General features: G+C 37.2%; 1 long non-coding RNA gene across 2 annotated transcripts; it reads left to right on the top strand.

Annotated features, from left to right (window-relative positions):
* Positions 1–67,600: 67,600 nt before the first annotated feature.
* On the top strand, positions 67,601–125,179 carry LOC115610837. 2 transcript variants are annotated; one of them, XR_003992354.1, is made up of 8 exons: positions 67,601–67,681; positions 98,985–99,142; positions 100,088–100,225; positions 102,493–102,593; positions 114,040–114,218; positions 120,714–120,770; positions 123,704–123,831; positions 125,097–125,179. It is a non-coding gene; the product is annotated as an uncharacterized LOC115610837 (long non-coding RNA). The 2 variants fall into 2 exon arrangements; XR_003992355.1 differs by lacking the exons at positions 114,040–114,218; positions 120,714–120,770; positions 123,704–123,831; positions 125,097–125,179 and adding an exon at positions 104,643–105,647.
* The last annotated feature ends 19,000 nt before the right edge of the window (positions 125,180–144,179 follow it).

Genomic DNA, 144,179 nt, shown 5'->3' with positions numbered 1-144,179 from the left:
TGCATACAGTGCCAAAATGAGACATTCACATCCATAGCCTGGGTCTTCATAATGTTTCTCTGGGATTGATAAAACACCTTTTTCATAGTACGATATAGCAAAACATCAATATTAAGCACTTCCATTCAGGATGATAAATAGAACCAATTTAACTTTAATTAAAATCCAAAGTGACTTTACTAAAAACACTACTGGCGGATGAAAAGTGTGTAAGCAAACTGCTATCTTTTCTTCCTTCTTTCAGACAGTTTTTGTTCTCTTTCAGTAGTTTTTTCTGTGATGTATTGAAAAAAAACATTTCTCGTACCCAAGTAACAGAGTATTTCACTAGGCTTGCATTTCTTGCGTAGGAAGAAGTGACAACCACAAGAAATCTAACACACAGCACTTGTTTTAAGGGACACACAAGCAAAATGCCTTTTCTTATTGGATATTTCTTTTATTTATTCTTTTATTTATTCTTTTATTCTTTTATTTTCTTTTTTCCCCAAACCTATGTTTCTTCTGCCCTTGTATGTTTAATTCCAATTATCCTAAGCTCCAATTTAGTTTTTAGTAGCTCTTTAAAAAAGGTTAATTTCAAGCTATTTATGTGTACAAATGAAATTTCCCTGTATTCTGTTTTAGGGCCATCAATATTTACCAACGCTATTTATATAGGATTTTTTTTTTAACTGATGAATTACAGGTAGGGTCAGACATAAAAAAAACCCCATTCTATAGGTAATTAAAAAAAACCAAGCTAAGATAAGAAGGGTTTATTGCAAGACTTCTCAAGCAGATATTACCTATCTCAAAATACATAATACTGATTTTTTGCAACACCCTCTATCCAGCTTTTTGTGAAGTTGAACCGCTTTGTAAAGCTTATGCTTTCTTCAGAAACTCAGATTTTTCCTGAGCAAGTGGTTGACTTAGGACTGAAATAAATACATGAAACAAGTTGTCCTGAGAGGTGGTGGAATCTCCATCCTTGGAGATATTCTGAATTCACCTGGACAAGATCCTGAGCGACCTTATTTAACTTTGGAGTTGGCCCTGCTTTGATAGTGTGTGTTTGTAGGTAGGATTATAGGACCTCCAAAGATCTTAAATTATTCTATAATTATATGATACAGCTGAAGTGGGAAATTTGTAGCAAAGTGGTAATGCCAGATGACTTTAAATTTAGATTGCAATAATGAGTATCCATACAGAGTCACCTGAATGCCAGATGTCCTACAGAGTTCCAGTGGGATAGTTTGCAAAGTAACAGTCATTCCATTTCGAATAAGCATTGCCAAAAGAATGGATATTTACTTTGGAATCTTTCCAGTGGGAGCAAAAAAAGTAAAATCTGATTCCAGAAATTGTAAGACTAGTATAAAGCTTCATTTCTGTGTAACCTGAGTGAGCTTGGCCAAACAAAAATCACATTTTCAAGCCAATACATTTTTACGAGGTATGCAAGTAAATAAATCCATTCCAAAATGATGTGAAATCTGTTTGAGTGCTCTTCTGATAAGCAATCCAATTTTACAAACACCAGTTATTTCTACTGTGGATGATCCATGCGAGAAGAAAAATCTTGGATGTAAAAGTGGGTCTGAAAGCTCCTTAAAAAACTTTGATTTTTCTTGGAGCTCGAACTGGGGATACACTTTTGCTAGCTCAATGGAATATGTAAGGGATTGAAAGAAATCTTTAAATGATTGTATGGTATATATTACCTGATAGAAGAATAGCAATACCTTTTTCTGTCCACTGTACATCTTCCCTCATACTATTTCGTCCTTTCAACCATAGAATATTTTCTCTTCTTTACACCCCATCAGGCGTTTTCTATCAGCCAGATATGCATTTTGGTTCTCATTGTGGAATTATGATCCCTTTTTTTGGTGACAGCAGCCATAGTTTTCACCAGAAATGGGAATTATTTGGTCCTTTTGGTGTCCCTTTTCATCTCACTCAGTGTTATGGCTCTCTTTATGTAGTCAAAACATTTTAGACAGAGCTTTATGTAGTCAAAACATTTTAGCAAGTTTTTAGTTGGGTGTTCAGCAAGTTTCCTTCAAGGATCTTGCAAAAGTTACTGCCAGATTTAATTTTGCAGAAATATTTGAGAATTTTACATTCTTTTTCATGGGAGAATCAAGCTTAACACCTAAGGAAATTCAAGTGTTATCCTAAATTAGCTTTCCAAACATAGTATCTCATTGCATGTATGGTTATCAAGAAGGCAGAAAAAATTTGTATACATGTATGCATACATGTAGAGTGATGGAAATAGTGAAGTTAAGCAAAAGCCAGATCCTTTCACTGGTCACTGCTTATTTGCAGCCTGATGGTGAAAGCAGAGGGAAGAGCATAAAAAGCAATTTTAGAGTGTAAGAACGATTCTAGTGTCCAGGTTAGCCGAAGGACAGGAGGGCAAGTGAATTAGTCCTCCAAGAACTGTATCAGGGAATCTATGAAGAAACCTAAATTTTCAGACAATACCAGTGTCTTAGAGTTGTACTTAGTTGTAACCTCAATATATTTGGTAAGGATAAGAATTAAACTTAAGGATCAGATGAAGTATTAATGACAAAAACCCCGTTGACCTCGGGGATGATTTCTGGGCGGTAATTTTACATAACTTGTTTTCTACAAAGATATTCTGGGAAAAGCATGAAAGAAAAAGCATTCTAAAAATCTGAGTGAGTTTGTTACTGGCATGAATGAATGTGCTGTTAGAATGAGGTAAGCTAGCAGACTATGTTTTAAAAAAATAAAAAATGTTAATTCATGTTCATTTATTTGCTTGCTTACAACTCGGATATGAAATTCAATCTGAGAATAAATTGATATTTAATTTTTGCTTAATGAAACTGAATTGAAATAAGTGATACCCAGCTGAGTTCTGCATGGTAAGTTGATTTTTCCAATTCCAGAAGAAAACAGTGATCCAAGTTTGCTTTGAAAAAAATGCTGTCTAAACCATGAAGCTGTCTTAGTGTCCTCTTCAACGCTAAAATGAGTAGTCATTCTTTAAAACAGCTCATTAGAGAGCTGAAGTGTAAATAACAAAATGCATCTAGTTTAGATACTGATTCAGCCCTGCAAAATTATTTTACTGTACTTAGACATTCTGACACAAAAAAAAAAAAAAAAATAGGAGGGGGGAGGGAAAGAAGAAAGAAATCTATAACTTGTCCTGAGGTAAATGTGACTTTGACATGAAATGTCTTTTGCTAATGCTAACATCCTAAAGCATACAATCTGCAAGAACCATGTAGGATGGAGAAGTATGTCAACAAATACACAAATATCACTGAGCTACCCATCATCCACCTCTGCTACACAGAAATTATGCTGGTGATAACACCTTCTAAATGCCTTAGATGGGGAAGGAAAAGGCAGTTTTATCAGTGTTTAGGATTTTGAATGGATCTTGTCCAAAATTTCAGATAGGAAAAATAAGTTTTACAGAGAAATCAGTGGACAGATAACCAGAGACTCCTGCTGAACCATCATGGAATGCCTGGTTCATGAAAACATGGGAGGATTGATTACCGGTTAAGTTCAGCACATGAACGTTTAAACCCTTTGATCAGTGCAACTATACATGAAAACACCATAGTCATTTGCATGAAGCCACGGCAGCAGTAACCACCACTCCACAACTCTGTTAACAGAGATTTCTATACAGGTGATAACCTATGCCAAGGCTTCTAGGAGGCTGATGATTGTGTCAGGCTGTGGTTGTGGTTTCACATACAACTGTCATCATTACAATTGCTAAAGGGAGCTACCCTGGGCTTGGCTGCTGCATGGTCCTGTCCTGTGCAGTCCCCTCTCAGCTAGTTGAAGAACTTTACCTCAGTCACATGATCCTCACACCTCTTCTCCTCCCTTTCTGCACAGGAAATGCTGAAACAATGACTGGAGCCTCGAAGTGCCTTTAGGAATTGCAGATTTTATTGTAGGTTTAATCTGAAACCAATCATCTCTGACACGTAGTAGTTGCAAACAGAAGATGTACCTTTTGTTCTTCTGCTGAAATTCCAGGTGGCTTTTTCAGTATGGACAGACTCACAAGGAACAGGTTTAAGGTTTGTCTATCTCAAATCCATCTCCTAGTTCACATGCTCTTCTCTCTCCTCTCTTTCCACATGCAGACAATCAAATCTGTCTGGATAGTATTCAGACACATTATTCAACAGATGGTAATTCAGTAACATTTGCTTTGTATTTGTCTTGTTTTCCAGCTGATTTGACACCGAATACAGTATTCTGTAAAACTAGCTGAAGGCTGGTTTCTGCCTCTCACCAAGCATTTATAGCCTCCCTCTCTGTAAATAGACCCTCGCAAAAATGAAAAAATGCTAGCAGTGGGTCAGAATGGCAGAGTGGAGACTAAATAGTGAGATTTCTTTCTCAGGGCTGCTCTAGAAGTGCTGAATTACTGACTTCTGGATGTGACTGGTCAGAATGTAGGAAGTCATGTTACTGCAGAGGAAATAGATAACAATCACATATTTATTAGAAGTATGTGTATCTCTCTTTATCATTGCAGTTTTGTATTGTGATCTACTGGAGGAGCTAATTTATTTTCAGGGACAAATGAGTAAACACACCAGCTGTGCACGAGAAAGAATTACTTCAAATGTTCCTGTCTGTCAGAGATTAGACTGTGCTGTTGGTTGAACAGTTAGTATGAGTACTTGTGTACCTGTTTCAACTAAAATTAGCTGGGTTTGTGTACACTTTTAAAATAGTAGATCTTTGATAACTTGGTTGTGACCATGGCCTTAGATGTGGTGATGGTAATGGACAAATTAGGTTCAAAATGCTGAATGCTGTTAGTATCATCTGATTGCAGATATACTAAAACTACAGCTGCAGGACATACCTTTTAACATTGACGGCTGAAGACTGATGCAGGAGGGAGATCAGCACATGGTAAAAAAGGTACTGAGAGAACTTAGGGCAAAGGAAGCCACCATAATGTCGGGAAAAATTGACTCTCCTACACACAATGGAGGAGAAGAAATGCTTGATTCCTTGGGCTAGAGAGGCAGGCAGGGTTGCCAGCGCACATTGATGGTGCAGCATCCTTTGCCCTTTTAATTCAAGAAATCTACACAGAGTATGCTACTTTTTTAACAGCAATCCTTTGACATAGCCCTGCTTCTTTAGAGTTGAATGAAGGGTGATTGCTATGTTAAGAAACAGGAATGTTGAAGCTGGAAAGGCTGATCTTGGCATTGCAGAGTTTGCGTTCGTATCATACATTATATCTACAGCAGATTACACTCTTACCCAAATTGTATGTAAACTATTTAAAGTCTCAAACCTGGAGTCCTGCTGACTGCCTGCAATTTGAGCATGCTCATACTCCAGGCCAAGGGCACATCAATATTAAACCAAGCTTTTGCCAATATGCTTAATACATCAGCTTGTTTAAATTTGTTCCCTATGTGCTCCTGGGTCACATCAGGTCATTTCTTCCTGTGAATTTTATTTCCCTGCTGCAGTGCTTTACCCTTGCAAAGTGCCCATTTCTGAACCAGATATCTGCCATTTTACAGTTTCCCACATGGCAAAGCACTCATACTCAAACATTAAATATCCTAAATAATCCCTTGTCTAATCATTGTGTGCATGAAAGCTGTCCTTTTTCTCGTGCAAGTATCAGCCCAGCTATGAAAAGGGAGCAAGGCTAACACTTTATGAAGATTAAAAAAAGATACCTAAAAAAATTTCCCTTCTTCACTCCAGCTTCTCACCTCAGTCACTGTGACTGCAGAATTATCAACCTTTTGTACTCAGCATTCCTCTAACATAGCAGATGGCAAAAAAGCAAGGAGACAGAGCTGGGAAACACTATTTTTCTGCTTTAACAATTCATTACAAGTTGTGGATTGTATTTATTAAATTTTTTTAAATTATTAGCTGTAACTACCATGGTTTTGCTGCCTGGCACTAATTTCTGCGAAGGAAGATGACCCGAACTGCAAATGCAACTCTGTACACACCTGTTGTATGTAATACTTCCCTTTAACAAAGCTGCCTTCACTAACCTGCTGTGTACATTTGGACTAACCATTGTACCCACGCCCTGTGTGCTTTTAGCTCACTACCCTGAAATTCAGGGATAATTTTTCCTTTTCTAAATCTTTTCCAAAAGGCCTGAGGAAAATATTGTGTTCGAGCCAAGTACTAAAATCTTTGAAGTAAAAAGGATGCACCTCAGTTGTTGGTGTTTTTTCACTCCTGTGCTTCCTAGCTTCTCAACATAGATTATGTCAACCAAGTAAATTGTGGTGGGTCTTTTGCTTCCTTGGTTTTTTATTTGATTAGGGGAAGGAATTATAAGGGAAGGCATTTGCAACCTAATTTATTGAGGTCTTTCTTTTTTAATATAAGATCTGTAAAAGATGATGTACCTCATGGCTTTATACTCACAGATGAAATATAGAAATTCCAAAGCCATAAAGCAGCTGATAGGAACTTTGGTTTCAATTTGCTTACTTTGGATGTGACAGGTATACTTCAGGTATTTTTAGATTGAGTGTTACTAGCTTTGTAAAATGAAAAATGAGATTCTCTAATCTTAAATGCTGTAACTAATGGTATGGTTCTAATGAATTGTGATACGTGTAACTACAGTGAAATACTTACAGCAGTTGGAAATCTGAAATAGGTCACAGGGTATTTACCAGTCAGATTTTATGAAAAAGCAAACCAAGGATGGGGATAAGGAAAGCTTAATTTGTTGGAATGGTGCCAGTGATACTCTGGAGATCAGCCATAATTCAGGTGAGCGTACTATTTGCCATCCTGGGGATCCATGGTTGTTATGTGCAACTGTCATTGCGAAATATCTGCACTTCTCCAAAACAGGCCTGCATATATATGTATATATATGCAAAAAACCCTATAGCAGCTACATAGAGGTTAACAGAGAGTTATAATAATAAAAAAGGTAGTGGTATCAGGCATGATTTGCAATTTAACAGTATCAATTATTCTCGTAATGATGGAAAACTAGTTTTCATTCTAAGACTTCTGCATGTTCTGTGTCTTGTTCCTTTGCCTGCATTGAGTCACAGAGGTGTCTATTTTGTGGAAGATAAGAACCAACTGTCAGATAATCATAGTTGAGAAAAGGAGGGGGAAACAGAACAGTTAAAGGAGCAGTTACCGAGGTATGTCTTTAATACACTGTGAGCAGTTGATAGCGTTATTAGTCATCCCTTTTTTCATTTTCATGAAATATTGAGCAGAATCAGTCACATAGCAAATAAACACTTAATAACTTGGGACTTTTATTCCACTCAATCTATCCTAATATATTGCCTCCGCATCTTTGTCAGTAAAAATGGTACAGAAGCCTTGTAAAGACCTGCCCTTCTAGTGACTTTGTAAAAAGACTTAAATAGAACAGAGACTAAAAAGAAACATAAAAAAGAAAGATGCAAATCCTTTTAGAACATTTTCACTTATGTTTGAGCGGAGAAGTGGTCATGGATCATAGTGATTTTATTTACTGAAGTGTTGCTTTTGTTCTAGTTTGGATTTATTCATATTTGGAGATGAGCAGAAGCTGATTCTCATTCTTTCACTGTTACTCACTCAATGTAAAGAGGAGTAACTGCAGTACATACTCACTTAAATTATATTGATATAAAACTACTATGGAAAGATTGTCCTTGTGGTTGGGAAGATCTCTTAATGAGAAAATCAGTAGTAAAATTTATCCCTGAATTTGCTGTGATATTCTCATATAGACATAGGCACACAAATATATATGTTTTTATCATTGATAAAGTACAAGATAATAGAAAAATTCTATCATTTTCCTCATCATGCCATGCCTATGTATAAAATTGACCACACTGCCCACACTGGATGAATGAATCAGTGAATTAAAGACAATGAAATAGCAAAGAAAAAAAAGCTTCTATTAAGACGCTTTTGTTCTTGTGTTGTAAGCTTTCCATCAGTTCTGATAAAACCTGGAGTAGCAAAACTACTTAGGCAGTAACTATATTTGTGTAATGGCACAGATAGCAGAGTCTGTTGAAAAGTGCCAGTGACTCATGCTTTTTCTGTCATTGACTGTAGCTAAGAGCCTGCCTTGTAAAGAAGTGAGCTAGCAGCAGAAAAATTTGTATGATTTCTTCTAAGCATTCAATATGCACTTACACATCACTGTTCATTCCTATGGAACAGTAGGTCAAGTCAAAGTTCCAGATGAAACAATTCATACTTTAGGTAGAGAAAATACATGAGCAAGACACATGCAAAGACTTTGTAAGCTTTGACCTTTCAGCTGCCCACAGAGTTCAAGTGTCAGCGCAAGAAATACATCAGTACTGGTTTCCTTGTGCTTTTTACTTGTATGGATCATATAATCGGAAGTGTTTGTCTACCTAGGCTGTTCTGGTAGAGTTTTCTTTTTCACATCAGTATCACTTTTTTTGATTAATTCGTTGCAGCACAAATTTTATTATCAGCCTCCTTCACTCCTGTTAAGGAACACTTATTAAAACTTAGACTCCTTGGCATTTTTACATTTCAGTATATGAAATTCATTACACTGACATTTAATCGCTTCAAGATTTACAACCTGATTTTTCTAACGCTAGTAGACTGACATCAGAGCAAAGTTACACTCTGCAATTTAGCTTAAAAATGAAGTACTGGAAGGTTGAATGAATCAGAGTTCTTAAGCACATGATTAACTTAAGTTGATGTCCTCCTGAGTTCAGAAGAAGTACACCTTGTTCTTAAATGTTTGATCAGGTCAATAAACCCCCCCCCCATCAAATACTGGCCTTTCATGCATCCCTTTGTGATTAGAGCTTTGGAAGGCACATGACTGGTATGTGATTACCAAGTAACTTTCATGTTATTTTAAAAGGAGCTCTACTACTCCCACTTATGCTTAGAACTGGAAATCTTTCAAGATCACATAAACTATTACAGACAAAGTGTGAACATGCTGGAGGAACCAAAGGGACAAAGCTGGGATCTGATCTGTATGAGGTGTGGGAAAATAATATTTTCCTGATAGGGACCTTGATGGGATGCTGAGGGAAGGAGAGAGAGAAAAGAACAGATTTAAGTGTCTGAAAAGAGCAGCTGGGAAAGAAAGTCAGAGAGATTTAGAAAAAGAGATTACCAAATACAGTATTTCAGCTTTCTAGCATAGTTGAGAAGCTGCTTTTATGGCTAATTATAGAAGAACAATACTGCAGTTTACGAATATATTTGTTGCTTACAAATCTGGGAGAAACTGGATGCCTAGAAGATCCCTGAAACAAAAATAGAAAGTGGTCTGATGCACTTCCAAAGTGTCTGGATCTATTTGGCAAGAATGAGTAGCTGGTGGAAATACATGAACCAGATTACTATGTAAGAGTAAGGAGACAGTTTGAATTTGTAACTGAGAGATTCTAAAGGTCTTATGACTCACCATCATCTGTATCTCTGTCCTCTAGCATGTAAATGGAGATCTGGACTGTTTTTTAATCAAACATAAGCGGGAAGGCATGCATCACCTTCAACAAAAAATTTACCTATTCAATTCCTCTAAGAAAAAATTACTTTCTTTTGCTTCATTACTCTCATCACAAGTTATCTTGTTTTCTTGTAGTGATTATTATTGGCTATTGTGCAGCATTCTGACAAAAGTCACAATAATATTTAACTAAACATCTAGCAAATGTAGACAGTACTAGTTGAAACTCTTAGTAAAAGAGCAATTCAGCATTCAGTTCAGAAGTGCTTGAAATTTTGACATGTATTTTCTTTAGCATATTAGACTTCAACCTCTGTGTTTAGATCGCTCTGTACCCTGCATACCTGTGTATAAAATGTATATCAATGCAGGAACTGCATGTCAAAACTAAACAATTTTAGGCTATGAAAATGCATAGATACAATGTTAGTGGTCCTTTGCAGCAAAGCATCCTCTCTGATGATTAGGAACTCCATCAGAAAGAAAGTCTAAATTATTATCTGGGTGGTTAGGAGAAAGAACATGGAAGGCAAAAGAAGGAAGCCTTTTCTGGCAGAAATGGAAGACAGTCATGAATTCTTGCTGCCCCCAAATTTTCTCCATGTATGTGTCAAGTTAAAGGACTCCAACGAGTTAAAGCAAAATTATAGGTGAGCACCAGGAAAACAGTCACTGTTGTCTTTTATGTGGAAAGAACTGACTTATTTTGCTTTTTTTGAAGAGAAATGTAAGTAAAGTATGATGGAGTACTATATATGCTGTATATGCTACAGGTGAGGTTATGCCAGTTAAAACTGATGGATGTAACAACAGTTCTTTAGTGTGAAAAATAGAATAAAAGGGTTTTTTTGAAGATATAATCTTCAAATTTTAGCAACAGTCTGCACAAGGCAACTTAGTCCTTCAAACATTTGAATCGAAGTGTTGTTTTTACTACAGTTGTCTGTATGTATGAGACAGAGGGGTGGGAAAATAGGAGGAGGGAGAAGAAGCATCCCTAGAGTCATAGAAGAATACGTGTCAGACAGAACCTTTAGATAAAGTCTGGAGGTTAAGTGATGTATTGAAGAAATTTCCAATGAGTTGTTACATATTTTTCATTGAGTTTAAAGAAATACTCTAGAGTCAGCTGAAACTAAATAAAATGATGTGTTGTGCAAGGGGTTCTACTTTAATAGGACATTCTAAAAGTGGTGAAGCATGGGATGTGAAGGAGGCTGGGAGGGAAGCAGTGTTGCCTCACAGGCACATTACCTCACCTCTTTACTGAGAAGCAGTGCTTTGGGCCTGGGGGGACACTCGCTGCCGTCTAGCCTCTGGTCTGAAGGATAAAATAGCACAGCCTCTCTCCAGCTTTGTTATTACAAGGGGACTGTGACATTACATAAGTGCAGAGAGGCAGCAGCAGCACAGTGGGACTCTGCACTTTACTCTGCAGGGAAGGAGTGTAATACTACCAAATGAATCATGCCCTGTGCTGACATCTCTTGGCTTCACTGTGCAGTGAGGTCAGTGATTGCTGTGGCAATGCTGATGGACTGGGAAGCAGGGCATGGAGGACATACACAACTGTTGGTCTAAGGAACTGAACAAGAAAGGGGTTAGAGAGGTTTGTGAGATGGCAGGAGAGCATGAAGAATGCTGACTATGAAATTTGCATAAAAGATGGTAAAATAATTTTTGACATGATGACCTTTATTTGAATTTCTCTGCTTCTGCACACTGAGCTAGTGTGTAAACAGACTGTAGTATAAAGAACATTTCCAGAGCTGCTTCCCATAACTAAATTAAAGGTGTAAGGGAAAAAGGAAATCACTGTAGAAAGCTTTTTGTTTGTCACTGTTCACATAGATGACTGTAACACAGGTTCAAGTTTCCCCACTTCTTAGGCTAGAGAAACTCCAGAACATTATCTTCTAAAAGTGTAACTAGGCTGTTGTCTTTTTTCTTACAAGAATGAACATATTTTGTTCTGTTACAAGAACAGTGAACTTTAGCTTTGATACCTATGGAATACATTTTTTTAAATCCTTTTAATAACTTTGTCACCATCCTTCACGTTGTTCTTTCTTTGCTTAATTTTTTATTGTAGTGGGTAACAGGCAATGAACTTTGTATAGAATAAGGAAAAGTTTATGTAACATCAATGCCATATTTCATCATGATGTGAGTATTCTAACGTGGCTTACACTGATAGTATGGAAGTGGGAGCTGAGAAGCTGATGGTGGCATACGGAAATATTCAGAAATAAGAGTGTGTTACTGTTGCAGATGGAGTAATGCACTTCACTTGTAAGAAAGAAACAATGATTTACTTTATTGATTTAAACCAATGAGTTAACAAAGTTCAATGGTAAATGCGATCGTGGTTGAACAAGATTTAGTGGCAAGTGGTTGGTTATTTATTGCATAGAGAACAGGGTCAGACAAAACTGAGGGACACCCTCCTGTTGAGTCATGAGGTTCAGGAAGGATGCCCTTCCTTTCTAAACTCCTTCTCAGAGCACAGTTTAGGTGCAGCTGGAACCAGACTTAGTCCCAGATTTGGTTAGTGGTGCACAGTCAATATGTGCACAATCAGTCCTTCATATCTCTTAGCTAAGATTTCAAAGTTAGCATGTGATTAATCACTTACCAAGAATCTATTGTGGCCAGGAATCTCTCAACCTGGAGGAGTTACTTACTCAAGGGAGGATCCTGGTGCGCTGCCCACTGCCATGCAGGAGAGCTCAACTGGCCCTTGGCTGTCTGCTATTTATAAAGTCATATTTGCATGCCAACAAAACATGTGGGTCACCCTTCCAGACAGCCCTTGGTTATCATCTTGTCATCCATTTTCTAAAGTCCAGAGTAAGCTGGATGCAGCCATCACACCACCCCCACTGGTGTTTATGGCTTAAGCAGGGGAAAGGGAGGGAGCACATTGCCACAGTTGCTAATTTACTGAAATGCTCAAATTACTTGTTTCAGGGTGCTTTCACATGAATAATGATAAACAAATACATTTCAACAATCACTCAGCTCTGAAAGAGGAGTCTAACAGAAAAGCATAAGGGTGTTCAGCGCTTAGAACTTAAAAAAGGAAAATCAGAAAGCAGATTTTTCAAAGATGGGCCCTTCAAAGTTGTCTAGGTTAATTCCTGATTTCTATAGGCAGGAGTTTCATAGTGTTAAGGTGAGCACAGATTCCCTTCTGCCATGAGCCCTTGACTTAAGATCAATTCGAGAACCCTGTTGTGGATCAGGGGTACTGTCACACTCACAAGCATTTCTAGTGTGAGAGGAATAACAGAACTATTTGAATGACTCTACATCTGCTACATGAAGAACAACATTTGGTGAGTACTGATATAATTCAAGGTGTGAACAATTGAGACATTGTTTATGTTGGGTTTCGCAAACATTTCTGTGTATTTTTCTCTATTTAGGTTTGCATTTTTACTTGCCTAAAAGCAGATATTAAAGTGAAAGTTATCTATGACGATTCAAACTAAGCCAGTAAGATGGTGGCGTCACGAGAGCAGATGGCATTTGGAAGAAACATGAAGCTAAGGTAAAGTCACACTGCCTGCAGGACACAGGCTTTGGGAGGAGCATCCTCAGAAAAGGAAGATGCTTAAAACACTGGAAGGCTATGGCCAAGAATTACTCTTACAGCAAGGCAATCCTACTGCCACTTCCCTTTTTTTGTCTTAATTTGATGTGGAATACATACACGTGTATATGAATTGCTTCAGCTTATATCAAGAGCTGAAATCAGATGTGATCTGGACACTTGTTTTTGAGCATCTGCCAGATGTTGGTAGTTGAATGTTGGTCTGTCTCACATTCCATTACATGGGAAGGCAAAATTTAATGTAAAGTTCAATCTTAAACAGTTGTATGCAACCATATAGACAGCTATGTGAGATTTGAAAATATCTGTTAACATGACGTTGTACATTACTTGTAATGAAATGTTTCCCATTACAGTATAACATTAAGGTTTGTAGTATAAGGACAAAGGCACAAATGTAGTGTCTCATAAAGACAATGCAAATGCTCACCAGCTTCCCATTCACTGCACTAACATATTAGTTCAATGAAACTCCTGAGTTTAGGGTATTCTGCATGCTATGGTGGTGAACAAGAAAAAAACAACCCAAAAACTCAGTGCTGCAGACCCACCATAAGGAAATAATTCCTTTCTGACTTTGGTGAGGATTATCAGTCCATTTGGATATGTGGTTTAGATAAGTACCACATGTGTATGTAGCTTCTTAGACACATGTAGCCATCTAGGAAAGCTTGTAAGAGGAATAAAAATCCTTATCACAAGAAAATCTTCTACCTAATTATACATTTTCGTATATAAACTTTTTAGTCTTCAGCTTGAAATCATAGACTCTTCTTGCTGATTTCATTAGCTGGAAACCTTCTCCTGAACTGTATGGTAAAGATGTATTTATAGCTGATTTATTACCATTTGATTTTCTGTTGATAATATCACTCCATTTAGTTCTAATAATTCTAATCATCTTAGCAGTTATTCCAACTAAAGTGACTATTCACTGAAACCGGTTGACCAGAATTGTACACAATATTCCTAATTGGGCCTTAATTTCCTCTCACAAATCTTTTTCCTCATACATTTGGGAATCCATTAGCCCTTTCATAGCTTCAGCAATCACTGTTCATAGCCATCTTCCAGTACACTATTTCCAGTAGACCACATCTTCCAATATATCTACTTTTTTATTCACTTGTCCACCTATATGATCACCTGTAATTAATGAGCCAGAAGTTCTTAACAGATGTCCCCAAGTATATGATTCTGCTCTGTCTACTATTAAATTGTATTTCATTCTATCAGTCAAATCAATATAGTAATTTAATGCTTTAATAAGATGATCTGGTCTTTGTAATAATGACAATATTGCACAACTTTACATTGTCTGCTAATTTCATCTGTATTTTTCCTTAAGATCTTTAAATAACATATTAAACAGGATTGATGAGACACCTAGTAAACTCTCCTTGTTCCATGGCTACCTAGTTTGCATAAGCTGTTGTTGATTCCTCTAGCCTTAGCTGCTTTAGAAACCTTGTATTAATGCTTGTCTTTTCTACCTTTAGCAAACCTTTTCTGTATCACATGCCCCAATTATCTCTGATAAATAACATTCCATCTTATTCTTCCATCTACTAAAGCAGATAACTTTTAAGAAAATATATTAGATTGGTTTGAGATGATCTGCCCTTGATTAAGCCACATTAAAATTTTATACTGCTTTCAATTTATCTCTCTGCCCTTAGTTCTTCCTTCCAACACTATTCTAGGTCTTCCCCCCGCTCCCATTAAACCAGTTGAATAAGTCTAGTGGTTCCAGAATTTTTCTTTTTTCCCATTCTTTTGAATATAGTTTCTGCATTTATTGTTCTCCAGTCATAAGATACTGCCTCCAAAAACCTTAGCAGCTGGACTTGCAATTTCAATTGACAGTTTCATATTTCTGTAATCCAGCATGGAGATTATGTGGCCCATCTTATTTTTGCTTTATGAAGTATTAAGAATATTAACATTTATTTCTGTCTCAGGGGTCATAATTTCTGAAGCTCTACTTTCATTTTCACTCCTTACTACATTGGTGTCCTCATCTTTAACTTTATAGAAAATGGAGGCAAAATACGCATTTAATATGTGGGTCAGAACTAGATTAATGTTGATCCCTATTAAATCAAATCTCTGTTAAAGAATAAATTCTGTATTTGCAGCAGTATAACTTGTTTGTTCCTCATGCTGCTTTATTTTTATTGTTTGTGAAGAATTTTTGCTCATTATTTCAATGGTAAATGTAAATGTAGCTCAAGAAATCTCAGCCATTTTCCTTCTTTCTAAATCCTCTAACTTCTGAGAAGCAGCTGATTCACTGAAGGAAGCCTATAAGCTCTATTAGCTTTTTTTTTTTTCTTGCTTGCAATGTGAACTCTAAATAGTGTCTGCACTTTGATTTAATGTAATCCCTCACTTTCTATGTTTTAAAAGCCCTGCATTCCTGAATTCACTCCGTATGGTTTCTTTACTAAAATCCCAAACATTAGTCATAGGCAGACCTGTTGTCTGTCTTGCAGTTTGATAAAGACTGATTCAGTTTATGATCACTCAATCGAAGATTATTTTCTATGAAAAGCTGTTCTGTAAGACCTTGTTTCATGCTAAACCAGTGTCCAAAGCAGCATCAATTTTCATTGGTTTACTGGGTATTTATTAAAGAAATCTGTATTATAGCAAGTTAAAGATTACCTAAGCCTTCAGCTCTTAGGGATAGCATTTATATTGCATCTGGGTTTGGGAGATTACTCTCCCATGTTCACTCAATCACTACTCTTTATTTCTCATAATCTTATAGAGATTTCTCTTCATCTTCTATCCCAAGCTTAGTGATTTTGTAACAGTACTCCAGAGTGCTCTCTTCTGGGGCTTTTCAACTTCTAACCTACAAAGATTGTGTTTTTCACTATTGGATTGGTTTTCAACCTGTGGTCCACAGGCCCATGGAATTCCAGTGTCTACTTTTTTATGGTGAGCAGAAGGTAATTAAGAAAGGCAAGTTTAGTGTCAATAGGCCTAAATACCTGTGTTCTCTCTAGACAGCATCATGCCTCCCTATTAATTGTCATACATTTCTATAACATGAAGAGCTGCCCAGTTTTCTCCAGTTTTATTTCTGTCCTTCTTGAATAACTGAAAGGTTTAGCTCTTTTACTTAAATCACAAATAATTTTTCTGCCTGTTTCTATTCCTGAAATATACAGTTATGTTTTAGGCTTGATGTTAGGCTTGCTAGAACTGGTTGAATATTTTTTACTCAAAAGGTTATTGAGTGGAGAATGGACACTTTTTTTTTTTTTTTTCCCTTTGAAACCAAATTAGGAAATTTTGGGGGGTTTTTGTAAGCTTTCAGCATTTTGTCCAATCCTCCAAAATACAGGTTGGAACTAACATAATAATATAATCCTAAAATTTAAGTGTTTTCTTTTTTTTTGTTTCTCAGAACTATAAAGTGTTCAATCTAAAATAAAAGACGTTTGGATGTAAATATTTTTGAGGTGGACAGTACATTTCTGAAGTTGCCTCTGACTAAACTTTCCTTTGGAACTCGTGCTTTGCTTCATTACCTGAATAATAACCAGTAAACTGACATTAAATGCCGCTGACATTAATGTAAGTAAGTCCTTTTTTGAGGAGAAAAAACTAAAGAACACAAAAGGCTGTAAAACATCAAAGTCTTCTCTGTGACAGCTGTGCTTTTCAAGTTAAGGAAACAATAGCAGAGCTGGATGAGGTTAGAAAATTACAATAATTAACAGAATCTCCCCTCCCCCCAGCCCCCAAAGAAGCAACAATCCTTCAAGCAGCCAGATCTAATCAATGAAGACATTTTAAAATCCTGTTACTGAGGAGGCAGATTTAGAATAAATATCACTTATTTTCCCTACAAGAAGAGAGAAAATTTCACCTGTCGTACTTCATTAGGGTTATCAGGAGTATATTGCTGCTGAGCCATCAGGCAGGACTGCAATAACTCTCAGTACACTAGTCAGCAATTACTGCCAGCATCCAAGTATAAAAAGCTGAGTAGAGAGAACTGCTTGTTTCACTGGATATTTTCTTTCTGTATGATTTGCTACCCCAGGTTCTATAATGCACCCTGTTCTCTGAATGTCTCTGGTGTTTCAAAGGCACCTTGCAGCTCTCCCCATGGAGAAACATACAATTTCACCCCCAAATAAACCAGTGAATGGAACTGGGTGGAAAAGAACTATCTACTGTTTGATGCAGTCTACAAGTAGGTTCCTCAGACATAAAAGAATCAACAGGATTCTCAGGAAATAGAAGATATTTAAAAGTCAATGTTCATCATAATACTATGATAGTATTTACAAATACTCCTATTGAGCAATTGGCCACTCATTTTAACATTAATATTAAATACGCTACTATTTTATGATTACAGATTAACTACTTATGATCTAGTGCTTGCTTTCTGTTGTTGGATCCAGGTGTTTCACTTTCAGATCTTCTTGGCTGATGCCAGCTTTCTGTATTTGTTGTTGTTTTGTCTGGAACCATAATTGACTTAAGTGTATTTTGCAAAAGATTTGCTCAAGAAATGAAAGATTAGTGGTCATGAGCCCAAGTGAGTTATTCCATCTTTTTTTCCTTACAGATTTTAATCTTGATATAATGTAAAACTTGAACGGTAGTCTTAGGTGCCTGATCAGCAGAAATACTAAAGCACAGTGCTAATAATCTGGCTTTATGACTTCTTTCCAGTCTAGAGAGCTAAAGCTTGAAGGAGGAGATATCTGCATGTAGTCTTTAGTAAAACTAAAAATCGTATTCCTGATTTACAGGAGGGAAAATGATATATTAAAATTTATAAATTGCCAAATGATACATTTGAGTCCTACTTAAAAATAGAATGTCCTATCTTGCTTTTACGAACAGGAGACAAATTTTCACATTTGTCCTGACTAGCAAATCCCTCTGCTATTTTCATAAAATCTCTTGCAAGAGCTGTAAAAAGTGTGCATTGTCTACTCAGGGAAGATATCAGAGTGTGAATATATGGAAACAAGACCATTTTTACAAGCATTCTTTAAAGATTGGTGTGAATATTTGACTTCAAAGCAATATTTAGACTACCTGGGTGAAATTTTCAAAAGTGCCATATTGAAAATACTGTTCAAGTTGAACAGAATAGAATGCAAACTCCAGGGTTTCATGTGCTGTGGGAGAGAGCTGCATTTTACTTTCAGTTGCACAACAGTCGTTCGATATACCTGTAAACTCATCCACTCCAGAGAATATGCAAAGATCCTGCAACACAGCTGACCAACTGGGTCCTAAACACAGGTTGAATTTTGGCTCTTTCAGTTGAACAGCAAATCTGAGTATTTAATTCAGAAAAATGGTAGCCTGCTGGCAGTTTGTCCTGAGCACCCACTTATATCAGTATCACTGAACAAATTGTTTTGTGAGAATTATTCAGCAAGCTCTTTGCAAAGTGCAAGAACGTTCAAAGCTTTCCTGCTCTTGACTGCTACAAGACAGCCCGACTTTCTGGCTTCATATGATAATGCTCCACAGTTAGTGTGATGCAGATGATGGCAGATCTCAGACATACATAGCTCTGATGTTATTGTATGCCCATATTGCAACACTTAGGTGTTTTGGAGGCTTCAGACGAACTTGAAAGAAAGATTTGTGAAACCTTTGTGAAGTAGTATTTTTGCAATTCACTGTTGGATCCTTCTGGAGTGTGTGACAGCCTCAAAATAACTTTTGCAGTGCTGAGAGCTGCTTGGTTTGTGGTTCAGCTGGAGCTTCTCCAGAATGTCTACTACCTCTACAGTAACTGGGAACTACGCTTGGAAAATATTCAGTGAACTACAGATTGTTGTTGTGTTTCTGCCAAAAAAAAAAAAAAATTAAGATCTGTTGAAGCCCTGACAGCTGTGCATTTCCATGGAGAAATACTCTGAAGAAAAAACAGATGACCATTAATCTTGATAGTACATTACTGTCTAATAGCTCGTTCTATTTTGTGCATCAGTTTTTACCACCTAGATGTTGCTGTCATAGTTTCCCTGAGCAACCACCAGCAGTTCATTTCTCTTTGCAAATCAGTCTTGAAACTTCATGTCTTGTACTTTTAGTCCAAAATTACCACTGAATGTCATAGGCATCTAAGGGCAATTTGTTTGAATAAGATAAACAGTATGAAGATCAATTTGAAAATAATGTTGGACTTGAAATAACTAGGGAAATGGTTGATAACAAATAACTGATTGACTATGGTGAAAAAGACCTTGCAACGACTAGCAGTTGCATTTCAATGTCATTATTGGCTTTCACACATTCATGTGGTGTTCGAGAGCAAATAGTTTCATTAACATTTGGAGTTATCATTACAAAATACTGTTCCATAAAACTTTATTGGGAAATTTTCCTTTGACATAGTAGCTTCATGGCATATAGGTTAGCTTGACTGATTTTTCTGCAGCTGTGGCAATCAAACCAGTTTCATGATCCATATTGATAACAAACTGAATTCATGTTATCTTTCTTCTTCTCTGAAGTGCACTGAGTCACAAAGGAAGTGTAACTGTGAAATACTGGCATGCTTTTGGAGTGAATGACAGAATTACGAGCAAAAACTTTCGCGCCAAGTAACTGTATTTGATTGCCAGATATGCAAGGATGAGGTAACCGGACAGTACTGCCATTCCTGCTGAATTAGGAAAAGCTGTTGTTGAGAAAGGGTCATGTGGGCCCTAGAGATTTAGGGTCTAGATCTAGCAAAGCTCAACCTTTGTCTTCTTTGAAAGATAATTTTCCATTCTACTTCCTTGCACCTACCTTCTTTTCTTTTCACTTATTCTTGGCTCTGCAGTTCTGTCCTTCTCTCATGTCAGCTTTGGTGCCTGTCAGACAGTTATGGGATCCAACTGAGTTCCATAAGGCAGCAGAGAACACCCCTTTCCCCCTCCTTTTTTTTTTTTTTTTCCCAGCTAGTTTTCTGCTAGATTAATGCTTCAAATTCTCTCATGTTGAAGGCCAAACAAATGCCAGGGTTGGTTCAATGCTGATATAAGTGCATAGCAGTTGGAGTAGTGCAGGGGGAGGAAGCAGTGGGATTAGTGCCAACTGGAGCTAGTGAGCAGCCGGATATTAGTATCACCCAGTTCTATGGGGTTGTTTTGAAATTCAAGAGTGAGAAACAGTCTCCTGAAGCACTTCCAGTAGCCCAAGAACAGCTAAACACTTCTAATGGCTGGCAGCAGCTCCATTCCTCCAAAGTCAGAGAGTGAGTATAAATACTTTAAAAGAGGATTTTTGGCTAGTTTGCACTCCTCAGCTGTAGAGGCACTGAACTGTTGCCAACTCAGGGTGCCACTCCGTGAATTTGAGAAATGAACTTCGAATAAATTTTCCAGTGACTGTCTAAGTATTTGATGCTACAGCTGAGGCAGTTTCAGTCGAGTTCAGTCCTTAAAATAATGTATAATATGGTGGTGTGCAACTAGGTCTGTTAACTTTGATGTAGAAAGTAAGCCCCAGGAGGAAAAGTTGATGATAATGCCTAGTATTAAGATACACTGGTAAACACATAATCAGCAATTGAAATTCCTCTTCATGGTACCAATATTGTCTACGTCAGAGAATATAATGACCTAATACTTTGATCCAAACAGTCAATTTTAGGGAGGCTTATGATTTCTTCCCAAGAGGGGAATAAACTGGTAATGGAATCATATCTCTTTCACATAATCCTGATCATTTCAAAGAAAGAAAACTCTGTTTCTATGAACACAATGTGAACCAAACAGTGAAAAATAATTTCCTTTTCACAGTTTAGAGCATCTTTCCAGCTGGTACTTTATCCAGATTTTTTCCGAGCTGTTTGGTATTTGAATGTTACGGCTTTCTCATTGCTTTTTTTTTTTTGTTTGTAGCTATCTATCTGGTCTGTCTTGTGTGTCTCATGTTTTAAGACATCTCAGAGAGCACTCCTTTATTTTCTGGAGTGCTCATCCAGAAAGTTATGGTCAGCTGAATTGTTCTTGCAGGCAGAAAGTGAAATGGGCAAGTTTTTTACAGTAGCTGAAAAAACAGGTAGAAAGTGCAGTCACAGTTCACTTTTGGGGAGGGTAAGGAGGTGAGCAAAGCCTTGGTCTCAGTCTTGCTGGTAGCGTAGGCACATATGAGTTGGAAGTATCTAGTAAGGAAATCAGAGGTGCAAAGTCCTCAGCAGCCTGACTGAACACACTAAATGAATGTGAATACAGTTCTCCTGAAAGCAGTTAAGTGTCTGTTATTTTGGGTTCTCAGTGGAAAAATGAAAGTTTCTCAGGTATTTTAAATGCTGTGAAAAACACATATTTCATGTTAATATATATGTATTTATCAGAGTATCAGGCAGATTAGGTATTCCTAGCCAGTAATAAAGTTGGATAGTACTCAAAAATACTATCATAAGTGGCTGCAGTTCAGTTGCAGCCATCATTCCTGCCTTGTTCTTAGCCATCTTCTCATGGAGGTTTTTTTCCTTCCTTTTCAGTCTGCTTTTTATTTCTTCTTCTCTCTAGGACAGAATTTGAGCTGAGTTACATCCATGTTTTCCATTTTCATGGGCTCTAAAAAGGGACAAACTGTGTGTCGTGGTTTAAGCCCAGCCGGTAACTCAGAACCATGCAGCCGCTTGCTCATTTCCCCCCCTTCTTTCTCCCGCTGCTCCCGGAGGGATGGGGAGAAGAATAGAAAGAACGTAACTGCCATGGGTTGAGATAAGAACAGTCCAGTAACTAAGGTATAATACAAAACCATTACTGCTACCACCAATAACAATAATGATAAGGGAAATAACAAGGGGAGAGGATACAATTGCTCACCACCCGCCGACCAATACCCAGCCCGACCTGAGAAGTGATCTGGGCCTTATGGGTAACTCCCCCCGGTTTATGTACTGGGCATGACGTGCTGTGGTATGGAATACCCTTTTGGCTAGTTTGGGTCAGGTGCCCTGTCTCTCCTTCCTCCTGACTACCCCTCCTCCCTGGCAGAGCATGAGACTGAGAAAGTCCTTGGTCGGAGTAAACATTACTTAGTAACAACTAAAAACATTAGCGTGTTATCAGTGTTGTTCCCAGGCTGAAAGTCAAAAACACAGCACTGCACCGGCTACTAAGAAGGAGAAAAATGGCTGCTACAGCTGAACCCAGGACACTCTGTGACTAATAAATAAGCTTAATGTCACACGCGTAATGGATGCAGCTCCTATGTAATAATAAAAATGAGCTCTCTTGTGCTTGTTCCAGTATAATGATTGCGTCCTGGAAAGAACAGGTTGGTATGTGAAAATTGCTGTAAGTTCTTGCCTGTTCCCAGCATCCCAATCTGATCTCTTCTGTCACAACTCTTAGCAAGCTTTGTTATGCTTAAACTGCCAAATAATTTCTTTTGCTATATACAAAAAAATCAGGGGCTAAACCCCAAGTACTCTAGAGACTGAATATTGTTCTTTCCAAATGTGTGCAACTTTCAGATAGTTGACTACAGCATTTATTACAGGGACTTCTTATAACAGGTGGTAGAGAACTGAGGGAAGATTTTGATCCAGATATTTCTTCCTGTTAAAGTAATTAAGTTTTCTCTCCCCGACTTTTGGCTATCATTAAATATGCTTGAGAAGATCCAGCTCTCCAACCCAGGAGATCCCAAGCTCTGCCTGTTTACTCAAGCACCACAATAAGTGACAGCAAGAGCTGTGGGGTTTTGACAGCATTAGCAGCTCTGTGAGTAGGAGACTACCACAGTCTGCTCCCTTCTTCCTTCCTTCAGCCTAAAGGCAGGTTTCTAAACCTTTCCTCTCCCTGATTACCACACTATCCCCAAATTGAAAACCTGCCACATGGCCACAGGTGTGTGCTTTCTGCTTATAAAACCTGTCACCCCTACAGCCATCCCTTCAACCCTTCTATGTATTCTGCTTGGCTTGACTGTGGGTTAAACCTTACTCACAGCTGGGGTTTACTCATAGGAATCACCTTATAGGGACATTAGGCGCTGTAGCCACAAAGCAGTTTGAGAATCTCTGTTGTAAAATAAAACTATCAGTGGCTATTATTTTACACTGATATAAAATAAATCTAACGCAGCCTGTGTAAAATTTCATAGGCAAAGGTGAGAAATATGTTATATGCAGAATGAATGGTAATGACAACAATAAATATTAAACATAGAAGAATGGAATTGACTGGGTTGGAAAAGGCCTTTAAGATCAAGTCCAACTGTTACACCAGGACTGCCAAATCCACCTTTTTTAATGACTAAAACCAAAGATGGCAGCTATGTATATACTGGTTTTGTACTATTCAACTGTACATCATAGATGTTGTTTTATTGTTGATGCTATTTTATCCAGTGTTTACCCTTAAGTACTAAAGTATATTACTTATATTTACCATAGATTTTTGTTGCCTTTGAAAGAGATCCCTGTATTGCAGGAAGTTACAGCCTTTGGTCTTAGTTACAATGTTCTCAGTAGTACAAGGACCTGCATATTTAACTGACTGTTAACTCAAATCCATTTTCCATAAGGTTTTGATTTACTTCGTTGCTTGCTTAACAAACTTAGATTAATCTACTTTTCAAAAATCTCAATACAGGATATCTGCATTTAGAGAAGGTGAAGGAGGAAATGTTTTACGCAAGGATAAGAAAGGGAGTACCTGAATTGCCTCTAGGTGGCAGTGAGTCATTATTTCTTGACGTCCACTAAACCGGCTGTTTCAGTGTCTGCAAAGGGAAGCTTCCTTAGTTACAGTCTGAGCTTTGTTCAGTTTTCAAACCATTTTGGATAGCTCTTGAAATCCTAATCACTGTATTACAATACGTGGTTTCAAATCGGTTGGTCTTGGAAATATGGACAAATGTAGTACTTGACGTGTGCTGTGAATCAGCATGTCTGGGATGCATGGCTTCGTGTGACCAGAGAACGCACAGCCAGCCCAGCTGGTGCCCAGTGACTGTTGTGCACACGCACACACACACACACACAGAGCTAAAAGGCTGTGTAGCATACACTGGTATATTTAAACACTCTGCATGTTTGTGTGGACTGTGATCACTGGTAACATTGGTGGGTCCACAGTAGATCTTCCTTAGCCCAGAAACCAACAGCTTCAAACTGTGTATTCTCCACATTTCTGCATCTTTTGCATGCTGATGTGGCTGCACACTAGCACAAATTGCCTTCAAGGTTTTTGTACAGCTGTTTGGGCTCAGTGCAATGATGGTGTGTGTGATATTCTGTTCAGCTCAATGACAGCTTCTATCACTTGAGCATGAGCAATGGACCACACTAAATGATGCTAATAAAGAGATTACAGGCCCTCTAGAAAGTCCTTGCTGGCTGACAGTAGTAATTGTCATGTTGAGGAGATGGAAATTCACTCTGCAATTGCAATTCAGGCTCTGATTTAACAATGTGTTTAAATCCATTACTTTTAGCATGTGCTTGCATTGACTGCATTTTAGCAGCGTAATCATTAACTTTTTTACATCTCATCTGGGGAATGTTTTCACTTTTATGAACGTACTTAATTCCAATCTAGGAAGGTGCTTTTTGTGCATACACAAAGGGAAGTATGTGCTTAAATGTTTTACCAATTGCAGTATATATCACCAGCTCTGATACTGTGGGTTATGAGCAGGAAGAACAATATTGAGCTGTATGGGTTGCACAATGTTCACTGGAAAAGTGTTTTAAAACATGTTCCTGTCGTGAGCAAAGCAAGTGTCCTTCTGTCCTCCTGAATATCACCACATTGCTATTCTGGATAATAACACAAACGAGTTTTCTGGTTTTTGTTTGTTTGTTTGTTTTAAACATGCATCACTTCATAACTCTATGTTCTGCATGGCCAAGACTAACAAATACTGGTAGTAGCTCATCAGTAAAAGATTAGTGTTCGAATCATGGTGGGTCTCAATAGCCTGAGAGTTGAATGTGTCGGTAGAAATATTTTGTGAATTATGTCAAACAAAGTAAAACGTGGAATGAGTAAACAATTTTAAAATGACTGAGAAGCAGATGATATATTTGGTAGAGATTTTCAATACAATATATTTTGGCATTAAAATCTAAGATGACTCTGAATACATCTCTTGTAGAAAAAACTGTGGTGATCAGACTTAGCAGCTTGATGGATGTGAATGAAGAAGTCTCATAAATTGAAACACTGCAACTGGGAGTGCTGCATTAATAGGAATGAGATTATCATAGTGTTAAATCATACAGCTATACATTTAAAAGTATGTACTGGGAATAAATGCATATTATATAATATATCTTTGTCTTCTGTTCTCAGCCCAGCACGATCACACTACATCACAAATATGAGTGTTGGTAGATTCGGACAGTGTCTGGCAAGAAGCAGTTTTCGGAGGCAGGTTTAATAAATGATTACATGATTGCCATTACTTTAATGAACCACGATTCTTGCTCCTGATACTAATAGAAAAAAATAGGAGCTGGCACAGAATTTTGTTACTAAAGATGGTCCACAAAATATTTTTATTCATAGAAACCAATGTTTCACTGAAACTTCACTTTGAAAGGAATTTTATCCATCTTTAAGGTAATTACTATTTTCAGGACATTCTCTAATTTCATATTCATGCTCTGATTTCATAAGGTTGTCTCTGGCTAGAATTTTCCTAAGACTGAGCAATCACTACTAAAGATGTATGCCAAATGCTGCATTACCTAAATGTAGAATTTGTAAACTAAGTCCTCTAAAATTACGAACAGAAATGAGGATAGCTGTCTCCTTTACCCTTTTCTCACATACTTATGCAAAAGAAAGAGAAAATATGCAGATACTGATAGATCATCATTTTTGATACATATACAAAGACAGTAGTTTCAGAAAAGCTCAGGTCATAAACTGTGTTCCATTATAAACCTACTGTGATTTGAAGATGTTCCACATTTTGCTATGAAGGGCATCATACTGAGATAGGTATGATTCTATAATCAAATTCCTGGGTTCTTCAGGAAATTTCTGTAAAACCTGCTTGTTTTTATTAGTTTCAGATCATTTGGCACCATTCTGAATAGGTTACATTTCTGTCTCAAAGCATGAAGTATAATGCTGGTTTGCTGTGTGAGAGATTTTCAGTGGAGGATGACAGTGGCTTTGTGAATCTCACAGGGAAGCTCTGTGCACACTGTCAGCTGGTCCTCTGAGACATGGAGTCCTCCAAGTCTCCCTACATGGAGCTCAGTATCAGGGTGAAGCCAAAGTTTCCCTATGGAAATACATCTAAACCTGTTCATTAGCTTTTCATGGTGTTTTCTCAGTGTGACTTTGTCTTAGAATTGGCTGCTATATGCCCAACCTATTCAATAGCATGTGTGCTCGTGAGCTTTGACCTTCTTAACATTGTCCCTCAACTTGGTAAGTGGTAACACTTTCTGTAGCAAGTGTCACAGAATTATCATATGCTGCTTTAAGGATAGGTGAACTGATTTAAAATTGCCGAGGTGAGTATCTCCAGAGAGGACGCCTTTAACACCGGAGCGGGGGGAAGCACAGCGTCCCGGAGCCTTAGTTTGGAGCGGCAAGAGAGACCGAGGGAGCCTCAAGTCCTCGACAGGACTTGCCCAGGAGCCGGCAGCTCAGCTGACGCGAGCAGCTGACTCACAGGGGGCGGCGCCAGGAGTGACGGCACCAGCCCTCAGTGGGTAAAACCCATCCCAGGGAGCGCGAGCGACCAGGAGCGCGGCGAACAGGGCGGGCAGTCAGGGCGTGGCACGGCAATTCGCGCAGGCAGGGCGAGCGGGCAGCGAGCGGGATGGTGAGCACTCGCCTTAGGAGCAGGGCCCGCTGTGGGAGCTCTGCCCCGGCGGTGGCCAGCGTAGGCACCCAGACAGAGCCGATGAGAGGGGAGGCTGCGGCGCAGACCTCGGAGTGTAGAAAGTGCCTCGACTGGTCTCGTGAGGCGGGGGTGCACGATGGACAGGGCTGCACTCGGTGCGCTCTGGTGGAGGTCCTCCTGCAGCAGGTGGCTGAGCTGCGGGAGGCTGTTGGAGAGCTAAAAGATGCCAGGGAAGCTGAGAGGAAGCTGGGCTGCTTGCTCCAGGCTCAAACTGCGCAGGGGCTGCAAACGTCCAGCATTGCTCGTATAGGAAAGAAGGAGGGCAGCAACCCAGGAAGCTGGGAATTAGTCACGAGAAAAACGAACAAAAAAAGGAGGAAGAGGACAATTAACGACAAGGGGCTTCCTCCTAAATCTGATGTCCCCACCCAGAACCGCTTCGCGGTTCTGCAGGAGGCTAATGAGAAAGCACCCACCACACCTAATGAGCACCCTGCTGATGCACCAGTAAAGAGGATCGCTACTGGTGCCTCCAGGAAGAAGCGGAGGGTCATAGTAGTAGGGGACTCTACTTTGAAAGGCACAGAGGCACCCATCTGCCGGCCTGATCCAGTCTCGAGGGAGGTGTGTTGCCTGCCGGGGGCTCGGATCAGGGATGTTGCTGAGAGGCTGCCTGCTCTAGTAAGTCCTGCTGACTATTACCCCCTCCTAGTGGTCCATGTGGGTGCTAGAGATATAGATAGCAGTTGCCTGGAGGACATTAAGAAGGACTACAGAGCCCTGGGAGAGGTGGTTAGGGGCTCTGGAGCTCAGATAGTTTTTTCATCGATTCTCCAGGGCAAAGGGGAGGACCTTAAAAAAGCTAGGCGTGTCTGGCAGGTTAATAAATGGTTAGAAAGCTGGTGCCATAGTCAGGGGTTTGGCTATTTAGAACATGGGGCTCCATTTGGGAGGCCAGATCTACTGGAGGCTGGTGGAGCTGGTCTGACAAAGAAGGGGAAGAGCTGTTTTGGTAGGAGGCTTGCCAGGCTGGTCAGGAAAGCTTTAAACTAGATGTGTTGGGGAAGAGGAGCATTGATCCATCCCAACATTCCTGGTCAGTTGCCAGCACCTGTAATAAGTGCTTGGAGCGATGTAGAGATGTTCCAGCTGCCCCAGCCATTGAGTCGGCTTCATTTGGAGCTCGGCTAAGGTGCCTCTATACAAACGCCCGTAGTATGGGGAACAAGCAAGAGGAATTAGAGATGTGTGCAAGGCTACGGGAATATGATGTCATTGGTATCACAGAAACATGGTGGGATGGCTCCTATGACTGGAATGTTGGAATGGAAGGTTACAGGCTGTTTAGAAAAGACAGGCCAGGCAGACGGGGAGGGGGCGTTGCTATCTATGTCAGTGATAGGCTAGAGAGTATGGAACTCTGTCTGGGGACGGGTGATGAGGTAACAGAGTGTTTGTGGGTCAGGATCAAAGGGAAAACAGCAACAGGGGACATTACGGTGGGGATCTGTTACAGGCCGCCTGATCAAGAGGACTCTGTGGATGAAGCGCTCTACAGACAGATAGGAGCAGCCTCACGCTCGCAGGCCCTGGTCCTCATGGGGGACTTCAACCATCCTGACATCTGTTGGAGGGACGGTACGGCCCGGCACAAGCAATCCAGGAGGTTCCTCGATTGTGTGGAAGACAACTTCCTCTTTCAAGCAGTAGAGGAGCCGACGAGGAGAGGTGCCATGCTGGACCTTGTGCTCACCAACAGGGAGGGACTGGTTGGAAATGTAACGCTCCAGGGCAGCCTTGGCTCTAGTGATCACGAGATGGTTGAGTTTGAGATCCTCAGGACGGTGAGAAGAGCGTGCAGCAAGCTCACTGCCCTGGACTTCAAGAAAGCAGACTTTGGCCTCTTCAGGAACCTCCTTAGTAAGGTTTCATGGGATACAGTCCTAGAGGGCAGGGGGGCCCAAGACTGCTGGTTGGTATTCAAGGATCACCTGCTATGTGCTCAAGAGTGTTGCATCCCGACTAGAAGAAAGTGCAGCAGGAGGGCCAGGAGACCTCCATGGATGGACAAGGAGCTGCTGAGGAAACTTAGAGGGAAAAAAGAAGCTTATAGAAGGTGGAAGCGAGGACAGGCGGCCTGGGAAGAATACAGGAACATTGCCCGAGAAGCTAGGGACCAGGTTAGGAAAGCTAAGGCCCAGCTAGAATTAAGTTTGGCAAGGGATGTAAAAGATAACAGGAAAGGATTCTATAGATACGTAGCAAATAAAAGACAGGCTAGGGACAATGTAGGCCCTCTCCAGAAGCTATCAGGAGAACTGGCTACCATGGATTTGGAGAAGGCTGAGGTTCTTAATGACTTCTTTGCCTCAGTCTTCACCAGCAAATGCTCTGACCACACAACCCAAGTCTTGGAAAGCAAATGCAGGGACTGTGAGAACGAAGACCTTAGGCCCACTGTAGGAGAGGATCAGGTTCGAGACCATCTTAAGAACCTGAACGTGCACAAGTCCATGGGACCTGATGAAATCCATCCACGGGTCCTGAAGGAGCTGGCGAATGAAGTTGCTAAGCCACTGTCCATCATATTCGAAAAATCCTGGCAGTCAGGTGAAGTTCCCGATGACTGGAAGAAGGGTAATATAACCCCCATTTTCAAGAAGGGGAAGGTGGAAGACCCGGGGAACTACAGACCAGTCAGCCTCACCTCTGTGCCTGGCAAAATCTTGGAACAGTTTCTCCTGGAAAACATGCTAAGGCACATGAAAAACAACGAGGTGGTTGGTGACAGCCAACATGGCTTCACTAAGGGGAAATCCTGCCTGACCAATTTGGTGGCCTTCTATGATGGAGCCACGGAACTGATGGACAGCGGCAGAGCAGTTGATGTCATCTACCTGGACTTGTGCAAAGCATTCGACACTGTCCCACATGACATCCTTGTCTCTAAATTGGAGAGACATCAATTTGATAGATGGACCACTCGGTGGATAAAAAACTGGCTCGATGGCCGCACGCAAAGAGTTGTGGTAAATGGCTCGATGTCCAGTTGGAAACCTGTAACGAGTGGTGTCCCTCAGGGATCGGTGTTGGGACCGGTCCTGTTCAACATCTTTGTCGGCGACATGGACAGTGGGATTGAGTGCGCCCTCAGCAAGTTTGCCGATGACACCAAGCTGTGTGGTTCGGTTGATACGCTGGAGGGAAGGGATGCCATCCAGAGGGACCTTGACACGCTTGTGAGATGGGCCGATGCCAACCTTATGAAGTTTAACCAAGGCAAGTGCAAGGTCCTACATCTGGGTCGGGGCAACCCCAGGCACTGCTACAGGCTGGGCAGAGAAGAGATTCAGAGCAGCCCTGCAGAAAAGGACTTGGGGGTGTTGGTTGACGAGAAGCTTAACATGAGCCGGCAGTGTGCGCTTGCAGCCCAGAAAGCCAACCGTATCCTGGGCTGCATCAAAAGAAGCGTGGCCAGCAGGTCGAAGGAGGTGATCCTGCCCCTCTACTCTGCTCTTGTGAGACCCCACTTGGAGTACTGCGTACAGTTCTGGTGTCCTCAACATAAAAAGGACATGGAGCTGTTGGAGCGAGTCCAGAGGAGGGCCACGAGGATGATAAGAGGGCTGGAGCACCTCCCATATGAAGACAGGCTGAGAAAGTTGGGGCTGTTCAGCCTGGAGAAGAGAAGGCTGCGTGGTGACCTCATAGCAGCCTTCCAGTATCTGAAGGGGGTCTACAAGGATGCTGGGGAGGGACTCTTCCTTAGGGACTGTAGTGGTAGGACAAGGGGTAATGGGTTCAAACTTAAACAGAGGAAGTTTAGATTAGATATAAGGAAGAAGTTCTTTACAGTGAGGGTGGTGAAGCACTGGAATGGGTTGCCCAGGGAGGTTGTGGATGCTCCATCCCTGGCGGTGTTCAAGGCCAGGTTGGACAGAGCCTTGAGCCACATGGTTTAGGGCAAGGCGTCCCTGCCCATGGCAGGGGGGTTGGAACTAGATGATCTTAAGGTCCTTTCCAACCCTTACGATTCTATGATTCTATGATTCTATAAAAGAAGAAAAAAATCCCCTGCACATTTAAGCTGAGGCTTGTGAGAAGGATTTAAATAAGAACCCTCTTCAAAATCCCTTTCTGCTTGATGGGGATTGTCAACCAAAGTTGATGAAAGGCTTGTCAATGCTGCTTTAATGTAAGTATACACTGATCTCCTTAGCTATATTAATCTTCCCTTGCATGCACTTATATGCACTTATATGCACATCAGCAGGTAGACAACGAAAAATTAAGTTATTGGAGTGCAGGGTAAGAAATTTTTAATTACATGTAACATCTTCAAAATATACTTATTCAAGGACATGGGTTAATTCTCATGACATTTGAATATTTCTGAAATTTCAAAGTTCTTTTGTATGTTTTGACCAGACAAAAAGACAGAGGAGGAAAAGAAATATTAATAAAACCAAAACAGCCCTCAAATCTGAATTATTCTATTTGGATTATGGACCCTAGAACATATTGCGACATTTGAAAGGCTTTGCTTTTGTCCTAATAAATGTAAAGAATATATTTCAAAACTTAAACTGACATGAACTTCAATTGACTACCTACTTAAAACTAGCCTTAGAATTTTTTACTTAAATTTGAGTCTGTATTTTGATGTTATTTCCTTCAATGTCAGTAATTGGGTGCTTAGTGCTTGATCAATAGTTTCCTACCTTGATAAAAATTCAATGATGAAATATTCAAATGATTCTATTGGAAGTCTGTGTTCTGACCTTGCATTCCTTCATTTCTTGTTGCTCCTTACTTACTATAATGGCCTAGGTTCATGAGCAAAATCAACTGTTTTGTGTTACTTCTCTTTTCTTTGATACTTCTCAGACTGCCAAATATGATTTTTCTTTTTTTTTTTTTTTAATAAAATAAAGGTAATAGTTCTGAATTAGATACATTTAAAATCCTTTTGGGTTTTCTTGATAAACAATGTGGCATTAGCTTTTTATTTTTCCAGACAAAACATATTCTTATTTTCTTTCTAGCTAGAAAGAGCCTGCATTCAGCTTTCCTTGAAGGAGTGTTCATTCTCCCATATTAATCCAAGTGGAGCAGATTTTATGAGAGCAGACGAATTTGCAAGATTTTGACTCCTCTTTAATCTAAATCAAGATCTCAGGTATGGCCTCAAGTTTTTAACATGTAGTCTAAAATCAGTGCTGTTATAAGAAGTCTTTCCATCTTTTTTTCTGTTTATTGTATACTGAATACATTGCTGGTGAAATAGCATAATTCTATATATAATCCTTCACTTTATCACCTTGATATGAGGAGAAAAAAGGTATTTCATAAATATGTGATAAGCAAATAATGGTAGCATCCCCAAGTTCATTCACCTGTGTTGTGCCTGTGTTATGTGAGCTTACTGGTGGCCTGTCACTACAGCACACCAAGACAACCAAAAGATTCTCATCTGGTTATTGCCTTGCTGTATATATCACTCTTTGTGTTACAGCAGAGATACAAAGGGGTCCCTTCTGGATTTGTGAAAGAGATCAGCTTTACCACATAAACCATATCTGTCTTTCTACTGTAGTTAGCTACCAAAGGAGCAGCTCTGCAAAGATTGTCTCAAGTGAATGTTGCGTTCTGATTTCCCTATTTGAATTGCTCAGTAATGATCCTTCAAAAGTATCTGTGCACATTAACTTTTTAGCTACCACCCTGGGCATCTGGCTATGCTACATCCAGTTGTTTGTGAGGAAATTCTCCAATGAATAAATTACTACAAATGTTATTATTATGGAAAGGAAAATACAACCCTTACATTCTCTTTCAACAGTTATATTCTGCTCTGAGTCTTGAAACTGCCATTCCAAATTCAGGATGAGCGTCTAGGCAAAAGTCTGGAGCGAGCCAGATTAATTAGCAATACTTTCCTTCCACAGTTACAAAGAATCTGGCTGACAATGTGGACGTGCAAAAAACACAGGCAAAGCTCTGGAGACCCTCCATTGTAAATTAAGATTAAAAAAAGTCTAATGTTTTATGCCAGTGATTTTTTTTTTTTTAATTACTATTTGATCTGTGATAACTGTACATGTAGGTGAGGTTGATAATTCGGTCAAGCTTTATTTAAACTGTGCCATAACTCAGATTTAATTGAAATATATTTAAAAATGTGCGTGTTCATGCTTTTCAGGTATGTCTACTATCATAGAGGCTAAGAAGCAGAATAAATTAGCCCTTACTAAGCATAGTGCTGACAAGCTAGACTGATCATTTAAAAATTAGTTTAGGCATTTGTATATTGCAGGGAAATTGCCAAAGCTTACTGAGAAGGAATTAAAGTCTGTCTTTCCCCCTTCCTCCTCCTTCTCCTCTTCATTGGTAATAGCTGCTTCAGTAGCTCTGACAGTTTTCCGACCACGCAGTAACCCTCTGTCTCCCCTCTGCCTGCAATCTCAAGTTACCTGTATAGGCATAGGGCAGATATTTCTCACTAGTGATAAGGTTTCCAGAGTTGCTTGAAGTGTTGCATGTCCAGCTTTCACTGCCCTTTGTACCCCCACTCCCACACATAAAGCCTCTTTTGAAAACACCACCAGAAATTTATATGCTCACCTAGGTTACTTTAGTCAACAAATCCCTGCAGGACTCTTTCTTGCTGACAAAGGGTCCAGCCCATAATCAGACTTCTCTAGTGGTAAAGGTGTTCCCATTCAAATACCTTCCTCCCTGCTTCAGTTCTACAGTCTGTTAATGGTGCTGCTGTGATTCTGTGTGGAGTTACGCTCCAGAGCAGTCTGATTTAAACAACAACAAACAACCCACACCAGTAAGTTGTCTTACTGCATAATGTTAGGTGCATGACTCAGGCCTGGAGAGAGCAGGTGTTCTCCTAAAATCACTTTGATGCTGAAAAAATTACAATGTAGGATAATATCTTAAGATGTTTGTGAACATAAAAAGACTGCCTTCGACTGCTGTTTAGAAAAGTGCTGGGAGTGAGTTAAATTCTCTCTCTATCTCAATATGTAAAGGTAATACGTTATTTCAAGAGAAACTTGAGGACTTTTTATTTGAAAGATGCCAGAGCATCCTGGCCTGGCAGGTGTTTTTATTAATGTATTTCAGGTGATGGGGAATAAAATCAGATTACCTGAAGATTTTTCTATTTGCTAAATCTGGTTAGAATGATGATAACACAGACTCTATGCAAGAAACATTGTGGTGATGACATAATATATGTCTGAAATGATGCAGTGTTTTCACAAGTCATAAAATGAAGGGATAGCTTATCTTCAGATTTTAGCACTTGCTATTGCAGTATGAATTATATTGTATAATCTTTACTTCCATTCTGAAAATTGTCTGCAGTTACATATATTCAATTTAGAGAAAAAGCATATTTAGTAAATTAGGTTATGAGAACTAACTGCATTTTCTAACGCTGATTTAATAAGAAGCAGCCCAAAAAGAATACAGTAATGATAGGGCATAAATGTTAGCATTAGGTATAAATAAATGTCAGGAATAAGTTTTCTTCTAAATTTGCCGTAAGAAATGAGTTAGGATGGATGTCTCTTGTGACTATAAATACAGAATATCTGACAAAGGCCTAGCAAACAAGAAGTTTATCAGAAAGCAAGTGATTGAAAATCATGTAACATTCAACACAGATCTCTTGAGTAATCTTCCTCCCCTCTGCCTCCTACCCCTCCCAGCTTGTTGCAGATGAGATTGATTGTAATGATGAACATCTTCAGTCCCCCTGGAGGCAGAGGACTGGGAACTGGAGAAAGGCGACATCTGGGAAGTTTCTGAAGACTGTGGGGAAAGCTAAGTAAAGAAACTCAGGGGGAAAGAAAAAACAGATGGTGTATGAGGTAAATCATAGGACCTATGGTTAACCTGACTACTAGATTCAGAAACTGAAGATTTCTCTGTTCAAGTAAAGATTTAATTTTTTTATTCCTAGTAAGATACACGAAGACATTAGTGGTTACAGTTACTTGATGCAAGCCAGAGAAATCTCTTATATGTTAATTTTCTTTCTCATTCCTTCATCTTCAGAGTTTCAGTGTGGTGACATTTTTGAGATGACTATGAGGTATAAAACCATGAAGAACTCATTTAACCATTAAATGTGAGAGACTGATACGCTATGATTTTCTGACTGAATGATGATAATGAGTGTACAGAAGACAGTTTTGAAAATAGTTTGGTAAACAGAAAAGTATTACTGATCATTATCTCATGAATTGAAAGTACTTGTTTTCTTTTTGAATTAATATTTAGCCAGACTTAAACAAATATATGTTCTGACAACAGTTATTGTATTAAGCAAAGAGTAAATTATCCTTTTAAACTACTGTAAACCAAGATTGATAGAAAGATCACTAATTTAATTTTCAGGTGTCTTAAAGATGTCTGTGAAATATATGTCCTGGCATCTCAGCAATCTGATTTGTGTTTTTAGGCAATTTTAAGGAAGATCACATAGTGATACCAACTGCTGTATGGAACAGTAAATTAACACACAGAGATCTGGCTTTGTGCAGGATGGCTGCTTTTGAGGTTGTGAAAGCTAAATGCTGATAATTTTGTATTTACAGAATACACCCTCTTAGGTTTGTGGTCAAAACCATTCGCAAAAATTGTAGTGTTTATGTTCTTTATATGTCATAATGGTATTTTCTGCTGCTGATTTCATCTTGAGAGCAGCAGGAGAGAGCTGTCTTACAGGGGAGAGAGTAGCCAGGGTCAAAGGTCAGCACCATGTGTGCAGTCAGCATTGTTCAAATCCCTGGTTTTGGCAGTTAAGACAGCAGGATCCTGATAGCAGCTCTGGGGGCTGCAGCCTCTCCCCTGCCCTGCTGACTCTGCACAGTATTTCTAGCTGTAGATGGCATTAACAGACCAAAAAAGTTTATAATGGTATGTTGTCCGAGTTCACAATTGCCATGCTTTCACAGACATGTCACTGGTTATCTTGAGAAAGGAAATGTTGAAGGGTGGGTGGTGATGGAGTGGCTGACCTGATAGCTGGCTGGTGGAAAGCTTGAGAACACCTATAAAAATGTCTGCTCCTGAGTGCTGCTCACATCTGTGAAATTTTTTAGAGATATTCCTAATTAGCTGAGTGTGAAATATGATTGTGAGGTGATTTGAATTTTGCGGACCGCAGCAAAAAATGGCTAATAAAATGGTAATAATAGTAAGAAAGAAAGTTACAAAATGGTTGTTAAAAGCATAACTCAACCCAAAAAGTAGTTCTTACAAAACCATAATTGCCTTTTACATGGTTTTCAACTGTAATATCTCAGAATAACTGACTCTGAATATTTTTAATATAATGAAAGGAATTAATTATTTCATTGTATCCTTGGTTTGTTTTTTTTTTTTTTTTTTTTTTTTTTTTTTTTAATTCTATTGCTGTTATTAGGCCAATGGAATAAAAATAGAGATTTTGTGGTATGCTACACATTGTTCCAATTTCATTGCCAACCATCACCAAAAGGAGCCCAACAGAAATCAAAAGATGGTTTTATCTGTGCATTGAACCAGGCATGTTTGTTTTCAATTCTGTTAATTTTCATGTGAAGTAGTTGGTGCACTTAATTCTATTTTTAATTGCATACTTTGTCGTATGGTGAGGAAACGGCATGTCAAGATTCTTCTTTCCTTCATTTCTAGCAGAGCAGATCTTGTAGGGAATACAGATAAGCAAGAAATACTTTTTAAATCCTATAGATCCTGCTCATCATAAATTTTAAAGATCCCTTACATACCAAGTGCAATTACCTGGAATGTCAGAGCTTATCTGCCTTTAGCTCCCACAGGATGTTTAAATTTCATGGAGTTGGTATGTTTTCTCCTTTGCTCAGGCTAAATGTCTGGGCAGCTGTTTCTATGTCCTCAACCAGGGCTTGAATTTCTGAAGTTGTGAATATCATTTGATTAGCAAGCCCTATTTAAAAAAAAAAAAACCAACAAGGTATGCTTTTAGAGTAATTTTGTTAGCAGAAGAAATGGCACCTGAATTGATAGCATTACTGGCGCTGCTGTGTTTTAGGGCTTGCCAAGCCCATGTGTATATCTGCCAGTTGGGCCTACAGACTAGGTTGTTTAAATAACATTTACAGATAGGAAAAAGCCACACTTCTTTCTAAATAGTTAGCTGTATTTTCTACAGATAGTAAGCTTTTTATTACAAATAGCAGGTATAAAATAAAAGAAACTATTCTTTGTAGTTTGCCCTTTGCTAATGCAGCCAGTTTTTCAATGGGTGGATCTTCCACACAGCAGCAGGAAAGTGAAAAGAATTTCTTTTGTTTGAAAATATAATTACAAAATCAGAAAAAAATTGTCAGAATAAGGTGTTACACCTGAAAGTATTTTTTAGAACTAAATGTTGGTTTGTTTTTTTTTTATTTTGGGGGTGTGAGCAGGACTTCAGTTTCTTAATATTTCAAGTTGGCAGCATCCTTTTAAATTGCTTTGTGAGAGTGAAGACTGTTCTGGCTGATGAATGCATACTCTGTAGTGTGTGATACCATGCATATAAAATGGTTTATTGAGCAAAATAAACAATTCTCTGCAGTCTCTGACAGACAATTCTACATTTCTCTGCAGTCTCATAACTGACAGCTATGGCCAGTCAAGTTTACCTGTGCATTTGCAATGCCTTCTTTCTATTTCATATGATTTAACCCTAAATACCTCTTTAGAAGTGCACAACTGCCACTTATTAGTTGGAGTTTTTTGCTACTATTAATCATGCAGTATTTTTCTGCCTCCTCAGAGGCATTTCATAATGTAAATATACAGTATATTTTAAAATAATATTTAACTGGAAAGCTTAAGCTTTGATTGGTTTTCTACTTATCTTTCTAATATCTTGTGTGCAGCTGTTGTTACTTTCTAATTAGAATACATGTGATTTTTCTACCCTTTATTTTCATTTAGCATAGGGAGGACTCAAGTAGTGTGTGCTGTTTAGTTGTTGCTTTTAAAGGAACAAAATTTATGCAATTATTTTCATCATTCAATTTTCTTATTTTCTAAATGGAAAAGTGACAATTACAGTAACATAGGTGCCATAACTTTTTAAAAAGTTTTATTCTCATTTGAGAATTTATTATGCATCTGCTAAAGACCTAGTTTTATTCAGTCCTTGCAACTGATTTTGTCTTTTATTTACTTGTGCCAAAATGAAAAGGAGGAAAGAGTGGAGATGATAGAGCCATTATAACTTCATCTAATATTTCAAACTGACTTCTAAAATTTAAAATGGCTTTCCTTTTCTGGTGCACAGTTTTTAACAGGATAAGATTTTTGCACTCTTAGAGACTCTTCCAGCATCTTTCATTAGTAATCAGTATACTGAAAATGAAACGAATAGAACCTGTACCTCAGTGATAGCTGTGTGGTTCTTTGGTCATTATTTTTGAAATCTGAACAGAGTCAATATTCAACTAGAGATGAGAGGTTGATCAAAATCAAGTTAGTCTTTTTAAAGTATTCAATATAAACAATATATTGGTCTGTTGACAGCTGCTTGGGAATTTTGCGTTAATGAAAAAATATTCGGAAGTTAAAGAGAGATGCACAAGGCTGATTCTGTTCAACCTGGTGCACTGTTTCTGCTGGGGCTGACCATCTTCAGCATTCCTGAAAGGAGAAAACTCTTCAAAAAGCTTATCTTAGGACTGATAGATTTCAAAACAATTTGCAAAAGGGAAAGGTGAGCTTATTCCCAATCTACAGCAAGGTAACTCATAACCAGGCAAGTTCCCTGCTTTGTAAATGACTTCTTTGCTGAAACCCATGGAAAAGTTCTTTGACTTAAAGAGAAGCCCAGAGTCCATGCTGAGGAGGAACATCATGCAGAAGTGCAAAGTGATGTATTTTCCCCTGTTATCTTTGAAGTACCTGGGTTAATGTCAACAGAAAAATGCAGCAGGAGGCTGGGTCACTGTTCTATTCTTTTTTTTTTTGATAGAGTTAGGAAGAAAAAGTTTCATACTACAAATATTAAGTAACTGAGAGAGACAGCTTATTTTTTAGTAAGTTTACAGTGTACCAGTGAGATATTAAAATTTTATCATTTCCATTTGTCAACCTCCTCAGCACCCTTGTGCTTTAAAATCCAACTCTACTTTCCTAGTAAAACTGTTAATTTATGACCATTGTAAACTTCTACAGCATGGACCAATATTGATTTTCTGAACCTGCTTCTCACTAGACTTGTAAAAATAAACAATCTGATTGAAGAAAAAATCTTTATCTTTAAATTGAGCAAGAAGGTGCTTGAATATTATTGCTACATTTTGGGAATTTGAAAACTCCTGTGAAGACTTAAACAGACTCAGGCTTGCTTAAGGCAATATGTAATAGTTTTTATGATTTTCAGTCAAAGAAATCAGCATGAGGAATAAGAATATTTTATTTATTCCAGTCACTGAGAGAACAATTAACTGTTTGAGCAGCTCACAATTCTTGGCTTCCAAAGGCAGATTATTAGACCCATTTTGGACACGTTGGCACATAGACTGCCTCATGGCATGCAGAATCTGACATGCTGGCTGCAATTCATTGCCTATGTGTAAGTGTCTGGGGTTATATGACACCCTCAGGGTGTCCAAGACATCTGTGCAGAACTGGCAGATATGATGCAAGACCAAAGGGACACCCATGTTCTTCTAGCATGCCAGCTGAAGGCCAAGCTAAAAGCCCTAAAGCAATTGAAAGGGCACTAGATGCTTATGTATGGGCAAGTGTATCAACCACACCAGACAGAGAGTTGGAGGATGAACAGCTCATTGTTCTTATTGAAACCTCAAGTGGATAGTTCTGATGTTATGAAAACTTTATTCTACTTCCTCCCCTACTCTTCCCATTTGAAACTTTCTAGTAATTATTGACCCAATCTGTTTTGGTTTGGTTCCCCCCCCCACCCCCCCCGATTTGGCATTTTTGCTTGGCCTACAACATTTATTTTTCTATTTTTCACATTTGTAAAACTTCCCCAACTTCTGTAAGATAGTTTTGTTTCTTTGTCTATTCATTAAACATGAATCCTGTCCATGATTGTAACTGGGGCCAGTGCCCTGTGTTGTGTGTTTTGAGCCTCATAAGTTAAATAAGCAACCTCTATGATACAGCTCTTCGATGTAGTCATTATCAACTGCTCAGAAGCACAAGGTGAAAGCACTAATCAGAAGCAGAAGTTGGACTTAATGAAAGGGAGAGTCACCAGCAGAAATTCAAACAGTAGCTGGTTCAGTGCAAGGTGTTCAGATTTTGTGATATGGTAATGGATAAGCTTGCTCCAAACAGTGTCCCTGTCCTCACTACAATGAGCAGAGAGGCCTAAATATCCTAAGCCTAAATATCCAAGGAAGAGCTGATGTGTCTCCCTAAACTAATGGTTATTTCTGATCATGACTTACTATTTTAGTGCATTTTCATAACAGAACATGCATTCTAATTGGAAACAGGCTGCAATGAAAATGTTTGAAAAGGAAATATTTTATTCCCTCCTCTTTTAGAGATTTTGTTCTGACTATCATTAAAAGAAATTACCCAGCATTCATGATACAGAATTTGCTTTACATATCTGCAAGCAGGATTTGAAATCATCTGGCTGGCTGGGTAAAGACCTCACATGTGAATTCCACATGAACTGTTGCATATTAGAGCTTTCCTGAATTCTAGTATAGCTTTTTCAGTATTAGCTAGTGCCAATGTACACCTGGAGAAATGTTGATTAATGCAAACTTTATGGATTAATCCATATGAGAATCAGTACCTCAGAGACTCAGAAATGTGTGCAAACTCTACTGTTCTAGTGCTCACAAATCTCAGACAGGTATCTTGATTGAAGTTGTGGTGTGGTTTTTCAAGTCTGAATCACTAAGTAGTAAGTGAGATATTGTTGCAGAAATAAAAGTTGGGTGGGTTCTTTTGGTGACAAAAAAAGTAGGGAAGGAGGCCATAAGGAGTGTTCTAATCTCTCCTCCATGTTTACAGTGAATACACCCTTTTTTTTTTTGACTTTTATAAGTGCCATATCTCTTGTCGTGTAGTTTCCTGAATTAAGTGTCTCTCCTGTGGGCCTCTTACAGGCAGATTCAATTAAAAAGTATTAAAAAAATCTCCTATTTGGAATCACCTTGTATTCACTAGATTTTAAGTGAAGGATATTACACTAATCAGTGCAAGATAAGGAAAATGCTAACATGTGATATATCCAATAATCTGTAGGTGGAACAGTTTTGGCTGAAATTTACTGTTTTCTGCAGTTCAAGAGCTGTACAAAACAAACATAATAACCCTGCAGTTAAGCTGTGTTTGCTTTTTTTTTTTCTCATCAGAGAAAGGTGAGGATGCTGGAATGTATAAAGGGTTTCCTTTGCTTCACCACCTTTCTTGTACATTTCCCAGCACACTTGCGCACCCCTGGTTGCCCTTTGCTGCCTACCATCTCTAGAGACTAGATCTCATAAAAAGAAGTGTTTAAGCAAAGAAATATTTATGATAGTCGATTCCTCTTGCTGCCTTTCTTCAAAACTGAAAGCCTTGGTCTCAGTAGGCAGAAGGAGGAACACAATTATCTCCTTAGAAGAAACTTGCAAAGTGTTGGCACTTTTTCAGCATGGGCATTACTTTGTGTTAGTCTCAGGGGGAAGAAACAGAACAGTAGCTATCCTACCCCAAGGTAATGAGGAGTAGGAAATAGAGGCAATAAAATATCTTTGGTAAATATTCCTGAAGACTGATGGGAGGAAAAAAAGCACCTGCACAAAATCATAATGAATTAAAAATGTGTTTAAAATTATTTTGGTGGCTCTTAACTAAAAGTATCTTAACTGTGAAGGAAATTGTCGTGTATTGAATGCATATTAATTAGTATTAGAAACAAATTTTCAGTATTTTCCAATTCTAACAGTTGTACCTGTGTTATTTTACTGTAGAGTTGCCCAAAATCTGACTTCTGAGAACTGGCATTTTGTCTAATTTTAGCTGAGGTTTATTTTTTTTGCACCAAAAAGTAAAGTACAAGTAACTTGTAATGACTATGATTGTTGAGATGATCATATAAGTTAAATATCTCAGTGATTTTAAAACCAATTTTCTTTTCTTAGGTTGTCAGAAGCCTGCCTATTTAAATGCCAATCTACTCCACTGGAGCTGGTTTTGATGTATGCCAGGGAGAACTGAAATCCTTGCATTTGGATCATTTAAGATAAATACAAATTATGTAGAAGATTTGTTAAGGTCTTAAAAGAACTATTTCCAAACTAATTTTATTTGTAAGTAATAGTGACATTGTATTCTCACAATATCCATTTTATATTCAGAGATACTCAGTGTTTAAGTGCTTTAAAACTATATAAAGGAATGCTTTGATGCATTGCAGAGATCTGCAATTGCTGTTTTAAGCACAAAGCTCATCTTATCCTTTACAGTGGAGCCAGAAACAAAGCTCCATAAAACACAAAATCCTTCTGTTAAACAAGAAGTGTACTCTCCGTGTGGTGGGGGTGTGTTGCATTGGCCCTTGTTTTTACTGAAGAGTTGTGTGTTGTGATCCAAGAGCACATGGGAGCCATGGGTCCTCTTTGTGCTAGGCAAAGTCCAAGAAAAGGAACAGTCCCTGGATGAAGTGTTTGGGTGTGCTGGGTTTTGCATTTATGCTGCTGGGATCTAAAGATCTCTTAAGATTTGTGTTAATTTACCTGCATTGTCTGATAATATACAGAAGAGTCATTGAGTGAGCTGTGCATAATCTTTCAGAAAAACTTGCGCATTATGATAGCGGTAGCACCTGCAATACCACTGAAATGCAAACACCATCTGGGGAACCCTACTTTCTATCTGACTGCCACATTAACATTGTTAAGGGCAGATTCTATCTGGATCTTGGATCCTCGTTTGGTTTTGCGTGTCTCAAGATATTTTTCTTTAAGAGACACAGTGAACATTATATAACATAATCCACTCAAAGTATGGCTGTAAATAGGACTATACATCTCTATCCTGTCCTTGGGAAATATTTTTGTGTGATCTTAGTTTTCATAATTTTCAAAAAAACCAAACAAATTTGGTACAAATATCTTTGACAATGATACTTAATGTTTCTATACTGAATAAGAGAAAAATAATGAGGCCACCTCAGGAACCACAGCATCAGAGCAGAACCACAGTTTCTATAGAGTTTGCACTTCCTTTGTATTTATGAGGTGCGTTTGGGTGGTAATCTTTAAAAATTTATCTTCAGTTCTGTTTTCTTCAGCCATATGTTGCTAGGGTTGCAAACTAAGGGTTGGGATAACTACAGCTATCCTACACTGCTCTCCTGATCAGCCTCTTCAAGTGAGAGAGCTTGTTCATACAGCAATGAAAAGTCTTGGGATTGGTATAGTTTTTTATTAGTATTATTACAGCACTTCCCCTCTTTGTTTTTCCTGGTATAATTTTATGTTTTTTCCTTTCTCTCAAATTTTAGCTTAATAGGGCTTAATATGGCTTGCATGTGACACATGCTTGTGCTTGTTGAGACTTTTCATAAATGGTCAGATTGAGATGAATGCTTGCCTGAAGCAGCTATTCATTCAAATTGCCTGGGAATATAGTGGAGGCAGAATATCAGATCTACTGAAAGTTGAGGCACTAGCCAGATTTTGATCTCAATTAAAACGTGTATGTTTGAAACTGATGTCAGTGACACTTATCTCAGATTTATATCCATGTAATTGAGAACAGTATCAGATCCTCTCCGGCTGGTCTGTCCCTTGAGATTTTCTTTACTTTTCTCATGCAGTACAAAGATTGGCCCTATTCATTACTGTAACTCATCTTAAAACCTTTTGAATGGATGGCAGACATACCAAGTGAGAGAAACATCAGGATATTTTCATCTGACCCATTTAGATATGAGTACCTATATTCATCACAAGGCGATTTCTTCTGGATGGGTTGAATATTTATTGTTGTTAACATTTCCATGTTCAAAAATATACTGAAGAGAAGTCAGAAGCTTTGCAAAGTAGGGTGATATGTGAAAGGAATTCCTTAATGTTGAGTGCCCTGGATTAACATTTGCTTGGTGTCTGAGGGATAAGCAAGCTGTGAGGCCAAGACTGCTCAGCAGTCCAGTCGTGGCTGCAACAGTCTTTCACTCTGTGCACGTTAATGAATAGTTCAGTCATCCTGGGAGACATTTTCAAAAGAGGTATAAATGACCACTTTCCATGATGCTTTTGTAAAATCCATCTTTGGAGGTGGGGTGGGCTGTGCTAAACTATGAAAGATGCTGAACCCTCGTTTCTTCTTCTGCCAAACATGTTCTGGTATGCCACTAAAGGCTTTGATTGATCCACTATGATCTTAAACACTTAACCTGAGTACCCTAGTTACCTTAAGTTACTGCTAAAATCAGCAGAGGGTCATAACTCTTCCAGAACGCAACTCAGTTAAATGAAGATGTGAACTGTCATCTGGACTGACCATTTTATCTCCATTTTAAACAGGGAGCCCAGACTGACTAGGTTCCTAATCTGAAATGTGTTGAATTCCAGACCTCATGTCTCAGTGCTTTGCAGTAAAAAGAGGCTAATATGATATTCCTTCCTCACATACAAAGTGAAGCAAAAATTTTAAAAGTTGTGGAGTAATACATGTATCTAAGATTGATAGGGCTATTTTCTTAAATTTTAGATTAAGTTCTGGAAGCACATACTTTCTAACTGTAAAGGATTTTGTAAAGATTAATGCTTGTAGAATATTTGAAGATGTAAACCACTGAATAAATGATATTTTCTATTATGTTATTTTTGTTACTTTTGTTTTGGGAAAAAAAGAAAAGAATTTGTTATACTGTGAACCAGGTGAAATAATACAAGAGAAGTCTCCAGTACAGTGATTGTGCTTTGTGATGAAGGAAGTGCCAAATGGTTCAGTGCTCCTAGTTGTACGAGTCACACTTCTGTTCATCTCATTTTGAAGTGAAATGCTCTGGAAATTGAGTATATGAACGATGCTAGATAGTCAGGAAGATACTAGTAGAATACAGTAAGTTTCTTGAAATTAATTACTTGGGAAGTGCTTTGCAAAGCAGAACTGTAAAGGAGGTAAAACTTTCAGTTGGCTCATCAAAATGTTGAGCACATTATATTCATCAGTGAGTTAGTGATTAACATCCCATTTTATTATCACATAAAGTACAATATCTGAAAACTAATGCACATCTATCTCCAAGATACATAGCCTTCAAGTGGTTCACCTGTGAAGGTGTAGTTTGGTTACTCATTTATTATGAATTTCATCTGTTTGGGTTTTTTTCACTTTGAACATTGATTTTACTGTTTTGAGCTACTTGGTTTTCTGAAAGTAAAATATTTTCCAGCTAAACTTAGATATGAATCCCATGGATTTGTTTTCTTTATTTGTTGATTCCTCCTCAAGTGGATTTGTACAGGATAGTTTTCAGTTCTCAGTTAATTTTTGTGTTCTATCACTTTTCTAGATGACTGACCCCAAGACTGAAAGTACAAGTGCACAGGGTTAAGTTTCCTAATAACATTGAAGTGCCTGAATGTTTGGATAGGTTCCTAGTGTGTTGTTTTAAACAGAACTGAGTCCCTGAGTCCCTTTTTGATTTCAGGCACTTAGTATCAAAACACAAAACCGAACAAAAAACCTACCTGTTACCCCACTGTCCTCATGCTACAGGCACCAAATCCCATTTTAAAAAGTAACTTGGCCTCAAAATCATGGGCATTGTTTGTACTGCAAACACCTACGTAGTTCAATATGCATTAAATAAATATAAATTATACATAGTACATACATTTTTTGTGGAGGCTTTCCTCAGGAGGGAGACTCAAGTATGCCAGCAGGGATGGAGCTCTGGTGTGCTCCCTAGGAATCTTGCTATGGACATTAAAGCAAACAGGCCTGTGGGATGCACTGTTTGCGTTTAACCGACTCTATTGGAACTGACAGTCACTGTGAGCTAGACTCTGTGAAAACCAGAGTATTTCTAGGCATTAAGCAAAACCCTCAGGTTTAAGCAAGCAACCAAAGAAGGGGTTCTCAGCATTGCAGTTTTGAATTTGAACACTTTGAATTTTGCCTTTCCTCCAGACCATTTTGTACCTCAGCCCTCAATGTGTACCTAGGTGCTAGGGCATGTAGTAATGATCTCTGCTGTATTGTTTGCACTGGGAAGGGCATTGAAAATTGAGCTACTAAACAGTTTGGGTGTGCAAGTAGTCAGCACTGCTTAAGGCATTACCCCAGGAAGTGTGGCAGTAGAGATGCCATGCTTGCAAGGGGTCATGCTGGTGTTCTGTGCTGTGTTCAACTCTGTCTTCAGTATGCTACAGTCCATTTGCTTTAAATAGTGCCCTTCATGGTAAGTTGTGCAGCTCTGTGTGGAGCAGTTATCTTCAGGAGAAACCATTTTACTCTGAGTCAAAGTCAAATTTCAGTGCTAGTGGCTGCAGGGGAAACTGAGTTCAATCAATAACCTCCCTACCCCGCCATTTCCATACCAACCGTGATTCATTGTGTACCCAGATTCTCTCTGTTTCTCAATTATGAAGCAATGAGTTGAAAACTGGCATCGACTTTTCAGAATGCTGCAAGGGCTAGATCCCCTTGGGTTTCCATCCTTCCTGCAACTGAATACTTCAGCCTTCAAAAATTTGTTTTGGCTTCTGAAGTGGGGATGTCATATCATTTTACAGTAGTGAGTGTTTCTTCCCACTTGCAGCAATGTGGAAATCACCACAGGGACCAAGATTGTTCAAGTGTTCAGCAAGAAAAGCTATATTCTGTTCATAAATCTCTGAGTCAAATCTGAAATAAAAGTCATGCAGCAAACCAGAAAATGAATTTTATTTTAAATCAAAACAGGGATCAGCAGATATAGCCAGGGATTTGGAAATGATTAAGTGTAGGATTTAGTAAAGAAGTTTCACCTCTCAAGAATGTATAAAGCAAATATTCCTATTGCTGACCTATAGATCTTTACTGTGTTCAGAATAATAAAATGACTGATCTAATCACATATTGATGCAGAAGATCTTGAAGCATTTTTACTGAGACATGAGTCAATAATAGATTTTGCGGTTTGGGCTTTTCTTTTCTGGTTAAATCATGTTTTAGCTCCTCTCCCCCCTGAATTTTAAGTCCTTCTGGTAGCCGTTAAAATGTGCAGAAGGCTGTATGTCATCTTATCTTTGCTTATGTTAACAGGAATCTTAGTGTAAATTGAGATTGCAGTCCTGAAGGTCCAAGCATGCTTGGTTTGTTTTTTGTCCTGTAGTCATGTTCAGTGAAGAAATTGAGATTCAAAAGGAAATGTTTTGAGTAAAGTATGTAAATCCAATGTCTTAAGTGGATAAAATTAGAAAAATAAGTTAATGGTGTGTCTAGTTGATTCAATGTGTGCTTGTAGTTTTCAGCTTTGAATCCTAGAAAGATTTTCAAAGCCTGTTTAATCCAGTCTTCTAGGGATGACTCCCGGCATCAACTATCAACCAAACTTTCCCTTATTCATCTTGTTTCTCTGTACTTGTTTTTGAGGTTTGGATCATGCTTTCCTCTACTGCAGCTAAGAGGACTTAGAGATCTTACTTCTCTAGATTTGAAAGCCTTACTGCTGGTAATATTGCTGTATCTTAACTAATAGCACAGATAACTCTGTCACATTTGGCTTCTGTTTCTCTTTGTTGGACTAAAGAAACAATTGATACTACGATTTAGCATAGCTTGTGTGGTATGTTGAGGTGGTAGGAAAGGTATTCAGAGTACTGACATAAACCCCTAAAATAACCTTATACTTACAGTGCATAAATTATGCATCAGCATAAATTCCAGTGGGCAATTTGAATCTGGAAAAATATAGGATGGAGACCAATGCTGGCTGGCGGCTTTGAATAACCTACTCTAGTGGAAAGTGTCCCTGCCTATGGCAGAGGGATCGGAACTAGATGATCTCTAAAGTCTCTTCCAACCAAAACATTCTATGATTCTATGACTTTTGCCATTTCCAGGAGCGGGTGCTCATACTTTTGTTATGAAACATTGCTGCTTTTACACCATGGAGGAATCTGGTAGATTGGAGCACTCAGTCTGCTGCCACAGATAGAAACAGAAGAATCCCAGGCTTCAGCTGTGGCTGTGGCTGTTCTCTGGTTAGCCACTTCTCAGAAACAAAATGATACACACACAGACTGCATCGGCAAGCTTTTCCCATAGTGAGACCATGTTTATTTGGGAGTGGTGTCAAGGTCAGGCATTTCAGCTTTTGGGAATAGGAAACAAGAATCCCATCTGTTCACAGGATCTCTGTGCTTTTCCAAAATTTCTCTAGGCTTTCTCTCCTGCCTTTACTTTTCCTCTTGTGATGAATTCCTGTATCAGAAACTATATTTAATTAGTTGCAGTGCTGCACTGAAGGGAAGTGGGGGATAGTTTTCAGTTCCTTGCTTTGGCATTTTCCTGTGAATTGGAGCAAGGGATGCTACTTTTGATTTAATATTAGTTCCATTAAACTTTGTGAGATTTAAGACAGAACCACTGGAGCTGTGATCTCTGCAGAGAACCTGTTTAAATGAGAACTCTTCCTGAGAGCATGATGCATAGATTGGCAGATCTGTTGAAACTGGCTTTATTCCATCACTGGTCTTCCTAAAATTCACTCGTGTTATTCACCTTTCATTGGCCTATAAGTGCACCTGAACAGTTATGCCAGAACCTAAAATTCAGAAAATAACAATTTCAGTCTTCTGGAGCCTCAACTTAACATCATGGTAATATAGCAGAGTAGAAACTGCTGTTAGTATTTGTGAGATCTAATGCTTTGTCTAGCTGTGTTGAAATAATTTACTTTACTTAAAACATCAATGCTGCTTTTTTTCCAAAAGAAAGAGTTAATGTAAAGTAGTATCATAGATAGGAAACGGAAACCAGAGATACTTGTTTTAGCTTAAAAAGTAATAGTACTAAAACATGCTGCATCAATTCTGTAGTTAACAGACTTCAGCATCTGGAAACGAAGATGTGCTTAGTGGTAAGCTTTTTAAATAGAATTAGGATCCTAGAGCTGGGAGGATGTGAAAAAATACGCTTAGCTTAGCTTCCTGGTAAATGAAGCATTTATTATTAATTAATGCTTGGGAAGATAATAGTGTAATAATGGGTTGCAAAGATCAAAGGGAATAAATCTTCCAGGTTTCAATTCACATAAAATTTACACACACACTGAACTTTATCTGCAGAAGTAATGCCATGAAACTTGGTACTGAGGTTGGATAGGGAATTCTGAAAGTAATTCTGGAGATAATATTTCAAGATAAACTACTCTTTGGATTAAAAAGAAATATGACTATTATGTTAACCTTTCTTTGTAATGCCCTTCACCAAATTATCAAATTATTACTTTTGTTGTAGGCTGTCTTTTCTTTCATCTATACCCAGACATCTCAAGAAGAACTCTGTGAAATTGGATTGAGCGACCTGGTCTGAAATCAATTTTGACTCTGCACTCTGAATGGCAGGTTGCTACTAGAGGATATGGAATCCCTGCCAACCTGAATTAGTCTATGATCCTGTGTTATGCTGTTGAGAGACTAGAAGAGGGCCCAAGTACTAGGAGATTTATTTGAAATTTCAAGCACAGTTTACTCTGTCAGTATTGTGGCAGCTGCCTACCACGATACGGACAGAGTATAATCGTATGTTTTAGCATTAACTGGCTTGAATTAAAATCACCTGCTTTTCTAAGAAAGCAAAAGAGGAGAAACAGATGGGAGTGAGTTAGGAAGGGAAACATATGTTGGTGAGAAGCTCTAATCCATTGAATTATGTGGTCCTGAAAATGTAGTAATAAAAGTTTGGGAACTTTATTTTAGGAGGAATTTGGAGTTTTGTAAGGGGCAAGGTTATATTGGCCTGGAGAATAGCAGCAGGGAAGTCAGCAGTGAAGAAGTCCAGGATCTTATGTCTATCAATCTGCACGCCACAGCCTACACTAGCTCTGCTGAAATGTGTTCTCACGCCTAGGAGAGCTCTCTCTATCATGCAGGTAAGTTTCATCTGTAGTTTCACCTCTCATTCTTCCTTCCCCCCCCCCCCCCCCATTCTTTCCTCTTAGCTGATATTGATGCCACTGCTTTTTAAAAGGTAAATCCAATATTTTCTTTGCTCAGCCTGACTGACTCTATCCTCGGTCGGTAGTCATCAGCACCTGTGTTTTGTGCACTGAACTGAATGACCTTTTCTACCTATTCTGGACAAATCTTTTTTTTTTCCTCAGTGGAGACAGGCACTTTCTCCATCAACAGTGAACTTGTCAATTTAAAGCAAAGTGTGAAAACTGAACTCTGGCATACTAGTTCCAGCAAGCAGCCTTAATTTGTATGCCAGCAAGTCGCATGGATTTACAACACATTTATTCTGAACAAAAATGAATAGTTGCCATAGTTACCAAAACCCCACAAGATACTATACAAAACTGGGAAATAAAAAGCGTGATCATTAAAGGATGCATTTGCCAATGAATAAGAACAGCCGTTTATTTTGGTAATGTTTTAACCAATGGAGTGGTGACATCATGCCAGTTGCTATTATATGCAATGCGAAATCTGACAGAATATTGAACGCTTTAGCGAGTGACTACATAAACACACAGCTAGTACATTTCCAAGTATGCCTCAGGTGTATCCCTGGAATCTTTCTAGAAACAGTCATATGGAAAGAAGCTGATGCCTTTACTGTTTCATACAAGAAAACATTTTCTTTCCATGGGGAAAGTACATCTGGTTTACTTATTTTTAAAGCATGCAAAGGAAAGTATTTTAAAACACTGGTATATACATTTTTTAACCTCTCTTGATACTCTACATAAATGGCTTGAGTTGGCTGAGAGTTGCACTGCTGCTGAAATCAGTGGATCCTGAATATACTAAAACTTTGGCAACGTCGTTAAAGCAATTGGCATGCTTCTGCTAGTTTGTGTTAGTAGGAACCAAATACCTATACATGGCCATCTATGCCAGGATGGCTTCTTGCCACAGAACATAAGTGACCTGGATTTGGGTGGGTAAGATCTCATTGGAGAGTCTACTGCAGTGTTTTCAAGACTGGGGTGTTCACTGGAGGAACTGTAAGGTGTTGACAAAGCTCTTCAGAGGTTTAGGAATACAGGAAATTTCATAGACTACAGAGCAGAGGAATTATGCTGCCAAAGTCTGTCCAAACGTATAGCTAGCTTTAAGAAAGCTCAGGCTAACTAAGCACAACTTAATATTGCTTAACTTCTTCCTTTCCTGGAACTCACCTCTGCATTCCAGAGAGGTCCTCTCAGTTAGGAAATGGCAAGGCCAAATTCACCTTTATGTATTTATTTAAGGCAATTATGTAACTGGCCAGCGTTTTTTCCTACTTTGAAATGACTGTCCTTTTTCTAGAATTTAGTCTTTCCTCTAGAATTTAGTTTTTCCTCTAGAATTTAGTTATATACTTGATAAGGTTGTCAAAGGTCAATATCTTTTTGAGAGACATCATTATAAAACAGAGGTCAAGATTCTAAGTAAGAACAGAAATACTGAAGTGTATTAGTATATCAAGAAAAAGTAGAGTGTATAAGTGTACCTTTTTGGGTCAAAGTAATAGCACAGAACAGCGACTGAAAACTCTAATTAAATCTAAATCTAATTAATGATAGTGGATACTTATTTCATCTGGAATTACTAAAGACAAGTCCAACAATCAGTGAATAAGCTATGTACGTATTAAAATTTTGTAAGATGGATGAAAATATATGAATAGTTGTGTCCTTGAAAATCTAGAAACCATTTCAAAATAATGCTCAACACAAATCCACATCAAATCTCGAAAACATGAGCTCTCAAAAAGTAAGTCAGTAGCAGTTGGTTTTATTTCATATAGAAATATTGAAGTTGCTTCATTGTTTAACTAAGTGGCTAGGATATTTGTGGCATATAATTATGCTACTAGATATGATCTTATTTACAGTAAAAGAAAATAAACCTAGCAAAACCAGACGATTATTGTCAAGACTCACTCAAGACTTTATATTCCATGGATGTTTCTTTATAGTGTAAATGTTTATGCTTAAAAATATTTATTTTCTATGAAATTAATGTAACAAATATTTTCCTCATAGTACTGAAAAAAAAAAATTGCACAAAGCTCCTTAACTGTCAAAGCGTGAATTGCATTTATAAGATATTTGAAGCACTTTTGGTGTGTACCAAGCACGCATGAACTGCCAATCACGAATTTCCATCCCAAGTATGCATCACAGCTTTATTGTAACTACCGTATGTATTCTGGATCCAGGATGTGCATGCTCATCTTTTTGTAAATGTGCAGGTGATACCTAAAGCATTTTGGGCCAGTCCAGTGAAAATACTAAAGTAACAAAAGATGATATTATTGACTAAAGCCTAGTAGAATATATCACATTTAAGCATTCTTCTTTGTCCTTCTTGCCAAATCTGATGACTTCTATTGAAAGTTGGTACATGCAAGTATTCACCTGTGACCAACTGGATGAGGTGGTGTCTTTTCTTTCTGTAATTTTACTGCTGTAGTGATTCTACTGTAGCATCCCGTGGCTGGAGAAAAGACTAGACAGAGGTATGAAAATATTTCCATAGGCAGAAATCAAAAAGTAGCTTAGGGATGCTCCTTTATGTCAATATCATATCAATAGCTACAAAGAGAATGAAATTCTCATTTTATAGGACTGGTCAGGAAGATTATTTCTTGGTTTATCACAGACCTTTACATTCATTATCATTAAGACCACTGGCAAGGACTTTGTAAATGGTCGTGCCTGACAACCATGAGATAGGATAAACAGGAGTAAAATAAATAAGCTAAACTAATTTTATACATTTATGTTTATTGTGGAAGAAATTAAGAGGTTCACACCCTATAAGGGTCAAAGGAGAAGAGAGCTCAGCATAAGATCTGTTTAAAACCACACTGACTGCCCAAGAAGCTGTGGTACAACTAGATGGAAGAAACCCTCACAAAACCATCAGGATTGCGTAATATTCAAATACAAGTTCAAAGGTAGATTAAATGTGAAGTAGGTGATTTATTGACACTAGCCCACAGGAAGTGCAGGCTGCCGTTTTGACTCCTGCACTGGGCAGATCAGCAGAAGCTCTGGGTAAGGACAGACTTTGATAGATTCAGGGTGGGCAGAGTTCAGCACAGCTATGTTGTCAGAGGTCATGCCTTTGTCAGGCTTCTTGGAGTCTTTTCAAGCCAGCAGCAAGCATATTAACAGAGTGATCAAGTCTGCTAAAACAATGTACTGAAGTTTCCAAAAGGCAAACCCTCTCCAAGGGCTTTTCAGGCATTGGTGGGCAAGAGGAAAGATAATAGCATCTATTAGTAGCTGGCTGAATGAGACATAGAAGAATGTCTTGGTTAGAGAAAAACAGTGAGAAAGTGTGCAGATGATACTGTGTTATTCAAGCTAGTAAGGAGTGCAGTGGCAGACAGCGTAGACTTGTAGAAGGACTTTACAAGACCCAGGTAACAATGAAATGGTAGGCAAAATTTCATATAGATAGATGTAAAGTAACCCATCTGGGAAAAGTGGGCTGAGCTTTACCTTAACATGATAGGCTATGAGCCAGCTATGTCCCAGTGTTTTCCATTGTGATTGTCTCCAGTTTTGGCAGATTGAAGTGGGATCCATATGTGTTTGTAATGAGGAATGGGAAGTAATCACTTTCTATATATGGATTTCTCAAAGTCATTCCACAGTAATTTCTAAATGAGAGAGGAAGGTCTTGAATTGTACTGTAACCTGTTCCATTAACTGAGTAGCATAGAAGTTTCCATTTTTAGATCACTTCACAGTGTGCAACAAGGGAGCAATTTCATTGTCTTCCCAATACAACCCAGGATTGACTGTTTATGGGCTTTTTAATTAGTTTCCCCCCACACACACACGTGTATTTACACAGGAACATTTATTCAAGAAAATGCATTTTTTTGGGCACATATCCAAGTTTTATGAGTAAAGTAGTATTGGATGTGAAAGAAAGCAGAACCATTTCAAATGATTGTGTCACCCAGACAGGAAAGGAAAACAACGTGATGCAAAAACCTCAAATGATTGAATATTCATGGGAATAAAGCCTATTTAAACCAAAGTTGTTACAGTCAGCCATTTCTAAACAATCTGCAGGTTGAAATTTGTGCACCATATTTATTTGATAAACAACTGGAAATTGTAAACAATGAAGTAAAAGTCAGTCAAATAGCAGACATTCTAACAGTAACAAAAAGGACAATGTTTAGCAGCTTTTCCTTCCTCCCCTCTCACCCCCCTGAAATTGTCTGTGCCGCTTTAGTATAGCGTGGGGCTAGAATATTACCTGCAACGGAGTCTTGTTTAATGAATATGGGATTCAGTTCTGGAATTCAAATTTCTGACGCCCCTGGGACTTGATGGTGTTAGCAGGTAGCTGTATCACTGATTGTTATAGCACAGAATTGTCCTGCCTCATGGTTGATACTAGGGGCTGGGGACATGTGTGGTTCATTTGGAGACACAGACCAGCACAGTAAACACCTCAGATGAATTCCTTGCTTGGCACTGCAGTTACATCTTGAGTGAATTTTGTCACTTATCCAGCAAATCATTAAGGAATCCTGTCTCTTTTCTGCAGCAAGAAAGCACAACATGGCAAGAAAACCAGTATACATAGAAGCTGTGATTGTCCAGGCTCACGTAACAAAACAAAAACTACAAAAGATATTGTCTGGTTAGTTTGTGAAGTATAGTCTTCTGTCTAGCTCTTAGCCTCTTGTAAACAGCTTACTCTTTTTCATATGGCTTAGGAGCTTGCATGGTTGGTAATCATCCCTTGCATTTCCAGCATATTAACTATCTAGTGCCTGTGGCATTGATGTATTGGAGTACTACCTACAAAACAGTGGCAAATGTGTAAAAGGGATAATAGTGGTAATACCAGAGAATGGTGGCAATAGGAAAATTGACATAATGGCAGTAAATGACAAATACTCACAAAAACTGGACATTCTTATTCTGAATTCTTTGGCTGGAAACATAACCAAAATTTCATGCCAGCTTAGGCTTCCTTGGAAAAGTTTAAATTTTCAACAGAAAGCTGTAAATAACATAGGCACACTAGCCAGACGTTGCTTTAAGCTGTCCTCCTTATAAATATGATGATATCCACTCAGTCAGGTAACAGAGATAAAACAGTTGTCATGATTTAAGGCCAGCTGGTAACTCAGAGCCATGCAGCCGCTCACTCACTCCCCCACTTTTTCCCGCCACTCCCAGAGGGATAAGGAGGAGAATAGAAAGAATGTAACTCCCACAGGTTGAGATAAGAACAGTCCAGTAACTAAGGTATAATACAAAACTACTACTGCTACCACCAATAATAATAATGATAAGGGAAATAACAAGGGGAGAGGATACAATTGCTCACCATCTGCTGACCGATACCCAGCCCGACCCGAGCAGCGATCTGGGCCTTCTGGGTAACTCCCCCCAATTTAGCTACTGGGCATGATGTGCCATGGTAGGGAATACCCCTTTGGCTAGTTTGGGTCAGGTGTCCTGTCTCTGCTTCCTCCCAGCTTCCCGTGCCCCTCTTCCCTGGCAGAACATGAAACTGAGAAAGTCCTTGATCAGAGTAAATGTTACTTAGCAACAACTAAAAACATCGGTGTTATCAGCCTTGTTCCTAGGCTGAAAGTCAAAAACACAGCACTGCACCAGCTACTAAGAAGGAGAAAAATGACTGCTATAGCTGAACCCAGGACAGCAGTGTAACTGTTCATGTAGGTGGAAGCCTGAAGTGAAGGAAGGGGAATGCTTAGAATGATGAACTACTTAAGCCCAAGCCATACTGCAAAAAAATGGTTACTGAATTAAAAATACATGTGAAGGTGTAAGGTTTCTTTTTTTTAAAACAATATTTTGAAAATACAAGAGAGAAATTTGTCAACTCATGCATTATCTGAAGATGTGAAGATCCTGTTCTTTACCTAAGCATGTGATATTGTTGCAAAGTGGTTGGACAAGTATGATCAAGCCACTATCGCCATCTGTGAAGTTTCTTAGCTAAAGAGCACTGTGTACCCAAAACAGGCAACACTGCATATGGTGTTTTCAGTTAAGATAATATTTTCCACGACTAGTGACTAGGTAAGGTTATTTATGATCATGAAGACGAACTGTAGATGCCAAACTAATATAACAATAATTGTTGCAATCTTGCACTATTTTCAGAGCTCGGAAGGAGCAGCTCCCATCTATTTCCAGCACGGAGCATCTCGGAGTCAACGGCTGAAAAAAATGAAGTAGTAAACCTATTGCCTGCACCTGAAATTTATTACTTTTCCTTAATAAGGTATGTCTTCTTATGACTTTTTCCATCTTTAAGAATAGAAGTTTATTTCTTAAAGGCAAAATATGCTCTGTATTCCACTGTAGAAACTCTTTTATAGGTCTAAGCAACAGAAAGAACCTCAGGCTCACTGGATCTTGAGATTGCCTTAGGAAGAAGGAACAAATGGACTTGGTGCAGATGTTTCAAAACAGATAAAAAGGTGGGTTTATGTCAGAAGATAGTTAAAAGCCATACTGATGTTCCAGTGTGTGCACTTACTGATCGATGGATGTATGTTGATATACTGAGGAAAATTGTAGAACATCAAATGCACTTAAAAAGTACATTTTATTGCAGGATTTTTTTGAGATTATATCTCACACTAAAATAAGAACCAGTATCTCAGTAAGTTTCATGGAATCACCTATGTGAGTGAACTGTCGATTAAGTGTTCTTTATCTAGCTGTAGAGTTTTATTTACACCTGAAATTTTTTATGTTTTTATGTTGTGTAATTCTAAAGAAATTCCTTGATGAGGGATGTGCAATTTCTGCTGCTGTTTCCTCTCTTCCCTCTTCAGTGTCTTGATTGCTGGCTGTTTGTTGGAACGTTCTGCTTCCTAAGACTCATCAAATGTTTCTTTTGCAGTGAGGAGAAGTCTTGATTAGGGATGTACAAATAACTTTTATTTTAGGAATTACTGTCTTTAGGAATAATCAGTATGAATACAAATAAGGAAAACTATAGTAGGCAATAGCACGCACTAGTCATTTTTGAAAATACCTTTTTTTCTCTTGAAGTACATGAATGTTTTTGTACATCATGTAAATGGCACATTTGTCAGTGCTTTGCATTTTTTTTTTTTTTGTTAGTATTTCTTCTCACTTCGAGTTACATTAACTATCTACTTTGATAACAACCTTGGCATGTAGAGTTTCTTATTCAAACAGATAAAATAATTCAGAGGTGGGCCATTTTCTTCCAGAAATTTGGACAAATGTTTTCCGTTTGTGTCCTCCTGTGAAAGCTGTTTTCATTGTTCATTTTTGGGGAGCTTTTCTCTGCAGCAAGGCACCCGATTGTGTCCTGTCTTTGTCTCCCTTCTACTTCTTTCATGTTTCCACAGTAAGAGTCCACTTTGCATTCAAATAATTATATTTTCTCTGACAGCTGAGTAAGGAGAGACACAAGAAAACACTTGTTTTCTGAGTTTCAAGCTCTAAAAGTTTACTGTATGCAAAAATATAGAATATATAGAAAGTTGGCCTTTATATCTGGAAAGCCTGATGTTGCAGTGTATCTGAAAACTTCAGTGAATGTTTGAGAAGCTTTATAAAAGCTTTAATTAGGACTTTTAAAGTTAGGATAACTTCTATGCCTGTATAGCTAACAGATGTGTGTAGTATCCTGTGTATGTGATGCTTTGGAGGACAGAATATGTCTGCTTCATATAACACTGCACTAATACTGTGCCACTCAAAAGGTTAAAAATCTTAATGCTTTGGCAAAGTCAATGTATACTTGCAGCTTGCAAATTGTGCCAATGGTATCTTGTTGATGATGTTTTGACATGAAATACCCCATCTATATATTCCATCTTCATTACACATAGTATCTGAAAAAAGGAGCTTGAAGCACTGACCGTAGTCAGACACTATGATCGCTGATCAGTGTAGAACCTGAGTCATGCTGTGAAGGAAATAACAATGACCAGGAATCACTTCTAAGATGCTTAGTAATGGAAAGTCTTTACAGAGACTCCTGCTTGGCTTATTCTTCAAAGGGGTTTTTATTTTATGGCAAAAGTCAGTTAATCTGATTTTGGTGTACGTGGTACCATCCTGAAGGTCAAAATATGGCAAAGTTGCTGTCAAGCTAACTGAAAAGTGCAGGTGAAAAAAAAGCTGGTGGATGGCTTCTGTGCCCCTTTTTTCCGCTTGCTGGTATGGGAAGCTCTCAAGCATCTTGGAAGTTTACTTCTGCTTGAAGAAATGAATGCAGAACTTTCTCCTTGCCTGCCAAACAGCTTCAAACTCAGTAAGTTTAGCTTAAGAGTTAATTGCTCTTACGTTTAGGTGCTCCAGTAAATCCATCAATATAAAGATACTAGACTCTGCATTCTTCAAAGGCCTTCTCTTTTGGTTCAATTAAAATGCAATCAATATAGTCTCAATTTCACTAGCTGGTAGGCAAATTATCAGCCAATTGTGGGCATACCTATTCACCACTGTGCTCTACTAGAATAATAATGTTCATGATTTCTCAACTTTAAAGCCTTTAAAATTCAGATTGAAGTTTCATAGCAAGCCATCCTTTATGCAAACAAAAAAAATTGAAGGCTTCACTGAGACTAACCCTAAATAGCTTCCTGTGCAGCTATGGTCAGTAAAACGGCAGTGACACTTTGGGAACTCAAAGCTACATGCTCCCAGTACTACCTGCATGCATGACTTACGCACATGGATCTGATTGGTGTGCAGGCTAACAAAATAATTCACTTCCCTACTGATGCTCACGAGTGTAGATATGGAAGAATTGCGCCAGTAAGTCCAGGGGGCCTGTGGATGACCATTTTGCAAGTGAGATGAGCTCACAGAGTTGCTGGTCGCAGTCCTGGGGAATTCAGAGGCTGCTGGGGGACCACTTTTTTTTTTTTTTTTTTGCAGGAGCTGACATTGATTTAGAGGTTCAAAAGTGCACCTGTTGAGAACCTACAGGCATTTTGTTGCCTGTAGATTTCTATAAAATAATAGAGGTTTTTCTCTAGGGTAAGGCTAGATTACTTGCAGAACCAAAACCATAAAGATGGACAAATTATTTTCACAAGGGCTAGAAAGGAAACACTGGTCTTCTGAAAAATCCAGGAATGCTACATTACAATTAGTAAAATGAATGCAGGTGTGACTTGCTGACGGATAGGTAACTACTTTCTCGTTGGCTTCCTGCTGGCCAGCTTGAGGGCTGTCTGCTGCTGCATTGATTTAATTCCTTTGTGGCAAGGTTTCAATATCCTTTCTCTTGTTTTAATGTCACCTTGCTGCATGACTGACCAAAAAGAAGATATCCAGTGAGAATGAGGATACGAGAACCTGGGCCTTAGTAATAGGCTTTGTAAACAGAGTAACTTTGAAAAGGACAATTTATAAAATGTAAGATTATCTTTTTGTCTATGATTTGTAGGATATTTCCAAGTAGGAAAACACAGGAGACACATTTTTTTGAATACTGTCAGTATTATTGACTGCTGTACAGCAAACATCCAGTAGTCTGTGATTTCCTCTGTGGCATTTACTGCCAGCTTGCCAGAAGCTACATCACAATTTTCAAAATATGCTTTTTTCTTTATAAAAAGCGGATTTCACAGCAATGTATTTACTAGTTTTAAAATCCTTTAATAGCAGCTATCACTAATCAAGGGTGAAAAAAATCTTGTAAATATGTAGTAGCCTCTTTTATTAATTCATGGTAATAGATTAAAAGGTACGATGTGTAGTCTAGTTTTTTTGTGATATTTTGTCTGCTGACACTTGATTCCTTTAAATCAAAACACTTCCAATAAGTAGAGTCAATTTCCAATTCTTTATATTTCTGAAAGTATTTTTTAAAACCAAGTTGTGGCTAATGTGCTGAACATATTTTGTAAATGTTTTATGAATTTCTTTTCTGAAATGATTGTGAAGTACATAATTAGATGCAATGTGTACCAACAGGCAAACTGTAACTGCTGAATGTTAAATAATTTCTCATTTTTAGTTACACTTTGGACATTTAATTGACCTTTCCCAAAAGCAACAGTGCATGCATAAATGTACTTAAAGTCCACTTCTTGAAATAATGATTTTTCTCAGCCTTGATTGAATTTAGAAACGCACATCTAGCAAATTTTTGTTTATTTTTATATTTCTGCTAATTAGTGGTAGGGCTTGGGCTTTATTTATTTATTTCTTTGTCCTACACCTGCCTCTGATAAGAGCAGAATGACTTATAAGAGAAGGGCCATTCTTGCAAGCTTCTCACTCTGCTGGGCTGTGCTTGGGCCTTTCACTGAGCTCTGGGTAGGCACGTGGGTTGTGCAATTCACATTTATTCCAAAAAAATCAAGTCTGGATTAATACAGTAGTCCTCTTTTCCAGAAATCAAGTACCATAGCTGGGATTTGAGGAGAAAGCACATTGATATTGATAGCTGAGCTATCCAAGAGCATTTTGCATATCAGTACAACTGAGACTGTTTACCTATAGGTTTGTAGGGGGTACTACTGTTTAAGGCATTTTTGGAAGTTTTCTTATCCAGATTAGTCATCAGAGTCTTTCATCTCTCTCTTTGGATACGTTTTGAGTTTGTGTTCTTATTGTCCTGCAAAGTTTTTGTCTTCCTAGGGACATTGAATAATGTGGCATCTCTTGAGTATTGCTCCTAATCCTTACATGCTGCATAGGAATAATTCACATCAATTTGGAGGATTTAACATCAACTGTCACAGTTGCATAGGAAAACGTTTTCTAACCATGGATTTCAATAAAAGCCTTCTGATTCTCAGTTTGCTTTATATGCTTGAACCTTGCCTCTTCTTCAAATCTTTCTTCCATCCATCTTCAGGATTATCATTCCAGCGAGGCTTCTCTCTGTAAATTTCAACTATAAAACTAGTTCAGACAGTTCCTTGCAGGTCAGAGTTTATTCTGTTTTTCTTTCTGTTGCTCACTTTCTTTGTCTACCTGCAGCACAAGCCTTATCTGAAATATAATCTACTAAAGTTAGAAAACAATCATGTGAGTTGTATTACATTTGATTGGTACAAAATGAGTAGAAAACAGAAATCCTGAACTTTTCTGTTGTTGAAGAAAACAGAGCATGAGAAGATGACAATGATCTTGTTGAATTGTTTTCAATATTAGTTCCATTATTGCAATTACCAGCTAATTCTCTGCTGATACTTTCTTCTTTTTCCTGTTGAATATCTGGAACTGGGAAAATATTAAATATTTCAGTAAAACATCTCAAGAGCTTTTAATGAAGAACATAGGCTTTTATGTAGTATATTTAAACTTTTCAATCAATTCACATATATACAACCATATATAACGTAAATATGAATACTTTTCATCTTATTTTAATTTTGTGCTATGTTTATCTTAGACTGTATTTCTGTGCATGTCCTTTTTTTTTTAGCTGTGAGCATTTTACAGCCAGTTTTATTTTGGAGGCTTTATGTTAACGATATTTTTAAATACTCTTTAAAATACTGTTTTACATTGGTCTAGATTACTATGTTGTTTAATCCAAGCAATTTGACAAAACCTTTACAGTGTGTTTACAAGCGATCTCTCCAATAAAAGGGAAGGCACCTGTTGCTAATGCTCTGTGGTTTGCTCTTGAACAGAAGAGGGTTTCTGTAATTTTGTGAATTTTTTCTGATGTATGCTATAGAAAAAATTCTTTTATGAGCCCAGTTTCTCACAGCCTGCATACACTAAACAGAGAACTAGTCTAATTCTCCTGCCTGGCTGAATTAAACTGCCATTCTATGCAAAATGTAAACCCTTTAACAGGAGTTATTGATCCAGACATACCTCATAGTAGTCTGTAGTCTTGTCTTTCACTTGGACCAACAGTTCTAGTCTCATCAGCTGAAAGTACACTGCACGTTAATATCACATTATAGTGTGTGCTCCTCTTTCTCATCCTGGTTTGGACAAGAATATCTAGGAGTCAAGGGGCATTTTCTCTGGCACAAGATTTTGTGATCTTTTTTTACAAAGTGTTTCTGTTTTCAAGAGTTGCCATTTTGCTTTCAAAATTTCCTGGCCAGGCCTAATTAGAATTTCCTGGCCAAATTCTAATAATTTAGAATTTCTTAAAATTTCTTTGGCGAGTGAGCTTGGGGGAAGAGGTTTATTGCATACTGTAACTGTGCAACAAAGGGAGCTAGATGATTACATCTGGACATAAAGATTTAAACTTGCCATCAGTATGTAGTGGATGATTTAATATAAAAGCTTCCTCTCTTATTTCCTTCAACATGTTTCATTCCTGCTCACAGGAAATTGATATTCCAGAGGAAATTGGCCACTGGAAGCATGAAGCTATCTGAAAACAAAGGCTGCTTCAGCTGAGAAAAGATAACCAGCCAAGGTACTCTTTATTTTGCACAAGTTATAGAGAGGGCAACATCTGACTGGGCTTTTAAACAGCTCGTAACTGCTCTCTCTTTTGACTATGAGAAACAAAGGAAGATGAGGGCTTTGCAGGTTAAAAGTATTTTCTAAAAAAAAAAAAAAAAAAAGGTAAAATAAATGTGGCCAACCTTAGCACATATACCCATTTTCACAGAGCTAACATTTTGGCACTAGTAATACTAAAATTCTATCTTGGATTGTTTTATCATGTGACATTTAGAGGGCTTTTCCAAGTAGTTTTCTTTTAAAATGTGTTTTATGTGTGAAGCTTAGTTGCATTTTTCACTCCTATAAATTACACACTAAACCTGTAGAGCACACTGCTATGTGAAAAATTATTATTTTTCTGTGCAGGCATTTATGAAGATATTGTCTTCGTGTTATTGATGTAAACTTAAGAATTACTTTAGCTTGCTTAAAAAGATATCAGTCTGCTTAGTTGACTGTAATCATTGTTGATCTTTGTCTCTTTTTTGAAGGGTGATGAAAGACCAAAGTAATCACTTTCACTGTCATATGGCAGGTACAGGGATGCTCCAGTGGAGCATCTGCTTTTCTAGATAGGTTATATGAAAGGGAAAATTCCATCTGAAAATAAAGGTTCATAACGTAGGAAATGGAGATTGTATAAGATTTCTAGAAGTAATCTAAGTGTTGTGACTAAGACTGTTTATAATATTCAAAAATATAATCCAAACAGGAAGTCATTTGCCCTGCTTTACACACACAATGGATATTTTAAAGCTTCTATTCTGCAAATAGCTGGGATTGTAGTTCTAACGTGTATCTAAACGAAAAGCAAAGTATGACTTTTCTGAACATTCTTAATCTTTTTTTAATGTGTAGCTGTGCCTACGAAACCATGTTCACATTACATTGTAGAAGATGAGCAGTTATAGATGTATTCTTAAGTTTCTTAAAAATTAAATCTAGATTTTTTTATTTTTTATTTTTTTTTAGTTGATAAATGACATTTTAAGGCATGAAATTGTATGCCTGGACAGTTACAAGGATTTTCATCTGTCTTTCAGATAATTAGAGCGTTATTACAGCCTCTCTGAGCTGGAAAGTGAGACATGCAAAACAAACTACATCACAGGGTTTAGAGCAAAAGGTAACAATGGGATGACCTATCCTTACAAAACCCCCTGGTATTATTCTTTATACACCTTGTAGGTTCACACAAGGCCATATTTCCTATGCTTTTTTTAGCATTAAAACCAAAACCAAAGCAAACCAAAAAATAAAAGAAAGCCAAGTGAAGTCCTGGATGCTGTGCTATTTAGCTTAGAAATATTTGTATTTCTCTGAAAGAGAGAGAACCCCTCCCCTCACAGCTCCACTTCTTGTTTATATTAAACCTCTGTTTGGGGAGCATTTGTAATAATTATTGCATATTGCATAAAATATGTATATTGCATATTTTAAATTCAAGTGAACTTTAGTGTGGAAGACAGTAACAGTCTTCACACACTGACTGAAAAAATATCTCCCTATGTGATATTGTGTTCTCTATACTGAAGCTGTGCCTTCACACTCCTGTGGGCTAGACCTTAAAAATCTTTTTAAAAGCCCTGAAGTCCTGTGCCTGTATTAGTCTTATCAGTGAACTATTCCAGGGACAATGTTCAGAGAACCTCCTTTAATCAAAAGTACAGGGAGAAACAGCTCTGCTAAAAATCCACCTTTGGGCTCCAAGCAGATAGCAAGGAGTAATCAAAGCATAAGAGGGCAAGCTTAGTCATTGCTGCCCAGTTCTTCAATGGTTTCCCTACGGTCTTTATATACCATAACTGAACTTGGGGCTCCTAGGAACTACTGTGATTAACTTTTGGTCTTACGGACTGTGGGTTAACCACCCCCTTGCCCTTCAGCAGCCAGAGATGTCCAGCAAAAGCACCTGTAATGAGACACAGCAATGGAAAGATGCGTGCCCAGGGCTCCCAATGAATGCAACAGCTCAGATGGAAAGCTAGCAGGTTTCCACTTAGGTTACTGGTACCCAGTCACAGCTTAAAATTGCCTTTTCTAAGCAAAGCACTGATTTCATATGTGACAACACACCCTCATACGCTAGCGGATATAAAATAACTTGTCACACATGGGCTATAACAACATCACAAAGCATGCCTGCTTGTTCATCTCAGTATGAAATGTAGATTGCCAGAGTCCTTCTGCCAAACAAAAGGTAATGGATAACTGGTCAGCCAGCCTGCAAATTTTACCAAAGCATATACAACTTCACAGTTTTGTTTTGTTTTGTTTTGTTTTTTTCCTCATTTCTCTGCATGCCAGCTGTCCAATTTGCTGAAATTAGAGCAAAATAAGGAAAAATAGTTTCCTAGGTATCTATCTTTATATGGCTTGTTTTATTCGAGTAATGTTAGGGAGATATATAGGGTAATCGTGCATGCAGTTGCTTGAGAAATTTATATGCTTAATTTATGTATGATTTTCTTTTGTTTCCACAGCTGCACATCTATTTCACTTTGTGTACCTGTGCTTTCAGACATCCAATAAATTAAACAGTTTTCTTAATTCATTTAAATATACCTCAGAATGGCATAGCAATTAATTTATATAGTGGGTAAGTTGATTTGACACAAAATTGCTGAGTGATAAGGAAAACATATGTCCCTGGATAAAAGCTATGCAGCCAGGGGAAAGCATTCAGTTGTTCAACCTAGTTACTGTCCTGAAGTCTCAGAATACTGCTCTGTTTATATAGATCATGGCTGGTATAACATCCCTTGCTCTCTTCAGGTCCAAGCTACTTCAATTTTGTCATAAGAAATCCTGTATCTTATCTGTTTGCAGTCCCACTCCACAAAACAGAAAAATTTTATATAATCTTCTTTATGACAAGGGTTTGAGTCTACATCTTTATTTTGTTATTTGTGTTTTGATGTTCTTATGTGAGCAGAACTCAAAGCTGACTCCTCAGGATATTGTGCCCTTGCTTGTAAAGCAATTTGATACAAAACTGATCTAAAACTTATTGGTTTATTACATGTAGCTTATTGTATGTAACTGCCTGGTGGCTTGTTGAGATGAGATTAAACTGTTAGGCAAAAGTCCCATCAGCATTACTAATGGCAGTGTACTGGAGGTTGTCATTACATATATCTCTTTATTCTTAATGAATACCAGGATGAGCTTTAAAGTCAGATTCTAATAGAGTAGTAGTCACAAGGTAAGAGTGCAAAAACAACAGAAAAGGAAAAGAAAAAAAGTAAAAAAGCTTCCATTAACACTCTTCAGGAACATCAAAGGTGTTTTTCATTTGAAATGACACGTCGGCAATCTGTAGTTCATTGATGACAAGCAGAACTGCAAGTGTTTTAAAACTGAGTAGGTTTTGGAATTGTTGATTCTGTCTAAAACTCAGTCTGGTTTGTGTGTAGCACTGAATAAATTCATTATTTACTGTTAAAACTCAAGTAGACTGATAGTTATTCTTATCCAAGAAAACTACATCACAGAAAGTGAGTCTTACCCTTGCCATCTGGCTTTTTAAATACTGAAAAGAAAAGAAAGTAGGAGCTACAGTAAGCGTCCTGGAGGCAAAATTGGGGTGTTTTTTAATGGCTCAAGAGATGTTAAGCGTAATCTGAACTGTAGTTCATGGTATGTGAGAAGAATTGAAGGCTGAAGGTCAGCAGTGGTGTTTTGTGACCGTGGCTGTCCAACAGGCACTTAGGGCAAAAGAAATAGTTCATTGATCTAAAGGTCAGTTGAAATAGGAATACGTGTATTTTCCTACCTCTTGCTTGTGTGAGATTTGGCATTTCGATTCTTCAGTAAAGATCTCTCTTCTAATTGAGCGTCCTAGCAGAAGGTAATACTGAACCTTTCCTATTTTTTTTCTCTATGTATGTCTAATGGATATATTTATAAATACATATTTTAATAAATATTGATTTAAATATAAATTGAAATAACTCAAATATAGCTTTATGTAGAGCCTGTAATAAAACCATTAGATAGATGTATGTATACTCTTCAAAGGACAAACATGTTCTTTTGTTTGCCTAAATTAATTAGGAGATGATGGAAATGGCCACATAGGTTCCTTTGAAAAAGGATATATATTATTGTCATTACACTAATATTTATGCGATGACATATTGGCTTTTGTGTTCTTGGTACAGTGATGACACAAAGGTTTTTACTTCTGCCTTCTGCTGAGATACTAGATTAGACGCAAGAACAGAATGAAGCATACATGAAAATTAGCTTGTGGGACAGGTTCCAATGAAATTGAAATGATGCTGTTTGTTAGTAAAAGCTGATAAGGGATGGATATAATTTATGTTCTTTTAGTTTGTAAGCTGAAGGCTCTTCAGTACCTGACTTACATTCTTGCTCACTGGATGTAACACTGCCATATGGATGTAACACTTGAACAGAAAAGTGCTTCATTGAAAGAATGGACTGAATTTCAGTGTTGAGAGTACCAGCAAAAAACCGGTTTTCTTAAACTAATCTCTCTCTGAGAAAGAGTGTTCAAGGCCAGGTTGGACAGAGTCTTGGGTGACATGGTCTGGTGTGAGTTGTCCCTGCCCATGGCAGGGAGGTTGGAACTAGGTGATCTTCAGGTCCTTTCCAACCCTAACTATGCTATGATTCTATGATTTCCTCTTCAGTATTACCCTATGGGATAATAAATAGTAACATGTACAGGTGAGCCTGACTGCTGGGACAAGGAGTCTGTCTGCAATCTCTTGTCATAGCTGGGATGCCATCTCTGTACCTTCTTGTCCCCTGGTTATGCAATGTTGGCTTAATCATTCATATTCACATTTTTTCCTGGTTTGGCAAATGAGAGTTCGGCACAGTTGTCCCGCCAGCATCATACCTAGGATCTAACTTTAAATTCAGGTTGATGTGAGGATTGATGGAACTTTATTTCATTTTTTCATGTGCTTATTCTAGTGCTTTTACTAGGACAAACAAAATTTTTTCATTGAGAATATGACCCGATGATCTCAATGGACCCAATTGGTTCTTCTGGTTAAAACAGTGGCTACCAATTTCTTTGTGTTATACCTGTTTTGTAGAGATTGAATCTGCAGTCTGCTGCTTGGACCCCAGGTGTTCCCAAGATAAAGTTCTGCTTGGGCTTAATTTCCCTGCAGCAAAGGTAAATACTGTTTCCTGAAAATGGTGGTGAGCTGACAGCACCTGTTAGCAGTGAGCTAACAGGTGGCCCTGTTACATGCTGGTCAGGGTTTGTGATGCTGAAAGGCCTGTGTTTCCTGACTGCCATTGGCATCCCAGCTCCTTGGGAAAAGGCAACTTTAACAATCTCAGCTGTAGACATCGTTGCTGAGTAGTGTCAGTCTTGCATGTCAACTTGAGTAAATAACTGAAGTGCTTTTGCTTACACAAAAGAGAACTAGTGTAATCTAAGTTAGTCACCTCCATGCAGTTCAGTCTTTTACTTAGAATATGTGAGCAGCAGTTTTCAATATGGTGTTTGATGAGAGCAATTTCCCACTTTTTACGCTTACTATCTTATGTTTCTTCTGAGAAGTTTGCAAATGTGAGCATTTTTGTAACTTAAAGTATCATATCAATAATTGTATGTTGAATTAAACCAGCTCTACAGGATGATCAAGTGTTAATTAAGTTAAATTTAGGGTTAGATTATGCCTTTATAGTCTTTGCAAAGAATGCTTTCAGAATCATGTACTACAGAAAAATTGCAAAAAAAAACCCAAAAAAAACAAAACACAAATGGGGGGAATAAAGTCACAGCTGGTAATACTAATGGAAAAGATAGGTGATTGTTGTGCAGAATGATAAAACAGAAGAGAAATCAAGCTTTGGAAATGAACACAACTGATCTATTGGCTATTACAATTAGTGCTAATAGATATTTTTCAGTCAGAATGTTTCTGCAACCTATAATCAACTTATTCTTTTCCATTAACCTGTGTTTCCTCACTGCTGTAAGAAACACAGCAGAATTTTCCTCTGAAGTTCTAAACCTTATGTAAACATATTTGAATGTGTTCTTGTAAATCTAGAATGCAGAATCCCGCAAATAACAGCATAAATATCAGTTTCAGATGTTCTTAGTTAGCCACACTCATACTATATATATATTACTTTTTAACTAGAAGAGCTCTCTTTCACCCTTATGTGCTGGTTTGTGTGTGTTTTGGTTTTGGTTTTGGTTTGGATCTCTCTCTCCCTCCTCCCTCACCGTGAGATTTTGCTCCAATGAATGTTTTGGAAGGAAGGTATTCAATTAAAATAAAGAAGGGATTTAAAAATAGTTTTTAATCTGGTGGATTTTTATTCTACTAGTTAAATCTCCTGTGATTAAAAGTGTAAAAACCTACATCTTCTGTGTGACTGTACTCCTTCCTTATTTGTTTACAGGAGTGATTAATAACAAAATACTCTGATCCTGTAGCAACACTGGAGAGGGTACTGATACAGCTGTTACTTTTTTAAAATCTTAAACAAGCTAATTACACTGACACTATTTCTGTGCTAATTTACCAACACTACAGGCATGAAATTGTTCAACTAGCTATCTTAGGATTCTCTGTTGTAAATTTGGGAGTATTAATATTGCTGGTCATATCAGATGTGTTCATTTTACTAGACGATACAGTGTTGTTACAGACTAATTTTAAGAAAATGTTAGTAGATTGTACTAGATGTTTATTGAATGTTACAGACACTGCAAGGTCAACAATATTTCTTACAGATTGCATTAGCTCACCTCTGGAAATGACTGCAATAAAATTATCTCTGTTTTCAATGCCTCCAGTAAGCATTTGGTGTTATTTCTGTAGTTTCATCTGGTGATAGTTAAAATTAAAATTGCATTTTGTTTTGGAATTTCTTATCTGATAGCATATTATGATGTAACGTAGATATTTTTCTCAATTGGCTCACTAATTGGGTAGAAGATGTTATTCTTTCTTAGCATTAAACAGTGATAGCTTTCATATGATACTTTGTACTTTTTCTCAGATATAGTGTTGTGTGTATTTCTGCCAGATGAATGTGAGAAAACTTTTTGTTCAGAGTAGATGAATTCCTTCTCACATATCTGAATACATGGAGAATCCTGTTTGAGGAAAGAAAGATCATATTAAAAAAATAGTGGTAATGAATAAATGAACAGTGGAAATAAAAATAAAGCATTTGTTAACACCTTATACACCAAACTTTTCTGAGATTTCCCTACAGTATTAAATGAGACTATTTTACCTTGATTGTTTTGAATTGGACAGTATTCCAAGATTTGGGAGTGTCCAAATTTTCCAACCTGAACATAAAATAAATCCAGTTTGGAGTGGCAGTGTTTTGCACTGATGAGATTCATAGCTTGTTTGTTTGTTTTGGTGGAAGCATGAGACCAAAGCAGCTCTGGGGCTGTTACCATCAAACAACTTATCTGAGCAGCAGAACTTTTACAGACAAGGTGGTGAGAAACTGGGTTTCTTTTCTGCTTACCGCCATGTTTCCACCACAAATGCTGCTGCTACACTTAGCTGTGTCTTTTTTAATGTGATAACTTCCAAGAATTTGTGGAAATAGAAAGACAATGCTCCACTCAATTACTGAAATACTGAAACCATTACAGAACCAGAAGTTGCTGTTGTGCCCTTGACCTGAATACTTTGTTCAATTCTGGTCATCTAGGGGAAGCTTAGAGAAAGGCTGCTGAAGTAAGCATAAAAATAAGGAGCTCATTTTACCAGAGTGCTGAAAGAGTCTGTCTTTTTCTATCTAGCTCGTAGATTGTATTGTTGCTTGCTTGAAATTTATTAAAAGGAGAAGCAATGCTGTTTAAATTCCATGGAGAAACTGTGCTTGTCAAAGAGCAAATGCATGTGAGACAAAGGATCAAAGATGATGAATACATATATGGCAAACATTAGATTAGTTGGGAGCTGGTAAGCTGTAAGAAGAATGAGTGTTTAAAGTAGCCTTTCTTCAGGTCTGCTAAGGCTATGCCATCTAACCAATTTGACGAGAGAGTGCTTATGAAAGGGACTAGGCTGTATGAAACAGATTGTCTCAGGTAACAGGGGGTTAGACATGATGACAACAGAAGCTGTTTTCAGTGTTTTATTCCTAAAAGAGTGTCTTAAGCACCTTATATCGTGTCCGGATACTATTATTTACAGGCAGCTGCTCTGATTCTCTTTCAGCTCAGATGTATGACATGCCTTATATACAGTAAAATTCTAGATGTTGTCAATGCAGCTGCATAACATTACTTCAGAGCTTATCTTGCTCCAAAAGATTGTAATTCAGGCTGGTATGTTCAGAGTGGTTGTTGGATTTAGGTGTCTAAATCACATTGATGTTGCACATAAATAAACGTTGGTAGTTAGATATATTGGTTTGAAGTCTGCACTCCTTAGCTGCAAATAGATTTGTGATTTAACAGTGCAGTTTGGGATTTTGAAAAATGGTTTTCCAATCTGAGTTCTGTATTTCATTTATATTTCTGTGCATTGATTCACATTGCCTATTAATTGACATAATTAAATAACATACAATCACACTGATCTTATTGTTTTTCCTGTAAACTAAGAAGTTCATTCATGAATTTGTTCTATTCCAACAGAGGGAACGAGTTTTCCTCTGAAGTTATTTCAGCTAATTGGCATGAAAGGGCCAAGATTCACTGCGTTAGCTCCTTGTAATTTTCATTACCTTTCATGCTGCTATTTTTTCTATCTTCTGACCATAAAATCCTGTTTCATTTGAAGAGGGTCTGAATTTTAAATAATGCTTCTAGTATAAAGCATATAAAACATAAAAGTATATATCTACCAAAATTAGGTTCTCAAAAAAGTAATCTCTTTGACTTGAATAAGACTATTTATTTGAACGACTGCTATTTAGCATCACTAATATGGATCAATTTAATTCTATTTTCCAGGGAAATGTACATTTATCATGGGATGTTGCTATGGTCACAAAGAAATTGTTTAGCAACTCCTTGTGAAAACTACTTTTATATTCACACAGAGAAAAAGTGCTCTGAAGAAAGATCTAATGAGAATAAGAGGTGCCTGTTGGAATAAAATATAAAATCTTTTTCAAGGAGCTATAATATCTTCTAGGTATCAATTAACATTAATTTCAGTATTAATTCATTAAAGTGTATTATTTTCTAATGTCAAAAGGGGTTAATGAAAAGTAATTTCACCAAAGTTAATCACTCTTCCATACAAGTTTTTCAAATACTTAGATACAAGAGAATTCAGAATGAGGCTTTGCACTGAACAGGTAAAAGGGCAGAGATCCCAGTCATCATGATTTTAATTCTTGTAAGTTAAATTGCGTTGCAGAATTTCTGTCTGTGTAATAGATAGGCTGAATCTAATTGTAGGAGCTTCTAATTGAGCTTCCTGTGAAGACAAGTAGTGTGCCATTGAAAAATTGCATCTTTCAGCTAAAAATTACTTTTTCCTCTCTTTCCAAAATAAGAGAATGTGATTATCCACATGTCATTCTTTGTGCCCACATATAAGATCAGTTTCTACAACTTTTTCATGTGGTGAGGGTTCTGTCTCCTCTATGCATACTTGGCAGTAGGATGGATCATGCTGGTTTGGAAGAATCATAGAATACCAGGTTGGAAGGGGTCATCTGGTCCAACCTTTCTAGGCAAAGCATGACCTAGATTAGATGTCCTGGCACCCTGTCCAGCTGAATCTTAAAAGTGTCCACTGCTGGGGAGATTATTTCAATGGCTGATTGTTCTCATTGTGAAAAATTTTCCTCTTGTTGGAATCTCCCCAGGAGTGACTTGTGCCCATTACCCTTCTTTTCTTAACATGTGACTCCTTGTAAAAAAGGAGTCTCCATCTTCTTTGTAGCCACTCTTTAAATACTGGAACATGGAAATAAGGTCTCCCCTGAGCCTTCTTTTCTCGAGGCTGAACAACCTCAGCTCTCTCAGTCTTTCCTTACACAGCAGAATTCGCAGTCCTTTGACCATCTTTGTGGCCTTTCTCTCTGGAACCTTTCCAGCCTGTCCACATCTTTTTTTTGCGTAGCAGGGACCAAAACTGGATGCAGTATGCCAGATTATTCCATAGTATTCCATTGTGGCCCCCTTGGCAACTGCCTTTGCCTCTCTGCAAGCTTTCCTGCCACTTACCATTTCATCAGCACTGTTTTTCATATTTAATTCTGATTAATAAATAAAAATTTCCTATAGTTTTGGGATTGGTATTAATCTAATTGTCTAGTGTGGTAACTAGCCTAGAAGTACACAGTTAGCCATGATTGATGAATAATTCAGATTAAGGCTGGTTTTAGTCAATTAACCTGCCCTCAGTGTATTGTATATAGCTGCTGTGGGCTCAGTGTTATCCATATAGCTATCAGAACTTACATAACTTACAGTTATCTCATCTTAGGGCATTTGTTACGGAGAGCTTTTTTTTTTTTTTTTCCCCTTCTTGTAGTCTTTTGAGGATTCTCAGATCCACGGTTGGTTTAGCTGCTGTTGTGCCAACATTCCTTGGATCTTTTACTCCAAAACAACTAGTAAAAAATGTGATATTATAGTGGCGCTTCTGTGATTTTACTTATAAATGAAACTGATCACAGCTTTGAACTGAGATTCTTTTTCCACAGGAAATAACACTGAAGTTAAAGGATCTGTGACACCTCATCTCCACTTTTTTTTCCTGTGTAAATAAAATGTAACTGTGTATGAACCCTTTTTCTAAAGCATTGAGAATTCTGTTAAAGAAATGTAATATAAGCCAAAATATAGTAATATCCTTGCAATTGAGGCAGCAACAAAGACATCTGAAAGTAGCAAAGATGGAAAACCCATCAAGCTGTGTAATTTTTCTGTTGTTCTCTGGCAACATCTATGTATGGTTGCGCCTGTGTACGTTATGTGTATATGTGTGGTACATACATAGATAATTGTATGGCTGTTTGTATGTGTGTGTATGTGTATCATATATCCTAGAACTCAAGCTCCTTGTTTGTTTTTTTTCCTCCTTTTCTTTTTTTTTTTTTTTTTTTTTAAATCCAGGCCATTTTCAGTTTATTTTTTCCTTTTTTCTTCCCTCTGTCTAATTCTTCCTTCTTGCTAATTTAAGAAATCTGTCCAAAGATTGACAGATCTTTGCCCTTTACTTGCTTATAACTGTTTCACTTTGCTTGCTCTTTACTTCTTATAAATGCTTGCAGAACAAAGCTTCACCAAGAATGTAAAAGTGCATTGAAATAATTCAAAGCAGGAATTCAGAATAGCTTTTGAATAGCAAACCAGAAGTATCGAAGTGGTTGTAAAAGTGTTTCTCAAGTAAGCAATAGTTCTGCCATTGTTAAAAATTCTGGATAGTCTATGTACACAAATTTTATCTACATCAACTAAAACCACATTCACATATTGGTCAATTTAGCCAGAACTCATAAGGGTTTTTTTTGCTGGGTTTAAGTTTCCTTAGAGAGAATAAATGGCTCCTAATCCAGAGAAAAATCCAGGAAAATCCAGTCTTCTAAGCAATTATTAGATCATAAATGATTTGCAGTAATTCACCACATTGTGAATAATTTCTTCTTGTAATCTAATTTTTTTTTTTTTTTGCTAGTTGAAATATATTAGGAAAAGAAATGGAATCTGAATTTATTTTGCTGCTAAAATACCATAGACTGCTAATAAGATCAAGTAAAAGTCTGGTAAATTGAGTGATTATGAAGACAGGCTAAGAAAGTTGGGGCTGTTCAGCCTGGAGAAGGGAAGGCTGCGTGGAGACCGCATAGCAGCCTTCCGGTATCTGGTGGGGTCCTACAAGAATACTGGAGAGGGACTCTTCATAAGGGACTGTAGTGATAGGACAAGGGGTAATGGGTTCAAACTTAAACAGGGGTAGTTCAGGTTATATACAAGGAAGATGTTCTTTACTGTGAGGGTGGTGAGGCACTGGAACAGGTTGCCCAAAGAAGGGGTAAATGCTCCATCCCTGGCAGTGTTCAAGGCCAGGCTGGACAGAGCCTTGGGTTACATGGTCAAGGGTGAGGCATCCCTGCCCATGGCAAGGGGGTTGGAACTAGATGATCTTAATCTTTCCAACCCTAACTATTCTATGATTCCATGATTCTATGATTATGTGGTTCATGTGACAACACAGGCAGAGTGTCTCTGAATGAATTTGCTGAGCACTGGAACCATGACATTCAACTTTCTCCTGTAAGTAGAGAGTTGCTAACAGTGTTACATGGCCTTGGTAATTTTTCCATTAATATCATGTAAATAAGATTCAAGCCTAGGCTATGGTTGTTTGCTTTTATAATGAATGATTTAGCAATTAATATTAAGAAAATGAAAGATTTGTGGCATATCCTGATTGAAGTAATAGCCTTCTAGGCAATAGTTTAAAAGCTGATTTAAAAAGTTGTAAATTTCCAAAAGTCTTTTTGTTAAAAATAACTTTGAACTGCACCTGCAAAAAAAAAAAAAAAAAAAAAAAAAATTTACTAAGTCTGCAAAATATTAAGTTCCTGCTTCTTATTGTTAGAGCAGTCCATTATATAGAGAGAAGAAATAAGTTTGAAACTCAAGATTATAGTCTTGAGATTTCATTTATCATAATTTATCATAATAATGAAAGATTATTATGAAAATGTTGTCTCTAAGCCTAAAAAAAGCTGATGAGGGATTAGTGCAGGACCGAGGCTCTTTTCCTACTTAAATGAGGTCACGAAATCAGAGCAGACAGATAAAAAGAAATTCTAACATTAAAAAAGTACTTCATGGTGGAGTTCAAAAAGTGGCTTGAACCAAAACAGCATACTTTAAAGATTATAGCCTGAGAAACTAATATAAATATGCACACCTCTAAAGCAGAATTAAAATGACTAGAAACATCAAAAGGGCTCAAAAAAAGGCAGCAACATGGGACCAGTAAAAGACCATAGGGTGGCCATGGTTTGTTAATGGTGGATGCTACCTCTCCCTTTATGGGTAATTCTAGAAACAGTCATGTTTTCTCAATAAAATATTAGAATTATGAATTCATTGCCATGTGATATTAGTAAAACTGCAATCTTAATCTGAGAGAAGAGACTGAATACATACGTTTGTCTGGCAAGGTTAAGCACAGTTACACTTGGTAGACTGGAAATTATTTCTTATGATTCAAGACAGTAAGTCAAATATTTTCAAAGAAATATTCTTTGAATAAGTCACCACATGTTTATCTGCTATAATAATTCTTATATCTTCTTTTCCTACATTCGTTACTGGCCACTGTTGGAGACAGAACTCTGAGTTAGAAAGTCAATGTGGCAAATCCTGCCCTAATGTGCCCATTAGACACATTCTACAAACACATTGTTGCTACACAACAGCCTGTCTTGATGGTATTCCAGAAAATAGGAAAAAAAAAGGAATGTTTCCTTCATACGATTGTACAAAGAGTATATAGCTATTGATTAGCTATACAGGTTGTTTCTTTGAAGAGGAGTGTAGAAGAAATTGCTTTAGTATTTTGGGTGATTTACTTATACTGAACCTGGCAAGGTCCACTAAATACTAGGGAAAAAAAATCAACCTGATGAATTAAATTTCTGCAAATGTAATTAAATCCTGTCCTACGTTTGTTCATGTATCAGTAAACTAATTGCATTTAGTCAAACATTTGCTTTGAGTCTGGACAAAATTAAATTAATTTCCCTAGCTGTGAACTATAGGAAAGCAACATATAGTAAATTGCTCAAGCATTCAGACTATTGACTCAAAAGGCAGAGTTGCAGCAGAAATGTTGATATGTTCAGTAAAAGGGGCTATTAGAAGAATTACGTTTAACTTGAAAAACAATTAATTTTTGATTATACAATTATATATAACAATTAGATTAATTAAAAAAATACTAGGGAAGGTTTATTTCCTTCTGCCTCTTGCAGTTCAGTTCTAAAACCATGAAATTTCTCCTCAACTTTCACAGTGTGATTCACATGGGTGAGACTCAGCTGAATCGCAATTTGACAGAACAGCTCACAAAGATGCCCATGCTCAGAAAGTAAGTAGTTGGAAAAGTGTAAGTGGAATGAATCTGAGAGGACTGGGACAAGCACCATTATCCACCCAGGAGAAAGGTTTCATATAATTGTCATCTGTACATGTGTTGAAGAAGATCTCAACTCACTGAGGGATTGTGTGGAGAAAAAACAAAAAAGGTTTGGAACAGATTTTGAGGGCAAATCTGTTCCATTTTCTGTAAAGATTTGTATTGAGAAGAGGAATAAGATAGGTTATTTCTATAAGTCTTCCTTCCTATTTCTGCTCTGAGCTGAGAAGTCCATGAACAAGCTCAGTGTTGAGCTGAGCTTGCACTGTAATTGTGCTGAACAGCACAAGCTCAGCACTGCTGGGTAGGTGGGTCCCAGCTCTGCACTAACAATATTCATTAGAGTGTCTGGCCGTGACTGAGTGAGCTTGTGAAAGGTGGAAGAATGCAATGCACTGAAGCTGTCCTATGCTGTTCACAGTACAGAAGTGTGACTGAGGCTATATGGTTTCATGATCAGGATATAAATTAAGAGATGAGGGTTCTAGGGACATTACAATTATTGTTATAATGTCATAAGAAGATACTGAGAGCATTATCTTCTGGGTGTCCTGTATTTGAGGAAGCCTGAACTCAAATACTTTCCCTCTGCATGAATGGTCTAACACTTGAGGTCCTGTAACAGCTATTCTCATTCCAATAATGTTGTGAATTAGTTTCACAACATTAGAAAAAGCCTTCTTTTCACAATAAGAAAAGCCTTCTTTTGCTTTGCCTACAAGCGAGTTAGAAGCTAAACAAAAACTTCAGGGAAAGATTGAAAAAATAATAATCCTGATATGATCTGAGCTGATTTTTTTTTTAACTACTGCACCAAAAAACAAATTTTCATACAACCATATTTTAGTGAAGTGCAAACATCTGGCTGAACTAGATGAATACTTATCCTTCCCCAGTCTCTGATCTGAGTCCTTTAAGGTTTAATCATTATCACCTATTACTTTGAATAAAAGGAATAGAAATGTGAATGCTAGAGACGGATAGAGGATTCATTTTCAAAACGCAAATCTGACATTCTCACACAATTTGTCTTTAAACTACTTTATTACTCGTCCCCTCAGCCTGACTCTTTCACACTTCTTGTTCTTTGACTTATGGGGGGTTTACTATCCACAGCACCTACCAAACAATATAATCACAGAATGACAGTCAAGATCATCACTTTTGCTCAGTTCTGTGCACATTTAGTTGCACTAAATCATAGACAGAATAAAGTATGGGAGGGTGCTTCTGTAATAAACTCTGTATACATGGTATTTAAAGAAAACCTCGTAACCAAGGCAAGCAAACCTGCAGAACAATGTCCAGACTTGAACATCGTACAAAACACTGAGAAGCCCAATAAAGATCTGGCTGATATTCAGGAATCACTGTCAGATTAAACAGCAGTGGAAAGAAAAAAGACATATTTGTCATAACACTTTATGTTTTGCCATCTCCTGACTGGACCATACTTATCACACAAATACTGAAAGTCATTACTTGAAATGGTACCTTAAAGAAAATGCTGAAACAAATTGGTTACAGCTAAAAGTTGTAACCAGTTACAAAGTACATACTTTGTAAATCACAAGTAAATCATACTTGTAGAACTTATACAAAGTTTAGACTCTCAGGTTTCTCTTACTGCATCATATACTTGAGCAAGACGTCATTCATCTTTTTGTATAATGAATAACTAAACTCATCTGCATCTGTTCTCCTCCTACTCATTTAAGCTGTGTACTTTGTGACACAAAGTAAATAGTTGATTCACAGCTGGATGAAAAATGTGCATGCAAAATTAATATCAGTAAACAAAAATATTATTTTAGGTGGGTTAATTTACGTTGCTCACTGCTTTATTTTCTACAGACTAATTCAATTTTGTATGCCACAATATAAATTCACAAGAATAAAAGGCTTTTTGATTATCAGAACTATACCATCCAACTCAGCCTGTAAGTATATTTGATTCATTTTGGCTACGCTGTCCTATTTTTTCCCCCTTCAGCTCACACATCTCTTGGCACAGAACTCTTAAGGAGCTGTTTCCTTATAGTTTTTTATTTAACTGGCTCACATGCTTAAAACTGCGGATCTGAGTGTTAATAGACTTCATCTGTAATAGTTAAAATTAACTTGTTATCAGTTTGGTATGGATTAAACCAGTTTGTTATTGTAAAAATAACAGTATGATGCAAATACAGCTCATAGAAAGAAAACCAGGATGCTCTATAGGGATTTTTTGCTGGATTTTTTTTTTCCCCCAGTAAAGCAGTGCTAGTATGCCAACTGTTCTTGTTTAGAGAGAAGAAAAGCTTGCAGTAAGACTTGAAAAGCCGCAAGTAACATAGAAACCAAACTAGAAAGGACAGAAGACTGTCAGACAAAACAAAGCAGAACTTTGTAGCTGGAAAGCAGAATGTGTGAATGAGGCTATAAGGGGAAAGGCATAGCTGAGGCTTTAAGTACTGCAAATAAGTCAGCTGAAGTTAACTTACTCTGCATAAACTATACAGCAAAACATAAAATAGAAAAAAGCTGAGAAAGGGTCAGCTTAGAATCTGTTTAGTAAAATCTGGAACATAGTAGCTCTAAGTGAAAAGTGTGTTGAAGTGATGTGAGAGAAATAGAAGAAATGCCATGCAAAAACAATCTTGTTCTCCATCTACTCTAGTATTCTGTTTTTAGCAGTGACCCTCAGTGCTATAACATGTTTTAAAGAAAGCTGGAAGAAGACATGTAGTAAGCAACTATAAAATCTGCCCTAAGGAAAAAGTTTCTTCCTGCAACCCACCAGTTAGAGGTTTGTTTATGCCCTGAGGTATGAAGATTAATATTCCATCCAAATGCTTTTATTTTATAAAGCTTTACAGTTGTTTTTTTTATAAAAATGTTCATTTTAATTATTATTATTTTTAATCCTGCTGACCCTCTGAAAGCCATGGATGTCCGCAACAATAAATCCCACCACATATTTATGTGACAGAAATGTACTTTATAACTTTAAAGGGCATCTGGAACAAGTGGCTGCTTCCAGATGCTTACTGAGGTCATCACTGACTAAACGCAAAGGTGAAAATAATTAAAAAGCCAAACCATATTTAAGGGGAGGAGGGGAGTGGAATTAAGAGAGAATAGATACAATAACAGCACTGTTTCACCAGACAGTTGCAATTCATCTGATCCTTGTGGCTGCCATATACAAACAGCTAATGTGACAAACCTTAACTATAACCAGTTGGGAATCATAATCTGTTTAGATTGCATAAACCTCAACTTTCTAATGTTCAGTGAAGACGAATTTGCTAAAAAGAAAGCTCACAAGCCCCACAGTCTTAAGTTATTAGAGTAGCTGCAGCAATTATAGGAAAAGAGGGAGGCTTGCAACTCTTGTTTGGACAGACAAATTTCTTACACTTGTGAAGCTTACTCAATGTATATATTGTAAATAACTGAAGTGAAAATATATTCATGTTTTTAGGAATCTGTTTTCTCTAGCTGTTATTTTAGGTTAAAGGGCTTGATTTTGAAAATGTGAGCAGCAAAACTACCTATGCACATATTTATACATTCAAATCTTTGTGCAGTGGGATCTACAATGAAAATACCCTAATAAAAATACCCCAGCTATGAAGACAATTTTATTTTTGCTTTTTTGTTGTTGTTGTTTGTTTAGGAAGTTATATGCAAGACAATTCAAAGCAGAGGCTGTGCAGTGCCATCAAGGCAGTAAAGATTAAATAAAGCCTTTCTCATTCTTGGTTTTCAAAGAAAGCAATACCTGATTATCCTTCCAATATCTGTACTCTTAAGAGATATTTCATTGTTTGTTTTTTGGTAGTAGACAGCAAATGTAGATATTTTCCATTTTTTAAATGAAAAATATGATGCCCATCCAATATATTCTGAAATATATATTGGTAACGGGAGTCTATCCCAGCCCAAAAGTTTCGCATCTATAAGAAGCAAGGTAAGCGAAAGAACAGATCAGAAGGGGCCAGATATTAAAGATAGGATGAAATGGGAATGCAATGACAAATAAAGGTCTTAGCTGTGGCATTTCACCACAGAGCTACAGTGAAAGTAATGAAAAGCTGCCTTGCTTCTGGTGATGCTTAGGGAGCAATTCGAGAAAGATAACCTTCTTGAGTTCCTGATGCCAAAGAGCTCTGCTTCCAATGTCAGTCTTTCAAATGGCCTTTGTGGCCTCCAACCTAGTGACCTAAGGAAAAAAAACTTCTATTTTGCCTTCTGCCAACTTTCTGCAACACTGTCCATCCCATAGCTACTCAAAGATGAAGTCCGTCCTTATTCTCAATGCCCCATTCAAGATATAATAGCTATTAGAGAAGATGCTCAGAGGAGGAAGGGGTAATGAAAAGTTAAAATATTAAGTAACTCTTCAACCTCCCCTTCCTCATACAATATTTTAGAGTCAGAGATATTTGCAATTCTATCTTTTTTCCTATGCCTATGCCAAAATCAGGACTCTAGGCTCTGGCTGGTAAGAACTTGTAGTTTAAACTATTGTGATATCTGAAGGACTTATTTTATTTGCAAACTGAACCAAATTCCATTTTTATTTACCCTGGTAACAGGTAGCACTGAAATGTGTATAGTATGGATTCTTTCGTTTTCTATTTTGCTCTCTAATGACTTGTGCAGACATTTTCTGCTCATTACATGACAGCCAAATTTATGGTCAGGCTAGGAGAAATTGCCATTTTGTGTGTGTGTGTAAAATTTCAAAGAACTTTATTAAGCAGGTAATTTTTTATTCCTTTAATCATAGCATTCATTTAACTCTAATTATGTTAACAGTTTCAGTTATAGTTGAGTTAAATAAAATAATCTAAGCCTTGCAAAGGAGTAGATTTATTGATTTATCTCAAATTTTTATACAGCGTTGGGTCTCACTTTCAGGAAGGCAGAGTTGTTAAAGGTTTAGCTATGCAAACAGCGAAACTGAACAAGACAGACTATATCCTAAGTCCGATATGTGTACAATGATGATTAATGCCTATTAACTGCAACATGCATTTAAGCAAGTCCATTTCTAATCAGGAGAGCTCTTTGGCTTCTGCATCTAATTATACCTTGAAGATCCTCTTGCTTAAACCTATGCATTGCTTTTGAACAGAGGCACTTTCCTGAAAGCAGGGTATGCATAGCAACTAGTTTTGTATTGAATGCTTATTTTTAACCTAATGAGCTAAAGCCTCCTAGACCCCAACTATTTCAGAAGCAGGTATTGTTCATTGTCCAAAACAATGTTCTTGTAGTGCGATTTACATTGTTTAACATCTACACATTGTTGTTTAGGTCAAAAATCCATAGTTAAAACCACCAAAGGACAGATTTTCTGCCCAGATAGTGTAGCAGCCAGGAAGGAGCCATTCAAGTCTAGTGAGCAACTACCACGACTTTGTAAGAACATGATTTATTTGAAATTCCATAAAAGCTCAAAAAACCTTTTCTATTTCAACAGGTAATTTCAACTGGAATTTGTATAACATTGTGCACATTGTTGGTATTGCAGTAAGAGAAGGTGTTTTTTCCTCTTTTATTCCACCCATTTCTGCCTAAGATCTCTGCACTCTTTTTGTGGATAAAGAACCTGGTATGTTTTTTAGTTTTATGGGTTTTAGACACAGTCCAGCAGATCATCTAAATACCAAGCAGGGAATTGCAATAAACGAGACTGTTATATATGATATGAAGGTGTTGAGGTGTTGTTGAAGAGAGCAGGAGAAAAGTGACATGGACAGCTATAGACCACAACAGTTCAACCTCTTAGAGAAGACTTTGAGACATATTTTGAAGATGGATTAACTAAAGATGTAGAGTCAAATGGAAAATGGGAAAAGACAATATGGATTTAAAGATTCTCACAATGATGTGGTCTCTTTCTTTGGTAGCATAATTGATTTTATAGACAAGAAAAATACAGTAGAGTTAATCTGTCTGGAGTTTGGGAAATCATTTGATTTAGTGTCTGAAGGGCAATTACTATTTCAAGATGAGAAAATACAGTAAACTATGGTATGGATAATGCACTCCTAAAATGAAGGTGAAACAGGTAATGTTGAGAAGGGAAGGAACAGTATGAAAGGCAGTTACCTTTAGGAAGCCTGCAGGCCTGAGTTTGAGAATAATTTTATTGAATGTTATTGCTAGTGGTGCTGGCATATGGGATTAGAGCATGCTGGCGAGGAGTGCTACTAAAACTATTTGCATGCTAGTACAGAGGAGGATTAGAATTTCCAGTAGGTAAAACTAGTATAGCAAGCTTGTAAAAATACTGGATTTATCAGAGATCTGTGGAAATACAGATGTCAACAAGGCAGTAATATTGGCTAAGGAGGACAAGTTAGTTCAGCTGCTACATCACTTTTTTTCACTAGACTACTTCAGTAACACCATTTAAAAGAAAAAAGTGTTTATAGGAAATGTGGCAAAGGTAGAGAAGACTGTATTTGCAGATCCAAAGCTATCAGAAAGGAGCAATTTTTGTTATTTTATATTTCACTAATAAGAGAATTTTTTTTGGAAAAAAAGGAAAGGTATAAAATCCCATGCCACCTCAAATGGTCACTAAATTGGAAAGATACAAGCAGAACAGAATGGAAAGACATTCAGTTTTAGAATTACTGCTTAATAATAATTTTTTTGCTTCAGAGTTTTGTTGCTGGTCACATTCCTTATCGAGGTCGTGCAACTTAAGCATTAGCCCTTGATTTAGGCCATATACCAGAAATCTAGCTGTATCACAACAACCAGCAATTTTGTTTCCAAAATGGCAGCCTGTTACACTGTAAACTGTGAATGCTCTTAGAAATTAATTTGTTCACTAGCTTATTAAGGAGGGTGGTTTTGAACTTTATTAAAACAGTTCCTAAACAATTTTCAGCAAATGCCAGAGATTTTTAAATAGCCATAAATACTGCCCATGCTGGCAATAAAAGCATACATATTTCTAGCAACAGGACTCAGTCTTCATTGAAATACTGTTTTGGAGACTGTGAAAGAGGTGTTGCAATTGCAGGAAAAATGGAATTCTCCTTAGTTTTAAGACTCTGTTGATGGTAGCAATATAATCTGCAATATCTGTAAAGTGCTGTTTATGATGCTACCATCAGCTGCTGCTTTGCAGAATAACATTAGAGAGTGACATTTACTATAAGAAAATATTCTGAGAAAGCAAAGTCAGCTACAAAATAAAATCAATGATTGCTCGCTTTCTTTAGATGAGTCCAGTTTTAAGATGCAATTGTATCTGTTTTCACTGGAATTAGTTGTGGACATGGAGCATTCATGTATATGGCTCTGCCTTAGGATATTGTATAACAAAATATAGTGGGCCTAGAACTGGAACTAGCATGAGAATGTTGGTACAATGCTTAAACAGATAATAACATTTACAGATCTGTTGGGACTCTGGCCTAGGTGTTTTATTTGATTCTTCAATGCAGTGAAGTAATTTTTGACCACTAGATGGGACTATACAACTTCATACAGTAGTATTAACAGCAGTATTTGAGAGTTTGTTTCACTCACAATTAGTAGTTTTCCCCTTCCACACTTTACTGAACAAGAGCTTTGTCCCCACCCTTTGCAAAGGGTGAAAACAACAGAGCCTCTTCTAAACAAGGATCTCTGTAAAGCTAGTGACAACAACAAAATAACAAACACTTCATTCTATCCTAATAGAAGATCCAGCATGCGTATAAACAAGTTTTAAAGTTGTAACAAATCAGTTTATCCTCTGTTGGGACTAACACTGCAATGATGCTGCTTGACTATGCACTACTACTACATATTTCTTCTTCATCATCTTTTTCCTTGGTATGCAGTTATCTTAGCTGTCTGACAAGCTGTCAGACTCAGCTGAGTCTGACTTTCTAAACTATGTATTATACACATTTCTTTCTAATCTCAGGCTCAGCCAGGGTTCTGTGATACATTATTCAGATGAAGATGCTATAAGAAATAAAAGAAATGAAAATCAGTTATCCCTTTCCCACCTAATTCATTACATTCTTCTTTAGTTTTCCTGTGATTAGATTCACAGTGATTGGAGTTTGTCGCAGTAAAGCACTTACCACTTTGATGAGCTCAGCAGGTTTTATTTCATTGTGAAACAGTGTTTGGCAGATGGAAAACTGATCTTGGTTGGCTATTGTGATTCTAATGCATATTTTTCCTTTAAAATGTTTTTTTTTTTCTTTTTTCATTTTACTTGTGCTGGATCTTAGAGCGGTAATTGCACTATGGTTCTTTTCATTTGATGCCTAAAGATGTTGACTTTAACCAGCATAGGATAACACATTTAAATCCCAAAGCTATTTTGATCTGGAACGTGTGGGAAAGGTCTTGACCGTGTGATAGGGGTCGTTGCTGAATTTATTTTTGTTTCTTGTGGGTAATGTGAATTTCAAGCTCTGTGACTGTCTTTTGAAAAACTAAATGAAAGGAAACAAAGCACAAATTGATTTCTTTCTTTGTCTGGAATGTTCGGTAAGAGCATCTGGAACACACTTACAGTTTTAACACCAACTCTAATGAGACAGTGATTCTACCCAGCTCTTTTGTGGGAAATACTATCTAATTTACTGATGTGTCCGCAATGGATATGTAACCTGGCTTTTGCCATTTAAGCTCAGTCACTGAAAGCCATCTAATTTTTTGTTTATTGTACCCCACTGAGAATTTGTACTCTAAAATAACAAACCAGGAGATCAAGATACTATTTTTTCATTTTAGCACAGAATAGAGACAATATCATTAACATGCTGAAATGTCACAGCTCATCCAGCTGATATGCACATGCACTGAAGAACAGTGGTTCCTCATGAAAGTGACATATTGGTAGATGAGTGTTTGTTACTCAGATACCTTCAGCAAGATAGAGAGATGTATTCACAGGTCCAAGCAAATGCCATTTCCCTCTAGGGTCCAGAAATATCTCAGAAATGCCTTACAGTTATTAACACAGATAGCCAGAAACAGCAGAAACAGAATGATCAGATTTTCTTTCACCATTGCCAGAAAAAGGTTCTCAACTAACATAATCAATATGGTTTCTAGTTCTTACTGCTGTGGCATGCCTGTATGTAATAGGTATCAAGATAGACAGATACATAGAAACATACATTTTGTTTATTTAATGACAAATGAAGTGTGGTTACAATATATTCATATATATTTGAAACTGTCATAACCTTGGTTGATACTCATTTCATTGCGGGTGAGGAAATCTGACTGGCAGGGTCCTTTGGCACTTTTACAGATATATCATCTGGCTCAGCACTACCTAGGACTCATTGTGTACAAAGAAAAAGGTGAGCTGTTCTGTGCATATTATAGAAAGAGAGCATGGACATATGTATGAGTATAAATACATTTCCCTGCCCATGGCAGGGGGTTTGGAGCTAGATGATCTTAAGGTCCTTTCCAACCCTAACTGTTCTATGATTCTATACATGTGCGTGTGTGTATATGCTTTCCTAAGTGCACATTGAAGGCTACTTCTCCAGACACTCTCTCAGTTGCACTTAGAAAAGTTCTCAGTGTGTCAAAGGTACCTTGAAAAACTGACAGAACTGTTCCAGCAGTAGCACCCTTTATTTGTCAACTTGCTTTAAAAATGAAAATTGGATTCAACTCTGCATATCTTGCTTCATAATTGTCTTCAAGAGCTTGGTTTCCAGCTATATCCCACAAATTGGTATGCACCGTGAACAACAAAGAATATACAACAGCTGCAGTTTTCCAAGCAGAGATGTTTGGCATTGCAATATGCGTTTACCTATTTCTCAGTTTCTTGTCACTGACTAACAAGGGGAGGAAGAAGGTTATATGTGTGTCTGCAAAGGGAAGACTGCAGGTCGAGATTGTTTCATGTCTGAACAGAGGCTGGATCAGATCTGATTCTCTAAGATCCAGGAAGCCAGACCAGTCTTGAGAATATTCTTCATTTCTTTCCTGAGCTTCACAAAGCACATATGTAGGAAAAAATAATCAAGCTTTCTCCCTGCTAAAACAGTTACCCTTTTTACAGAAATTTTACAGTTTTTTTCTTCTAGCAGTAGCTTAGACTTTTACACTTTCCTCCACTGAGAAAGATTATTACTGCAGCTCGTGGTGTTTAGCTAAAGTAGAATGCAAGTGCTGCTGCTGCTGAGGATATAAAATTGAGAGAGACGCTTTTGATTCCTTATCCTTCATCTTCCAAAGTGCCTGGCCATTTTGTGCAGCCTGGCCGCTAGAGAGAAAATTCTGTCTTTAGGCAAACCTGCTTTTGCATTAAAATTCCTGATTTTCACAAAATACATGATTACTGTTACTTCTTAGAAATCACATCTATTTACAGGTAAAACTGAAACATTATCTGTTTGCTTTTGTGTGTAAAAGCTTAAAGTTATACAAGATTTTATGCAAAGCTTGTTAAGTTTATGTGAAGATAAAAGTTGTATTTTGAGGAAAACACCCAAATGGTAGGGTGGAGGTTACTTTTACGTGATGAAGTTAGCTGTTCCTCCTACTCACAGCTTTATACAGTGTCAAAAGGTCTAGCAGGGACATTTGAGCAACAGTACCTGCAGTATGCTGATGGCATCCAGACTAGTCTTTGCTGAGGGAGCTGAGTGGACTGCTTAGCCCATCAGAAATATGGGGTGTGAATGAGGGTTGCCTCCAAATACTGTTGCTAAAGTCTGAGGGGCTCAACAGCTGTAACACAGTTCCTTTGAGGGAGAAATCTCTCTAGCTCATTTTGTCTTAGGCAGAACAAGCTGATGAAAAGTGTTTCATACACCAATGGTTGAGATGACATTAACCGGGTTAATGAGGTTGGCTCTCCTCTGCGTGGTGTTTTACACTTTTTCAACCTGCCCTGACTGTAGGGGTTAAATAAGTGTCCAGAGATGTGGATATTGGACTTGGAGAAAGGAAGGAGGTATTTTGAGATTTGCTTGTATTGTAAGCGGATTAACTGTGGCTTTCCTTCATTTTTATCATGTCAGAACCTATAACTCTATGAACCCTATCTAATGGTGTGGATTTTGTAGAGAAATACTTATCTGGCTTGAGTTACAGGCTGAGTGAAGCAAACATCAATTTGTCACATTCCCTGGGGTGTGTAATCATTGTACACTGGTTATTAGACTACTCAAAGAGACCCAAAACACTAACACATTTCTTCAAAAGGGTAAAAGTGTACATCTTCCTATTAGCTGCCTGAGCCTGTTTGGAAGTTTGTAGTGAAAGAAAAAATTGGCATCTGATGACCCGTGTCAGCCAGCAACACCTTCTGGACTCTTAGGTCCTGAAGGATTTTCTAACATGTTTATTTTGAAATAGTATCAGGGCTAAAAATATAAGACACTTAAGAATGCAGTAATGTGTGGTCTCACTGGAGAGTAAGAAAGCCAAAACAACTAAGGAATCATTTGAGGGCATCTCCCAGTGGACAAAGAAGCTGTAAGTTGCATGTAAAACAGAATCTGAAAAAGTTAAGTTGGGCCATGATTCATGCCCCTGAGAAAGTTTTTTTCATCTTTATGCAGAGATCAAAAAAAACTCAACCAACCAACAAGCAATCTTCCATCCCCCTCCGAACATGAATATCTCTGGGAATAATGTATAGAAGAGCCGTCGGGTAGGATGCATTCTTTATGGCTCTAGGAAAAACTGCAACATTTTGGTTTTTAATACATACTTAAGAATTAGATAAATGTATAATAAAGGGAGGTTGCTTTATTACCAACAAAAGGAGAAGGCTGATACTGGGCACTTTTTTTAATCCTTTTTTTTAATTCTTGAGATATCCGCAGGTTTCCAGCAGATTCATTTAGAAAAAAAACCATCCAGAAGATAAATACTCCTATTCACGCAGTCATTCAGCTAGCATTTTAGGAGACACTGTTCCCTCGGGCTGCCACTGGTCATATTAAGGCTTACCAAGAAAGAAAGGCTTACCTAAAGTGTGCATATCTGAATATGATGAAAGAATGGTAGAAAAGCATGACTAAAGACTCTGAGTTGCTGCAGGAGAGGTGGATCTATTAAAGCATTCTATGTTGAAATGAAGACAACATACCTGGAAAATCTTTTATAGCAAAGTGAGCAGGCAGGTCATACTAAAGTGATTCCATCAGCTCTGTAATTATAGATGTCTGCAAGGAACTTACTCGTATGGCTCTGTTCTCATAAGACGGCCCTCAAGATGTGTGGCTTATGCACCACTGGCATTAAGGAAAATTAAATAGAAAAAAGTCTTTGGCCTTAGTCTCTGAGAATAAAAATAGTTTGATTTCATTATTTACCAAAAGGTCAATGTTAGCTGAAACTGACTATAAGCCATTACTGCTATTGCCAAAAGGTGCCTGCAAACAGCCTCTACTGAATTAAATCATCATTTTCAGCTGCAAATGCATGCTTTTTCAGGAGAAAGGGTCTGAGGAAAAAACATATGTGGTTGGAGATATGGATTCTCAGATAAAAGTGATTGGGTAGGACTCCAGAGCTGTTATATACCTGGCAGCTGATACAAAGTAAGCAAACAGACTTGCCCTGCAAAGGCAAACCGAGGGGTGATTCTTTATACCACCACCATGCTATCTTCTAGGTGGTAAAACAGACTATTATCCCTATGCAGTGAAGTATTTTAGTAAAGAGGTTTTTGTTGAAAGATACATGAAGAGGTACAGAAGAATAACATAACAGGGAGATAAGAAAGTGACATAAAGCTAGAAAATATGTTTTTAAAAAATATTATATTTTATACACCGTGAAGACTAATACTAAGGAATTTATAAAGTTTTGTTCCACACATGAAGAATTGGGGATAGTTTAAGTAGTTTAAGAAAAACAGTTCTTGTGAACAGGTCAAGAAAAATGGCTTCTGAAGCAATGTGGGCACAGAGGTATTTGCACTTAGAAAAAACACATCTCTCTCCACCTTGCATTCATTCTGGGCAGCTGTTCTCTCTTCGTTGTTAGAACTATGTATTTTTAGATAAATCTATGCTGTGCCCATTGAATGCATCTTCATCAGACATTAGCTATATTACATAAGAGTTCACAATGGAGTTCTGTTTAGGAGATATGAGATGAATTGCTTCCCATCTAGCCTATTAAAAAGCTGTTCAAGTCATCATTTAATCTTTTCCTTGGCATCATCAAATACTAAAACAGCACAAAGGGGGTATGTGTTGTTACCTGCTGGCAATTTTATCGATCTAAAACTACAAAGTAGAACACCTGCCCCTATTGAACACTGGTATCAGAGCACCTAGGAGTTTGCAGTTGAAAGTGCAGATAAAGCAGATATAACTTTGTATAATCTGTTGCCTTTAATAACCTGTATATGGAGATATGGAAGGTGCCACCATGTCATGAAAATGCTGCCGAACCAATCTGTCATTGTTACAGAGTTTATCAATCCAGAAACACATGTAATACTGAACTCTGCTTTCTTGCAGAACTCCTTTGGAAGAACCAGACCAACCAGGTACAGACAGGATGTTTTTTTTTTTTTTTTTTCCTTAAATAATGGGTGTCTGAGTGAAGATGAGTCTTTGGTATTCCAGAAGCCAATTTTGGGATGGTCCTTCTGGTCACTAATCCTGAATGATAGTCTGGTATCCTTTTACAAGAGTAGGAAGGAGGGAAAGAGTTGACCATGCTTGGGGCAAAAATAGACTCAGAGTAGGCCAAATGCTTATAAATGTAACAGTCCCTCTTGGAGACCTGTTTTCTGTAGTTCACTCCCTCATAACCATCAGATTCATATTTTAAGTGTGGGATCCTAAGAAGAACCAGAATGTGACTCACCGGAAAACCAGGAAGGTGCCCAGCAGGTCCTCAGCAAACCTTCTCTAAAAGTTCTTTCATTATAGCCCCTAAACCACTACATGTTTTTACCTCTGGCAGTGTTAATTTTCAGGATTTCTTCCTGCTCTTTCCAAAATGTCAGGCTCAGGCTGATAAACTGTGAGATGAGCTCTTGCAGATATCTCCACAGAGGAGCTGGATAACATCTGGCAGGCAATAGTTACTCTATTTTAGTACTGCCAGGCTGCAGGGAGAGTCCCTGGGGAAGCCTTGCAAAATGGTGTACTGTCAAGCAGTGCGAGCCTGCCTGTGACTGTCACATCTTGGTGACAGTGGATAGCAGGACTGACCTTCCCAGAGGAAGGCAATTCTCTCCTCTGGTGAGAGTGTGTAGAAAACACCTGTAGCTCACACACCTCTCTCTAAGGAATCCCTCACAGAAAGACAATTTTACACTGCATGCCCAAACCTCCCTAAAAAATGGGGTTTGCATAGGCTGATCGACCTTCGTAGTCAAGCTGGAAGGTGGGGGATGACAGTAAATACGTAGTGATGTAATGGGTGTAGACTGCAGGCTTCAGCCTTATTCATCCCAAAGACACAGGTGGACTGTCCTGGGACAATCCAAATCACCTTCCCATGTGTTTTTCCACGTACTTACAGCCAAGACTACACAGCCCTGTGGGAACATTAGACGTGTGAAGTGTGCACAGGGGGAACAACTAGGCCAAATTCTTCTGCATGGAGAACAGTAACAACAACCATGAGGCTGCAGAAAGAGATGGCATGTGTGTACAGCTGTGGCAAGCAAAGTTCCATCAGTTGTTCCTCATCAGACTTGTGCTCCTGGCCCTTCATCAGCTTTGTTACCCTTTTCTGGACCCACTCCAGCATCTCAGTGTCTCTCTTGTAGTGAGGGGCCCTGAACTGAACACAGGATTCGAGGTGTGGCATCACCAGTGCTGAGCACAGGGGGACAATCATTTCCCTAGTCCTGGCCGCTCTATTTCTGATACAGGCCAGGATGCTGTTGGCCTTCTTGGCTTCCTGGACACAAGCTGGCTCATATTCAGCTGCTATTGACCAACATCCCCAGGTCCTTTTCCACCAGGCAGCTTTCCAGCTGCTCTTCCCCAAACTTGTAGTGTTGCATCGAGTTGTTGTGGCCTAAGCTCAGGACCCAGCACTTTGCTTTGTTGAACCTCATACTGCTGGCCTCGGCCCATCAACCCAGCCTGTCCAGATCCCTTTGAGAACCTGCCTTCCCTTCAGCAGATCAATGCTCGTGCACAGCTTGGTGTCATCTGCAAACTTACTGAGGTTGCACTCAATCCCCTCTTCCCAGTCACTGATAAAGATATTAAACAGAACTGGCCAAAGTACTGAGCCTGGGGGAACACCAATTGTGACCACCCGCCAGCTGGATTTAACTCTATTCATCACATCATAATTTTGTTGTAGGATATTTTTACTTTGGAAATGCTTAATAACTTGCCTCATCTGTGAAAATTTTGTGTTAACACTCCTACAAAGTTAAGAGTTAACAGCAGACCCAGGCCGTCTCTTATCATGGACTATGTACTCCAAGAGTATATATGAAAAGAGAAGTGATGATGGAAAGAAAATCAGATTATTTATTTGTTATGCTTTTGCCATCTTGCTTTCTGAAGACAAGTTATATTTATTCTGCTCTGACCTAAAGCAATTTCTTTGCTAATCAACACTGAGAAAAGACCATAAGGCAACCATGAGCACAGGATTCATGTGGTAGCACAGATGCCATTCCCAACAGGCTTTCAGTGAGTGAAAATTGTGCTCATCTTTTACATTCCAGAGCGATATTCTCTAACTCTGCCATTCACATATTTGCTCTTGCAGTGTCTTACATAGCAAAACAGTGACTATGATGTTTAAGAAATGTAATCACAAATTCTCTACATCAGCAAAGTTCCTCCTTTTTACAGGAGCTTATGCATTTTCTATTCAATACTGAAACTGGAATAACTGTTTCTAAATAAGCAATTTATCACTGAGAAAAAATACAATCATATTTCTTTGCAGTATTTTTATGTATTCTTAATTAAAGTTCAGATCTTAAATCTGATGAAAAAAATAATACTAAAGTCCGTGCTCAGTAATGAAGGTAAAATGACACATAAAACCTGCTTTTTTGAATTCTCACAGGTTGGGGTTTGGTTTTTTTGGTTTTTTTTTTAGGTACAGTATAGAATAGTTCATTTCTCAAGTCAAGATTTTTCCTTTTATGGCTTGATTATAACCTACCAAGACTTCTGGGGTAGAATTCTAACATAAGTAGGTTTGTCCTTAATATATTCAAACCTCATAATTTTTGCTTAAATGATATTGGAGCATGAATGTTAACTACTAGAATAGTAGGCTTTGGATTTTTGTAATTGCTGTGGAAGCACAGCGGAATAAGGAAGATGAGATTCTTTTACGGTTCTGACTGCACTGTTCAGAAGGGACATTGTGCAAATCATCTGATTTAATAGAGACTGATTCTGAAGTAAGTAAAAACAGAAGAAAAAGTCTCCCAGAGAGTCTTTTCAGCATGTAGTTTAAAGGCAGGTAGTTTGCTTGCTATGATACTGCTTTTCCACTAGCAATATTGCCTCCTTCCTGTCTCTTACTGCAAAATAACACAGCATTTGAGAAGAAAGTCAAAGGCATGTGGTCATAGCAAGAAGCATAGCTTTATGATTTCTATCACTGAGGAAGGAACTATCTTCGGATCAACCTAGAGAACTGGGCCAGCCGGTGCACAATAGGCCGTTCTCCAGATAGGACTTCTGTTCTGCTGCCTATTTTTATATTCACATTGCTTGTTATATATTTGGAGAAACTTACATGTAATTGCAGTTAGTGTTGTGCTCTCTTGTGTGGTTTATGTAAGCAGGGGCCCTCTGTGAACTGTGAATAGGAAGAGCTCCTCAATAGTGTAAGCTAGAAAAGGACTGAACTCTGGTACACCCTCTCTGTTTTGATATGCTTTTGCCCTTTTGGGTCGATGATCTTTTTGACTTGCACTTTTTCATAGCTGATAATCTGTACATGTTGCAGTCAGTCTTTTTGTCAGATTTCCCTTCCTCCTCTTTTTCAACAGCTTGACCTTCTTGTATGGATTTCAGTTCTAGACACTTTTACAACAGCTGAGTTCAAACAGTGCTGCTCTGCATCCCCATTGCTCTCCTGAGGCAGATGTTCTAGTGTGTAATCACTCTGCAGCTTCAGTTTCTTTCCTGGTATGTTGTGTAGGGTACCCCATCTGAGGAGCTTGATGGCTTAGAGACTTGCCTGTTCCTAGGAAAAGAAGTGTAAAGCTTGATCAAGAAGAATAATTTCTGAGCTATTTATATTTGAGTTTAAATTATACAGTCCAAGGACGGGTTAAGATACAGAGCACTTGCTTTCCTGGCTGCATCTCAGTCCAAATCTTCATTCACTGGTAATTATTGACTAGAAGACACTGCCCTGATTATGTTGATACCATGATATAAAGACTTTCCCTTTTCCCTTGTACTCTAACCTAAATAGTATAAATAATTTGCTAACATAGCTCATGTAAGTACACAGAACAGTTTGAGTCATTATTTCTGATAGGATAAAACTCAGGAAAAAAGAAAACTCTACAGAATATGACATGACCGTTTTTTACACTATGTCATATTAATGACATAATGAAAATAAAATTATATGGGTAATAAAACATTAAAAGTTGAGAATTCAAAACCCCCAAAATAACCCTAAACATATACGAAGGAGAATTCTGTGAGAAAAGGTTGAAGAGATCATGAAGGGGAGGTCATGTGTCAATAAATGAGTAAGCAAAGAGACTTATATGCAAAAAGGGCAAAGGGAGCATCTAGGAAGTCAGCAAGAGATTGTCATATGGCATTTGTTGTGCAAGAGTTTTTAATTTGGGATGTGTGAAATTTGAAATTGTTAAAAATAAAACCAAGAGGCACATCTGAAATGCTACTCTACCACTCTGTCTTGGGTATAACTTCAAACTTTTTAATCTTAAAATTCCCTGGGCTAAGTTGTGGTCTATTATGCCTTTGTACCTCCAGGAAAAGCACTTGAATTCTATGAAATTACCCTGCTTACTAATCAGAGAAAAAGCCTTCTGGCTTGAGATCAACATGATAAAGGAGAAACAAGATAACGGACAGTTCAGGGTACAGGAGAGCACTGAGAGTGAAATCCTAAACCCTAGTTTTAAATTATCAAAGAGGACCTATGGATACTGTTCTGGTGGTCATTAAAAGAGAAAGAGGAACTTACTAGAGAATGTAATTCTATTTTCAGAATACAAAAATCTTTGACCTTGCTGCATTATTCACTTTTTGAAATTGAGGAACTCAAAAGTCTTACATTATGTATAGGCCATTCTTTTAATTTTTTATCAGTACTTTTCTCCCAATGTTATTTTAAAGTCAACACAGCTAACAAAACCATTTGTTACTAATGATCATAGCTACTGAATATTTGTGCCACACCTGAATGCTGTTAGAGATGCCTTTTGAATTGTTGTTGTTTACTGTGTTTTCATTCAGTTTTGCTAAAGGTCTTTTTCCATGGGGGGCGGGGGAAAGAAGTTAATAAGTATGAATTTTCAACTATGGCAGAAAAGAGAAGCAAATACAAGGTATGTTATAAAAGCATTGTGCCTGATAAGCACATGGTCATGATGTCAGAATCGGTTACTGTGATGTCATAGTGTAAGCAGTATCAGAAGTGTTTTTACAAAACACTGCGCAGGGTTCATCTCTTACAGGAATATAATCCAGAAAAACTTTTTTAGAAATGTGTACAATTAAGATTCTGAATTAAGGCCAAGATTCCCATCCTTCATGCATCTGGTGTTAGCGAATGAATATTATGTTTTCAATACCTTTGTTTAATATTGGAAAGAAAAATGTATTTTTTTATAAGCTTATGAAAAAGTATTGTTCGTTACTGGTACAGCAAAAGATACTGTCACTGTCCACAGTCCCATTACTCATAACTGGAATACTATTAAAAAAGAACAACAACAACAAAAACCCCACACAAAAAACCCCAAAATGACATATTGTATTTTTATTATTTTACTGTCTGAGAAATGAATTCTGCAATGGATTCAAATTTCGTATACTTAATAAAGTAACCATCATAGAGACTGAAAATTTAAAAACATTTGGCATTTCATCCTTTCTTTAAAGGCTGACATGAACTTTGGATTGCTAAGATTTGCATATAAGCCAAAGCTATTCTTTTGAGGTATGAATTTCATTGCAGCTTTACACAGCTGTGAAATTTCCTTGACATTCTTAAGTCTTTCCCGTCTTTCAGAGCAGTCACATGAAAGTGGATAGAAACTATGACCACTGGAAGAAAGCAGCAAATGACAGTGAAATAGTGAGCAAGACTTGTATTAGAGTACAAACAATGACTTGTCATTCAAGATGCAATTTATTCTCTACTGCCAGTAAGTTTAGTAAAAGTAGAGACCTACGAGCAGTACACCAAATTTGGGCTATTAACAACCTACTCCCACCACTATGTCAAGAAAGTAATTACATTTAAATTAGTTTTCAAATGTATTGAATTATTGTAAATTATCCTAACAAACAAAAGATGGCTCTTTCCTAGTTAGGTTAGCACATATCCAATGCTTAGGTTGAACTAAATAATTTTACTGATGTTCCTCAGAAATGCCAAACTGAATCCTCAGTTGTCCAATTCAAAGGAGATAATCTTTCTTCAAATAGATAATATTCTCATTAGATAAAATTCCTCTTATTCACAGCATCATATGAAATATTAAGTACATACTCTAAAAAGTAAACTAGTGAGAACTAAATATGTAATTTGTTTCACAGTAAGTGGCAAATTTGACTCATTTTGCTTCCTTACATCTTTTGAACTGAGAAAGTCAAGTATTTGGTTGATTTCTTTATGGGCTTAGTCTTGAAGATACTGAAATAACTATAATGCCGTTAACTGCAGTGATTGCATGATTTTACTGAAGTCTATGTGAACGCTACTTCAAATTTTCAAGGGTAGAATTCTGGAAAACTTAGAAAAAGTGGCATAGATTGACAATATTTAATAATTTTATGGAGAATAATACAGTGTGAACATGATATTTAATGGAGCCTCTGTACAGCTATGCAAAACAACTACTACTAATGAGCCACCAAAATAGTTTTAGGTATTTTTATAGTGATTAAAACCAGATGGTCAATAACGTTTTCCATAGTATAGCAAATTTAGTAGATACTTATTGAGTAATCAAACACTGATTTACTTAGTTATAAAATGATTTTGTGATTGGATAAGGATGACAGACAAAAACAAGTTAGAGGAAAATACTGATCTCGGTAACATAATGTTATCCAGTTGAAGACAATAGCTAGTCTGAATTGGCATCAGGATAGAAGATAGCATTCAATCCACAATTCCTAACTCTTGTTTTTGAAAAGTTATAAAGAGAATTAATGTCTTTGTCCAGAAGCTTGACAAATATTCTCCACCATAATTTACATTCATAATCAGCTTTTTCTGCATACAGTTACTCCTGCTTCCTCTCTCCTGTTGAAGATGAAACTTTGCAGATTTGCATAGGTATAGCTGTGCTGCTCAACCAGATCAATACACCTGACACGCACCTCCTATTCAAGTTGGTGCATGTCAGCCCTGACTGAACAGTTTTGGAGCTTTTGACATCATTGGTGCTCTCAAGTACTACAATGAGACGGGTTGTATGTGTTCCACATCCATGAAGAAGCAAGAAATTAAGGGCTATGCCTGCAGCAATGATCAGTTCTGAAGAAATTTATTTTTAGAGTCTTGCCTTTGTGACAGATTCTACATTCTCAGATTGGCATAAAGTTGTTCAGTGCCGGGATAGAAGTTCCTGTATAAGTAAGGAATTCAAATTCTTAAACTATCCCTAAGATATGCCTGAATAAAGCATGTATATTTAAAGCCTCTTTTTTTATATGATCTGTAAATGCCTCCTTTTACACACAGTTAGACAATCTATTTCTTTTTTTGTTCCTGGAGACCAATTCCTAGATTTTTTCAATTGCACAAAATTCTGATTATATTGTAAAAATGCTGCTCTGTGCCTAGCAGCTCAGTGGTTAATGTACTCATACAAAATCTGAGAGACAGTGCAAGAGAACATAGAAGGACTCCTGTTTATACTTGAGACAAATTACTCCCACATCTACCATCTATTTCTTATTCTTTAACTGTTGAAAAAATGGTTTGTTAAGGTAAGGCAAAGATTGTCAGGATTTCCTACATGTGGTATCCCACTTTTAATTCAAGGCTCAACAGCTAAAGGAGAAAAAGACACTACATACAAGAGGAGGTATACATCTTCAAATACTAGATAGGCACATGGATATGGGGAGGGACCTTGTGTTCCATGTGAAATGATATGACTTCTTTAGGAGAGGTTAAAAGACCCTGTGAACAATATACACACCAGAACTCATAATTTCTTGATCTTGGCAGAATTCAGTGAAAATTTAGTCAGATTTTCATTAAATATAGCTCTGTACAAAACACTTCTCCGGAAATAACAGATCTGAAACACACAAGGCAATTCATTAAGGAATTGGAGAATTAGAGTGTTGTGATTTTCATTGTACATTTCTTAAGCAGAATATTGAACTAGATATATATGTCTGTCTTTTTACAGTCTTGCTCCTAAATCTCTTCACTTTCTAGGATATAGCCTTACAGAGGCCATCCAAGAAGCCAGTTTGTGGAGATGAATTGGTAGCTGTAGCTTGCTTAGCTGTTAGTAAGCAAATCTGAAACCTATACTTTCAAAGTAGGTGGCACATCTGTAAGGAAACAAAGGCATACTGTGGCTCTGTAACACGGGAGTAATTTTCTTCACTTCTTCCTCCAGGAATGTCCTGGGCAAAGGGTGAAAAGGAGATGTGAAATTGCTTGGTCTCCAATATAAGTTCATATCAGTATCTGCAAATAAAATTGAACCCAAATGGTAATGTAAGGATTGCTTTTGGGTTTGGTTTTGTTTTTGTTCTCAGACTCTTGCTTCTTTTAGTATTTAAAACTGGTTTTGAATGAATGTGGTGTCTCAGTTGAGTCTAACACAACACATCCACCCTTATATGCTCTGGATAACTTTACAGTCTTAGTAAAACTTGAGTAACTAGTGGCTTTCAATCCATCAAAAGGATGGAGTGGTGCTAATGGCAATCTTGGTGAGTAATTACATCCAAGGGGTTAAAATCTATTTTAGTGATGCTTTCTGTTTAATGGAATTGATCTTGACCCTTCTCTTGCAGATATCCCCACACAGAATTGTATATAACATCAACACTGCTGTTCTTGACATATGCTCTGCTTAATTCTCCAACAGAACATGCACCTCAGCTGATACACTCGATGCAGTACCTGTAAAGATAAGCAGTTCTAATACAATAAGCTGTGGTAAGACAAACATAAATCACTTCTCTGTGTGTATGCATAAACATTTGCCTTCTTTTCTCCCAGTAAAATCTCTGAATCAGAACCCAAACCCACGTAAGTCTGTATTCCTCTGTGGAAGACACACCTGATTTACAACTTGTCCTTATTGGATAACTCCTCGTTTTGTCTCTCACATGGTTTCTCCGTGGAATACAAAAGGCATCTAAATACTGCAGAAAAAGGTAACTTCCAAGTTATGCTCAGCAGTTGTGCTTTAGGCAAGTTCTTATTGAATATTTTTTTCATTTCCTTGAGTCTGCAATAGGTGTATGCAAAAAATGGTGATTTTCTTTTGGACACAGCTGTTGACAAAATATATTTTTTCTTAAAGAGAAAACTCAGAGGGACATCTCACAGGCCTTACCTTTTACAACACTGACATTTTTTGCTTTCAAACCACGATTCTGATTCATGCTACATTTAATTAAGTACAGCTAAACAGCTTTTGCTAAATGTATCATATTTCAGGGGAAAAGATGAAACAGTAAAGCAGTGTCTTATGAAACTAGCAGAGCAGGATAAGGCTTATCTGTACATTGGCTGCTAATAGAACTAATAGAATCAGAAATATGCGTAGTAACATTTTTTCTAGTTCACTGTTGTATCTCTTATTTTCTTTTAAACTGATAGAAGTAAACAAACAAAAAAAGAAGTTGTTGCACGCATGCTGGGAAAGAGATTAGATTTATTTGGATCCTCCATCCTATTCTTAATCTAGTTTCTCAGTACAAAAAATGCTTTCTGTGACTCATGTGCTGGGGTTTAAAGTAAAAGTTATAAAATACATATTCATATGTCAATTTTTTTTTTTTTTTATTCTAGAAATAATGTGGGAAGGGGAATGACAAATGGCGGAACTTAAGAATTATTTTATAGTTCTTTTCCATGACAAATGTTTCCCTAAAATGTAGAAACCAAGGCAGCCTATTTTCTCATAGGTTTGTCTCAAGACAGTTTGACTTTGGAGTCTAGGAAGGTTTAAGGTCATCTTGCAGCCTTCGTCTAAGGAAGGGTATTTATAGAGTATCTTTCTCTTCTACCTGGCTGTTTATTTTCATGAAGCTTGCATAAATGCAATTATTTTTGAGACTGTTTCACATCTGTCACATTCTTCTGAAATCATTCAGTTCATATGGAAGTGATTGAAGATATATTCAGACACTGACAATGGGACAGAGAAAGTTACTGAATCTCATTACATGGGAAACAAGCTGAAGTAGAACAATGGAAAATCCATGATAAAAGATCTACATTGGACCTCAGAGGTAAGGAAGCCTCCCCAGACCTGCAAGATGAATTTAGTGTATCAGATGTTCTCATTGGTGTTGGGCACATTAGTTTGTATTTTAAATGCACTTTATAGTTTGCCAATGGATTTCAGTGTTGACATTTTATTTCCTTCCTTGAGAATTGTTACCACTCCTATTAATGCTCTTGCTTTTCTAAGAATGAGTATTGATGTTACTATCATTACCTGGTATCTAGAGGTCATCCTTTACAGACTCAAAGTTGATGAAATCAATTTCCACTTTCTGCTTGATAAGAGAAGCAAGAATATCAAGAGACATAAAGAAACACAATCTGACCTGCATCATGTTAGTTTTCTGAGGTGTCTCAGAAACACTCTTCTGTAATCACTTTCAAAAGACCTTGCATTTGTCGCAAGATTTGCACCAAACTCTTCTCTTGAAAACCTCAATCCCTGAACCACTCAAAAAATATTTGTATTGTTTTATTTTGTTGTTATGTGCAAAATGGTAACTTTTCAGTGGCAGTGTTTGATAGCTTTTCCTGTAGTCTACAAAAAATTTTAAGACATAAATGGTAATGTGCCACTATCATGAATCTGTATTATAGTGAGCTTTCAGTTCGCGAATCTGTGCATTGTTAAACGCTTTAGTATAACTAAGATATAAATGGTTTTAGAGCCACACTGACTTCAAGTGAAGGGATGACAACAATTCTTGCAGTTATGAGTTACTCTTCTGTATGGGAGTTTCTGGCTAGTGAGCTGGAAAAAAATATTACAAGCCATGAAATAAATAATAAGCCTGAGAACTACTCATCCATCACTATATTTTGGAATTATTATTTTCTAAGTAGGAGTCTTTAATGCTTCAGAACTCACCCCAAAGTTCCTTGAGATACCCAATTATTCAGTGTAATACGTTACTCAGACACAACTAAATTCAAATGTGGAAGTTTGTTTTGAGTCTGTGGAATAAGTAATTATCCTGTTCCTTAATTTTCTGATTTCTACTTCATTTACTTAGTAGCTTCTACAGTCACACTGAAAAAATAACAACAATGGATATCTAAATAGTCATTGTGATTATACATAATTCAAACGCCACAATTAGAAAAACAGTTCTCAGTAGCAGATAACATTGAAGCACCAAACTAAAACTAAGCCTAGAGCCTTTTCATCATTAAATTCTAAAAGGAAAGAAAACAAAATAAATAGGATTGTCTGAATTATTGTAAGAACAAAATCTGAAAGATTTTTTATTTTTTCTCTTAGAAATCACTACATAGTTCTAGTAAAAAGGATTGCGATAGTAATGTACGCCTTCTGTATTGGAAGTGTTTCAATGCAAGAGTTGCTGCCCAATGCTTTCTGTAGTCACCTTTTCTTGTCTGCTGGCCAATGGAACGTCTAAAGGGAGGGTGGTAACTGGAATTCAGGCAAGAAACAATTATCGTTCACAATTCAATAAATAGGAACTTTGCCATGGCAGGTTTAAGTATCTTAAGTAAGGCTTTGTATTGACCTGACAGGACTTGGGCCTTAGCTGATTTTAGCTTCTTTTAACAATTTTCTAGCAGTTAACTCTTGCTTATCTGTTTTAACTCAAGCTCTGTAAATACCATATATCATAAAAGTCTAACATAGCTGTGAAGTAGATTGTCAGGTTTAGCACACCTGCTAGCTAGGCAAACAACAGCCTTTTATACCATCTGAGACAGCGTGAGGTTATTGTGTAGCTTTCAAACTTCATCTGAAAACCAGTAGAAAAAAAGTAGACTGTGATGAGAAAACATTTAAAAATAGGTGGAAGTGGATCCAAGAGTGAGGAGGAAAAGAGCTTCATGACCAGCATTGTGCTGCTCCTAGTAGATAATTATGAACATTGGCAACTCACACCTCACAAGACATTGCTGCCTGGGGAAGAGCAGGAGCCACCGACCTTCTTACTTAGGAGGACACTGGAAAGGTGAGCATAACATGAGAGAAAAAAGAGTGGATATTAGTCAGTTTTCTTTCATGGCAGTTTTATGGACTTTTAAAATCATTATTAATGGACTATTGATCTTATTATAACTGAATTAATGATAGCTGTTGTACTTTGATTAGATAATTTGAATTTTAACTGAGCTAACACTTGATTTTTGGTTCCACTTACAAAGCCTGTTCTACTTTTGCCAACAAGACTTAAATCATATCACTTTTGGTAAAGCCTTTGTGGAGAGTGTTATTCTGGACCATACAGAAACATATTTATCTCACTGTTCCATTTTTACCTCTTCCAAGGTTTTGACTACTGGCTAAAGCTGTGGGTGGACTGGAATGAGCAGAAGATTCTGGCATAGGAGATCCCAAAACCAGAGAGACTGGTGCTGCAGGGATATGAGGTACAGTTCTTGCTGTCAGAGGAGCCTCCTGATATGGGCAGTGGCATTCAGAGTCTTGTAAGGTGCAGAAGCAGTTGCTTAAGATATACAGGATGCTTGTGAAAATGAGGTTTTGGAGAGGTTTGTACTCTGTATCCAGGAATTAAAGAGAGCACAACAGGCTTTGGAGTTATAGAGGAAGGCTGAGGAAGAAATTTGCAATGATTTTCCACTTGGTTTGTGAAGGTGCAGAGGTGAACACAAATAGGGCAAGCTGACTTAAATACCTTATCTCCCATTTTTCTGTGTTGTTTTAATGAAATCTACTGATTTGTCCATCATGGCCATCAGATTTACTGTATTGTATTCCTCTATATCTTCCCTGAAATCCTTTCTGGGGGAAAAAAAAAAAAAACCCAAAAAAACCAAACAAAAAACCATATCACATTTACTTTGCATTCCAGAAGAACCAAAAAGTTGATAAAGCTTGTGCTCCACTTATTTTATCTTTAAATTTGTGTAAGGAGTCTTGGATTGAACACCACCTAGCTTTGTTTCTTGCTACTCCTTTTATGTGTGTCACAGTCACCTTTGAATTTTTTGCATCTGTCAAAGGCAAGTCCTACATTCAGAGGGTTTTGTTTTAGGAACCCCTGATCTTTCAAGCATGCTAAGTTCAATTTGTCAAACACTTCCTCCCCTTCTCCCCCCCTGCATTTTGTCTTGAATGTCTTTCATCTTCAGTGATGTAACCACTAATTGGTGGTAGGGAAGCAACATGTCTAACTGTATCACTTATCTTTTTAGAGCACATACACTTCAATTCATAGAACCATAGAATGGTTTGGGTTGGCAAAGACCTTAAAGATGACCCAGTTCCAACTCCCCTGCCAGGGGCAGGGACACCTTCCACACCTTCTAATAGACCAGGTTGCTCAAAACCCCATCCAACATGGTCTTGAACACTTCCAGAGCTGGATTATCCACAGCTTCTCTGGACAACCTGAATAATTTCTTCCTTACATCTAATCTAAATCTACCCTCTTTCAGCTTAAAGCCATTTCCCCCTTGTCCTATCTCTACATGCCCTTGGAAGAAGTCCCTCTCCAGCTTTCTTGTAGGCCATCTTTCAGTACTGGAATTGTTTTCTGTAAAACTGTTGTTAAAGGTAACAACATTTCTCAGAAGGATACACCTGCATCTGTGACTATATCCAACATAAAATCTGAATGTAGGTAGATATGAGCCATATACTGCATACTGTATTTTGTTACCTGCCAAGAATGAAATTCAAAATTGGATTTAGTAGATGTACCTAAGGTACAGTAATCAGAATATATCCCCTTAAGCTATGTGACTGTGAGCTGCTAGAAATCCATCTGTCTAGATTGCCTATATGTATGCGTTCTAATTTTTCTAGCAAGGGATTATTTAACTTATGCTGTTAAATTGCACCCTTCATCATTGAAATATTTTCAGATTTCAGATTTCCTGCTTAAGGGAATACACTCATGTACTAACCTACGTAACTGTCACACAACTGATCTTACGGATTAATGGGGAAGGAACCTTTCATGTTATGCTTTTTAACTGAAAGCTTCCTCTTCAAATAGACCAGGATTGAGCTACTATCATTATTCATCATTTTGAGATGTGGAAAATTTTGATGTGGTGAGAATAGGTATGTTGAATTTTGTAAAAGGTTTAGAAAATTTACCGCTCCTCAAAATCAAAGTTGGTTTAACAATAGCTGTAGTGCAGCTGGATTCCCTTATTTTTTTGAAATTCATATCCAGTAGTGTTAAGTTTTTCACAAATGAGTTAAATCACAAGAATTGTTTACTTTCTTTTAGAAAGACTCTTTTAATGAAGTCCTCCTGCATAAGGCCTTTGTTTCTTAGACATTTAGGGAAGTGCAGAATTTCTTTTTCCCTCTGACTCATTAATCAATGAACAATACCATACTTCCATGACTGACCACACCAGAGGAAGTTAAACGGAAACACTGCTTGAAGGACACAGTGCAATATGTTTTCCTGACATCTTCCTGTATCCTTTTGTCTCAAACAGTGGAAATCCCCTGAACTCATAAGGCCCACATGAGCACTGAAGATGCACTTCTGGTGTGGAAAAAAAACCCAGCAACCCATGAGACCTGAATCTGTAAACCTGGCATTCCTGATTTCAACTATTTTAAATCATGTCAATAGGTAGTTCAATGTTGTACATCCATTGGCAGACAACGTATGTGAAATGGGAGTCAGATTGTGTAAGTCTGTTGGGTCAGCAAAAAGGAAATCTAGCTTTCTGATTGCATTCATTGAAATCTAGATACTGCATAAGTACCAGAATTTTGCACAAAGGAACATATTCCTAGGAAATTGATTTAGAGAAAAAAGGATGGAGTTCACATTCACCTCATGTTTTCAATATTTCAGTGTTGAAAAATATTTGGCTGGGCTCTTACTGTCAGTTTTGACCCAAGTTGGTTAGAGACCTGAATGTCCATAACTGTAGAGAAATTTTTGAACCTGAAGTAGTTAGGTAAAATAATACTTATTTTTGCACTTCCGTAAGCTTTTCAGAATGATGGTAAATGATCTATAAAAATGCCTTTTTAGAATGAAGGATTCAAATTTCTGCAATGATTGAATCATAAGCTTCTGAAACGAAGTGTTTGTAATGGAAATGCTGACACAACATTAACCATAAAAGTTCGCGTTAGTTATAACGAGGAGTTTGATAATCTGTCTGATAATAAGTTACCAACTCTTTTCTGCAGTAGAAGGGATGGCATGACTAATTTATTTAACTTTTGTACTATGGATTAGCACGTACATTTATTCAGCTTTTAAAATTCACTTACAATTGTTTTAGCTTTCTAAAATAAAGCGTATTTCTATTCCAAGGTTATAATGGACTTGCTAATGGGGTATTGACTACTGTTGCTTATCATCCATCTTCTGGTGGAAAGGTGATCCTTACTTTTCACTTAATAATTCCCATTTTTCTGCACATTCACATAAAATTACTTTTACTAGGAATTCATTCAACTTGCAATTGAAGATAGCCCCAACAGCAGCTAGTGTTTAATAAAGTTTTTCTCTGTATAGGATAAAATTGTAGTTTCATGGATTGCTTAGAATTAAGAACTGTTTTCTTGAATTTTACCAACCATATGCACATCTTCAAACTTGAAATTTGGATTCTATCAACTCAATTGATAAGGAAAATCCAATATAAAATTTATTCTAAAAAGGTTTGATGTGGTGGCATGTTTAATTGAAATGAACTGTTGTTGAGAAATTCTTGAGAAGAAAGAGTGAAGTTGACAAGATAATTCTGCATTCCTCTTCTTTGAAAATAAAAGCCAAGGACAATGCAATGTCTCCAAGAAGAGGAAGTTTCCAAGCATTTGGTTCTATCAGGCTCAGCACAAGAAGCAGAAAATGTAAGAAATGTCCAGCTCCCCGCCATTTCCGTAAGTCTTTGGGGATAGCACTAGCTTTTATTAATTTTATTATGCCTGTCCTTATAAATCCACACAACAAACACATGTGTAATCTGTAAATATAAAATCTGCAGACACAGACATTTACGTATAGGCAGGGCAAACAAAATCAGGCATATGCAGAAGAGTTTTTCAAAGATGTTAATTTAGATGAGAGAGTGGTTACTTGTAACAGGCCATTGTGCCCACAAGTTTGTGCCAACTGGAAACACAAAATAGGAAGAATTAAATGAATTAAATCTACATTTAGATGCCTTTTTTTAGTACTGCTAAAATATGTCATTTCACCTGCACTACATAGATCAAAGCTATTGATATGTGTTTGATCATTTATTCCCCTGTGAGCGAAAGTCGTCAGGATACCACTTTGAAATTCATAGCTTGCTGCTCTGTAAAGAGATCTTATTTCAGAACTGTAATGTGGCTCCTCCATATAAAAGGATTTTCACACCTGATTGCAACATTGTCATTTGACCGCCTAAGGTCAGTTGATTAACAGGGTGATGCCTGTTGACTTCAGAGCTGTTAAGATTCCTAGCACACCTTTTTCTGATACCTTAGTTTAAACTTTTTATTTTTAGTTGTACACTTGAAAAAAAATATGTAAGGAATTCTCAGGTGTTACTTATAAGCTGTGTGGTCCCATACTGATACAGGGCGTAGGGGAACTAAAAGGAACACACTTTGGAAAGGAGCACATGGAGAAAGCTGCTTAGAAGAGAGAGGTTCTCTTACCTTATGTCTTGCAGCTCTGGAACAAGATCAGAGCAGGAAAAAGACCTGCAAAGGATGAACAATATGAGGATGTCTGGTTACCCTGTACATTAGTCCCCTAAGGATTAAAATCTGTACGGCAGTAGAGTATACTGTTTTTATAAGTAGCAAGTTACTTGTTTTGCTGCATGTTAAAAACACCACCTACATCCCAACATGACTCACCATTTAGAACTATCTAAGCATGGGAAAGATTCTAAAGAAACATGGAAATAATTAAAGATTGTTCTTGTCTGCTCTTGGTATTGAGAACCTTTTATTGAATGCCTCGAAAATTCACTTTGTTTCTTGATTGACTTCTAAGACCAAATGATGCAGTGGAACAGCAGTGGCACCACAAAACTTATTAAAAAAACCTGGTCCTTAGGGACCGATTTCATGGAAATAACTGAAAAATGCTCTGCAAGTGTTCCATGGACTACACTGCATTGCTCAATTGCTTCAGTGCTTTTACAGTATAAATAGATTTTAAAATTCATGTTATTTTCTGTCACAGAAAGAAAATTATAATCCCATTTACCTTTTAGCAACAAGGAAAATGCAAGGAAGGTTCAGTAATGCTATGTGCTTGGTCCCAACAAAAAATAATGTAGTTGGCTCATTGTAATATTAACAAAATTAATTATCACAGTTGTCATTTTTAATGGGAACTATATCCAAGTCTTTGCTCTGTGATATGACACAGAAAATAATGTTTCTGGAAAAAATAATAATGCATATTATGACACTGCATGTAGTATGGCACAAATAAATGATTTTCAGAATCATTTTAGTATTCTGCTTAAATAGTTGTGCTTCATATTTTGATGATCCACTTTTGCCCACGTTTTCCTCCTGTATATTATTATTACCTGAAAGAGTTAAATTTTATTTGCTTTGTTACTTGCATTTTTCTCTGTCTCTACCAACATGGCTTTCACAGGCACTAAAAATTTATGCTGTTTCTGGATGAAGCACTTCTTTCTGCACATCTGCTAACTTGTATCTGCATCCACAGTGATACATGAAGACAGCAGACCTGTTCTGTAGTGCAAAGAGCAGAACTCCATGGTATACTTGAGGGAAGCAAGTATATCACATTATATCACATGAGGTTCAGACAAATGTGCTTTTTAAAATACAGTTCACATTCCCTCCAGGAGTGTGAAGTAAACAGATATTGGCGTGTTTTATTTGCACAAAGCACCTGAAGTACCCAGAGGATGAGCCAGGAATTTCTTCTGAGGTATTTTGAATTTTTTATATATATTTTTTTATATATATATATATCTGTCTCTATATATATCTCCTTCCTCATAAACTTTATTCTATCCCCTGTCTAGCATAACATTTTCTCATTACAGTATATCTGCAAACACTGGGGAAAAATTGTGCACTATCAAGGGAGAAATAAGTTCCTTGAAGATGGTCAAATCCTTTTAGCTTCCATTCTTGGCAAAGCAGCACAGTAACAAAATCAGTTCTATAGACCAGATTACTTCCCAAGACCCATGTACAGATAGCAGTTTTAGACTGAATCTCTTTTGTTTCAGAGGAAAATGTTTATAGCAGCACCTAGTAGTTCATTCCTATCCCATTGATCCTTCTGGAACCTTACGCAGGTGGCCTCTATGGAGCATAGGATTTTTTGGTTTCCAGATAAAGATGTGTTAGAAAGTAGAGAAAGTGCAGCATAAAGTGTGATCTTGGAACACCTTTTCTGTAGATTTATAAGCAGCCTTATCTCTTCAGCCACTTGGTTCCTGTGAATCAGAGCTTTGAGGAATATGAGTTGTAATGAAATCCATGAGGAACAGCTTGGGAGATCTCAGCCTGGTCCCATGGGCCACCTGGCTATGGAGTGAAGGCTTTTTAAAGCCACTACTTCAAGAATTTGGTTTATTATTGCTATTCTTTTGAAATTATTGTGGTAAGATGATGAAAATGTCTGAAGAGTTTTATCAAAGAAATGCTATATGCATTGTCAGTTCTTTGATGAGAGGGTAAATCCAGTCTGGGCAGATCAAATTGTATCAAAATTGGATTTTGCCCTAAAAGCAACAAGCAGACTACCCAAGGAAGATGTTGGGCTGTAACAGTCAAAGTAGTGGTGTAATAGAATAATGTCATATGGTCTGTGAAGTATTTTCAAAGCATTTTCTCAGTTATTTTCCATGAAACCAAGCCTCTACTTTAAATTCCCGAATACCAGCATTTTTGTAAACTTGTGGTATCACTGGTGCTCTGCTGTTCTCAAAATCTGAATGGTGTACAACTTCATGACTGACAAGCGCAAAAGAAAGATGCCAGAGGCATATCTCTTGCTGCTGAAAGAAGAAATCTGTGCTTCTGCATTTGAACTGTCAGCTGTGAGCTGTTATCAGGGTACGAAAGAACCAGGTATAGCATGACTGTATGTAGCCTGCTCAGTTACAATGCCTGAACAGATCAAAGAATCATAGAATGGTTTGGGTTGGAAAGGCCCTTAAGATCATCTAGTTCCAACTCCCCTGCCATGGGCAGGGATGTCTCACACTAGAGCATGTTGCCCAAGACTCCATCCAACCTGGCCTTGAACACTGTCAGGGATGGAGCATTCACCACTTCTTTGGGCAACCTGTTCCAGTGCCTCACCACCCTCACAGTAAAGAACTTCTTCCTTATATCTAACCTGAACTTCCCCTGTTTAAGTCTGAACCCATTACCCCTTGTCCTATTGCTACAGTCCCTGATGAAGAGATTCAAGCATTTAACCACTCACACAGACTTCAAGCTACCAAGGAAAGCAACCATAAGTCATTTGGTAGATAATTGTGTTGGTCATAAATCACAATATATGAACTTAATTGTCCAAGATATCCAAGCCATTAAAAATCAGACGATATAATCAGCAAGAAGTAGTGATTTGCCATGAATGTATCAAAAACAATGAAAAAGTTGAGCTTACGGAGAAACAAAAGTAGCTACAATAATAACAGGGCCAGAGACCTGCTTTTGAGGCAAGATGCTCTTCAGTTAAGCACAACAACAAAAAAATTTAGGTAACTATGTTAAAGGAAAGTTTAGTCAATAGCATCCTGCATTTGGAAGCCTCACTGTGCCCCTTGCTGATTATTTTTTTCTCACGCAGCATAGAATAACAGCAGAGGCAGCAAATGTAGAGGGAGAAGCTGTCGCAACAGTTTGAAGGCTCCTCCCTCAGGAAACATGGGAGCTGCATTTTCTAGAAACCTCTTCTGGTGGCTTATTGCTGCTGGTGGAAGTTTACTGCTGGAAATGGTATTTAGAGAAAAGCTTTTCTTACCACAAAGATGGTCAACATGGGCACAGGAGCCTGGGAAGATTCTGGGACTTCCATCCTTGAGTCATTCAAGACTTGACTGGATATGGCCATAAGCAATCTCATCCTATCAATTCTGCTTTGGGTGAGGGCTTGACCACACGACCTCCAGACATTCCTTCCAACCTAAATGATTTGAAGATCTTCCAATCTGCTTACTAATAGCATAACACTTAAAATATGTGGAGTAACCATCACTGTTCTTTCTGGAACCTGAATTATTTGTGAGATCTTAAAACAAATGAAGGCAAAATCCTCCCTTACTATCTTTTCAAAGTATGTCTAATCTAAGAGTCAAAGTTGCTTTTGTTGATGTAGGGGCATTAGAGATTTTTTTTTAAAAAGATTGCTGCAACGGCTAGGAGAACATTAGTTTAGCTGGAATTCGTCTGTTGCTATTGGGTGTTAACAATGTCTTTATCTAACTAGAGATGTCCCCCTTTGTGTTTTACAGTACCTGAGGTAGTTGTGCATCTGATGTTATTGAGCTCAGTAACACAAAAAACTGATACTGCCAGGGGTTACTTGAAGTAGGGTGGGTGAATTTTGTTGCTCCTTTTGTTTCAATTGTTATAAGGAGATGTATTAAAGAATATAGAAATGTGTGTGGGTTTTTAATGCTGCATTTTATTGATGTTTCTTACAGTAGAGTCTGATAAATAAACAGAATTTATAGAATTAGAAAGGTAGTAAGCAGTCTTTCCTCATTCCCACTTTTATTTGTGTTCTCTACATGCAGAACTGAGAGACTTCATGTCAATCTGATGCATTACTCACTGAAGAATCTTTCCAACAGATAAATTCAATAATGAAGTAGTTGGAAGCCCTATATACTCACATTTGTAAATGCAAAATGCAACAGCAATGGCATGTTGTTATTGATTTTATAATAAGCTTCACTAATTAACTAACTAATAGGCCAGCTGAAAGTCAAAAGGAGGTGTTTTGTTGGTTTTTTTTTTTTGCACACAGGTTGAGAGAAGCAACATTACCAGTTGAAGTGTTGGAATTCTGTTATATTTTAAAGGCATATTCTGGAAAAATAAACCATTCCCAAACAATTGTGTAGTATTATTTTCCACAAAGGCAATAAATAAGCTGAATCTCTACAATGAATCTTTTCTCTGCAGAAAGGTATATGTTTCTACTTGACTTGTTTAAATTCATTTTCTTTACTGGGAATGTCATCCATTATTTTGACATATTTTATGGTGAGTAAAAATCCTTGATTGCAGCTGCATACCAAAAGAAGGAGTTTTGCCACTTTTCACAAAAAAACTATCTTCAAAAACGTCAGAGGCCATTTAAATGTCATTGCTTGAGAAATACTTTGAGAAGGCTCCAAAATGAGCTTTTTTTGAGATGTCAACTCTTGAAAAAATAATAATGATAGTAAAAATGTATCTGTCTAGCCACATTGGAATCATTTTTATACAGGTTTTCTTGTATGCATATGAGAAAATGTATTAGACAAGTGCTCAAAGCCAGAGTGCCCCCACAAGTAACCACATTTAAACATTTCTCACAGAGGGAAATTCACAGGTTACTTCACAAGTAAGATTAATTGGACTTATTTCAGTTTGGCCGCTTTCTCATGAATAGAAAAAGAGGATGCAAAATTGCTGCTATGTTTGCTTGGCTTTCTTTACTGAAATTTCTAATATACTGGTGGAAATTGTGAAATGTTGTAAGTTGTTTCACAGCTTTATTATCTCTGTTTTACACAAAGGTCTAGTACTCTGAAGCCCTGATAGTGAACCTCTGTTACCTTGTGTGTGTAGAGCTGACATTTTGGAAAAGTAACAGAAAATTATGGGGTTGTTTTGTACTGTTGGATATATTTGTGCATCATTCTGGGGACCTTAGCAAAGTTTTAAATATTTATTTATTACTATTTAGGTTAATAAATTTTGAGGTAAGATATCAGAATCGCTATGTTCATCTTGCTTTGAGTTCCTTTGCCGTACAAGCTGTAGAACTTCTGTGACTGAAGACCCACAGTGCTGAGTAGCTGCTGCTTCTAGAAAATTGTCCTCAAGTCTTGAGTTTCTTATTTTCATTGATGAACAATGCTTAGTAATCTATCTCAATAACTAATTGCACTGTCTTTTAAAAAAATAAGTAAAAACATTTATATTAAAACTTAATCCAGAACTTGTACAGATCCCATTATATCTCAATTTGAGAAATAGAAGAGGTTTCTTTGTCTTTTATATCTGGGTTGTATGCTTCTCTTTAATGAACCAAACTGAGTGAACTTCTTAGCTTCTCTATAACTCAAAGTTTATGATTCTTTAATTGTTCTTGAGGTTTTATCTGCTTTGTTTTGGTTTATTGTTTTGGGTTTTGGTTTTTTTTTTCCCCCGTTTATTGATATTCTTCCTGAAATGTGGTCATACCTGGATGTAGTGCTGTGATAGTGGTCACATCACTAGCACAGCATACACAAAGGTAATGTAGCCTTTCTTCTACTGCCGTGGCCTACAGTTCACTGTGTGATATGTTTTCTTCATGTAGGCTAGACAAAATTGAAATAAAGCAGTGCCTAATAATCCCACTCCCTGATTTTCAGAAAATTCACTTACATTTAGATATCTGTTTTAGTATACATGGAGAAATTCCCTGCTTCCAAGAAACTTTCAAAATGTCTTGAGCCTTCCTGAAGCTCTAGAGAAACTATGAGAGCAACGAGTATAGGCACAGCAGCAGATCCTAAGGAAACCATGGACATCCTAGTAGCAAAGTACAGAGATCCTCCAAGCTAGCTAGGATTTGTGCTTCAACTCAGCTAAACGAACAAAATGTTCTGTGGAGGGGTGCCTGATCTGCTGCCAGTGCCGCGCACTGAAAAGATGCTGTAATTCCAGAGCAGGGGCATTCACCCCCAGTCACAGTTCTGCCACTGTTGTTACAGTACTGTTTCTAATTAACTTCTGCAGCCAGTGCCAACTTGGGTAACTGAATTTTGTGGTGGTTTTTATTTTTTTTATTTTATTTAAATATTATAGCCACATCCTATGACACAACATATAACCAAAATGACAATGAACTGAATAAGAGAGTATCCAAGCCTGGCAGTTGATTCTCTGAATAAGCATAATTTCTGGACCTTAAAGTTTCCTACTATTGCAATGTAGGAAACATCATGCTAAAACTTGAATGAATGAAAGAAGAATTCAGTCTTTGGGCCATGATTCATAGGTTAATACACTAAGGTTAAGGTACACTAAAGAATTCGATCTGCTCAGAAAATGTTTCTGAGCACATTTGTATTTTACTGTATTGACACAGCTTCGGACAGTGAGGGTGCCTGTTGCTGTGTAAGACTTCATAATCATCCCATAGCAACCACCAAACCTTCAGCTGATGACAATTTCTGCATAATACTTCTGTTGCTTTATTTTGGCTGGTGATTTTCATTTCTGCATCTACAGTTTTCACTTTGCTTTCATTTGCCCATACCCCAGATGCTGTTTACACTTTTCTGCTGCATGGCAGAGCAATATGAAATGTGTGCCAGGCAAGAAACATCAAGTGAAGAAAAGCATTTAACTGTTTTACAAGTCAAGATTGCAGTAGATGACTTTGCATCATATTGCTTGCTTTTATTCCTCCCATCATTATAAACTCCTCTGTTGTCTTTCTGCTTTGGGGATGAGAAGCTGATGAGATGTGAGAGCCGGCCGCTGCTTACCAAAATCTCCTATGAGGAGATATTTTATGCCAATATATACTGAAAGTGGTGTAACCGATGATGAAGCAGCAGGGAAAATACACCTTCTCTGGCAGGGGTTAATTGAAATTGTCCTTTTCCCTTTGCTCTGCATAGTTCCCAATCTAATATTTCCTTCCTTTTCCCCCAGGAGGTATCAGTACTTCCTAAGGGACGCTTGCCTTGATGGCATTATCCTGGACACGTCCATCTGGACCTGGAGTAGCCTATTACCTATTGCCTAAAATAAACCTCTGGTGTGGCAGTTATTTTCTACGAGACTCCCCTTGATTTAATTCAAGGAATCCCTGCTTTCAGGTTTGTTTACTGGTAAGTAGAGGAGTTCAACACCGAGGTGTTTGAATTCTAGACTGCAGTAAACCATGCCTTTATTGCCCATCCACAGGTTCCCTTGGCAGTAATGCTTTTTCCAAGCTAGGTTTAGATTTGTCTCAGGCAAGGTGGAGATTTAATTCTCCAGTAGATTGGCATCACTGACATTTGTGAGTGAAAAAGAGGTAACTCACAGGTGAGCCAAGAGCGTTAGCTCTCATGTCAAAGCAGATTAATAGTAGATCCAGAGTACAGATTGCTTTACAGGGACCTTTATGGAAATACTCAGGGAGTGCTTCCTGTGTGTTAGGGCTCAGGAATGATGGGTGGTTTTTTATGTTTTTATGTCCTACTTGAATGTAATCAGGTATGTTTATTCCTTGACACCTGACCTGGAATGAAAAATGAGAGAATGAAATGAGAGAGGAATGTAGTATACGGTGTGGTGGTTTTTTTTTTTTTTTTTTTGGTCATTGTTAAAAAAAAAAAAAAAAAAAAAACCCACAAAAAACACAAAAACTTAAGAAAATGTTTTCATCATCTGTTTAATTTTTTTTTCCTCTGTATTTTTCCTGTAAGAAACATAGCGTATATGTATCAACAGCATAGGACATGGGTGTATGTGGACGGGTCCCAGGGCAAATTCAGTAAATTTGTCAGTATATTTTGGTTAGATTCTCAGCCGGTAAGAAACTGGAGCAAATTTGTCATGTCAGAAACAATGTGCAATATGTTAATATTCTGTGCAGTTTCTAGCAACTGCCTTATCTTGAAGACATTTAACTTTGAACCAAAATTCCTGTATAAGCCAGTAAAAGATTTTTATTAAAATTAAACTATATGGATTAAGCTTCTTGTCAAAACTCACTAAGATTTCTGATTAAAAATCAGCAAGATCCGTGTTATCTTGTTTCAACCATTTGTAATAATCCAGATTTTTGTTTAAATAGAAAAGATGGTGATATGATGCATTACATAAAATTTTCAGGAGCATGAGAATATATTTACCTTATAGATAATATATGATATGTTTCATTATTTGATTCGTGTGTGTGTGTGCATGCTTGTGCAGCACACAAACCTTGGGCTCTATTAGCTTCCCCACAATTATTTAAAATATTCTGGAATGGCCATTTTATGCCTGAGGAAAACAGCCCTGGAAACTTCCTCTGACGTAGAAGACATCTTATATTATGAATTCATATACATACATATATAGCTTTCAATTTTCTACATGGGATAAATGAGATTGTCAGTATTTGAATTGTTCTGTTACAGACAATTTAACATTTTTAGCGTTCAGTTAATATTCTGAATTACTGTAAGCCTGGTCCAATAAGCAGATTGCTGCTTTATGGCTTGATTGTTACATGTTTTATTGATCCTTATACTTGACCTCTAAGCATAACTGTTAACTATATTAAGAAAAAAAATTAAGAAATGAAAAAAATCAAAATTGAACAGGCAGTAAATCTCTCAGCCTATGTGGTTTGAGTCTACAAGAATAAATTTGTATTATAGTAAGACTGGCTGGAAGCAAAATTAGAAATAGTAGAGTGGGTAGAAAGCAGTTTGGAATCCTTGAAGCTAAGAAGGGATTGCTAGCTCATCCTGAGTGTATCAAGAGATATACTGAATGGAATCACTATTAATACTTTAAGTCTATCAATCAACCACTTTCTACTTACAAAACCTGTTGAAACAGAAAGCGTGAGCATGATAACATGTTGGATTTCTGCCCCCCAAGAATAATCAGCAAATACCTAACTTCAATATTTTATTTTATCTTTTTTTCTCAATATGCAAGCCCAGTCCAAAGTACTGAATGATATTTAAACTCTGCTCTGAAAATAGGATTTCTCATTGATTCAACAGCATTTAAAGCACATGAAACATTAGTTATTTTGCCTGCTAGCCCAGGGTGAGTGGCATGATATTTGTAGTTCACAAAATGTCAGAATCTTGCTTGGTACTTATTTGGACAGGATTTTTTTTAAAATCAAAGCACCGACATTCAATTTCGTAAAATCAGATCCCACTGACAAAGTCTTCACGAGTGAGTGCTCAGTGGTTTTGCAGTTTATATCATCAGGTCCCCAATTTCTATACCCAAATAACGGGGACTGGTCAGTTAGGATTTTTAAAATATTCATTTGAAGCATTTTGTCCAGATTCCTTCAGGAACTTTTTGTCAGAGAGAGGAATAAAATCTAATATTCCAGGAGAGTGTAGGAGAATAAAAATTCTTAAGCAATATGATTGGTTTTTCTTCCCCCGCAGTATCTCTTTTGATTTGCCATAATCCTTCCAGCTCCTGAAGGAAATGAAACCAAGATAATTCTCTTCAAAGTAGAGACTTGCTATTTATTGAATGAGTAAAATGTATGTAATTATGTAATTACCTGTATCGTAATTCAGAAATACAGAGGAGAGAGATGAATTAATTTAAACATGCAGCCTTAATTACAGACTTGTTTGGCTTTCCGATATTCTATTTTCACCCAGTCACTTGAAAAGCTTCTGGAGCTGCAGGTGGAACATTTGTTAACACTGCTCATGTTATCCTGTAAGTAGAGGCTGCTGACAGAACTTTCTGTTCTACTTTGTGAGGCCCATATTGTTTCCATATATATCATGTATTGTATGAGCAGGCCATACCATTCTCCTATATCACTGGTCAGAATAGATTTTATCTTTACATGCTGGCATAGGCTTGTGTGGTCTCCCTGTCCTGCAAGGGTGTGGAATGCTGTAATGCATTTCTTCGTACTTTATGTTTCTTGGTAGCAGAGTGTTTCTTTTTGAACTCTTTATTGTAGGTTTATTGATCCTAATTTTGATCTTCGTGCAGTCAGCTGGAAAACATAAGGAATGAAAACAGCATTATAAGCAGAGCAGTCCAACTTGTCAGGCTTGTACTAAATTCCTTTCTTGGAAAGGACTTCAACTTTAAACTAATTTTCTTTAAAGCTTATATTTTTCAAAAAGGCACAGAAATGTCATGGCTTGAACCCCAGTTATTATCTTTCCGTGGGCAAACATTCATGATTGCACTGGAGTTTTATTTGGTTGGGGTAACAATTTTTTGCGATTCTGCTGACCAGGCAAAAAGTATACCTTCTTCTTAGTCATACTTTCAGAGGTATTTAACACCGCAGAAACATCAGCTACAACTTTTTTCCAATTTATATGGGTCTTATCACTCTATTTTAATTTTTCTATATGTATAAGCTCAAAAACACCAGCTATAATTTCTCAGTGCTTCCGATTAATTATAGGAAGCCTTCTGAGAGTAAAGTGAAAACTCATCTATATCTTTCGGGATAAGAGAGTATTGTGAATTGTCAAACTGGGTCTTTCATTCTTTTTTTAGTTAAAAATAAACTGGTTGTGATTCTAACAGTTATATAGTCTTAAAACAACACTTTATATCAATTTTCTTCATGTTTATTTGACACAACTTTGACTTCAGTTTATACCTTTTTTTAGTAATAAGAATACTAAGGATACTAAGACATGTTAAATTAGTGGTTGAACCAGATACCTGCTTGTATGATGCCCAGTACTCAAAGCATCTGCATACTTCACTTACACGACTCTAACAGAAACATCATCATGTATGGTATCAGTAATTCAGCATATATATTTTTTTAACAGTTAGGTGAAAGGAAACACTGACCTTGCCTCCAGTTGCATAAAATCCAGGTCACTTCAGTTAATTTGTTCCCTTACCCATTATCCTTCTTTTAACATGCAAAGTTTATACTTGTTCCCATTCAATGCTAGATAAAAACAACAGTAAAAGCTGTGAATGTCTTTAGTAGTCATTGTTTCGGTATGGCGAATAAAGATTCATAGACCCTGTTGAGTTGGTAATAGAATGAGAAATGGATCATTAATGCTCTTAATAAAATATAACTTGTCATATTTGTTTTTTAAAGTTCAGCCAGTTTTGCCTTCCTGAAAATGCCAGCTCTGACATAGTTCTGCATTCTCATGTCACTTTTCATTTAGTTAATTCAGCTTTGACTTAATTTGTAATTAAAAAAAAATCATTGATTCACTGACTTACTGATCTGTTCACCAAACAGTTAAAATGAAGTAATTATCCTACCGATCTCTGCATTTTATGTTTGCTTTACTTCCACTTTCAGTCTCTATGCTGCAGTGTTCTGCTTTTGGGAGGTGTGAAAAGATTTGGAGTTGCAAATTGTAAGCATGCTGTGATTCTTTATGCTTTTCTATGACTTCTCATTTAAAAATTTAAGATTTTCTGCCCTCTATCATAGCTGTGTTTGAGGAGATGGTTGATGTTGTGCAACTGATTTAATATCAAAGCCTTCCTAGAGATTAGTAACACACTACCACTATATGGCTGTTCAGCTCCTCTGTAGGAACACTTTGCATTTCCCTTTCATATTTGCAAGTTTTACAAAGATGTTTTTCTTGGTTTTCTTGGTAGTCTTCTAGAAAGTTAAGAAGGTAAATAATTCTATCTACTCCCTAACAAAGTAAAACTTTTTTTTTTTTCCTGAAAGACAAATTTGCTCCTTCAGTCTTCCCTCAGAAATGGCCACAAGTCCGAGATCCTCAGTTTTGCCTGTCAGCCTTGGAAGACCATCAAAATTTTTCAAATGAACCTGCAGGATAATGTGCAGTTTCTCAGCAAGCCCCTTCAGAGCACCACGATTCACTAATTACTTGCAAATATAGGCCAAAATGAGCTGACGTATAGATTTAACTCAGGTTTCAATGGCTAAAATGATGAACAAAAGCTGCATAATTATGAAAGCAGTTCTTAGAAATCAGTCTAATTGGGACTTTTGTTTGCTTGCTAATGTTTTTTAAATGTGAATACTCTGCTGCTTTCGTTTTTTGGAAGTTACCACATCTTCAGTTGCTATACCACCATCTGTAAATATAAATAGGAAAGCAGCATAAAAAAACTTCTGTAAGTGTTTTGTGTAAGTGGATTGTGACCTGGTATATGCACTGGGGAGACAAGGACTTGGCATTTTCATTGGTGATTTGTAGTCTGAGCTAGAATATGGTCAGTAAACAAGTCTAAGTCACAATGTTGTCCAAAGTCCCGAGATGATGGGCTACATTAAGGTGGGTAACTTACAGTTGTGGATAAAATGCAGTGAGGAAATGGTGGCTTAAATTTGGCTCTGATTAGGGAAAAGGTCCGACCGGGTTTTCCTATGATTTGAAAGTGCCTGGTAGAAAGGTGCAGGAAAAAATGCAATCGCTGATCACTGTGTCAGTCGCCTGTGTGTGAAAACCAACACCAACATGTGAGAGCATACGGAACAATCCATAGATAAATCCTTTCCTCTTGATCTTGTACTCCCTTCAAGTGCAAGGTGAAACTATACCATCTGTACAGTTTCATAGCTTTTTTTGTACAGGCAGCCTGAAATGCTGGAAGAGAAGAAATGTTTTTCTCTGTGCCACAGCTCTTGAAAGTTAACTAGATTGTATTAAAAGCAAGTAATCCGGTTTTCTTTCAGCTTATGTAAGGAATCTTATGAGTTACTATATTTTGGAATACTTTTCTGCTTTTAACAATGTATTACCAGGTGATACCTCACTTCCTATGTAATACTTTCAGAGACATTTGAGCAGTGGAGGTGGTCTATAGTACTTACTATATGCATGAATTATACCTTTAGCTGCACCTAGAAAACCAGATGCTTCTTTAATTAAAATTTCTGCCAGGCTCAGAGTCGAGATTTGATTTGTATGATTAGTCCACATCCTACATTAATATCCTTCTTACTACGCAATTAACTGTACTGCAATGGGTTCTTTCAATCTTTTTTTTTTTTTTTCCCTCTAAGTAATTAACTATCCATTGGTCCAAACAAAGTAACTCTTCTTACCTGAAATATGCCAGAATCAGCCAACTACTTAAGTGTAGATACCCGAATCTGAGCTGCTGGCTGTTCTTGCCTTGATTTGAAATTATGTAATTAGAGAGATTGGTCTAAGCAAAGAATTCTCCACAGAACGTTTTGCTATTGCTTCCTTTTAATTTTGCAATACGAAAAGATACTGTAATCAAGAAAATTCCACATACCCATAAGTACTGTTGCATCACATTTGTGAATGCCAGTGGTCAGTAGCAATATCTCTCAGACTGGTCTTTGAGGTCACAGGTGTGCTGACAAAAGCATTTGCCTATGTAAAATGCTGTGAAGAAAGAAAACAATGGGAGTATATTCACATCACCAATGTGGTTGTCTAAGGCTGCTCTCCCTAAACCTCCTGCACCACTGAGACTTTTTCTTCACTTCTCCAGATGTTCAGGATAATATATTCATTTTGTTTCTCTGAATTGCACAGAGCAACCAGCCTTCCTTCCTCCAATGACTACAATCTAGGTCTAAGGAGACTAATATGTTAACCAGACTCCGATAGACTCTTGAAATTAGGGTATATGAATATTCATCATGTCAATGTGTAAATTTCTCTTACTTTCTGTTGCAGTGCCTAGAAAATGGAAAGCATTGAAAGGAGAATCAATATGTTACTCAAGAACAGAAGGTGAGGACTTACAGAATTGCATTAAGAAATTTTTGTCCTTGTTAGGATACTTTTGGTCAGCTTCAAGATACTTCCTTGTCTTTTTGTGAGGTGCTGAAATGTAAGGATTTTTTTTAACTTTGTTAACCTTGAATGACTTCTCATAGAATTAAACAGAATGAAGTCCTGTGGTTGCATTTTAGGAACCTCTTTCCTTTTGGGAAATAATACTGCCTTTGCTTACTCTGAGATATAGTGAACTATAGATGCAAAGGCAAGATTAAATCCTAACAAGTGCTTCCTAAAGTGCAGCAAGAAGACAGATACTTTTTAAGATTAACCCTCAATTAATTATGTTCCAGAACCTTGCTTATCTTAGACACAACTTCAGAAAAGTGCACTTCCTGGATTATATATAGGGATATAGTTCTGTTGCTGGTTTACACGGATTAGGAGAGTCTAGGACTTTTTAAACTGTCTCAGAATCACATACCTGAAAGTATGTTATGCCAGAGAAACATTTTGGGTGTAAGTTTTTTACTAGTTGATTCAGGAGAAATTAGTATGTCTAAATTCAAGTTCTTTTACTCAAATAAAAAGCATTAGCGTATTAATTCAAGGTCTTTCCTATAGCAACTTGATGAAGAGTATCTTTCTCCTTTTATACTGGTTATGTGTCTTATTTCCTCTTTGGGTAGTGTTGACTCAAATAATTTACTATGTGCAGTGGAAGTAGATCTGAATTAAAAAATAACAGATACAGTGTTTATCTTGCAGAGCTTCACTGAATCAAATAGAGTGAAATCTGTGATACCACAGTTTTCTGGAGGTGTGCGTTGTAAATTTACCATAAATTAGTTGTCTTAAGACAAATGAGAGATTTTAGGTGACTGATTTGGGGCCAGTGTCATAGAAGATGCACAAAGAGAGGGACCAGGGTCTTTTTCTATTTCATCTCAGAAGACCTGGGAAGACTACTACAGTGATATAATTGCAAGCAATATTTTGACCTAGGTCCTATTTTCACACCAACTCTTTAAAGTCATATGATACCTCATATACGCCAGAGGTAATGACTAGGACTGCCACTTTCATTACAATGAAGAAAATGTCATTAGCTAAAAGTTGCATTTTGTGGAAAAAGTAGAATATGGGAGAAAGAATGGAAGAGGTAAATCTACCACATGGGGTTTTTTGTCACCTAATGGCTAGAACTAGTGTCGCACAACTGGCAGTCCCTACTGGAGAATGGAAGTAAATCAAGGAAGATGGTAGAAGTTACTACATTTACAGTTATTTATAACCTTAGAAAATGGAAAACCTAAGAACTTCTCCAGAAACTTTGATGTATAGCATAAGTTTTTAGTGTGATATGCCTCACCTCTGAAATAAATGTTTAGCAGTTGATATTCTAGAATAAAATATTACTGGTAGAAAAAATATTTGCAACTTTTCTGTGCCTGGGCTCTTACCGAACTCTCGTCATATAGATGCACATAAATGCATAGATTAAGATTTCAGCGCTATATGGATTTTTGTACTTGCTATAGTAAAACTGTATATTAAACTGAAAATTTTATTACCTGGTCTACTAACTATAAATATTTCACTTAACTGCAATTTGAAAGTTATATTTTTTCTATTATTTATTATTAAATATAAAACTTGTACCTCTACAGTTTCATTATTTTTGTTTTTAAAAATAGACTCAAGAATATCTTTGTATGCACATGGAACTGTTAGTTTTAAAGCACAGTAGATCAATAATATTGTAAGCTTCTTAAAAGAATCTACTGTGCTTCTATGTCACCTACAACCTGAGTGTTGTTCATTGCGGAGTGCTGAGTGGGAAAGGATATTTTGCTTTTAACTCCTTCTTGCAAATCTCTTCAGTTTTCTGAATGTACTCTGTCTACAGGTGATAATTTACATTTATATCCATCATAAACCAGAAAAATATGATTTTGTAAATCTGAAAGGCTTACAAGCTGAATGTCTGACTCCGCTTGTCCAACATGAATTTTGAGTGATTCAAAAAGGCAAATGATCATTCTCTGCTGGCTTTCAGTCTGCAGTGTGGTCTTACTGATATCTAACATTCGCTATCTAGTAAGCACAGGCTGTATGTTTAGAGGGGTATTGTGTTTGCCAGGAAAAAAAGATTCATTCCGCCTGCCATCCTCTCTGACCAGTTGAGTTCTGTAGGGATGGAAACTGAGAACATAATTTATGTAACCAGACCTTTCTAATTGACTTTTACAGCTCTACGGTGGTAAGGATAACAGTATGAGATTATTATATCATCATTTATAGTAACAGCTCATCCTTCAGAAAAGGAGCTAGAATATAAGCCATCTGCATTTTCTCACATTGCCTAAGAGAAGCCAAACCCTAAAATAAGTAGATCATATAATTCTGTGTCCTTAGCAGGCTAAGGAATCTCATGGGAGAAAATAATCTGCCATTAAACCAAAGGTGCAACTTTGGGAGTTTCTCCTAAATACTGTACCTACCAAAACTTACTCATCTTAGTGAGCTGTCAGAGCCTGGGGGGAGAGGAGACTGGCAATGTTTTATTAGGAAATAATGTCCTTGATTGTTCTGTTCTGTCTTTCACAATAAAAGTGTCAAGAAAGGTATAGGTAGTTTTCGAAAGTAAATTTTTACTCAGGTAGTGTAAGACGAAAGCAATGGCTCTAGCTTTGACTTGCCAACATTTATGGAAGATGAGCCAATTGAGGACACGCACCACACTGTGCAAAGCCTATGTGATTCTTTCCCAAATCTACTGTGGGCAAAAGTTTGTAATTGATTTGTAAAAAGAAATATCTACTAGTTAAAATGAAAGTCTACAGAATATTTATGAGCTATTTCTGAAGACATCCTAGCCGTATGTAAAAAGTCCTTAAATATACGAACTGCATGGATACTGGTTTCCTTTATTCTTATGTCAGATAGACGGAGTCTTCTATGATGCAACAAATTAAAGTAGCATGAGAAAAGGGCTTTCTGAGAAGCCAAGCAGACCATCGCAACCTACACAGGTGCTGTTGGTGGGAGATATGCCTGAAGAGAAAGAAAGGTATGAATTCTCATATCCAATGCCCTGCCAGTAGTACTGGAGTTGGCACCTTTGCGGATAGTATTGATGAAGGAGATTGCTTGTACTTTCTAGATAGGTTGAGTACACTGTCCAGAGCAGTGCCTCTGGTAGTTCAGTTTAAAGCATTGAGTTTGTGACAGCACGATATTCTGTCCTAGCTAATTTTTCTTGCTGAGAGGCAAGACAGATTAATCTGAACTCAATACTGTGCTGCTGCTGGTGCACACTTCTAAACAAGGCATCCCTGGAGCCTCTGCAGGAAACCGTGCAGTGCTGTATTCCTATTCATTCCCTTCATTATTCCTGGGCTGAACGACTTGCCTTTCCACAAACTGCTAGACCTTGGGAAAACATAACAGTGTTACTGTGAGGGTACAAAATCACTCTCTAGTAAAATGCTGCTAGGGAAGAAAGGATAAAGAAAAGTCAAGGTGCAAGGGGAAGGATTGAATTATATATGCCTCTTAAGGGTACGCTTTTGAAACATATTCTTTCAGGATCCACCACAGCCTCACTTGTCAGCTGTGTCGCAAATAGATGCTTTCTCCCTTCCTGATCCACCCAGTACAGATCAGATGACAGATCATGAATACTAATGCTGCACTGGCAGAAGTGTTAGCACAGATGTATACAGTAAAAGCTAAAAAATAATTGGCTTCAACACTTGCCTTTGTAGTCAGTTACCTATTGTCCAAGGCAGCTGAAAAAAGAAATGTCTCAGTAAGGCTGAACATTTCTGATTTTACTCCTTTGCGCAATGACCATCTATGATGCTATTTAGTCCCACTGTGGATAACACAATACATGTGTGTACTTATGTGTGGATACACGTGAAAATGTCACTGAAGCATTCCATTTATGATTTAGCCTTGTTTGTTATAGCTAGAAATGGAAGTCATGGTAAAACTATTGGTTCAGCTGAAGCAAGTTTTAGTTCAAAAGACAATAACATAGCTGGTCTTTATTGCAAGATATTATGTTTTGGTCTCTGCTTTTAGCATTGCCTAGTTGCCTCCAGGCATTGCCAAGCTTGTCACAGACAATAGCATATATCCTTTCTCTCCCATTAATGTTGTTCTGCAAACTCATTACCTTGGATAACAGAATAAGAATATTTTGAAAGACTTTTTTTCAATGCTGTTAGTGCTATTTTTGAGAGCTTTTGCAGTCATTTTGCAAAATTGGGAATAATAGCACTTTGGGAGGGTTGGACAGATCACTAAATTCATTAAAATATGTTTCAGTCTTCTCCACCTCAAAAAATGTTACCTACAGGACCAAGGAAAACATGTGTGAGAAAACAGTTTTTGGCTCTTTTCCTGGAACCCATTTCTCCTTTTTTCTCCTGATGGTGTTTTGGATCTACATTATGCTCAATTGAGACTATTAAGGTGAGTCCTACACCTTGATACATATAGTATTGGTCACATTTATAATTTTTTAAAAACCCTGCATATAAATCAGTACAAAAAATTTAAAGTAACCACAACAAAATAAAGTGTCATTAGGAATTCAACAGGGAGATGAGACCAATGTTTTTCACTATGTCTAAATGAAAATGGTACCTATTACTTTGTAGCAGAACACTGTTGAGAAAGCTGTAAAAAATCGCCTCTTTACTTGGACTGTTACAAGTATGTCTCTGTCTCTGACCACACATTCTTCTTTTCATCATACGCTTTATAATAAGAATGAAAGTACGAAACCAGAAAGTTTTGTTATTTTGGGCTTGTTGTGGTTTTTTGGTTTTGGTTTGATTTTTTTTTTTCAGCTGAGTTTGAAATGTGCATTAAAAAAGGTTAAAAATTGTCAGAGAAGTTTCCCTTTAAATTATGACACAAAGTGGAGGAGTCTGATTCCAATCTTAGAGCCTTTAGTTGGCTTTAGTGGATAAAAAGTAAGCAGATTTTATATCATACTTAAAATATGTATATATAAATATGTACATATATAAACACATGAAATTGCAGGAGATAGGCAATCTCACTCAGAAATTAGAGGTGGTGGATGTTTACACAGTTCTAAATACACTAAAAATATTGTGCTCTGCCAAACCATTAAATGTCATACGCTAGATGAAGGAAAACAGCTATGCAAGGTGGGCTAAGCAAACATAAACAGGCTAGTGAATGCATTTTCCGGGGTGAAAAAACCCAACAATAAAACAAATACCCCCCCAAACAAATGTGTTATGTTAATAAATGCATGCCATTTTATTATTTCCATTGCACCAGTAATTAGGTAAAAGCACAATGTCTGATGTCCATATTTTCTAGATTGTTTATTTTTTGCTTATAGCAAAAAAATCTTACTTTTCGTTGTGAATGCTAAGAGCAGATAAGCTCTTCTGTTGAAAAACATATGCAATAAAAAGGTATGGAAAGCCTTAAAATCAGTAATTTAGCTCTGACCTTTCCGATCTATCTGCTACAGAGTATGTACTTTTATACCATGATGGTAGTTAGTCCCAAATACATGAGGAGTCTGATAGTCTGTTGCAGTGATTTGAGAAACCTCACTGATGTAATGAATTTAGAGGTGGCCAGAGGCTACTCTTGCTGTTAGAAAAATTCAGTCATAATTCTGCGTATCATTTGAAACAGTCTCTTATGCTCTGTCTCCCACCCTGCTTCTTCCTGAAAGCAGTCTTATCAGAATGGATGTTTTCTTCAAGGTCTACAAAAAGTTATTCACTTTCCATCTCTTTCTCCCTAAGCACATGGGAAGGAGAGGAATGAAGCTAGGAGACAGAAAAGAGTATTGCTTTTAGGGCTTTGTTTTTAGGTGGATTTTCAATTCGAACATCCAGTGTTTGCAACCTCTCAGGCTGCAAAAGAGTGTGCATTGTCTAGCTTTTAGTTATCTAGCTGGCTAGTGTCTATCTATCTTTGCTATCGTCTGTCTAGTTGTCCTAGCCAGAGAATGTACTTTATGACAGTTTCCAAATAATTTCTTTGAGGGTTTTTTATCATTATGTCCAGTGAATGAAACACTTTTTAAGGCTATCAGAGAGTTGCTCAAACACTGTTTTGGACCTGCATGAAAAGAAAAAGCTGTACTTTAATGATACAAATCTAATGCAACTTCCAAAAAATTTTTTATAATTTCAGCTCTGATACCTCCTTCTGTGGCATGATTAGAAGGAAATGACCCAGTGTACTAGATTTTTTTAAAGTTATCTTCAGTGTGTGTCATGTTAATGTCCAAGTTAAACAGTCCACTCTAACTAAGAAAGAGGCCACCTCACAAATGAAGGTTAGAGTATGAAAAATGTTACCCCATAAAATCTTAGGACTCTTCCAGGAAGTGGAGCCCTTAAACTGGAGAATTAGCAGGTAAAGCTCCTCAGCCAGAGGCACAATAATAATTCTTAACAAAGAAAAGGACCAGCAGGATAGTTAAAACAATTTATGATGCAATTGTCTATAAAAGAGCCATTAAATCTGAACAAAAAAAGCTCAGCTCAGAAGCTTTGGTGTACCCTAATAGAAGCACTAAATAATGACCTCCTTCACTGAGGAAATACATAAACTTTTGGAAAGACTAGTATTAAAATATTAGATCTTTACAAATACCTATGATTTTATTCCTTAATTGTGGTATTTAAAGCATAAACCAGGACATAAATCAGGAAAACACAACAGATCATTAACAGGACAGCAACTTCACCTTGTAAAAGATATTTTAGCAGTCTCTGGTACTGCTTGAACTCCAGCTGACATTGCTGGAGGAACTATTGTAAGGTTATAGACTTAGTACTGTTTCTGTTACTAGAAGGAGATGATGGCAGTCGAAGCAATCCCTCTGCTTAGCCTGCCAGAAGAACATTTCCATACCCTCAATCCATATATTTTATGTATGATCTGTTGAAGAGGTTTTTAACTTGTTTTTGTCTTCTACCTTTAGTTTTATATGTACATTTATGAACTTTATATTCTGAAAGGCCTTCACTCAGTCAGTTTTGTCAATAATGTTGATTTTTTTTTTTTTTAGCTGTATGGTTCTATCTATAATTTTTTTCCTTGCAGATATAAAACTTCTTTAACACTTATTAGAAAGTGTATCTTAGAAAGTAAGTGCCACTCCTTTTACTTTCCTATTCAAATCCAACTGGACTAGTTGTATCTTGCACTAAAATGATCAACTTATGTGTGAAATAGTCCAAAAATCATGTTAGTGCAAAATTAATGAAGACATTTAGATGGGAAGCTATTCAGGGTGTTGGATATAGTAATTTTAAATTCCTCATAACTGTTCAGCTTTGGATATTGGTCCTTTTAACTGCTAATAGTGTACACTATTATTGTATAATAAGAAAGAATTTTTGTTTACACAAACAGTTGTTGAATTGATGTTTCAGGAATATCTGCATATATGCAGAAAAAAACATTTGTGTACAAACTGAATGGATTTATGTAGATAAATGTTTCATAGATCTTGGAGTAGGGTCTTTACATTTATGAGAAAACAAGGTGCTGAATTCTGTAGCTAATCATTTGCAGTGCGTGTTTTAGACAAACTGTTCTGTAGGAGTTTGTAGAAGTCTGGGCCTCAAGAGACATATTCTGGTGAAATGATTTCCATTGGTAGGCACCTGTCATCCAGCCAGGGTCAACGCACCACATTCAGATATTTAGTTAAGTATGGTAAATATATTTACAGTACAATAGTGCTTCAGTACAGAGTAAAAGTAACTCTCTCCACCAATCTAATTTCTCTGGAATGACTTTTTTTTATGGTCAGATTAGAAAAATTAGAATAAATCAAAGCTGAGTGGTTAATGGTATGAGCTGTAATATAAAGGACAGTATTTTAGCTCTTTTGTTTACCTAACCAACTCACTGAAACACAATTTTAATGGCAAATATGCTAGAAGCATTCTGTCCTTTGTGTAAAACCAGAATTTTCTTTACTCCTAATGTAGAGTCTCAGTTCATCTGAAGCAGCTCTCAGCCTTTTTATGAAAGGGTTCCCTTTTTGAATTTGCAATCTTTTTTAGAGATAGACTGGTTACACAGCTGGCATTGTTATTGCCAGTCCCATTTTAGTAATCTATAATAGCCATCTGTGCACTCTCAAAACCCTACCAGATAAACTCCCAGCATGTCTACAGTTCAAAGGTGTATACTTATATTTTGAGGTGGATCAAAGATGAGGATTTAGTGGGAACATAAAATTAGACTATTAGGAGAATAGTCTTTAGAGGAACTACTTCCATGCATTAAAAAAAAGGATCCAGATCTTCACATTAACCAGTTTAAGTATTTTTTGACCAAGCTAATTTTATTATGAACATGATGAAAAAACTATAGCAAATTCTTAACTTTTAATGGTTTTCTAAGGCTCCCTACAGATTTTGTCTAAAACTTAGACAATTCAATAGTAGTTAATTGTAGCTTCAGAAAAAATGCAGGTTTTAGACAAAAAAGGTAACTGGTTCTCTGTGTCCTTTATAAACCTGTTTCTAAATGGCCGGTGTGACATATAATTGACAAGTATTTGCAATTTAACTTCCTTTCATTCAGGTGTACAAGATGAATAAGCAACAAAATTAGACTGCACTTATTTTAGGCTTTTTTTTTTTTTTTTTTAAGAATAATTCTCTTTTCTAAAATAAAATCTTAGTTTTTTTAACCACTCCCCCAAACCTCACATTTTCACCATCCTGTCAAACTTTTGAGTATTTTGCCCATAGATGAACGTTGCAGCTGTACACACAACAAATTGCTATAGTCTTTCGGTTTTTTGTTGGAACATGCTGTTAAAATAATATAAAACAAAATTAGAGATGCTTGCTGCCTGCCACAACCTAACTATTTGGGATAGAGGACTGTATTGTGCTGTTGGCACTCATATTATTTCAGATACTGAAAGGCAGTGGTGGAATTTCCATTGCAGATTTAACTTAAGTAATTACTGAGTCCAAATTCTACCTAAATTGAGTTTACCTTGAGACCAAAATGTGCTTTCGTTGCTCAGATCAACGGTTGTATTTAAACCTACATTCCAACTGAAAGTATTCAAAACCATTAAAATGTTTCTTGAAACATTTTTCTGCAATGGATGGTGATAACGATCTTTGTGCCACCAACTTCCTCCAGGAGAAGACAATAAAAGGAAAGGGGAATCGTCCTTGCCCTTTTCTATATTTTTCTACCTTGCTGTCTCAGGCTCTGCTAGCACTACAGTAGTTTCTGCAGGGTGAAAACAGGATAATGGGAAATATGATGTGTCTCAGTTCCTCCTACCCTTGCTCGCAAAGGAAGAGTTGGGTTTTTTCTTCTGGCACAATAGATTTGTTAGTTATCTTTGGAAGGCTCTGGTTTCAGTGTGGTCTCTTCTACATCTTCAGAATAGCAAACCTTGAAGAAGTCTCTCTGCACTTTATGCAAAGCAAACAACCCATCTTATTTGTATCTGAGTGGCGGCTTATTTTGTAAGTATGGGTTGAATTCCAGAAATTCAGTATTTCAGAAAATAAGATTGCTGTATCTGGTGAAGTATTGATGAATCCTTTTTACTAAACTTCACATGGCATTTTTCCTGTTCACTGTCATTTCACATAGTAATGAACTCAGAGAAGTTAATTTTTGTTGCTGTTGCGCATAACATTGTGACAGTATATCAGTCATGTATGTTTGCTCCTATGGTTAGATTATAGACCCAAATGTATATAAATCATAGAAGTGACAGGAGTGTTTTTAATGCTCATATCTACTTCCATTTTCAGAAGTGAAACTAAGATCGGTTCCTAAAATTCTCTTATTCTGTAGCTTGACCATAAAACCAAAGAAAATACTGGCAGCTAAAGATGTTATCGCAAGCAGGAAGTACTGAGTCTGTTTTCTGAGTGTAGAGGATGTAGTTCTTAGGAGACTATTTAGGATTATCTTTTTATTTTCAGGCAGTAAAAGAATGAGAATAAGCCATGGAATAGTGCTCAGAGAGATGGGATTGCACAGTCTGCACCGTTCCACGACAGGAGAATAAAGGATGTTGTCTCACATTAATGTATAACTTTATATTACTTCCTGATTTACATAATAAAATGGGTGTTGCTTTCAAAACAGAGTAAAAATCCTGTATAGCCATAAACTATATTGGAAGGTCAGATAGGGCGATCCTCAAAGGTGTCAGAAGAGTCTGCTTATGGAATCTCTGAATTTGCCATTAATCCTGTCACAATCTCAAACAATGTGAAGTTGCAAAAGCCTTTCTTCCAATCATAGTAATGATGCTGAGAGCTATTGACTTTCTGTGCAATAATGCAAAGTATTGTTTAATTGATTGTTTAATCAGTCATTATGAAATGTCCTTTATTTTAATCCCTCTAAAAAGTCATCATATTTAAGAATTGCAACAGGGTTTGAATAATATTGAGACCAAATTGAAATTCCTATTTAATAAAAAAATATTTGTTGCAACTGCTGTTATACTATTTCAATGGCAAAGCTAAAAAATTATCTTACCTGCATCAGTTTGCTTGATTATAGAGTTATGTGTCTTTGCAAAATTTGTTTCTAGTAAGCAGTTGTCAACAGATAAACATAAAACAGAAATATTGTAAACCGCAGATTTCTCAGGTAATTCTGATTATAAGATTTATTGTTGAAAAGTGAAATTTAACTAGCCGAACATTAATTGACCATTTATCAGAAATATACACCTTCATTTAGATTTCTGTAACAGATGATTTGTGGGCCATAACTTCAGTAAGAAGATAGAAAAAATAAATCACACTGTTTTCAGAACATTTTGGTTTTTGCTGGTCATTTTGCATCTTGAAGATGTTCATGTTATTTTTACATCACCACAGAACAGCAAAATTAATGATTATCATTAACTTTGTGAATATTGCTGCAATCTTCGTAGTTCGTTACTTCAGATTACTATTCCATAAGGGAGAATAAAATACTAAGTAATGAAAAAGAATTTTGTTGTGGACCTAGAGTGTAAATCATTAGACCTGGTAGTGCAGAGAATAGGAAACGAGATGTAACTAGAGTTTGAATATTGTTATGCAAAAAAATGAGTGTCAAAAAAATAATGATGGTGGTTCAATGGAGGCTGTGAGGAGAGTTAAGAACCATAATATTTTTGTCTGCTTCAGTGAATGAATCAAAACAATTTTTTTTGCTTAAGTTTGATTTTAAGATCTCTATTCTTTTAGTACCATATTTCCACTTCGGAGCAGAAATTCATATTCATATACCTTTGACCTGCATTTTTTTTCAGATTGCTTATAATTTTGCTCTTTGGGCTAGTTTTCTTACAGTGTAGCAATGGTTTTGTACTTCCATCACATTGCTACAGAGAAGATATAGTCACTTCTGATACAAAGTATCTTCCATCAATTATGACATAGGGAGATGCAATTTGGTACTGAATTAATTTGATTTTCCATATGCAAAGAATCTTCTTTTAAAATTTAATGTGAAGATGCTAGCAGTGTTTACAAAACTACAAAAAATACCCAGCAACCCACAAATAAATCCCCAAATGCAGGAAAATTTTTATTTCGAAGAAACTGAAGTCTCTCTGAAATCATTCACAGAGCAAATTCCTAAGCAGCTCCTAGTGAGTATGTTGCATATCTTTGGTATACACATAAGATCATACGGAAACTTCCCAACTGCCTGTAATGTAAAAACCCTACATTCAGAAACCAGCAAAAGTCAAATCCCGGTGTTCTGCTTCTGAGGAGGAAGTCGATTCTCTGAAATGATTGAAATTTATCCTATTTGTGCAGCAGAGTTATCAGCAATGAGCCTTGTTCCCATCTTCCAGATTAGAATCATAGAATCATAGAACAGTTAGGGTTGGGAAGGACTTTAAGATCATCTAGTTCCAACCCCCCTGCCGTGGGCAGGGAAGCCTCACCCTTGACCATGTAGCCCAAGGCTCTGTCCAACCTGGCCTTGAACACTGACAGGGATGGAGCATTTACCACTCCTCTGGGTGACCTGTTCCAGTGCCTCGCCACCCTCACAGTAAAGAACTTCTTCCTTACGTCTAACCTGAACTTCCCCTGTTTAAGTTTAAACCCATTAACCCTTGCCCTATTGCTACAGTCCCTAACGAAGGGCCCCCCTCCAGCATCCTTGTAGGCCCCCTTCAGATATTGGAATGCTGCTATGAGGTCTCCATGCAGCCTTCTCATTCTTTCTCCTTCTTTAAGTACCGGTGAATTTAGAATATAGTTCACAGACGGCTTTCTAGAGAAAGCCTCCTTTGTGAACAAGACAAACAAGGCTTGTGCAGGGTACAAGATGCCATATGAGAGGAGACTACAGAAGATCGTCAATTTAAATATCAATATAGGTCTGCTTACAAATGCAGTGAGAATCTGCCAGTTGCGCTTAACCTGGGGTGCAAATGATAGCAAGATCATTCATTCAATACTAAAATGAAGCAGTTATTTCATAGTATATCAAAGTAGAAAAGATTTAATAGGAAATAATGATGCTATAGTCAACACTTAAAAAAATATTTGTAATTAATAAAGAGAATTATTATGAAAGAGAATTAGGAAAGTCAAAATCACTTCATCTCTTAATCTAAGGAAATTCTTTGATTTATATATATATAGAAAACACTTCAAGAACTAAAATAGATTTGCCTTTCCTCATACCGTTGCATAAGAGAAAACCCCAGCCAACATGCACAAGTAGAAAGTAGAGTACTGACTAATGAAAATAGAGTCAAGCAATGATAAACTGTAAAGAAGAACAAAGAAATGTCAAAACAGAAGTATTTTCCCCGTGGACCCAGACACTGAAATAATTACAGAGAAGGAAAATTCTATTAAGCAAAGAACTGTCTTGTGCGCTCTGATATTGCAGAAATGTGAATATTTTATATTTTTGGCATGCCCATAATTTAGATCCCTTATTCTTTTCTTGTAATCTTGTTAAGCCTTATGTGCTCATATTTTGCTTTTAATTTATTCTCTTTGGGTTACTGCATAATGGCAACAAACAGATAACAAATAATGTGAAATTGGGTCCATTATATTTTGTTCCCATTTTGCATATTTAGGGCCTTCTAGTGTCTGACTCTTTGCCAACAGTAAATTTGTTGCTCTTGTTTTAATTAATTTGATTTTTCATGCTTTTATGAAAGTAATCAAACAAGGATTTTGTACATTCACTACAGAATTTACTTTGCCTTTCAAAACTTATGTCTGGGTTACAGGCATCATATCTCACCACTTGAAGGTAATCATCTGCACTGAGTTGTCTAGTCTTAGATTCAATGTGTTGCATCTTAGCTTTCTGGTTATGATGAAACAAATTTGAGGAAAAAGTACTGTTAGTAGCATCTTTTATTTTCATTTGTTTTACTTGGGGGTGACCTTTACTAACTCAAATAGGAGTTTACCTACCAGCGAACAAGATTTTAAAAGTAATACCAACACAGATAAGCTGATATGAGCCTGCGAGCCATGACATCTATCCTAGCACCTCCAAATTATACTTCTCCTTCACAGATATCTCCAGACTGTTGAGTCAACAGTGCTGACACAGTCTGTCCTGGGTTCGGCTGTAACAGTTATTTTTCTCCTTCTTAGTAGCTGGTGCAGAGCTGTGTTTTAGATTTTAGTCTGAGAATAATGTCTCAGAAGTAAATTATGTTCTAATAGTCAATGGAAAATGCTATGTGCAGAGATATATCTTAAACCTAGCTCCTACAAAAGGCTGTAGGAAGTAGCCAATACCCAGTAATGCCCACCTTGTGGCACATGAGCACTTTTGAAAGGTAGATGCCCACCTACCTTATTTCAGAAACCGCGAGTGAAGCAGGGGTAAGTGGGAAAAAGAAGTTTAAGAGGGAGATCATGGATTTCTCTTAAAAATAGGTGATTCTTAGACATATTTTATATTGTTTGGAAACCTAGAGTTTAGAATATATATTGAAATAGTGCAAGGCAGAAGACTGTTTCCCTGTCTTGTGTAGAAATTCAAACTCAGGTTTCTTAGACCAAAGCAGAAAGAATACGAAGGTTACTGGGGCTGAAAGAGAAGTGTACAATTACAAATATGACTGATTATGCTGGTGTTTAGACAGCACGAGATCAGATCAACACACATTGAAGCTATTTTAATTTAGAAGGAGAAATATGGGGAACATAAACTTGGAAAACTCTCTGTGCACAAACTCAGTAGAAGACTAAAGTTTATGGGATTAGTAGAGTTAGCTTAAACCAAAAAAAGAATGACAGATGCTGTGTAGATTATGTGAATTGATAATAGATTATGTCTGCAACATTTTGAACCATGGAATTTAACTACCATAGAAAGGTTGGAATTACTATTCTCATGTACCTGTCAGGACATTGAAAACGAGGATATGAAGAATGCAGCTCGGATACAGCGCTCAAGTCTTCTGAGGAATTTTATACCTTACATTAGACAAGAAAAGGTAGAAACATGGGAATTAATGAGGAATTTAAATACCTATTACCTCAAATTTGATTGTTTTAGTCATTGTACAACTCCAGTGTATGGCAGCTTGTCCTGCTAGTTCTGTGCTAATTGTATTGTAAATCTGAGCAGAAGGTTTCATAACTGTTTCAAAGATTAAGCACAACTTTCCTACCTTTGGAAAGCAAAGTGAAAAGGGACACATTCAGACTTTAGATGTATGCTGGGTCTCTCATCCAACCTTGCTAGGCTGTGTTTCTAAATCTTTTAGTTTAGACATAAATTTAAAACCATCTGCAGGGAAGTCAACATTTTCTTTATACATTGACAGATAACCATTATTTAGCTTTAAGGATGGCTCTAATTTACTTTCAGCAGTTTTTAAAAAACATGACTCATTTGCTCTTGAATTCATGACCCTTTAGTTTAAATCAGTAAGAACAAACATGTATTTACACTATAGCACACATTAAAGAACTTTGTAGAAAACAGTCCCTAAATTTTGGAAGGCTATCACATATCTTCAATTGGACATTAAAATATGTATTTAAAAATGCAAGAAGTACAGCAGACTGCATAAGATTAAAAAAGAACTACTTTCAGGTTAGGTATTTCAACCATATTAGGATTTAAATGTTTTATATTTTTGTAAAGTTTCAGAAGTCTATAAAAAATCTGGTAGAATATTAAGACTTTGAAGCAGTCAAGCTTGAGATTTTAAATTGATAATCAGAAGAGTTTCGAACAAAAGCAATTCACTCCATTCTCAAGAGCATTACCACTTACTATAGAACCTTTATTTGCTGTTGGAATTACACTAAAATACTTCAAGTGTGATAGTGATCTGGGGAGGCAATGAGTAGGCTTTAGGTTTTTGTAGTTAGTCCTCCTGTGTGGATAATATGATACCCCACAAATCAGTGGAGATTCATATAGATTCACAGCCTAGGGCTTTCAAAAATGAAATACATCAAAATATAACTCATAGCAATCCCTATTTCTCTAAATGTATGTCTATATTTCTAATTATATTTTACTTCTCTCTGAATTACTGAATTACAGAATTCTTTCTCAATAAAATAACTTTTGCCTATCAATCACCTTTGACATGATATACAAGTGCACAAGTTTGGTTGCTAAAGTAATAGTAAACATTTATGATTCTGCTAGCAGAAATAACAGAAAGAATAGGACAAATGAGATGCAATTATTTCTTTTCGATTAAATGCTGCTGTCATAGTGATTGTCCAGTCATGTTTCTGCACAGACTGTTTCTGGATGTTTTTTCTTTCAGATTCTGACTCTGCTGTTATGTTATTTGCTTTGTAAGCACCAGTGAAGACATGCAGTTATGAAGTGGTATTTGTTATTCATACCATTTTCTAGGTAAGTGGGAGACAGGAAGGACCATAGGTCACCATAACCCTTTCAGGTCAAGCAGTTTGGATTCTACAAATCCCTCAGAGCTATCATCCTCCCTGCTTTCTCAACAGCTAACAGCATATCATAAAATGTGTTTTCAGTGTCAAGAAATGAGTAAAAACAAATCCAGAAAATAAATTTCTTTCCTGTTTAATCTCAACAAATGTTCTGATTATTGTTCTGTTTCTGCAGGAGTAGCTTTAATTTATTTTCCAGTTGACTTTAACAACAGTCCCTAAGGATATGTGGGCAGATCGCTGCTGACTAGAATCTACTACCATCAGTGCAACAAGAATTATGTTGAGGCTACTGCCAAGCTGTATTTGCTATCCATTTTTACTATACATCTGTTTGTAAGAGGCAGCATCCTGTTCCACATATTTATTGACTGTTCTCAAAGCTCACAAATGCCTAAGAGAAGAAGCACCGAGCAAAAAAACAAACTGCAATAATTGTGGAAAGATTAACAATTAGATAGACATTTCAGGGAGGGATAAATTGAAAAGGTAAATGCCTTCCTGCTCTTTCTTCTGTCTGCTTTCATATTGATGTATTTTTTATTATTGTTAAGGACAGAGAGGTTCAACATAGAAAATAAGGTTGCAGCATGGAACTCTAAACATGTTCGCATCTGACGGTTCTGTGAACATGTCAGTCTCAGCAATGTGCCTTTTCACTGTATGCCTGTTTAGCGCACATGCTAAGTGTGGTGCCCATGTTAAAGCAAAAGTCTATTACTTGTGAAACACCAGCTGTTGATACTTGGCAATTGCATGGGGAAAATTGATTCATTTGTAAAATCACTCTTGCAGGTTACAGCAACAGTTGGGGAAGCAAGGGCACTTCTGAACTAAATTGCAAACATTTTATCATTTTTAATGGCACCTACCAGATATCTAGTTTCTTTTACCTTCAATGGTAAATGCAACTTTAATCAAGCAGAGCAATAAATTAGCTTCTGACATTTTGCATCCTGGACAGCTGTAATGCTCAAAACCACAGCAGTGACAGTTAGGAAAGAAAATACATGAGGAGTGTGGTAAACTGCAACAAGGTAGGGATTGGGGAGGAGAGGAGAAGAGTCCTTGTAGTCTAAATCATACATCCAAAAAAGATTTCATCAGGCTAAGGTCAAACAATGGTCAAAGGAAATGTACTTTCTTCTTCCCTGAAGAAAACCTGGCTGAATTTTCTTCTGTTCCTGTCATATTTGCTGTATTTGCTATGTACTCCACCATATTCAATGTTAAAGTATGTTCATTTATATTATTTATAGAATAAGTTAGAAAAGTAATTTCTCCTACCATAAAGACTATAAAGTACTGTGCATTCCTGAAGGGAATTAATTCAAAAAGAAGCTATATTATGTGTTGGGGTTTTTTTAATATCTTTAGGGGGGAAAAATTAGAGTTACATGAACTACTAAATCTATTATACCCTGACTTTGTTCAAATTCTTTTAGACAGGGTTTTTTTTTTTTTGAGGTGGTGGGACTATATTAAGTAAATAGTGGTTTTGCATTGCTATTTGTCTCAATTTGCTGTTGGAAAATTAAGAGACGCCACTTCACACTAGATTCTAATAGTAAAAACAGTAATGATTTCAGTACTGAGAATTGACTTCAGTTTTCAATTGATACAGAATATGGCAAGAAAGGGAATGATCGTAAGGTTATCTCTGATAATTAGCATATTGAAGAAGTCAATTATTGGGCCGGATTCAGAAAACCCTTTTACATTTGCCTTTCCTTCTGGTTCAGTGAAATTGCACATTTGCTTTCCGGTGGTTTATGCCTGCCTGTTTCCATAAATTAGTTTGTGCAATCTGTCCCTGTGACCTCAGGAACAATTCTCCTTCTGTTTTTTGTGTGGCATCTGAGCACTGATGCTGAGACTGAAAAACTTACGAGAGCTGATAATTGATAATTTGCCCTGTAAGTAAATGTAAGCTCTGGATAACATTGAGCTGGGTGGGTAACTTTTTTGTATGACAACCACACACACCACAATGCATCAGGAGGAAAGGGAAACTTGACAGCTGGTCATGGATTGAAAGGAAAGAAGGGGTTTTCTTTTCTGCTTGTAAGACCATCACTGTTATGGATTTCTAGCACAGAGTGTGAAATGGAGACTAATGTGTTCATATTAGTTTCTTCTGTAGCTCTGATCCCCTAACACCAAATCAAAACTTTCAGAGCATGCGTGTATGAATGGGAGAAAGGGGTGATGATTAAGATTACAAATTGTACATGTACAGTTAAAAAAAAGAGAAAAAAGATGATGTAACGAACAAAGACTGAATGGACTTCTTGAGGCTCTTGACAGAACACTTAGTTCCATACCCTTATACATAATACATTTATATTCCTAAACTTTAACTTCCCCCTCATCATAGTTAATAAAATGCTTTCTAATGCACTGTGGTAAACCTGAGAAAGAAACAAAAGAATCAACAGCAGTTTTTCAGAAGATCAAAGTAGGAGAGATCAGACATTCAAACAGCAGTTCATTCAACATTCAACAGCATTCAAACCTGCAAACACTACCTTTGAGGTCAGAAAGATGGCTAAGAATGGCTTTTAAACCCAAGCTTTCCTTTTTACTCCAAGATCACTAATACTCTGTCGTGTTCACTCTCAGTTGTAAAGAGCATTAGTATTTCCTGCCCATTTTAAATTCCATTTTAAAAGTTCCATCTGTGGAGGCGTGGAAAACACCTTTCATTTCTACTGAGTTATTACAAGAAAAGATTATATCAATGTGACCATAGACCATTATGTCTCGTAACTGAATTCTTATCTCAGTATTTACTTCTGTCCCTACAGTACTTTCAGATTTCCTCAGCTTCCCTTTCCAGTTTCATTTCTGTGGATGAAATAATCCATGTTCTTTTAATCTATTTTTCAATTAAAGAAAAAGATATCCAGTTGTCTAATTATTAATTAGTCCTGCCATGAAACCCATTCCAATTTAAATCCATATATCTTAAATAAAAGAGGACCAGAAGCATATGCAATATTCCGAGGTTTTTCTAATTTGGAAACTGATTTTGAGCTAATGTTAATTTGCCATTAGCTTTAAAACACTAAGTCTCTTTGTCATTCTTGTATTTGTAAAGTTATAATATTACCTTTAATTCCTTTTGTGACATTTCATCTTGTACAAAAAGGAATCACAGAAGCATTTGTTTCACAATCACCCTTTGTTTTTTGTTTTGTTTTGTTTTCTCACTAATAATTCTGAAAATAAACCAGCTGGTGTTGACTTTGATAAAAGATGTCATTGCAGTGCCATCACTATCAGAGAGTATATTATAGAGATAAAAACAAACAAGCTATGAGCATAAATATCTTATTTGTATTGTCTACTGTTACATATTACAAGTAACTTCGGAAATAAAGGTCAAGATTTTGTAAATCTATAATATTTCATAAATATTACATACAAACATCGCTGTTACGTATATGACAGTAATAAAGTATAGCTACTAATTAAATGCTATCCACATTAAAAAAATATTATATTAGTGTAACATTTCTTTAAAAAAATTAAATCTTTAAAGCTGGTATAGCAAGCGTTTTCTACTGATCTGATACTGCTTGTGGATTTACGTATGTTGCCTGTGGCCACCCTGCAGCTTTAGAGGAAAATACCTAGGGATTATAAAACTGACTGTATGGCACTGTGCCTTGATTGAGCAAGACTGAACAAACAAAAATGGAACAGGAAAGGGCAGGAATTTGATCCTGGTATCTTGAGTTTCTATTATTATTTTTCTTGCCAATTTAAGAGGTAACAGGAAAAGAAAAGCCAATCTTAAAGGCAATATAAAGGAAGCATAAGGTAACAATCTATTCATACACATTTCTGAAAGAAAAAGTAACATAAACCACAATGCAGTTACAACTGTTAGAGAAAATTACATAGTATATATAGAAGATAAGATGCAAACTCCAGGCTTAGGCTTTGATCATGTTTCCTTTGGGATCAACAGTTCATTTGATGACACAGATACAACTGGAAATGAGAGGGAGATATAAAATATTTTCAGCTATAAAGTATTTGCTAGTCATGATGGCAGATTTCTTATTGCTACTGACAGGCATGTTATTAAAGATATTGCAAACACTCCTTTTATTCCCCTGTCAAGAACCTGGACTTGCCTGTTTGAGCATTTCATTTGATCATTGTTGTTTGATGCCTTGGTCCTAGATTATCCAGCTATGTACATTAAGATGAAAAAAATCCAATCTTTATTTTTTCAGAAAAGTACTCTTCTGAATATCCAGAGAGAGAGAGAGATTAGGGGGAAAGGGGTGCAAGAATTTACTTCTCTATAGAAGGCGATTAAAAGACCATTTAGGTTATAGTGCTATTTTGAGCAACACATAAGTGAGACTCAACTAATTCATAGCCTTTGTGTTAACCTATTGCGCTGAGGTGAATTTTACCCAGAGAGTGGAGCTCCTTTGTAAAAAGAATCAAGAGCAGCAGCATAGTTTAATATTAAGGAACCAAATTCAGATGCGATGCATTCAGTGGATCTTCGCTTTCCCAGGAGAATTCCAATGGCTAAAATACCAACTTTGAATTCAGTCCAAAGCATTTGAACTGCAGTCTTTCACGTGTCACATCCTTCATGCAATTTCCTGATGGTGGTGTGCTTCACACTCAGTCAGTTGCATTAAAAAAAAAGAAGAATCCAGGAGTGCTAATTAGCTGAAGGTAATGGCAACAGAATGTGTCACTGACCATTGAAATATAGTCTGAAAATTTCAAAAAATATTTAATAAATCATCACACTTTGTCAAATCAAATCAGTCACTATAATAAACCAATGACAGCGTAGTGCACTGGTGTATAGAAAATACTGAGCACAAAATATCACCAGTGATTAACTACCTATCGTTATACCACAGACCATAATTCACCTTCCTGAGAAACCTGCAATGATAGAATGTAGTATAATAAAGTCTTTCAGCAGGTGCCATTATAATGCAGAAAACTAACTCAATGGAGTCTATGCATCTAGTGAAATGTCTATCCCTTCTAAAGGCAACATATGCTGACTGCAGCCCTTTAAATGAGATTCCCCTTCATTTTTGGGGACTGTGCCTGTTGAAATCCAAATTATGCAGAGTTTGCAACAGCAGTAGAATTTGTTCTGTGCTTCTCTTACAAATATTAAAATACTTTGACTTCTAACATAATGCTTTTTTCCCCATAGTTTGATAAATAACTCTTCTTCAGTATTTCTAATTATCAGAATCAAATGCTAGCCATGCTCTATTCATCATCTGTTTCACCTATTTGTTATGCTCTGATTTGCTTTTTTTCATGTACATCATAAAAAAGTAATTTTAGGAAATGGATTCATTAATAATTGTAATCATAATGCTGTAACTTTAATTTCTTCAGAATGGAATGAATAGCTGCTATATTACTTTTTAATTTACAAGCTGGAAATCTGGGGAGCACAAGGAGCTAAAATGTTTTTATAGCTTAAAAATGGGCTCTGGTTGTTTATGAACGCAATAGTAATGGTAAGGAAAGGATTAATAAATCAGGTGAGGCACAATATAATTAACTTTAAATTTAATCTGAGGATGGTAAAGGCATATGCAACATGTCTCAGGATGCCATCTTGCAAGCCGTTACTACTGTGGCAGCATAGATTTTGTCAATACCACAGCAAAACTAGGTGTCATACATATTCATTAACAGCAAAACAGAAGTGGCTAACGTGCAGCTCTGTTTTTCGTGCCATCTGTGGTACTGTAGGTGACACCCAGAACACTGCCTCATATACATCAGGAAGATATAGAGTGTGACCTACACTTGTAGTAGGACACCTAAGGGAGCACATGAAATTCACTTTCCTGTGCTCTTGGAATCTTAAGGCCAATGAAGTAAGCCTGTGGTTCGTCTGGTCCGTTCCATTTTACCCTTATTTCATGTCTAAGGATTTACTATAAAAAAGAGCTGTCAATAATGATGTTTGGGGCACTTTTATCAGCTCTGAACAGCCTGAATTGTTTGAATTCATTGTGGTGATTCAATTAAAAACAAATTGCAGATCAAGAAGTGCTCAGCAGTTGTCTGTGGAAATATTTTCATAAGATCTAAATCAGATTTGTAGCATTTTTTAATCTTGTACAGAGACAGTCAGGACATGGCAGCAAAGGGCAACCTCCAGCTGTGATGTTCCTTCTCAGTGATCAGCTAAGCAGTTCCTGCAGGAAATAGGTGTAAACCAACAGTGCTGTTATGCAGCTGGGCATCACCAGTCACTATGGGCAGTGCTCCTGTTGTATGTGATTTATCAGACACTGTCACGGCTTGGGCACATCCAGTATTCATTGTTTTACAAGCCAACACAGAAAATGTTGGAAAGTAGTGGAACAAGTGGCTGGTTTATGAGAACAAAGGGAGAAGCTGCTAAGCATTGAACCCTTAAGCTAAGAGAATAGTTTTGGTGTAAGAATTAACATGATATGTCTCTGGTTATTTTAATGTGTAAAGAACTGTAATAACAATCTTCACTCTGTGCTGAGCCTTGCTGGAACTTGAAGTTCCTGACTCTACTAGATTTATACCTTTTTGTTTAGTTGTTTTGTATGTGGTAGTTATCCAAATAATGTTTAGTCTGAGTGGTTATTTTGAGTGGTTAGTTGACGATGTCCCTGCTCAGTGCAGGGGGATTGGACCAGATGACCTTTGAAGGCACGGCTAGTGTGCGGTATTTTGCTACCTGCAATTATTTAAAAATTGTCACTCCTCAATTGAGTAAATTGACAGCACTAATTTACTGATTAATGGGCTATCATCTTACTTTTGTATAAAGCAATTGTTCTGGGCTCCTGCTTAATTACCAAAGGACCTGTAAAACATACTGCTGCATACTGTGCAGGTTTCCACCACTCAAAACTGAGTGAGCCACTGAATTGTATTAGGGCAGCAACTCCTGGCTCCTGATGAGTTCCTGAGGCAGATGACCTATTGCTCCCAATAAGCACAATTTGGTAGCTTTGGTAGCTTGAGAACTGTGTTCAGTTCTGGGGCTCCCAACATAAGATGGAGGTGGACCTACTGGCCAAGTCCAGAGGAGGGCCACAAAGATAATCAGAGGGTTGGAACACCTCTCCTGTGAACACAGGCTGAGAGAGCTGGCATTGTTCAGCCTGGAGAAGGCTCTGGGAAGACCTTAGAGCAGCCTTCCAGTACCTAAAGGGCGTCTACAGGAAATCTGGAGAGGGACTTTTTACAAGGGCATGTAGTAACAGAAGAAGGGGGAACAGCTTTAGACTGATTTAGGTTAGATATAAGGAAGAAATTCTTTAGTGTGAGGGTGATAAGGCATTGGTACAGGTTTCTCAGGGAACTTGTGTCTGCCCCATCCCTGGAAGTGTTCAAGGCCAGGTTGGATGGGGCTTTGAGCAACCTGGTATTATACTTAGCAGCCAGGTCAAAAGGATTCACACAA

This window comes from Strigops habroptila, chromosome 7, assembly GCF_004027225.2.
Source record: "Strigops habroptila isolate Jane chromosome 7, bStrHab1.2.pri, whole genome shotgun sequence".
In the NCBI taxonomy this organism is placed as follows: Eukaryota; Metazoa; Chordata; class Aves; order Psittaciformes; family Psittacidae; genus Strigops; species Strigops habroptila.
This window is presented reverse-complemented; position numbering and strand designations above follow the sequence as displayed.